Genomic DNA, 135,524 nt, shown 5'->3' on the forward strand with positions numbered 1-135,524 from the left:
CGGGTTGGGAAGGAAGGACCGCCCTCTGTGGCTGAGCCTCTTGGGGTCAACAGGCTGCGTTTGTAGCATCGGAGGGGAAGGTGGGCTGGGAGGTGGTGCTTCCCGCTGCAGCTCCAGCCCACAGGAGGCTGAACCCTATTAGACCCAGGGGGCGCCCCCAACCTCTGGGGAGAGAGGGCGTGAGAATAAGCAGACGGAGACACGGGGCTTAGGAATCAGCTCACACCTGGCCTGGCACCATCACCACCTCATTTAATTGATCCTCACTTCACAGTCCTCAGGCCCAACCCGGCTGCCCTGCTTGCCTTTATTGCACACAAGACTAAGGCCTGCCAGGGGCTGGTTCCTCTTGCAAGTTGAGTCTTCAGGGTCTTCCTGCTCCACCCCTACTGAGGCGGCACCTGGGGGACCTCAGCCGCCCAAGCCCACCCCTCTGGGGGCTGGTACCCTAGACTGCTCTGGTGTGCCCTCTAGCCGCACCTTCCTACTGGCACCTGGCCGTGATCTCCTGGATTAGAGACCCGCCCGTCCTGGGCAATCACGCTCCATAGGAAGGGTCCTTGTTGGGGTTCTGGCGCCCCTATCCGTCAGGGGGTGGCGTTGGCCTGGCCACCCGCCTGGACTGCCTGGTACACGCTGAGGAGTGACGAGAGGGTGCCCAGGAGGCCCACCAGCCACTGGGGGAAGCGGCCGGCCCACAGGACACCCGGGGGCAGCCAGTGCACTGCGTTGGCCAGGTCCGCCAGGTTGCTCAGGAGGGTCAGTACCTCCGAGCAGATCTGGGTCTCCACGGTCCTCCTCTTGCCCCGGGTCAGCCGGCTGTGGGAGCAAAGGGCAAGGAGTGCTGGGGAGGGCGGAGGACCAGCAGGCTGCGACCGTCACATCCGCCAGAGGGAGCCCACAGTGGGAACCAGAGTCTCAGGTCCTCGGGCGGGAGGGAGGGGGGAAAGGGGAGGGGTGAGCAGCTTCCGGGCCTGTGCCGGGCAACTGCTTTACCCTGCATTCTTTCCCAGGATGAGACAGTGACTGACCTTGGTCCTCAGGACAGACTCCACCTTGGATCATCCTCCCAGACATCCTCCCATCCGGCCCAGCCGTGAAGGCTCAGCCCTGGAGTCCCAGCTCTGCCACTTCCTGCCTAGGGGACCCCAGCTAGCCTCAGTTTCCCCATCTGTAAAAGGGCTTCCATCCCCTGGGGCGCCGCAGCGGTGCCCCAGTACCTAGCACACATCAGCCCCCCACCCCCACCCAAGAGCCTGCATGCGTGGGGTAGGGCAGTGACTCTGAGCACTTCCTTGACTGGGCAGACCCGCTGGGGACCAGCTTGCTGGAAGAAGTCTTCTAGGGGAACCGTGGACGACGTACCTGGTGAAGGCTTCCGGGGGGTTCCTCAGCCTGTGTCTCAGCTTCAGGACCATCCACAGAGACCTGCAACACCACACAGGATGGGGTGGGAGCAGCTGAGTAGGGGGTCACCAGGTAAATGGGGTCCAGATGGGTGCAAAGCCTGTCCACTGCCTTCCTACACAGACACCCTGGACACTGGCTGGGCCTGTCTGAAGGCAATCTAGACAACCTTCTGGGTCCCCAGGGCTGGATCTGCAGGCTGGGGAAGCAGCCACCAGATGGGCGTCCTCCAGTGCTCCCTCCAGCCTTTGCTCCCTGCAGCCTGGGCAGGTGACTCTCCGGCACCCTGGGGTCTTAGGGACCATGTTGTTCAGTCGCTCAGTCGTGTCCGACTCTTTGTGACCCCATGGACTGCAGCCCACCAGGCTTTTCTGTCCTTCAACAGCTCCTGGAGTTTGCTCAAACCTGTGTCCATTGAGTCATGATGAGCACACACCAAATGCTCCCCAGCCCCCATACCCTTACTCACACCAAATACAGAGAAACGATGGGAAAACTAGCTGCTCTAAAATGAATGGAGGACTTCCCTGCTGGTCCAGTGGTTAAGACTCTGCCTGCCAATGCAGGGGACTCGGGTTCAATTCCTGTTCCGGGAAGACTGCACGTGAGGGGCAGCCCAGCCCATGAGCCAACTACTGAGCCCACATGCTGCAACCACTGAAGCCTTTCTAGCACCTAAAGCCCTTTCTCCACAAGAGAAGCCGCTGCAGTGAGAGGCCCGACCACTGCAACTAGAGAGCAGCCCCCGCACAGCAACGAAGACCCAGTGCAGCCATAAATAAGTGAAATTTTACATAGATAAAAAGCACCCTGCTGCTGCTGCTGCTGCTAAGTTGCTTCAGTCGTGTCCGACTCTGTGCGACCCCACAGATGGCAGCCCACCAGGCTCCCCCGTCTCTGGGATTCTCCAGGCAAGAACATGAGTGGGTTGCCATTTCTTCTCCAATGCATGAAAGTGAAAAGTGAAAGTGAAGTCACTCCGTCGTGTCTGACTCTTTGCGACCCCATGGACTGCAGCCCACCAGGCTCCTCCATCCATGGGATTTTCCAGACAAGAGTACTGGAGTGGGGTGCCATCGCCTTCTCCAAAAAGCACCCTAAAAGGTATTTAATACAAAATAACATGAATGGAAGAAGAAGCAGAGCATATTCACCCTAAAAATAGGATTTTTAGGGCAGTGGAAATACTTCGGTGGTGGATACATGTTATCATACGTTTGTCCAAACTCAAAGTGCAACACAGAGTGTGAACCCTGATGTAAACCATGGACGTGGGGTGATTATGCCATGTCAACGTCGGTTCACGGACTAACAAATGTCGGGCCGTGGTGCCATGTGGATGGTGGGGAAGTCTGTATGTGTGTGGCGGGTACGTGAGAAAACTCTGCTTCCGGTTCAGTTGTGCTGTGAACCTAAAACTGTTCTAAAAAATAGTCTATTTAAAAGAAAAAAAATTAAGGGAAACAAGGCAGCCCTGAAAGCAGGAACGGGAAGTCTCTCGGGGCCGCAGGTCACAGGGCAGCCTCAGAAGAGGCTGTGGCCTCAGAGCACCCGGAGCCCAGCCTGGGCACCCTGAGCACACGGGGTATGGGCAATGCTGATGGAAAGACAGGGCCAGCTCCATAACAGCCGCCGAGACTGTGAGGGGAGCTGACGTCGAAACGGAGCCGTGTCCCTGAACCAGGAGAGCAGAAACAAGTGGAAACATGTCAGCACGGCATCCGAAACAAAGGCTGTTGGGACTGATACATGTGTGCTGCTGCTGCTGCTGCTGCTTAGTCGCTTGGTCGTGTCCGACTCTTTTCGACCCCGTGGACTGTAGCCCACCAGGCTCCTCTGTCCATGGAATTCTCCAGGCAAGAATACTGGAGTGGGTTGCCATTCTCTCCTCCAGGGGATCTTCCCGACCCAGGGATCAAACCCGAATCTCCTTCTTGGCAGGTGGATTCCTTACCACTGAGCCACCTAGGAAGCCCACTACTATGTATAAAGTAGATAACTAATGAGAACCTACTGTATAGCTAAGGAACGCACTGCTCTGTGGTAGCCTAAATGGGAAGGAAATCCAAAACAGAGGGGGTCCATGTATACATACAGCTGATTCACTTTGGGATACAGCAGACACTAATACAACATTTTAAAGCAACTAAACTAAAAAAAAGTTTTGTTTTGTTTTTTAAATCAAAGACTGGGGAAAATCACCAAAGTATAAAGAGAGAGGGTCTCTGGGTTGGATAGTGGATGACTTGAATCTTTGTCAACAAAGGTCTGTCTAGTCAAGGCTATGGTTTTTCCAGTGGTCACGTATGGATGTGAGAGTTGGACTATAAAGAAAGCTGAGCACCGAAGAATTGATGCTTTTTGAACTGTGGTGTTGGAGAAGACTCTTGAGAGTCCCTTGGACTGCAAGGAGATCCAACCAGTCCATTCTAAAGGAGATCAGTCCTGGGTGTTCATTGGAAGGACTGATGTTGAAGCTGAAACTCCAATACTTTGGCCACTTGATGCAAAGAGCTGACTCATTTGAAAAGACCCTGATGCTGGGAAGGATTGAGGGCAGGAGGAGAAGGGGACGACAGAGGATGAGATGGCTGGAAGGCATCACAGACTCAATGGACATGGGTTTGGGTAAACTCTGGGAGTTGGTGATGGACAGGGAGGCCTGGCATGCTGCGGTTCATGGGGTCGCAAACAGTCGGACACGACTGAGCGACTAAACTGAACTGAACTGAATCTTCCACTTTGGAGTCTGCTCACTTTCCAGACCATCTACAGTAAACATATCACTAGGGTGAGGGGGAGACAAGGACTACTGGATATCAGTGTACGCCCAGGGACAAGGGACAGCAGATGAGGGCACTGGCCCCTCAACCTCGAGGTTAGGGGCTGCCCCACATCCCTTCAGGGATCTAAGAGACTTTTGCCCCCAGGAAACAGCACTGGAGGTCCTGCTTTGCCCATGCTTTCTGGGCCAGGGGGCTCTGAACAAACCCATTCAGCAAATTGGCAGAGGGGAAGAAACCATTAAAGTTTTAGAGACCTTATGGTTTGTGGAAGCACAGAGCCAGTCTGGAAACTCCTGGCTGCTCCGTCTGAGGTTTGCTGATGACAATGCAAACAAGACCCGGGGACCCAGGGAAAGGCAGCCACGCCAGCCACTTCTGTCCATGCCCCCCAAGTTATTTTCTTCTTCCTGGGTCTGGTAGGCATAGTCATGGGCCCCCTACCCCCAGAGATTCCTACATCCTAATCCCCAGGCTTATGATGTGAGTGTGTTCCCTTCCACAGCAAAAACGGCTTTGCAGGCCTTCCCTGGTGGTGCAGTGGATAAGAGTCCACCTGGCAATGCATGAGACACAGGTTCAATCCCTGGTCTGGGACGATCCCACATGCCTCAGAGCAACTAAGCCCATGCACCACAACTACTCAAGCTCTCACAGCTAGAGCCCAGGCTCTGCAACAAGAGAAGCCACCGCACCTCAGAAGAGAAGCCGGCACACCGCAACAACAAGGAGCCTCTGCTCGCCACAACTAGAGAAAGCCCGAGCACAGCAACGAAGACCCCGCACAGCCAAAAATAAATGAATAATTTTTTTCAAAAAGGAATTTGCAGGTGTTATTGAGTTAAGGGTGTGGACATCAGAGATGATCTGGGGGTGGGTGTCATCACAGGGGTCCTCAAAGGAGGGAGGAGGAGGCTCAGAGTCAGAGAAGGAGCTGTGACAAGAGATGCAGAAGCTGGAGTGACGGACATGTTTCAAAGATGGAGGGAGGGGCTGCGAGCCGAGGGATGCGGGCGCCTCTAGCAGCTGGAGGGCTTCGCAGGTGGTGCCAGTGGTAAAAGAACCTGCCTGCCAATGCAGATGTAAGAGATGCAGGTTTGATCCCTGGGTCGGGAAGATCCCCTGGAGGAAGCAGGGCACAGCAACCCAGACTTCTTTCGTGGAGAATGCCATGGACAGAGGAGCCTGGCGGGCTACAGTCCATAGAGTCACACAGAGTTGGACACAACTGAAGTGACTTAGCACACACACACACGCACACTAGAAGCTGGGAAGGCCAAAAACAGACTCCCTCGGAGCCCCTAGGAGGAACACAGGCCTGCCCACGCTTGGATGTTAGCCCACTGAGAGCCATTTTGGACTTCTAACCTCCGAAACTGTTAAGATGATCAATTTGTATTGCTTAAAGCTGCCAGAGTTGGACACGACTGAGCAACTGAATGGAGAGCTGCCAAGTTTGTGGGAATCCACTTCAGCAGCTGCAGGGGATGGATACAGTGAGGGATGACAAGAGGGGGAAAGGCAGAAGAGGCCAAGACAGTCCCACCCCCGCCCCCCAGCCCCCCAGTCCACCTGCCCACCCACCCAGGCGATGTCAGGGGCTCCCTTCCAGTCTCCTGATGGGCAGCAATGCTGCTTACCTAGCAACCCCCAGGAGCAGGGAGAGGCCCCAGAGGGTGGTGCTCAGTGTCCACCACCGGGCAGAGTCCACGTGGAGGATTTTGGCGTCGGCGGCCCAGGCGACATGTTCACAGGGGTAATAGAGCTGGTCGGCCAGGTTGCTCAGGATAGACACACAGCGGACAAACACATCCTCCTCCTGCAGGAATGGAAGAGTGGGGGCTGGGCCTGCGGTGGGTGGGACCCACAGCAGGACCCACCCACTGTCCATTTCAGGGGCTCAGGCCATACCAGCGGGCAGTCACAGGGCAAGGTCCAGGCCAGGCAGGTTGGCTCATGGCTGGCACCGTGGGAGAAAGGCCTGATTTCTCAGTGTGGTCACCTCTGCTCAGTAGAGCGGCTGGTCTCAACTCCACCGTGCTGTGGGATCCCTGCATGTGTGTGCAAGCTGCTGCAGTCGTGTCCTCTTTGCGACCCCATGGACGTAGCCCAACAGGCTCCTCAGTCTATGGGATTTCCCGGGCAAGAATACTGCACTGGGTTGCCATTTCCTTCTCAAGGGGCCCCTCCTGACCCAGGGATCAAACAGATGTCTCCTGAGTCTCCTGCATTGGCAGGAAGATTCTTTACCACTGCACCACCTGGGGCACCTCAGGGGAGCTTCAAAAACCCCCACTCAGCCCCCAGCCCCAGGGGTGCTGCCGCACCAAGGCTGAGGTGGGCCCTGGCACCAGTAATTAAGTTCCCGGATGATTCCTGTGGAGGACAACCTGGGATGCCCTGCATCAGGGCATTCCTAGTTCCTGGGTATGAGTCTCAGGCTCAGGACCCTGAGGGGGGCAGGGGAGGGAGCCCCGCAGAGAACCCTCTCCAGGCAGAGCGGCTGGCTGGCCTGCTGGGTTGCCACACACCCAGTGCCAGCTCGAGCAGGCACAATGCTCACTACAAGGCTTGGATCACCTCCCCCAGATCAGACAGGGGTGAGCACCCGGCAAGGCAAGGCCGGTTGAGGCTGTAGGAGCCTCTTCCCTGGGCCCCAGGGGCCCCCTCCAGGCCTCCAAGTTGGCCTGGTCCCTGGCCAAGTCCTTCACTTCCCTGCCTGTAACCGTGTCACCCTCGCTGCCTGCGGTGCCCTTCCCCTCCTCTCTGTTTTCCCTGTTTAGCCCTCTCCTTCCTGGTAGCCGGCTGTGGTCCTGCCTCCCTCTGGATGCTGAACCCCACTCCAGCCTCCCCATCCCATCTGGGACCTTCTGGGGTGTCCTTCATCCCTCTGTGAGGATGGGGCTCACTCCACCAATGTTTTCTGAGAAGCTGCAAGACCTGGGGCCCTATGCTGAGGAAGAGGTAGGAGCAGAGGGCACTCAACCAAAGAGGGTTCTTGTTCTGGCTAAGGGATATATGAGATGCAGAGAGCCCTCCCCCTCACCTAGGGACTCAGGGGAGTCTTCACAGAAGAGATGGTTGGGGAGACAGTGCAGGGAACATGCCCTCATCAAAGAAGCTGGAGAGATGGGTGTCAACACAGGAGGAAGGCCTAGGCAAACCCTTGAGACTGGGGATAATCAGGCCATGGGCACTGGGGCAGGATGAGGGGGGCATCTGAGCAAGTGAGTTTGGGAGGAGACCTCCGGAGGGTGGGGGGAGGGCAGGGCAGCCCAGGAAGGGGGCATAACTCAGCCCATCCCCTGGTAGAGCAAGATCACATTCCCTGCTGCCCCCTCCCCAGGTGAGGAGCATCGCTCTAGACCCACTGGTGACATGAGGTTCTGTTGTATCTGCAAGATCTTATAAATAATCTACATGTCCAACAGGGGACCAGTTCAGTAAGTCACCATCCGGCTATACATGTGTACCCTGAGGCCCTAAAGAAGGAAGGAGCTTCTTTTGGTTTTTGGTTTTTGCCAAGGCACATGGCTTGAGGGAATGTTAGTTCCTCAAATGGGGATTATACTCAGGCCCTCTGCAGTGAAGGGGCTTCTCAGGTGGTGCAGTGGTAAAGAATCTGCCTGCCAATGCAGGAGATGCAAAAGATGCAGATTAGATCCCTGGGCTGGGAAGATCCCCTGTAGGAGGAAATGGCAACCCACTCCAGTATTCTTGCCTGGAGAATCCCACGGACAGAGAAGCCTGGAGGGCTACAGTCCATGGGGGTCGAAAAGAGTTAGACACGACTGAGGGCGCGCTCTTTCGCGGCAGTGAAAGTGCTGAGTCCTAACTGCTGGACCACCAGGGAATTCCCAGAGGGACTGATATGGAATGACCTTCAAGTTGCACTGTTCCATGAAAAAAGCAAGTGGCAGAAGAATGTAAATGTCATGTAACTATTGATGTAAGCAAAGCACAGGTGCAGGAAGTCTCATGAAGGAAACACAAGATGCCGAGAGCAGTGGCTGCCTCCGAGGAGGAAAACTGGTGACCCAAGGGTCAGGAAGAAATTACATAGTCTTTGGGAATGAGCTAATTTGTTTAACTGAAACTGAAACGAGAACGTCTGATTGTCTCAAAAAAAAAGTAAAATTGAAAAAATAATAAACAGCCCATATTGTTGCCTTTGTAAAGGCCAGTCCATAAGATGCCAACTTCCCAGCGTCCGCACCCCCTCCCTGGAGCCCCACACACCCCCGTTACCTCTGCCCCCAGGCCGTACTGCTTAGTGTAGACAAACATGGCCGCATCATCAAAGAGTCGCAGGATGACCCTGCAGTGGCTGAGCTGGGAGGACAGTGCCAACAGGCGCGTCCCCACTTCTGACCTGGCAGGACATTGTTCCACCAGGACCCCGCCCACCAGCTGGCAGCAGTAACCCAGCGTTCGGATCTGCGGGAAACCAGAAGCAGTCAGTAGGACTGGGCCGATCACCCCTGACCTGGCCTCAGGCCTCGGGGGATCAAACAGGAGGAAGACTCTCAATCAAACTCCCAACAGAAAGTTGAAAGCTACTTGTAGGTGGGATACATGGAGACACACGACATCATTGTGCAAAAGGCTCTGGGAGACTGGATTGACAGGTATACACTATTGATACTATGTGTAAAACAGACAACTGGGTGTGTTAGTCGCTCAGTCATGTCTGACTCTTCGAGACCCCATGGACTGCAGCCTGCCAGGCTCCTCTGTCCATGAGGATTCTCCAGGCAAGAATACTGGAGTGGAATGCCATTCCCTTCTGCACAGGATCTTCCCAACCTAAGGACTGAATCTCGATTTCCCACATTACAGACAGATTCTTTACCATCTGAGCCACTAGGGAAGCCCAAAACAGATAACTAATGAGAACCTACTGCATAGCTCAGGGAACTCTAGTCAGTTCCTGAATGGTGACCTGAATGAGAAGGAAGTCCCGGATGGAGGAGATATATGTATATGGATGGCTGATTCATTCTGCTGTATGGAAGAAACTAACACAACATTGTAAAACAACCATATACTCCAATAAAAATCAATTTTTAAAAGAAAAGGCACTGTGGAGACTCAGGGCATGCCGGCTCATGTCACTGAGTGGCACAGTCTTTGGAGACACGTGATGGGGACGAGAAAAAGAAACCCCCACATCTTACCTCCTGGATCCTTTCTCCCAGCAGGCAGGAAGGCTATTTGCATCTACCTGGCTGGACCAAAGTCCGTGGCTGGGTTGTGACTTAGGAAGGTGAGCAGGCCTCAACCCAGTGAACAAAAGGATAATTCGTTTGCATTACTTTAGTGAGAAGGAACCCAGTGGTGATTCTGGAATCAGTGGGTGATCTGGAGCATGGTGAACAGGGTCTGCTTCCCACTCTTACATCTTTATTTCATCTGCTTTTCACAAGTTGCTTTTTCCTGTTGTTTTATATATTATTTTTACTTGTAATGCCTTTTCGCATCCTTTGTAATGGCAAAAACACTGCATTTTAAGTCCAGCTTTTTTGTTGTTGTTTAGTTGCCAAGTCGTCTCCGACTCTTTCGCAAACCCATGGACAGTAGCCCACCAGACTCCTCTGTCCATGGGATTTCCCAGGCAACAATACTGGAGTGGGGTGCCATTTCCTTCTCCAGGGGATTTAGAACCTGAATACTCAATCAGAGATGATTTGCCTAGAACCTAAATGCCCAGCCACTGGTACATTCCCTGGTACAACTGGAATGCCTACCTGTAAGAAGTTGATTGGGACAAGCTCAGAGTCCGACCTCAGCGGCCTGGAAGGAACAATCTAAATGCCCAATCTGAGTCGAGCGGAAGCTCAGAACCTACACATCTAGCCACAGGGAAAGCAGTGCAAAATCTTATATCCCCATATTAGATTTCGACAACCGAGGAACTAACTACAGTGGCTTAGTCTGATCCTAAATGTCCCAACATGGGTTTGTTTGGCCTGGGAATGTCTGGCCAGGCCGAACTGGCCAGAGCAACCTAAGTGCCCAACTCCAGGGGATTTAGTCAGAACCCAAATGTCCAGCCTTAAAGGGAGCCCTGCCACATCCCAAATCCTTATACAATGTTGTCTGGGACCAACTTCAGTGGTCCGGCTGGATTCAAATGTACAAACGTGAGGATCTGGCTGGTTCTGTAAATGTCCAGTCGTTTGGGGCGGCGGGAAGAACCTACATGTCCACCGCTAGGGGACAGGGCATCTGTCCTGGGGGGAATCCTGAGTGACCCCGCTCCCTCTCTGGCCTCAATGTCCCGGTCTCTGGGTTTTGGCCGGACTCCAGGACCTCTGGCCTCGCTCCACCCCAGCCTCACCAGGCGATCGCGACCCCTATAAGACTCCAGCGCCGACGCCAGATCGCTCAGGGCCACCATAGCGACTCCACCGTGACGACACCGTGAGGTCAGTTCGCCGCGTCAGGGGGCGGGCCCGGCGCAGTGGGCTGCGTTCCTGGGAGCTTTCTGCGCAGGCGCTGGCACGACCCTTTGTCCGGGACTCTGCCCTTTGTCTGCTTCTGGGAGCAAAGCAGTTTGCAGCTTTGGGACTTCTACTTGTGGTTTCTCCCGGCCCTGTGCACCTAGATGGACGGTCTGAGCTCGCTACCCATGTTTTCAAAGTTAACCAGTTACACACACGCACACATAAAGATTCCAAGCAAAAGCACCAACCTGTTTGCTGTGGTCCAAGAAGAAAGTTTTCTAATTTTTCTGCTTCACCCTTTCTGCGTTGTCGTCTTGTCTTTAGAGAGCATGGTTTGCTGTTATGTCCTGTAAGGCAGTTTTAAAAAGTCAAGGAAACTTTGGGGAATTCCCTGGTAGCCTAGTGGTTGGGACGCTCTGCTTGGACTACAGGGGGCGCGAGTTCCATCCGTGTTTCCGCGTGCCTGCGTGCTCAGTCGTCCGACTCTGCGGACCCCATGGACTTTAGCCCGCCAGGCTCCTCTCTCCGTGGGATTTTCCTGGCAAGAATACTGGAGTGGGTTGCCATGCCCTCTTCCAGGGGATCTTCCCAATCCAGGGGTCAAACCCGCATCTCCTGCATCTCTTGCATTGGGAGGCGGATTCTTTACCACTGAGCTACCTGGGAAGCCCAAGTTCCTGCACGCGTGCATGAATAAACTAGTCTCCTTTAAAAAAAAAAAGAAAAAGAAATGCATGGAACCGGTCTAGAAGATTAGACAAGAATCTGATAACTGGAATATCCCCAGAGGATAACTGGGTGGCTGATGTTGACTGAAATAAAAACGCACACCATGAGAGCTGTGAGTTTTTGTTTTATTGTGGGGTTTACTGAGGGCTATAATCCAAGAGGTCTCAGGAAGAGTTGAGTGGAAAGTCTGCACGTGTGTGATTTTGGAGATTATGTGTAATCAAGCATCCCAGTGGAAAGTTGTTTCTGGTCACAAAGAGCAAATACTGCAGTTAATGATTTTAGTGCTTTTCTAAGTGTGGGAAGATGGACAAGAATCCAGACTCATAAAATTTTTTTCCTGAAAATATCTTCACTCTCTGAAGGCCTGTCCTGTCAATTTTCCCAGAGCAGAGAGCCGCTCCTTTCTGATCCTCCACGTGGAACTCTTTTCAGGGGGTGTTAAAGGTCAGTGACTGCAGTGGCCAATGACTCAATCCTTGTGGAGCCAGATGGCCAGCCATTAGTCATCACTGGGAGGAGATTGAATGTTCACCTTTGTACTGTTTTGTAGTCTTTGAATTTTGTGCCATCTGCATGGACTAGCCGGAAAAAAAAATCAAAGACACTATTTTTTGTTTGACTTAGTATGAATAGAATGCTAGATTTCTATTTTATATTCAAAACTTTGATATAGTTCCATGTATTTTGGCATCTACTATTACTGCTAAAAGTCTAGAAAGTTTATTATCTTAGTGATTTAAAAAAATTTTTTGAAAGAGGCTTGAAACTTCTAATCCAATTCTGAGAATATAAAAAAATACTATGTTGTAAAAAAATCAAAGCACAGGGAATTAACATGTGATACACTATTATTAACTAATACACAGATTTTGTTCAAATTTCACAGAATTGTGTGTTAGTGTGCATTTGTTTTCATACCTTATTCAAGATTCCACATTATATTTAGTTCCATTGAGCAGCTTCAGCTGCATGCAACAAATTCTGGTAAATTCTTTTTCATTTTATTCTATCACAAATATTTTCTAATTTTCCTTGTTATGGCTTTTTAGATTCACCCATCATTTAAAATTGGACATTTAATTTCCAAATACATACCCACTCCAGTATTCTTGGGCTTCCCTTGTGGCTCAACTGGTGAAGAATCCACCTGCAATGCGGGAGACCTGGGTTCGATCCCTGGGTTGGGAAGATGCCCTGGAGAAGGGAACAGCTACCCTCTCCAGTATTCTGGCCTGGAGAATTCCACGGACTGTATAGTCTGTGGGGTCGCAAAGAGTCAGACACGACTGAGCGACTTTCAGCCTCACTCATATAGCAAAAAGTTCACCATTTTAAGATGTCCAATTCTGTGGCATTTAGTACATTCACGTGTCATACAGACATCCCACCTTGATAGTTTTCAAATGTTTTCATCACCCTCAAAAGAACCTTGTCACTCTTTCATGCAGTCACACTATTCCTCCTCCCCCAGTCTCTAGCAACCACCATCTGCTGTCTGTGTCTACTGATTTACCTATTGTGGACATTTCTTATACATAGAATCATGTAACATGTGAACATTTGTGTCTGGCTTCTTTCACTGACCCTGTTTTTTAAGTTCTCCACATTGTGCATGTCTCAATAGTACTTAATTCCTTTCGTGGCTGAATAATATTCCGTGCTCTGGCTACATCATATTTTTATCTGCTCATTGGTTGGTGGACACTTGGGTTGTTTCTACCTCTTTTTGTTTGTTTTTTTTGCTACACTGGGTCTTTGTTGCTGCTCGAGGCCTTTCTCTAGTTGCAACAAGCAGGGGCTACTCTCTAGTTGCAGTGCGAGGGCTCCTCACTGCAGTGGCCTCTCTCGTTTCAGAGCACCAGTTAGAACTGTAGCACGCCGCTCAGTAGTTGCGGCTCACGGGCTTTGTTGCCCCTGAGCGTGTTGCCCTTCGGAAACTTCCTGGACCAGGGATCGAACCCGTGTCCTTGGCATTGGCAGGCGGTTTCCTAAACACTGGACCTCCAGGGAAGCCTCGTTTCCACCTTTTGACTCTTGTGAACAGTGCTGCTGTGAACATGGTCTACGTGTACTTGTTCTAGTCCCTGCTTTCAGTTCCTACCTAGGACTAGAATTGCCGGGCCGTTCTACTATGTTTGACTTTTTAAGAAAATATTTGTTTGTTTATTTGGCTGTGCCGGGTCTTAATTGTGGCACGCAAACTCTTAGTTGCAGCATGTGAGATATAGTTCCCTGACAAAGGATCGAACTTGGGCCCCCTGCATTGGGAATGCAGAGTCTTAGCCACTGGACCACCAGGGAAGTCCCCATGTTTGACTTGATGAGGAACCATTAGACCATTTTTCACAATGGCTGCACCATTTTACATTCCCACCCACAATGCACAAGGGTTCCAATTTCTCCACATTCTTGCCAACACTTGGACTATTCATTTTAATAATACATTTTATTTAACCCAACATGCAAAAATATTGTCATGCCAGCTTGGGATCCGTCCAGACTAATGTACACACATTATACCACCTAATCCTCTCACCTCCATTCTCTTCTCATAGTTCATCAGCTTTCTTTGTCCTCTTCTTAGTCAATTCAGGAAATTCCTCTACATACATTCCTCCTTTGCAAGATTGCATCTGCTCTCCTATTTTTCTCAAGGCTAAAATAATAAATAAGGCTCAAGGAAAGATAAGCTGGCTTACCAGTAAGGAGACACCCAAGAGCTCATCTCCTGCTGACTCTGAAGTGGTATCTCACTGTGGTTTTGTTTTGCATCACTAATGATGCTGACTGGTTTCCTTTTTTAAGAAACAAATACATTTCCTCTTGATTTAGACACATATTACTCATCCAGCCTGATTCACTCATATCCAACCATGTTGCCTTTGTCCTGTTCCTTGAAGTTCCAGCCCACACCAACCTCAGGACTTTTGCACATGCTGTTGGCTCTGCCTGGAAGGCTCTCCTTCCAGATACTCGTCTGGCTCCCTCCCACACTTCCTTTTCAGATATACTCAACTGTCATTCTCCTCTGGGACCACACACACATACCCCTAGGCACTTCCTCAGAGAAGGCAATGGCACCCCACTCCAGTACTCTTGCCTGGAAAATCCCATGGATGGAGGAGCCTGGTAGGCTGCAGTCCATGGGGTCACTAAAAGTTGGCCACCACTGAGCGACTTCACTTTCACTTTTCACTTTCATGCATTGGAGAAGGAAATGGCAACCCACTCCAGTGTTCTTGCCTGGAGAATCCCAGAGATGGGGGAGCCTGATGGGCTTCCGTCTATGGGGTCGCACAGAGTCGGACATGACTGACGTGACTTAGCAGCAGCAGTAGCAGGCACTTCCTGCTCGCTTTTCTTGCTACCTTATTTTCCTTTTTAGCTTGTAACAGTACTTAACATGACTGCGTATGTTACTTCTTCTTTTTCTTTCTTTAATATGGCTGCGCCAGGTGTTAGTTGCGACACGTGGGATCTTCAATCTTCACTGCAGGATGCGGGATTTTTAGTTGCAGCAGGTGGGACCTAGTTCTCTGACCAGGAATCAAACCGGAGTCCCCTTCATTGACAGCGTGGAGTTTTAGCCACCGGACCAACAGAGAAGTCCCTATGTTGCTTCTTAACCTGTGTGTGCATGCTCAGTCACTCAGTCATGTACAATTCTTTAAGACCCCGTGGACTGTAGCCCGCCAGGCTCCTCTGTCCACGGGATTCTCCAGGCAAGAATACTGGAGCAGGTTGCCATGCCTTCCTCCAGGGGATCTTCCTGACCCAGGGATCGAACCCACATCTCTTATTTCTCCTGCACTGGCAGGAGGGTTCTTTACCACTAGCACCACCTGGGAAGCCCCCGACATCCTGCAACTAAAAAAAAAAATCCCACATGCCTCATCGAAGATCAAAGATCCTACAACTAAGACCCAGAGCAGGCAAATATATAAATATTTAAACACACACACATACATACATACATACTGCAGGAAAAATCGAAGCCAAGCCCAAGGCCTACAAAGGGAAGGAGACCTTGGGCTGCAGAGTGGCCAGATCCCTTCTCCTGAGCCTGTACTGTCCCCATGGTCCTTGTAAGAGCACACCACATTTCTTTGACGCCTACTGTGTGCCGAGCCCTGTTTTAGGCACCAAAGAGACAGCAGTGAGCCTGGCAGGCAGCCCAGCCCTCCCAGTGTCCATCACCGTCTGGTTAGGGCTCAGCTTGACCTTTGGGAAAGCGACAGGAGCTGGCGTGGCATTCACGGCTGGCCTTGTGGTTGCTAGGAGCTGGCCTGGAGCTCACTTGCAGTCGGGCGCTGGTGTTCTCCTGCTGGACACAGATAATTTCACAGGATGCCTACATCAGACGAGGCCACTCTGTGACCATGGTGGAACAAGACAAAACAAGCCCGCTCCATCATGCTGTCTGAACACAGACAAAACATGAGCACTGTCTAAATCATTACAGCAACCAAATGTGTCCCGGCTAATCTGAAGGACTCCGAGTCTTTGCCAACTGCCACTTTTTTTCTTTAAAAAACTATTTTATTATTTATTTGGTTGCCTTGGGTTTTAGATCCTGCACTCAGGATCTTTCATTGTGGAATGCAGGCTTAGGTGCCTTGCAGCATGTGGGATCTTAGTTCCCTGACCAGGGATCGAAACTGCGTTCCCTGCTTTGGAAGGCAGACTCTTAACCACTGGACAACCAGGGAAGTCCCCAATCACTGCTTTCAAGTTGCTTCATTCCTTAGACTTTGTGATCAAGATTATTCAGTTCCTCCATAAGAGTGTTACTTCTCCCCCTTGCTTTAATACAGCATACAGAACCTACCCACTCCTGCATCCTCCTTTCCCAGGCAGGCAGAGAAAATGTATTTTTGCATCAAAATGGGCTTCCCCAGTGGCTCAGCTGTAAAGAATCCGTCTGCCATTGCAGGAGATGCAGGTTGGCTCCTGAGTCAGGAAGATAAACTGAAGGAGGAAATGGCAACCCACTCCAGTATTCTTGCCTGGGAAATCCCATGGACAGAGGAGCCTGGTGGGCTACAGTCCATGGGGTCACAAAGAGACAGACACAACTGAGCGACTGAGCACGCACACACAGCTGGACCAGAGCCCTCAGCAGGACCCTGGGGTGGGGACCAAGTGATGGAACCTCACCCCAGTGGGGAAAACAACACTTTGCTTACATTTAGTGAAAAGGAATTCATTCCGTATATAAGTCCTGGAGCTTGAATTCAAAGTATGGGAAGGACAGACCATACATACACAAACACACATGCAGACAAAACTGTATTATAAACATAAAACCCAACCATACACCAGATGTTAGTTGTTGCAGACCCTAGAAGAAATGATAGTGAGGTGATGCCAAACAGGTGTGGGCTAAGGCTACAGGAATAACCATGGTGCCAAAGAAATGCATCAAAAACTGCTATGTTATTCAACTCACACAATGCTATATGTCAACTATATTGGAAGAGAGAAAGAGGAGTGAGGAAGGAGGGGGCTGGAGAAAAGAAGGGAGGGAGGAAGAAAGAAAAAGGAAAGGATGGAAGGAAGCTGTCATTCAGTAGGTGATCTGGGGCAGCGTGAAAGAGTCACCGCCCTTACATTTTTATTTCATCTGTGTTTTTTTTTTTAAGAAATTGCTTTTTCCTTTAAGTTTTTTTGTATTGTGGTAAAATATACTTCAAACTGACCATTTTAATCATCTTTATGTGTTCAGTGGCATTAAGTGCACTCAGTCTGTTGTATAACCATCCCCACCGTCCACCTCCAGAACTTTTTCTTCTCCCCAAACTGAAACTCTGTCCACATGAAACATCAGTTTCCCATTCCCCACCCCATTCCGAGGGGTTTTTTGAATATATTATTTATATTTGTCCGGACATTAAAAAAAAAAAAAGAAAAAGAAGTCGATAGGACTTCCCTGGCAATCCAGTGGTTAAGACACTGTGCTCCCAATACAGAGAGCATGGGTTTAATTGCTGGTCTGATGCTGGGAAGGATTGAGGGCAGGAGGAAAAGGGGGCGACAGAGGATGAGATGGTTGGATGGCACCATCGACTAAATGGACATGAGTTTGAACAAACTCTGGGAGATGGTCAAGGACAGGGAAGCCTGGTGTGCTGCAGTCCATGGGGTCGCAAAGAGTCAGACATGACTGACTGACTGAAGAACAAACTGGGAACTAAGATCCCATATGCCATGCTGCGCAGCCAATAAATAAATAAATAAAAAGAAAGTCCAATTTCCAACCAGTAAAAGCATCCAACACACAGCAAAGTCCCCACGTATTGAAACTTCCCTGGAAGCACCGAAGACAAAGCCCAGATCCATGACATGCATTGTACCCATTGCTGCAAATAACAAGCCCTGTGTGGTTCAAATACATGTGTGTTCCTGGTGGTCTTGGGGCTGAAGGTGGGAAGCACAGATGTCTTTAAGGCTACACTGGACGTCTGTGAGCCCTGGAGTGGCATTAAGAGATATGGTGACTCAGAGAGTTTGGCCCATCCTGTGCAGACAAGTGTTAGAAAGCTGATGAGAAATAAAACCTGGGGAAATGGTGATAATACAATCAGGTGGCCTCTGGCATCAAATCTTCCCCCACTGAAGTGGCTGCCATCTCCAGCCCCATTTTCCAGATGACAAAACTGAGTCTTTGAGAAGTCAAGTCACGGGCCAGGCTCCCTCAAGCTCTCAGGGGGCAGGATCCTCTGTTCTTGCTCCTGATTTTCCTCCTGGTTGCCCCCAGAGTTGCTGGGGGACCCTTGTGACAGCATCGTCCCAGGCAGCTTATTGGGTCACAATGCGCAGGGCCAGACCACACTTGGATAAATCCCCAGATGGAACATCTGAGCATCCTCTGGGAGACTAGGGACTGAGGGAGTCTTGAGGGTCATGCCCACACCAAGTGCATCTTCTAAGACTCACTAGCTCCCATGCCCCACCTCGAGGTAGGTGCACTCTCTTCAACCCTGATCAGGAAACAAAATGAAGCTCACAGGAGCCCAGTTAATTATTCCAAGGTGACCCGGCTAGTCATTTCAGTCGTCAGATTTTCCCACAAACTATTTGAAAGCTTCTCGATCTTCAACTATTTTAGGTGGTAAAATGATCAGGAAAAAAAAACCACTGTGGTTTTGTTTTAAAAAAAACAACACTTCATGTGTGTTTTCTGAAGAGATTGATGTGAACCAATAGTTGTGGGCTGAAGCAGTCTGGGAGGGCTTCCTGAAGGAGGTGATGCTGAGTGAGCCAGGGGTGTTGGTGGTATCCAAGGATCTGGTCTCTGAGGGGCAGAGACAGGTGAGGGAGAGAGCTCTGAGAAAAAGCCAGAAACTCTAAGTGGGGTGCTGAGAGTCCGGAGCTAAAGGTCAGAGAAATGAGTAAGAGGTGTGTAAAATGCAGACAGCTGGAAGACAGAAAGAACAGTCAGGGCCTGGGAAAACTGCTGAGGGCAGGAAGACCAGTGAGGAGAGGGGTATGGCAGAGATGGGACAGTGGCCAGAGCTTGGAAGAGACAGAAGTGGGTTCCCAGGCATGAAGGAGGGGAGGGCCATGGTCTTCACAACTGACTGACAGTGAAGAGAGTAGGTTCCAGTAGCAAACTCTCAAATGCAGTAGTTAATTCTGCAGCTCTTCCTATGTCTCTGCAGCAGCCGCAGGGCCTTTGTACCTGCTGTTTCTTCTGCCCGGAATGTTATTCAGTTCAGTTCAGTTCAATCACTCAGTCGTGTCCGACTCTTTGCGACCCCATGAATCGCAGCACGCCAGGCCTCCCTGTCCATCACCAACTCCCAGAGTTCACCCAGACTCACGTCCATCGAGTCAGTGATGCCATCCAGCCATCTCATCCTCTGTTGTCCCCTTCTCCTCCTGCCCCCAATCCCTCCCAGCATCAGAGTCTTTTCCAATGAGTTAACTCTTCGCATGAGGTGGCCAAAGTACTGGAGTTTCAGCTTTAGCATCATTCCTTCCAAAGAACACCCAGGGCTGATCTCCTTCAGAATGGACTGGTTGGATCTCCTTGCAGTCCAAGGGACTCTCAAGAGTCTTCTCCAACACCACAGCTCAAAAGTATCAATTCTTCGGCACTCAGCTTTCTTCACAGTCCAACTCTCACATCCATACATGACCACAGGAAAAACCATAGCCTTGACTAGACGAACCTTTGTTGGCAAAGTAACGTCTCTGCTTTTGAATATGCTGTCTAGGTTGGTCATAACTTTCCTTCCAAGGAGTAAATGTCTTTTAATTTCATGGCTGCAGTCACCATCTGCAGTGATTTTGGAGCCCCAAAAAATAAAGTCTGACACTGTTTCCACTGTTTCCCATCTATTTCCCATGAAGTGATGGGACCACATGCCATGATCTTCGTTTCCTGAATGTTGAGCTTTAAGCCAACTTTTTCACTCTCCTCTTTCACTTTCATCAAGAGGCTTTTTAGTTCCTCTTCACTTTCTGCCGTAAGGGTGGTATCATCTGCATATCTGAGGTTATTGATATTTCTCCCGGCAATCTTGATTCCAGCTTATGCTTCTTCCAGCCCAGGATTTCTCATGATGTACTCTGCATAGAAGTTAAATAAGCAGGGTGACAATATACAGCCTTGACATACTCCTTTTCCTATTTGGAACAAGTCTGTTGTTCCATGTCCAGTTCTAACTGTTGCTTCCTGACCTGCATACAGATTTCTCAAGAGGCAGGTCAGGTGGTCTGGTATTCCCATCTCTTTCAGAATTTTCCACAGTTTATTGTGATCCACACAGTCAAAGGCTTTGGCATAATCAATAAAGCAGAAATAGATGTTTTTCTGGAACTCTCTTGCTTTTTCCATGATCCAGCAGATGTTGGCAATTTGATCTCTGGTTCCCCTGCCTTTTCTAAAACCAGCTTGAACATCAGGAAGTTCACAGTTCACATATTGTTGAAGCCTCGCTTGGAGAATTTTGAGCATTATTTTACTAGCGTGTGAGATGAGTGCAACTGTTCGGTAGTTTAAGCATTCTTTGGCATTGCCTTTCTTTGGGATTGGAATGAAAACTGACCTTTTCCAGTCCTGTGGCCACTGCTGAGTTTTCCAAATTTGCTGGCATATTGAGTGCAGCACTTTCACAGCATCATCTTTCAGGATTTGGAATAGCTCAACTGGAATCCCATCAGCTCCACTAGCTTTGTTCGTAGTGATGCCCGCTTGACTTCACACTCCAGGATGTCTGGCTCTAGGTGAGTGATCACACCATCGTGATTATCTGGGTCGTGAAGATCTTTTTTGTACAGTTCTTCTGTGTATTCTTGCCATCTCTTCTTAATATCTTCTGCTTCTGTTAGGTCCATACCATTTCTGTCCTTTATCGAGCCCATCTTTGCATGAAATGTTCCCTTGGTATCTCTTATTTTCTTGAAGAGATCTCTAGTCTTTCCCATTCTGTTGTTTTCCTCTATTTCTTTTACCCACCCCCAATACCCAAATGCCCCACTGCCCCTCTTTCCAGGTCTTTGCTCAACTATCATCTTAGTGATGCCTCCCTGACTTATTTTAAAATTTATTTATTTATTTATTTATGACTGCACTGGTTCCTTGTTGCTGTACGTGGGCTTTCTCTAACTGTGGCAAGCAGGGAGCTACTCTTCACTGTGTGTGTTTCTCAGTGCCCTGGCTTCTCTTGTGGTGCATGGGCTCCTAGGGTGTGGGCTTTGGTAGTTGTGGCTCCCACGGGCTTAAGTGATCTGCAGCATATGGAATCTTCCCAGACCAGGGATCGAACCCATGTTGCCTGCAATGGCAGGTGGATTCTTATCCACTGCACCACCAAGGAATGCCTTTCCTGACTATGTAAAACAACAAGGCTTCTAGCCCAAACCCTATCCTTTACACCATGTGACTTTTCCCCCCCAAGGCACTTAACCACCTCGTAACTTACTCTGCAATTGATGTGATTACATTTATTCATTATTGTATGTTCCACAATACAATACATCTCCACAAAGATAGGGCTCTAGGTCTGTTGATGAACCCCCTCTAGAACCGTGCCTGGCACACTCTAAATGCCAAATAAGTGATTACTTCTATCTCTACTTTCCCTGCGGGCAGGCAAACAGGGCTACACCTGTTTCTTTTAGGCGGGGGTGAGGGCTGCACCACAGGGCTTGCGGGATCTCAGTTCCCGGATCAGGGTTGAACCCTGGTCCCTGGAAGTGAAAGCTAGGAGTCCTGACCACTGGACCGCCAGTAAAATCCTTAAACCTGTTACTTGATGTCTCCAACCCCGAGCCCACTGTGGGACCTGCTCATTCCTGTCTCCGCCTCCTCGCAGGTGGCACCTCCCCCCGCTATGGCCGCGGGAGCCCTCCTGCCGTGCCCAGTGTCCCGGCTGGACTTCCTCAAGGCCTCGCACTTCGCGCTGGGGCCGGACCCGCGGCTGCACGCGGACGCCAAGCAGTCCACATCGCACCGGGACTTTCCCGCCTACTCGAGCGCTATCCGTGGGCCGCTGTGCCCGCCGCCGCCCTGCGCATCCCTCTTCCAAAAGGATGCGCGCTGGGCGGGCCAGGAGCGGCTGTCGGAGACGCGCTGCGCCTATGAGCCCCCGCCACCTATGCTGTTGAGGGAGCAGGAGCGGGAACTGGCGCGGGAGCGCACACTCGCCATGCAAGCCAGTCACCTGCACGTGCACGCGGAAGCGCGCGCACGCACCGGCCTCTCCACCGCGCGCGGCGACTACGGCTGGCCAGAGCCGCCGGAGCGCGCTCGCGAACAGATCCGCGGGGCGCGCCTCATCTTCGACCGCGACTCGCTGCCGTCGGGCGACCCAGACAAGCTGCGCATCCCGTCCACCACGTACCGGGAGTTCTTCCCGCTCCACGACCTTTGCCTAAAGCCCCGCGAGCCTGCCTGCCGCCTCTGTGAGTGCGCGCCGCGGCGCCCTAGGCAATTTCACCGACACACTTATTCTCGCGGCGAACAGGGATTCTGCTCCTCGCCCCCAGTGGACACCTGGCAGTGTCTGATGATCGTCTTTTTGTCTTTACGACGGGAAGGAGAGAATACTACTGTCAGGGAGTTGATGGAAGCCAGGGATGCTACTAAACATCTTACCACGCATAGGGGAGCTCCCCACAGTAAAGAATTTTCCAGATGTTGGCTTCCCTGGTGGCTCAGTTGGTTAAGAATCTGCCTGCCAATCCAGGAGACGCCGGTTCGATCCCTGGGTCAGAAAGATACCCCAGAGAAGGGAATTGCAACCCACTCCTGCATTCTTGCCTGGAAAACCCTATGGACAGAGGAGCCTGGAGGGCTACTGTCCATGGAGTCGCAAAGAGTGGAACACAACCGAGCGATTAACACTTGCGATTAACACTTTCGCGTCAAATGTCAACAGCGCAGAGGCTGAGAAACCCTGGAACCTCCTTGAGCCTCAGTTTCTGCATTCACAGAATGGGCACATCTCCCGAAGCTCTCCAGGGTGCTTTGCTGTGGGCAGAGTCATGAAGCTGGTTTGGGGTTAAACAAATATGCTAAGTGTCCTCCATCTCTACCACCCAGCCCTGACACCTCAGTAGTTGTGTAACTCTAAGGGAGACAACCTCTTCCAGCCTCAGTTTACTCATCTGCAAAGTGGGTGTGACAACCAGTTTTATAGTTACTGGTGAAGCCAAAAGAGCCCCGAGTGCTGGACGTGCCTGCCAGATAGCAACAAAGGGTCGTTGTCATTTGTATGATTTTTCCAATTCTGTGACTCAGGAACATATAGCTTGTGCGATCTCAGCTCCTGACCAGAGACTGAACCTGGGTCACAGCAGTGACAACCTGGAATCCTAACCACTAGGCCATCAGGGAACTCCCTTGTTGTCATTTTAAATATATATAGCTGTACTGGGTCTTAGTTTTGGCCCGAGGGATCTTTGATCTTCATTGTGGCATGGGGGGTCTAGTTCCCTGACCAGAGATCAAACGAACCCAGGCCCCCTGCATTGGGAGTCACCCCATGGACTGTAGCCCACCAGGCTCCTGTCTCCATGGGATTCTCCAGGCAAGAATACTGGAGTGGTTCTTCAGGGGATCAGCCCAGAGATCCAACCTGCTTCACCTGCGGCTCCTGCATTGCAGGTGGACTGTCTACCACTGAACCACCAGGGAAGCCCGTGAAAGTTCCTACTTCTTATTATTTTTGATGTTTTCCAGATAGGCCTTTGGCTAAGCTAGTCTGGACTGCCCACCTGCCCTTCCCAGGTGAGGAATAGAATCCCAGTGGTCCTGAAGCTGCCAAGAATTGATCCCATTCTCTCTCCTCTTGCTCATCCTCAGGTGGGCCCAATCCCCTCCAGTGGGAGCACAAGAGACAGGATGACAGCACCTCCTACCAGAGACAGTTCCAGGCCCTGCCAGGCCCACCTGCCTTGCCGTGTAAGAGGGTAAATTGAGACCGGGCTGGTGCTGCGGGTGGGGGTCAGGCGGAGGAGCAGTGAGGGGGGCTGGGTGGTCTTGCCCTCCCCACTCCTGTCCACCCACAGGCCTCCTCCAGCATAGAACTGGGAGACTTCAAGACTGGCTACAGGCCCATGTGCACGGAGCAGAAACAAGCCTACGGGCCTCCGGATCTGCCCCCGGACAGGTACAAAGGAACCATGGCCTTTTCTATCAAGACAGGGTGACGTGGGGTGGGTCACCTAAGTCTCTAGGGCCAACACTGTGCCCTTGAAGTCTCCATCACCCACAGGCAAGGCCCACTATTGTGCCAGATCACTCACAATTAGCACCCCACAGCTTGGCTATTGGGGAGCTTGTCCCTCCCTCCCTTTTCCTGGGAGTTGTAAGGGCCCAGATCAGATGGATCCACCTCCTGCTTCCCATCCCCTTGCCTGCAGGTATGACAAGGCCCAGGCCTCAGCCCACATCCACTGTGTGAACATCCGTCCTGGGGATGGCCTCTTCCACGACAGGACCACCAAGGGGGAACACTTCTATGCCCGGGAGCCAGGTGAGATCCGGCTGCCTGCCCTGCCCCCTCATTCCCACAGCAGCCACCCAGGGTTGCTCAGGACCTACTTTGCCACTGGCAGAACCTTTCCTTCTTCACCACGACCAGACTCCTGAGTCACACATCCTGGAAGGAAATGGGTGTCCCGGTCCGGGGAGCCTCACCACCTCCACACACTTCTTCTACCGTCAGGTCAGCAGGAAGGCGAAAGGCTGCAGGGCAAGTCAGGGAAACGGGCTTTCCTCTGTTTCCCAAAGTGTATAATAGCAAGTGCAAAGGCCCTGAGGTGGGAGGGAGCTGGACATGTGTATAGGCATCTCCTGGATCTATTTGCGGGATGTAGGGCGAGCCACTTAACCACTTCATACCTCAGTGGTTGTCTGTAAACTGAAATAACAGTACCAATTCCCAGCGCCATCCGTGGGACCCAAAGAAAGTGTGAGCCGTCCAAGGTCACACAGCTCCCGTTTTTGAGCTTCATCCCTGGCCTTGGGACATCCATGACGAGGGGAGCTTCCCAGATGCACTGTGGTCCTTACAGCCCCTGCGAACGAGCGAGCCAGCCAGCCGCCACGTGCCTCATGAGACATTGCAGAGTCACATAACCCTAGGGGAGCCGTCGCTGCTCGGACAGTTCTTCCAGACCTCCATGGGCACGGACTACTTACCCCCTGGGATGCCAAAGCCGCCGAAAGCGCCCAACCTCCACCTGCAGCGCAGCAACCTGCCAGAGGGCACCGGTGGTGAGCGAGGCCCCGCCCATCTTGGGAAGCCCCGCCTTACCCCTGCTACCTCTGTGGTCCCGCCCCCGGCCAATCCCACCTCGCCCACTGCCTGACTCTGGCTCCGCCTCCTGAAGGGTTAGATCTCATGCCCTGGGCCAAGATTCCCAGCTCTGACCCTGAACAACCCCATGCTCTCGTCATCGTGACTCTCAACAACCCCCTCCATCCCTGCATGACTCCGCCCCTCTGGTATGGCTCCTCTCCTCTCCATATCCACCCTCTCAAGACTCTTGGCCCTCCTCCTCCTCTGCAACACTCTGGCTCCGCCCCTTGACCAGCTAGTGCACTCTTCCTGTCCCCCCACCAGCCCCTCACCCCGGATCTTCTGCCTTTGCCCCGCCCCTGGCCACCTCAGTCCCCCCGCCTGGCTCCCTTACCCTCCCTGCCTCCTAACGCATCCTCCTCCCCTGACAACTTCGGCGGGAACCCAGGTGTCGCCCTTGAACCCTTGTTGCATCCTTAGTCTCCCGCGTCCTTTCCCCCTGGGCTCTGCCTTTCCTCCCTCAGACCCTCAGCTCAGCCACCCCGCTCAAATCTCCAGACCTAGATTTTTTAACCATGAACCAGAAGATGCTGAAGCCACATGGAATAGCTCCAGCCTCTGTGACCAAGGAGCTGCTACAGCGGGTGAGGGAGGAGAGGGTATCTCCTTAACCAGGTAACCTCTCAGATCAGAATTAGTCTCACATCTGCTCAGGGTCGGGATTCTCTGGTGACTCAGATGGTAAAGAATCTGCCTGCAAGGCAGGAGACATGGGTTGGATTCCTGGGTCGGAAAGATCCCCTGGAGGAGGGCATGGCAACCCACTCCAGTATTCTTGCCTGGAGAATTCCATGGACAGAGGAGCCTGGTGGGTTACAGTCCATGGGGTCACAAAGAGTCAGATACAAATGTGTGACTAGCACTTTCACTTCACTGCTCAGGGTCACTCTAGGGTCATCCAAGGCTCAGGGGCCCATCATGGTCAGTTCAGGGGCAACTGTGGTGAGCCACAGTTACATTCCAAGCTGAGGGTGAGCTCAGAAGCACCTAAATTCAACAAGGCTATGGGGTCTCTCCAGGGGTCTGCACTGGTGTCTCATCCAGCTCCTGTGTCACTCCAACCTTTTACCCACCTCTCCAGGACCCAGTCATGGGCCAAACCTGGCTGAGTCTCTCCCCACACTTTTATGTTCCCAGGGTGGCCTGGGTGGGTCAGCCACCCTCCAGGCTGCCCTGCCAGGCTCCCCCACCCTGACTCCACAGTGCAAGTATAGCCACTTGGAGCCCCCACTGGGTCAACAGCGCTTCTTCTCAACCCTAAACAAGGATGAATTTACCTTCAAGTACCAGGGCCCAGCAGTGCTAAGATGGGACGACTTCCAGGAGAGTCACTTGCCCCTGGGCTCTCTTCATCAATGGGGCTGTAGCGCTCGGAAAGTGGACCCTCGGGCCCCCCAGACCCCTATCTACCCGTGCCCTAGCCAGCAATAAACAGTGCTTTGGCAACCCATGCATGTGTGCTCAGTTGTGTCTGACTCTGTGCAACCCCATGGACTGTAGCCCATCAGGCGGCTCTGTCCATGGAATTTTCCAGGCAAGAATACTGGAGTGGATTGCCATGCCCTCCTCCAGGAGATAGGGGGCTTGCGGGATGAAGGGTGGAGGTCGGGGAGAATGTACAAGAGAGAATGACTCCAGGGAGAAGCCCTTTTGCAGACTCTGGGTGTTGTCCCACTCTGGGCAGGGAGGTCATCCGAGTTTGTGCAAAGGCTTGGTGGTTGGATTCATGTAAGGAGTTTGCTGTCACAAGCTCTGAATGATGTGGGTGAATGAGGCAGTGTCATGAGGCTGAGATCACAGGCTCCTGGAACTGAGTGGACAGAGTCCAAATCCTGACTCCACCATGTCCTGAAAAGTACTCTTGGGCAGGTCATTTGACCCCTCTGAGCGTCTAGTTGCTTATCTATAAAATGGAGATAAATAATAGCTCTCTCTCATTGCGTGTGTGCCATGAGCTAAGTTGCTTCAGTCATGTATGACTTTTTGCGACCCCATAGACTATAGCCTGCCAGGCTCCTCTGTCCATGGGATTCTCTAAGCAAAAATATTGGAGTGGGTTGCCATGCCCTCCTCCAGAGGATCTTCCCAAACCAGGGATTGAACCTTTGTCTCTTATGTCTCCTGTATTGCCAGATGGGTTCTTTACCACTAGCACCACCTGGACACAATCTCTCTCTCATTAGATTGTTATAACTGAGAAATGTACACAGTAGTCAGGTTGTGGCTGGGAGTTAAGAAAGGAGAGCTTCCCTTCCAAGGATGAACGAGAGGAGGGGGAGGAAGGAGCTTTCAATCCTTGAGAATGCGAGGAAGGAGCTTTCAATCCTTGAGAATGCTGGCTGGGGCTCAGAGGGGGCATGAAGGGGTGGACATGAGAATGAGCCAGCAGTTTACCCTGTTGTGGGCAGAGGCAGGAAGCTGAATGGTTGGCGCACTAGCTGGCTGGGAAACTGGCCCCCAGGTCAAAAGGGAAAAACAACAAAAGTCATCAGAATATAATCAGGTCCAAGGGGGCAGGTGTTCAGCCAGAGATAGAATGAAAAGGGTAGAAAGGAGGAGGTTGGGGTGGGCCCCTGAAGCCAGTGGGTGACAGGGCTTAGCAAACATGTCAAGAACCAGTACCTTGGACAGCAACCCACCATGACAATCTTGGAGGTCTGGTGCAATCAACACTGAGAAGTTGGCTCTGTCTGGAATGATCAGATGGGTCTTGGTGGCCGTGCTTGGGCCCTGCCTCAACAGGCTGTTGAGAATCTGGTTTCAGGGAATGAACGTAGTTTCCTGACCCTGTAGACAGACCTTCACAAGACCCCCAATCCAATGGGCCACTAAGAGTCAGCCTCAAGCCTGGCCAGGAGTCTTTTCCCCATGGGCAATAGTCCTGTGAGACCAGCCTGTCATTTCCACAGGAAGGAGAGGAGTCCAGTTTGAGGCCCTACTGGGACAAGATGGTCCTTTTGGCTGCAATCACGGTATCCACGTTGACCATGAGAAGGTCTGCTACAGGCCAGACATTTCTTCTGTTTGCTTTCACTAATGATGCAGATGACACTTTTGTGAATTACTCCATGATAATAACAGGCTTTCTCAATGTCAGCATTATTGGCATTCTGGATAGGATCATTCTTGGTGGTTGGAGGCCATCTCACGCATTGCAGGCTGGCCAGCATCATCCTTGACCTCTACCCACCATGTGCCAATAGTACATTCCTCCTCCCCCATCCAGTTGTGACAACCAAAGATGTCTCCATACATTGCCAAGTGTCCCTTGGGGGGAAAAGTTACCCCTGGTTGAGGACCACTGCAATAAACCCATTCTCCAGTGATTCCCACAACAAAATCATGTTCTCCTGGTAAAGCCGATCTGCTGCTTGGCCAGACTGCACGTACAAAGGGACTCATCCTCTTTGCCTTGCCTTCCAGGAAGCTCAGAAATTTTGCTTTGGTTCTGTGTAGCTCCAGTTGCAGGATTTTGGGTGCTTCTGCCTTGTTCTAAGAATGGTTTAAACTGCTGAGACACCAGATGAGAAATAAGAGGTAGGAGTTACAAGGAGGCAGATTTTTGCACATTGTGAAGCATTTTCTAACCAAGGAACTGACAAGCCCCAGTATGGGTTGCCAGGAAAGAACAGAAACTTTACTCGAAATGTCTTCAGTACAGAAAGAAATTACATTATGATGATTCCGGTTTTATGTTATGGATTTATGTCTATCCCTCCTATATTCCACATACTTTCCAAAAAAGGCATGTCATATGAACTATAAAAACTAAAAGAGCTTATAAAATTAGATGAATACAATAATCTTTTTAAAAATTTTATGTATTTACTTTTTTTTACTGTGCTCAGTCCTTATTGCTGCTTGGGCTTTTCTCTAGTTGTAGCAAGTGGAGGCTACTCTTTAGTTGCAGTGCATGAGCTTCTCATTTTGGTGACTTTTCCTGTTGTGAGCACAGGCTCTAGAGCTCCTGGGCTTCAATAGTTGTGGCATGAGGGCTCAGTAGTTGCAGTTCCCAGGCTCTAGAGCAAAGGCTCAATAGTTGTGATGCATGGGTTTAGTTGCTCCATGGCATGTGGGATCTTTCCAGACCAGAGATCAAACCGTTGTCTCCTGCATTGGCAGGCAGCTTTTTTTTTTTACCTACTGAGCTACCAGGGAAGCCCAAATGAAATAGTCTTGAACATGGGAAAACAGATGACTCTTTTTGTATTTAGGCTATGCTTGGTCTTTGTTGTGACTCGGGCTTTTATCTAGTTGCAATGTGCAGGGGCTTCTCTTGTTGTGGAGCACGGGCTCGAGAGTACACATCCTCAGTAGTTGCTGCACTCGGGCCTAGTTGCCCCTGCATGTGGGGATCTTAGTTCCTCGACCAGGGATTGAACCCTCATCTCCTGCATTGCAAGGCACATTCTTAACCACTGGATCACCGGGGAAGTCCCCAAAGAGATGACTTTTTAAAGGAAAACATTCTGGTCAATGGTACTCATCACTAAGCATCAGACTTATCTCTTTCTGTCCCTCTGCAAATGATTTCATACTCTCACCCTCACTTTCATTATGTGAAAAATTGGGGAGAGCAACAGTTCCTCCTTCATGGAGGGTTACAAAGAGTCAATACAATGTGCACATACCATCTTAAAACAGGGCGTCACACTTGGCTGCAGCTCAATGAACAGTGCCTATATTTTGTTAAGATTTTCAGTTCATTTCAGTTCAGGCACTCAGTCATGTCCAACTCTTTGCGACCCCATGAATCGCAGCACGCCAGGCCTCCCTGTCCGTCACCAACTCCCGGAGTTCACTCAAACTCACGTCCATCTAGTCGGTGATGCCATCCAGCCATCTCATCCTCTGTCGTCCCCTTCTCCTCCTGCCCCTAATCCCTCCCAGCATCAGAGTCTTTTCCAATGAGTCAACTCTTCACATGAGGTGGCCAAAGTACTGGAGTTTCAGCTTTAGCATCATTCCTTCCAAAGAACACCCAGGGCTGATCTCCTTCAGAATGGACTGGTTGGATCTCCTTGCAGTCCAAGGGACTTGCAAGAGACTTCTCCAACACCACAGTTCAAAAGCATCAATTCTTTGGCATTCAGCTTTCTTCACAGTCCAACTCTCACATCCATACATGACCACTGGAAAAACCATAGCCTTGACTAGACAGACCTTTGTTGGCAAAGTAATGTCTCTGCTTTTGAATATGCTGTCTAGGTTGGTCATAACTTTCCTTCCAAGGAATAAGCATCTTTTAATTTCATGGCTGCAATCACCATCTGCAGTGATTTTGGAGCCCCCCCAAAAAAAGTCTGACACTGTTTCCACTGTTTCCCCATCTATTTCCCATGAAGTGATGGGACCACATGCCATGATCTTCGTTTCCTGAATGTTGAGCTTTAAGCCAACTTTTTCACTCTCCTTTTTCACTTTCATCAAGAGGCTTTTTATAAAGTTCCTCTTCACTTTCTGCCATAAGGGTGGTGTCTTCTGCATATCTGAGGTTATTGATATTTCTCCCGGCAATCTTGATTCCAGCTTGTGCTTCTTCCAGCCCAGCGTTTCTCATGATGTACTCTGAGACCATAAGTTAAGGTCTTAGGTATTTCTATTTCAAGTATCAGAAACCTATCTCTATCTGCTCAGGCAGACAGGGATTTTATTGACTTAAGAAAGTCTGTAACTAGCAAGACTGCCAATTCCTTATCAGGCATGCTTTCTGCCTTACTGCCTCTCAGTTCAAGCAGTGGCAAAAAACAAAACCAAAACCAAACCCAAATCCTAATAGTTAGGCCCTAAAGGAAGAGCTGTCTTGCATTAGAAAGTAAGGAACACTCTGACTGACCCATTTGTGACACATGTCCAGCTGCAAACCAATCACTGTGTCCAGAAGGATGGGATGCTGTGATTGAATGGCCGGATGATTTGGTTCTCCAAACCTCACCATGATCTTGGAGTCTGGAGGCCAACTTTGGTAGATCCTGTATCTTAGCAACAGACCTGTGCCTGCCCATCCCCATAGCATCTATCTTGCCCCAGGTTACAATCTAGAGAGCAGACAGACTAAGCCAATAGGCTCGTCCCATTGAGGGTAATTGTGCCTTTAGAAACAGGCAGTGTTCAGTGTTTGAAAGTACCCACCAGATTTCTGATAATCCCAGCCTTATCTCCCCATCTCATTCCTAGAAACTTTGTTTTTTAGCCTGGGGCAGAGAATTGAGCTCTGGCAATCTCACAAAATCAGTTCAGTTCAGTTCAGTTCGGTCACTCAGTCGTGTCCAACTCTTTGTGACCCCATGAATCGCAGCACGCCAGGCCTCCCTGTCCATCACCAACTCCCAGAGTTCACTCAGACTCACGTCCATCGAGTCGGTGATGCCATCCAGCCATCTCATCCTCTGTCGTCCCCTTCTCCTCCTGCCCCCAATCCAACCCAGCATCAGAGTCTTTTCCAATGAGTCAACTCTTCACATGAGGTGGCCAAAATACTGGAGTTTCAGCTTTAGCATCATTCCTTCCAAAGAACACCCAGGGCTGATCTCCTTCAGAATGGACTGGTTGGATCTCCTTGCTGTCCAAGGGACTCTCAAGAGTCTTCTCCAACACCACAGCTCAAAAGCATCAATTCTTCGGTGCTCAGCTTTCTTCACAGTCCAACTCTCACATCCATACATGACCACAGGAAAAACCATAGCCTTGACTAGACGGACCTTTGTTGGCAAAGTAATGTCTCTGCTTTTCAATATGCTATCTAGGTTGGTCATAACTTTTCTTCCAAGGAGTAAGCATCTTTTACTTTCATGGCTGCAGTCACCATCTGCAGTGATTTTGGAGCCCCCAAAAATAAAGTCTGACACTGTTTCCCCATCTATTTCCCATGAAGTGATGGGACCACATGCCATGATCTTCGTTTCCTGAATGTTGAGCTTTAAGCCAACTTTTTCACTCTCCTCTTTCACTTTCATCAAGAGGCTTTTTAGTTCCTCTTCACTGTCTGCCATAAGGGTGGTATCATCTGCATATCTGAGGTTATTGATATTTCTCCTGGCAATCTTGATTCCAGCTTGTGCTTCTTCCAGCCCAGCATTTCCCATGATATACTCTGCATAGAAGTTAAATAAGTAGGGTGACAATATACAGCCTTGACATACTCCTTTTCCTATTTGGAACCAGTCTGTTGTTCCATGTCCAACATGTTCCAACTATTGCTTCCTGACCTTCATATAGGTTTCTCAAGAGGCAGGTCAGGTGGTCTGGTATTCCCATCTCTTTCAGAATTTTCCACACTTTATTGTGATCCACACAGTCAAAGGCTTTGCCATAGTCAATAAAGCAGAAATAGATGTTTTTTTGGAACTCTCTTGCTTTTTTGATGATCCAGTGGATGTTGGCAATTTGATCTCTGGTTCCTCTGCCTTTTCTAAAACCAGCTTGTACATCTGGAAGTTCATGGTTCACGTATTGTTGAAGCCTCGCTTGGAGAATTTTGAGCATTATTTTACTAGCGTGTGAGATGAGTGCAATTGTGCGGTAGTTTGAGCATCTTTGGCATTGCCTTTCTTTGGGATTGGAATGAAAACTGACCTTTTCCAGTCCTGTGGCCACTGCTGAGTTTTCCAAATTTGCTGGCATATTGAGTGAAGCACTTTCATAGCATCATCTTTCAGGATTTGAAATAGCTCAACTGGAATCCCATCAGCTCCACAAGCTTTGTTTGTAGTGATGCTTTCTAAGGCCCACTTGACTTCACACTCCAGGATGTCTGGCTCTAGGTGAGTGATCACAGCATTGTGATTATCTGGGTCGTGAAGATCTTTTTTGTACAGTTCTTCTGTGTATTCTTGCCACCTCTTCTTAATATCTTCTGCTTCTGTTAGGTCCATACCATTTCTGTCCTTTATCGAGCCCATCTTTGCATGAAATGTTCCCTTCGTATCTCTAATTTTCTTGAAGAGATCCCTAGTCTTTCCCATTCTGTTGTTTTCCTCTATTTCTTTGCACTGATTGCTGAGGAAGGCTTTCTTATCTCTCCTTGCTACTATTTGGAACTCTGCATTCAGACACTTATATCTTTCTTTTTCTCCTTTGCTTTTCACTTCTCTTCTTTTCACAGCTATTTGTAAGGCCTCCCCAGACAGCCATTTTGCTTTTTTGCATTTCTTTTCTGTGGGGATGGTCTTGATCCCTGTCTCCTGTACAATGTCACGAACCTCCGTCTGTAGTTCATCATGGACTTTATCAGATCTATCAGATCTAGTCCCTTAAATCTATTTCTCACTTCCACTGTGTAATCATAAGGGATTTGATTTGGGTCATACCTGAATGGTCTAATGGTTTTCCCTGCTTTCTTCAATTTAAGTCTGAATTTGGCAATAAGGAGTTGATGATCTGAGCCACAGTCAGCTCCTGGTCTTGTTTTTGTTGACTGTATAGAGCTTCTCCATCTTTGGCTGCAAAGAATACAATCAATCTGATTTTGGTGTTGACCATTTGGTGATGTCCATGTGTAGAGTCTTCTCTTGTGTTGTTCGAAGAGGGTGTTTGCTATGACCAGTGCATTTTCTTGGCAAAACTCTATTAGTCTTTGCCCTGCTTCATTCCGTATTCCAAGGCCAAATTCAAAGAAGTGCTAACTTCACAAAATCAAAGAAGTGCTAACTCTGCTTTAAGAAGCAGCAGATAGAGGGAGTTTGTATGTATCTTATAAGACCTTGCTGAAGACTTCATGGAAGCTCCCAGATATTCCAACATCCCGATGTTTTCCTCCAAAGGCACTTGAGCCACAGTCTCAGGTGACACCCTGTTAGAGTGCCAAGATAAAACAGGCAACAATTTAATCAGCTATTTTTCTACATAATAGATGTCTAGTCTCCTGAAAAAGGCTCTTCTACAGGGTGTGACATACATCTGAGGAGATTGTGCACAGCACAATGTTCAAAGTCCTATTCATAATGAATATATATGTCTGTGGTGGCCCTGACCCTCTATTTTACCTTTGTTCAGCCAATTTCACATTTTACATTATTTCCTTCAATACCCTTCCCTTTCCCAAAACTAATTTATAAATTAGTCAAGACTGTCATGACTGCAAAGAACAGATACCCACTAAACTAGCGACTGAACTGAACTGAACTGAACTGAAACTAGCTCAAATACCCAAGAAATTGGTTGGCTTGTGATACTGACAAGACTAAGGGCTTCAGGTATGGCTATATCCAGGAACTCAACCTGGCTATATCCATGACCAACCTAGACAGCATATTAAAAAGCAGAGACATTACTTTGCCACCAAAGGTCTGTCTAGTCAAAGCTACGGTTTTTCCAGTAGCCATGTAAGGATGTGAGAGTTAGACTGTAAAGAAACCTGAGCGCCAAAAAAATGATGCTTTTGAACTGCGGTGTTGGAGAAGACTCTTGAGAGTCCCTTGGACTGCTAGGAGATCAAACTAGTCCATCCTAAAGGAAATCAGTCCTGAATATTCATTGGAAGGAATGATGCTGAAGCTGAAACTCCAATACTGTGGCCACCTGATGCGAAGAACTGACTTATTGGAAAAGACTCTGATGCTGGGAAAGATTGAAGGTGAGAGGAGAAGGGGACAACAAAGGATGAGAAGGTTGGATGGTATCACCAACTCACTGGACATGAGTTTGAGCAGGCTCAGGGAGTTGGTAATGGACAGGGAAGCCTGGCGTGCTGCAGTCTTGCAAAGAGTTGGAAACGACTGAGTGAACTGAACTGAACTGAACTGAGGAGCTCAACCAATATAGCTATGGCTGTCTCTCTGACTCTCACCTCTACATCCTGGTACACATTGACTTCAGTCTGAAGACTGTTCTTCCACACAACTGAGGAAGGTGGGTGCAGGTAGAATGAGATCCTGTGAACAGTTCATGATCCCAGAGGAAGAAAGAGATCCTCCAGCTACATGGCTTCATCCCAGACTTCATTCTTTGTGGCCGGGGTTGGGGGGTGGGGGGGTTGAAGTTCTCGGGTTGATAAGTTTCAATTACAAGATACTGAGGGCTGTGTTAGACACAGATCTGTCTGGAGTAGTGGTGGGGGCTACACAAAGGGAAAACAAGGTGCTGAGAGAGAGACTAGGCAGACAGAAACAACAGCTGTCTTTACAAGTATTACTGTAATGGGATCATCCAGCAGGATAAGGATCCAGGAACATAATCCAATTGCAGTCTCAAGTCTCTCAGATCTGCTGTGGACTTCTCCACAGAGGGGTAGAAAGCAGGTCTCAGGCCAAAAGTTCAGCCCAGATCTAGAAGATTCCAGAAGGAAGAGCAAAGTCTCCTGGAGCCCTGACCTACAAGCAAGGGTAGGTGGTGTCAAAATTCACCAGCCAAGGACCATCAGAGGCACTTGTTTTGTCGTTTTTAGTTGCTCAGTCATGTCTGACTCTTTGCGACTCCATGGACTGTAGCCCTCCAGGCTCCTCTGTCCATGGGATTCTCCAGACAAGAATACTGGAGTGGGTTGCCATTCCCTTTTCCAGGGGATCTTCATGACCCAGGAATAGAACCCATGTCTTCTGCATTGGCAGGTGGGTTCTTTACCACTGAGCCCCAAGAAAAGCCCCATCAGAAGCACACCGGTAGTCAAAAAAGTTTGGTTCTTTTTAGCTTGTGCAGCAAGGAAGACCCCTTAGCAGGGTATCTCCAGAGGAGAGAGGTGGAGGACAGAAAGGCTTCTTATAGGATTCAGGTTTGTGCTGGATAGTTTTAAGTAGAGTTGAGAGCAGAAGCAATTCTAGCCTGGCTCTCTGAGGGAGCAGATTGGTGATTGGGTCTTTTGGTGATTCTTAGATGTAGGAGGATGGATGTGGGGTGGTCATTGGGAAGAAGCGGCGGTCATCTCCGTTAGTAGGGGGCACAGGGTATGTATTCATTTTTGAGGTTGCAGAGTGTCCTTGTGTCTATCTCAGCTCAGACGCAGTCACAGAGCGGCCTTGTGTGATGACTGTTTATATTCTGAGACCGTTGTTTATGTTCTGGTAAGAACATCACAGCCCAGCTGCCAGCTGCCAGGACTGTATTTCATTCCCTCTTCACAGGGATCTCCATCTCCAGGTAAAGTATGCCCAGACTGCTTCCCAGACCTGGCTTATAAAAGGAGGAACAGGCACGGGGAGCCCACCAGTGACAGCCCTGCATGACCCTGGGAGGAGAAAGAGGAGGAGTATCCCCAGCTCTTTTCCTCGGAGGAGGAGTCTTAAAGGGAAAACGCTGGACTGAGCAAAGATACCACAAGTTTGTAAATTCTCAGCGTCTGAACTATGCTGATGAGTGTTTCCCGTCTGCAAGAGACAGAGACTGTTCGGTGTTCCTGGAAACGAGAGAGAGAAAGAGAGACAGAGTCGGAGACACGGGCTGGAGGCAGAGACAGGGAGAGAGAGGAGGAGGATGCAGAGACAGAGGGATGGAGGCAGAGAAAGTGACAAGAGAGGCCAAGACATGGAAATAAAGGGACGGAGGAACAGAGAAGGGACAGAGAGAGAGAGACAGGGGCGGAGAGGGATCAAGAGCGGCTGGGAGAGAAGCAGAAGAGGAGAGGCAGCGGCGGGGACAGCGCGGGCGGAGCCCGGCGCAGACAAAGGCGCGGCCGCGCGGCCGGGTGGCCCGGCCGGGACAAAGGCTCGCCCGGGGGGCGGGGGCAGCGATGGCGACGGCCGAGGCGGGCGCAGGCGAACTACAAGTCCCAGCAGCCCCCGCTGCGGCCCTCGGCCGGCCCCTCTCGCTCCCCGGGAGCGCCTGGCGGGGCCGCAGGGCCGAGGGGGCCGCCGGCGGGGCTGGCGGGCGGGGGGCTTCCTGCGGGCCCCGGGGGCGCCGGCGGGCGCGGCGGGCCGGGCAGGGGAGAGGGGCGCCGGGTGAGTGTCCCCGCGAGCGGGCCGGGCGGGCGGGGGCTGCGATGAGGGGGGCGGGCGCGGGGGGCCCCCAGCGCGGGGCGCGGCCCAGGGCGACCTCTGTCCTACCCCACGCCGCCGCCCCGCGCGCCCGCCCGCCCGGGGAGAGCAGAGCCTGAGGCGCGATGGGAGGGGGCCTCGCGACCTGCGGGCCTAGCGCGCCGGTTCCGCCGCTGCGGCCCGGGGGAGGGCCCAGCCCAAGCTGGGCGCCGTCAATAGGGAGGTAGGGGAGGGGGGCACCCTTCGGCTGGGGGCGGGGGCGTAAGTCCAGAACGCCCCCTCCCCTGGAGGCGATCCGGATCCCCCACCCCAGGAGCCCAGGTATTGTTCCCTCAGACCCTCCAGCCTGGGGTCCGGAGTTCAGGAGACCCATCCTCCAGAGGGACCTCCCCCAGGACCCCAAGTGTTTCCCCTCACTCTCCAGTCTTGGGGTCCAGAGCACTGGAAGCCCCTTCCTCAGGAGGTGATCCAGGATTCCACCTGCCCCCCCGGAACTCAGGGAAGGACCCCAGTTATGTCTCCTTGCTACTTGTAGCTCAGAGGTGGGAATTCAGGAGCCAATCTAAGGGTCTTCCCCCTACTGGGAATCCAGGGGTGACCCAGCACTGTCCCCCCACCCTCCATCATGGAATGTGAGGAGGTGAACTAGGAACTCAGGCCTCTTTCTGTGTGTAGCCACTCCCAGTTCTGAGGTTGTGGCTCAGAAGGTCCCCCTCCCCCAAAGGAGAGCCAAAGTGCCCCCCAACGCACACCCACCCACCCCCACCTCAACCCCCCTCCCAATAATAGATCTATTTGTTGTTTCCCCCCCCAGGCCTAGCCATGGGGTGGGCATCACCTCCCCTTCAGATAATCCTGAGCTCCCCCTGCTCCCCAGAAGGGGTCCCAGCTTGTTTCTCTGTCCCACTCCCTACCTCCAGCCATGGAGGTAGAATTCAGGATCTTTCTTCCCAGAGAGGACCATCTCCATGCTTGAGCCATGGAGTCAGTCACTCAAATCATTCCCTCCTAGGAGATGGCCCAGGGGTCCCTCCAGTAACCAAAGAGAAGCCCAATGTGTTGTTTTGCCTACCCTGCAGCTAGGGGTTTTCTGGTGGCTCAAATGGTAAAGAATCTGCCTGCAATGCAGGAGACCCTTGTTTGATCCCTGAGTGGGGAAGATCCGCTGGAGAAGGGAATTGGCTACCCACCCCAGTTTTCTTGCCTGGATAATTCCTTGGACAGAGAAGCCTGGTGGGTTACAGTCCATGAGATACCAAACAGCTGGACTGGACTAAGCGACTAACAAGCTAGGGGTTAGAATTCAGGATCTATCCAGTCGGGCAAACAGGTACACTGACACTTGTCCCTACTCTCCTGGATAATGGGTCCATGGGTCTCCCTGCCCCCTCCAGGGGTTCCCATGCACACTCTACCTTTAGAAATCAGCATTCAGGATCTTCTATCTAAGACGGAACATAGGTGTTTTGACACTTAGTCATACCCCAGAACTATGAAGTTTGGAATTCACGTTGTCTCTTCCCCCGGAAGCAAGCCAGGGGTCTCCCTGCGTGCCCCCAGTGACCCAGGAGAAGTACCAGATGTTGTCTGCACCCCCCCAACACACACACTCATCCCCCACAGATACAGGCTTCAGAGATCACAATGTTTCCTCTCTAGGAGGTGAGCCAAGTTCCCTACCAGGAACCCCCAAATATGCCACCCCCAACAATGGGACTGGAATTCAGGCCATGTACTTAGAGCAAGCACAGGAACCCAGACACCCACCCTCTTCCCCTCAAAGCGGCCATGGTCAAGGGGACTCTCTCCTCCACAGGACCTGAGCTTCCCACCAGAGGAGGAGCCCAGGATGGAGAGAGGGGCGGAACCATGGAGCTGGGTGCTGGAGACCTCTAGTGCTGGGTCCCCTGACTTCTATCCAGGTGTGGGGCTGAGAAGGGAGGCCCCTCCCCCTGTCCCACCAGGGTCCCTCTTCTCCCTGACCTGGCAGGAACCAGTGCAGTCTCCCTATAGCACGAGACAAGAGAAGGATCTGTGTGTTTACCCCAAAGCGGGATCTGGGGTACAGCCCAACTCCCTCTCCCTTCCCTGCCCAGGCTCCAGAAGAGACCCCGGGTTCCGCAGAACCTACTCTCCACTCACCCTCTGCCCTCACCCCATAGATCCTGCCCCAGAAGCCGGTACTTCCACACCAGGGATGAGGCGTTCCGTCTTAGTCAGGAACCCAGGCCACAAGGGCAGGAGGCCGGATTATGAAGAGCTTGACTCAGACTCAGAAGATCTAGACCCTGACCCAGAAGAGCTGGACCCGGCTTCCGAAAAGCAGGAGCCTGAGCGGGAAGACCTCCACGCTGTCTCTGAGGACGTGGACCCCAGCTGTGAAGATCTGGAGCCTGTCTCCGAGGCTCTGGATGCGGAGGCGGATGCTCCAGGCTCCATCTCGGGGATCCGTGACTCCGACCCCCAAGATCTCGACCCCCTGTCTTCAAGTTTCGACGACCCCGACGTCATCGGCCCGGTTCCCCTGATCCTCGACCCTAACAGCGACGCCCTCAGTCCCACTGCCTCCCCAGACCTGGACTCCCTCTCCTCCGACCTCCCTGCCACCCCTGAGGTCCTGACCGCTGCCCCCGCGGTGCTCCCTGCACCTGCCAGCCCGCCCCGGCCCTTCTCCTGCCCCGACTGCGGGCGAGCCTTCCGCCGCAGCTCGGGGCTGAGCCAGCACCGCCGCACGCACAGCGGCGAGAAGCCCTACCGCTGCCCCGACTGCGGCAAATCATTCAGCCACGGCGCCACGCTGGCGCAGCACCGGGGCATCCACACTGGCGCGCGGCCCTACCAGTGCGCCGCATGCGGCAAGGCCTTCGGTTGGCGCTCCACACTGCTCAAGCACCGCAGCAGCCACAGTGGCGAGAAGCCTCACCATTGCCCGGTGTGTGGCAAAGCCTTCGGCCATGGCTCGCTGCTGGCGCAGCACCTGCGCACGCACGGCGGCCCGCGGCCGCACAAGTGCCCGGTGTGCGCCAAGGGCTTCGGGCAGGGCTCGGCGCTGCTGAAGCACCTGCGCACGCACACGGGTGAGAGGCCGTACCCATGCCCGCAATGTGGCAAGGCCTTCGGGCAGAGCTCGGCGCTGCTGCAGCACCAGCGCACGCACACGGCCGAGCGCCCCTACCGCTGTCCCCACTGCGGCAAGGCCTTTGGCCAGAGCTCCAACCTGCAGCATCACCTGCGCACGCACACGGGCGAGCGGCCCTACGCCTGCCCCCACTGCTCCAAGGCCTTTGGGCAGAGCTCCGCGTTGCTGCAGCACCTACATGTGCATTCGGGCGAGCGCCCCTACCGCTGCCAGCTCTGCGGCAAGGCCTTCGGCCAAGCCTCTAGCCTCACCAAGCACAAGCGCGTGCACGAGGGTGCGGCTGCAGCTGCGGCTGCCGCCGCTGCCGCTGCCGGCCTGGGCCTCAGCCCCGCTTCGATGCTAAGGCCAGGGCAGGCCTCCCTCCTGGGTCCGGATGCTGTCTCAGTGCTCAGCCCTGGCCCTAGCTCTGGCCTTGACCGTGATCCTGGCTCTGGGCTGGGCTCCCTCCCCAATCCCAACCTCAAACCCACCAGTGGCTCTGGATCTAGCCCCAGCCCTGATTCTGCCCTGTCTTCTGACCCTAAGCCTGGGCACAGTGCCAATTCCGACCTCCTGGCTAGCCCTGACCACAGATCTGGTCCCAGCCCCCACACAGATCCTGTGCCCAGCCCTGACTCCAACTCCAAGTCCCACCCTGACCCTGGCTCTCCCATCTGTGACACTGTCAGCCCAGCCCTCCCTACGGGCGAGAGTCCCAGGTGGGTGCAGGAGCAAGAAGCCCTGCTTGGGCCTGATGGCTAAAGGGTGTGCTGGCACCCACAGGTGCCTGGGAAAGCGTGTGTTGTGCAGTTAGTAAAATCCTCCCACTGCCTCCTGGCTCTGTGTCGTGGTTCTGCTGTTGCTCTTTTTTCTCTAACGTGCAGCCTGTTCCTGGGGAGATGGGAGGGCATTGCCCGAGCGAGCCACACAAATGGAACCTTACTATCCCGGCTCCCTCCACAATATCCTCCTGGCGGCAGCTTCCCCCAGGAGGTCTCATAGTGGTCCATCCCAGCAGTCGCCACTCTCTGTTCCCCCAGACCTAGCCACCCCAGTCGGGGCGGACTCACCCTGCGGTCTGGTCTATGCTGCTTCCTTCCCTTTTAGAGTTAACTTTCCCACGAGTGGTGGGATTTCTGGCACATTGAATGTCTAGCAGGTGCATAGCAGAGGCTGATATGAAACCATGTGGGCAGCCTGCCCTTTCTGCTCCCCAGATTTACCCCCTTATCCTTCAAAGCCCATGTTGCAGGTACACCACAGGACAAAGGAGAGGTTACTCGCTTATGCATTCAATAAACACGTGTTGATTGCTCAAGTCTCAGCAGGGAGCAAGATTAGCATGGCCTTGGTTCTCACAGAGCTCCCAGAGTTCAGAAACACTTAAAAAGCAACTATAGAGTATGGTGCATTCAAGAAGCATAACAAGACTTCTGATTTAAATAGGGGACAGCTTCCCTGTGGAAGGACTTTGTAAATCTAATCACTGCTACTTCAGCACTACTGCTGGTCCAGACTTGTGCTATGCATTTGCATTTTCTCACTTAATTCTTTTTTTAAAACAATTTTATTTATCTTTTGGCCATGCTAGGTCTTCATTGCTGTGTGTGGGCTTTTCTCTAGTTGCAGTGAGCAGGGGCTACACTTGGTTGTGGTACACAGGCTTCTCATTGCTTTAGTTTCTCTTATGGAGCACAGGCTCTAGGCAGACAGGCTTCAGTAGTTGTGACTCACAGGCTCTAGAGCACTGGCTCAGTAGTTGTGGAACACAGACCTAGTTGCTCCGTGCTGTGTGGGATCTTCCCAGACCAAGATAGAATCTGTGTTCCCTGCAGATTCTTAATTACTGGACCATCAAGGAAGCCCTCTCATTTAATTCTCTCAGCAGCTCCATGAGACAGATAACTGAGTATTCCCCTTTTGCAAATGAGGACACTGAGGCACATGGCATTTAAAGGAGTTTTTCAAAGACCCAGAAGTGGTGGTTAGGAGCGTGTTATGACCAACCTAGATAGCATATTCAAAAGCAGAGACATTACTTTGCCAACAAAGGTCCGTCTAGTCAAGGCTATGGTTTTTCCTGTGGTCATGTATGGATGTGAGAGTTGGACTGTGAAGAAGGCTGAGCGCCAAAGAATTGATGCTTTTGAACTGTGGTGTTGGAAAAGACTCTTGAGAGTCCCTTGGACTGGGAGATCAGCCCTGGGATTTCTTTGAAAGGAATGATGCTAAAGCTGAAACTCCAGTACTTTGGCCACCTCATGCGAAGAACTGACTCACTGGAAAAGACTCTGATGCTGGGAGGGATTGGGGGCAGGAGGAGAAGGGGACAACAGAGGATGAGATGGCTGGATGGCATCACTGACTCAATGGACGTGAGTCTCAGTGAACTCCGGGAGTTGGTAATGGACAGGGAGGCCTGGAGTGCTTCAATTCATGGGGTCGCAAAGAGTTGGACACGACTGAGTGACTGAACTGATCTGATCACTTGCCTTCTTGCCTAAGGCAAGAAGATTGTACTAAGGCCCTGGGGCCACTGAGATGAGATAGGGGAGGAGGTAGGTGGGGCTGGAAAAGAGGGCTCAGTAGATTGAAGAGCGGAGTTTGCTTGTCATCCAAGAGAAATGGGAAGCTACCAGCAGGTTCTGACAGAGGACTATCAGTTATTTTTGGAAGACCCTTCTGGCTGCTGGATGGAGAGGGGAATGGAGGGGGATCAGAAATAGGAGCGTAAGATCAGGGAGGTTGTTGCAGTGGTCCAAGCCAGGAATGTTGGGAGACTCTGGGCTGACAGCCATAGTAGTGGAGGAAAGTGGTCCTATTTAGGATACAATTAGGAAAAGAAGTAGGATTGATGATAGGTCAGATGAGAGGGGGTTGAGAGTAAGGGAGGGTTTCTGGGAGGATGGAGCCGGACACCCTTGAGACAGGATCCTTATCCTACACCGCGGAGGGAAAGGGGTCAAGCATTAGACATGGAAGCCATGAGATTGGCACTGGACGCCGGAACGACAGGGAGCCAGGACTGAGTCAGTCCTAAGTCCGCACGCTCACAGCCGGCCCATCCCCCAAGCACATTGTCACCTTCGGCGCTAGGACCTCGCGACCGCCTAGAGGAAGCCAGCCGCCATCCGAGGCACGCTTGCGCGCTGCTCAGGCAGGGGATGTCGTGGCGCAGGGGGAGGGACCGGATTTGGTCGCCTGCCTCCCTGGCCGCGGTGGTCACGTGTCTGAGGCGCGAGTCAGCTGATGCGGGAGGGTTTGAAGCTGCACCGCCAGGGAGCGAGGCCGCAGTGACAGCGCGGGGCGTTCGGACCCCGGCTGCCCCGCAGCGCCCGGCGGCGTCCGGCGCTCCGGGCCCCGACATGGCAGTCCCCGTAGGCCCGCGCGGCTCAGGTGAGGGCGCAGGCAATCCGGCGAGCTCTGGAACGCGGGTTGCGAACCTGCGGACGGCTTCTCCTACCTGGGACGGCGGAGCTCCGGGTTTCCCTTTCCTCAGCTCCCATGCCCACCTCTTAGCTTCCCGGTGGCGTCGGTATGGACTGACGGCTCCTAGAGCCTAGGCAGAAAGGGCAGGCTGCCCACATGTGACGGGTGGGCACCAGCTTCTCCCTTCTAAGTGGCGGGACTCCGGGCTGTGCTCTGAGTACCTTCAACTCAGGCAGCTGGCGAGCCGCCAGCTTCTCGACTCGCGGCGGCGAGGGTCCCAGGATTTGCATCCCGGGCCTAGATTCGGATTGCTTAGTTCTGTTGAAACTCCGACTGCGGCCCCAGCTTCTCCAACCCCCACCCCTACCCTCCCGCCCCAACGTCAGACTCCCAGACTCTGCTTCCCCAGGCCAGGAGGCAAATGCTCAGCTTTTCTAAACCCAGGCAGGACTGCTGGGGCGGGGTTGCCACTTTAAACCCAGGCGCCTAACTCAATTTCAGATCTCCAAACCCGTGGAAGCTCAGTTGCCTCTCATAGGGAAGCCTGGAGGAATGCCCATGTGTTGATCATCTTTTAAACTAGCTACAGACATCTCAGAGATGTCCTAGTCATTGGAGCCTGGGGTGGATTAGCTGTGATCCCAGCCAGGGAGGTGCCCCACCCTCTGGTTTCCCATCCAGCTGTCTTGTAAACAACCACAACAGCATCTGAGTGCCAAAGGGATCTGAAGGTGGCCCTCACTGTGGGACAGGTTCTAAGAGTGTCCACATTTCATCTTGGTGGCTGGGCAAGGCAGAGAGTCAGCCAGACCTTGGAATGAAACAGGGTTCTTCCAGTGGGGATCATGGGGGTATGTCAGGGACTATTCTCAGCTGCTGTGACCAACTATGACCAGCAGTTGCTGAAAACTTGGACTTCTTCTTGGGCTGGTCAGGATTGAAAGGAATCAGTGATGCTTAGAATAGCCTCTATTTAGGAGTTCGCTGGGCTTCCCTGGTGGCTAAGAGGGTAAAGCATCTGCCCGCAATGCGGGAGACCCAGGTTCGATCCCTGGGTCGAGAAGATCGCCTGGAGAAGGAAATGGCAACCCACTCCCATACTCTTGCCTGGAAAATCCCATGGATGGAGAAGCCTGTAGGCTATGGCCTATAGTAGGCTACGGTCTATAGTAGGCTACAGTCTATGGGGTCGAAAAGAGTCCGACACGACTGAGCGACTTCACTTTCACTTTCAGGAGTTCCCTGGTGGTCTAGTGGTTAGGACTTGGTGCTTTCATTGCTGCGGCCTGGGTTCAGTCCCTGGTCTGGGAACTAAGATCCTGCAAGCCCTTGCTGCTGCTGCTGCTAAGTCGCTTCAGTCGTGTCCGACTCTGTGCGACCCCATAGACGGCAGCCCACCAGGCTCTTCCGTCCCTGGGATTCTCCAGGCAAGAACACTGGAGTGGGTTGCCATTTCCTTCTCCAATGCATGAAAGTGAAAAGTGAAAGTGAAATCGCTCAGTCATTTACAACTCTTGGCGACCCCATGGTCTGCAGCCTACCAGGCTCCTCCGTCCATGGGATTCTCCAGGCAAGAGTACTGGAGTGGGGTGCCATTGCCTTCTCCGCCCTTAGGCATGGCCAAAAAGAAGGGGGGAAAAACAAACAAACAAAAAAATAGAATAGCCTCTACTTGTTGAGGAACTATTGAGGCTTAGGAATGGAATGCTTTGTAAGTATCAAATCCTTAGCTTCCTAAGTGAGAGAATTTATTGCCCCATTTTGCAGTCGAGGAAGCTGAGACTCAGGGAAGCTGAGTGCCCTGAGGCAGGGCCAGGAATCAGTTCAGGCTCTTTCAAGTGATTTATAGTCTTTGACCAGCACTGCTGCAAATATCTGTAAAATGTTACAAATTTTCTGGTTTTCCTTAGATCTCTCAGAGTTCTTTCTTAGCTGGAGCTTGGGACCTGCCTCCCCTATTGGCAGGTAAACTTGTCTCGGCCTGGTCCCCACTTCCCCCTCCCTCCCATCTCACAGAGACCGAGCGGCTTCTGACACCCAGCCCTGGATATGGGACTCAGACAGGGGCTTCCCCAGCCCCTTCAACCCCTCCAGAAGAGGAAGATCTCCGTCGCCGTCTCAAGTACTTCTTCATGAGCCCCTGTGATAAATTCCGGGCCAAGGGTCGAAAGCCTTTCAAGCTTATGCTGCAAGTGGTGAAGATCTTGGTGGTCACCGTGCAGGTGAGACCTGTACCACTCGCCCCTGCCCCCAGAATTCCACCTGTGGGCCCTATTTTCCTTGAAGGGGAAAAGCCTAGAGTCAGAGCCTAGTCCTGCCCCCTCAGCAGCATGTGGCACTCATCAGTCGGAAGCCCTCTGGGACCTGCACAGGAGCAGCTCCTTTAAGCTTCACAAATGCCCTCTAAGGTTCTGGTCAGTGTTGTTGCACTTTTTTTATAGATGAGACAAATGAAGCTCAGAAAGGTTAAGGGACTTGTCCAAAGTCACATAGCAACTAAGCCTTGGGAGCTGGCATGTGGACCCTGGCAGTCTGATGCTGTGCTGACCCTCAAAGAAAACTGATCTGGTGGCTGCAGAGACCACTGCCCTCCCTCCCTCCCTCTCCCAGGATCTGTGCTGGGCTCCAAGGACTCCATGATGAGTCAGACTCAGCCCCTGTCCTGAGAGCTTCTGGTCTAGTGCCTTTGGGTATGTCACCATGCTTCTAATCTCCTGTCAGTAAAGGAGCCCAGTGAGGGGCTTCCCAGGTGACTCAGTGGTAAAGAACCTACCTGCCAATGCAGGAGACGCAGGTTTAATCCCTGGGTTGGGAAGATCCTCTAGAGGAGGAAATGGCAACCCACTCCAGTATTCTTGCCAGTGAAATCCCACGGACAGAGGACTATCCCACGGATAGTCCATGGGATCGAAAGGAGTTGGACACGACTGAGCGACTGAACAACAGCAAAAGGAGCCAGCAGTGGTGCTTACCCTGTGCAGTTCAGTCCAGTCACTCAGTCATGTCTGACTCTTTGTGACCCCATGGACTGCAGCTCGCCAGGCTTCCCTGTCCATCACCAACTCCTGGAGCTTGACTCTCCCCATAGGTTTGGGTTTAGCACAGCAGCTGGCACCCAGTACACATGTAATGGACGTTAGCTGTTGCCGTGAGTTCTATGAGCAGCCACTGTTTGCGTATGGAAGGCCTGCCCTCATGGGGAGGGCCCTCTCTTCTCTCCGTCCACTCATGCACTGTGGGAGATCCCCATCGTCCTTGTCCCTCCTACCAGCTCATCCTGTTTGGGCTCAGCAACCAGCTGGCAGTGACGTTCCGGGAGGAGAACACCATCGCTTTCCGACACCTCTTCCTGCTGGGCTACACGGATGGGGCAGATGACACGTTCGCAGCCTACACGCGGCAGCAGCTATACCAGGCCATCTTCTATGCCGTGGACCAGGTGCGGGTGGCCAGGAGCCATTGGGCAGCTGGGCCCTCAGGGGAGAGCGGGCGGGGCTGACAGATCCTCCCCTCCTTTGCCCGCAGTACCTGACACTCCCAGACGTGTCCCTGGGCCGGTATGCCTATGTGCGGGGCGGGGGCGGCCCCTGGGCCAACGGCTCGGCCTTGGCCCTCTGCCAGTGCTACTACCACCGGGGCCACGTGGACCCAGCCAACGACACATTTGACATTGATCCGATGGTCGTCACGGGTGAGTGGGCCGGGCAGGGCTCAGTGGTCAGGAGCCCGGGCTGCTAGGATTAAAATCCCACTTGAAAATCCCTCCTGCTCTTCTGGAAGACAGGGTGGCGAGGATGATGTGATGATGAGTTGGCTGCTTGGTGTGCAGACAGAGCTGCATGTTATGTTTCGCTGTCATTCATTCTCTAAACACCTGGGGCCACAGAGCACCAGGCACTGGGGCCTGTGTACGGGGTTAGATAGACTGGGCCTGACCCTTGTGGGGTAGACAACAGAAACAGACAAATGTGGAAATACGAAGGGAGTGGTAAAGCAGGGAAGGGGGCTGTCGGGGACTCTGGGGAGACCTGCCTGTGCCTCCTCTGCCACCAGTGTCCCCTCCCTGACTCCCTGTCCTCAGACTGTATCCGGGTGGACCCCCCTGAGAGACCCCCCGTCCCCCCCAGTGATGATCTCTCCCTCTCGGATGGCAGCGCCAGTTACAGGAACCTCACGCTCAAATTCCACAAGTACTGTCTGACCGATCGAGGGGGCTGGGGGTGCGGGGAGGCAGGACTCCAGGCACCTTCAGTGTTGGGGGAGGGGGCAGCCACTTCCCCACAAGCCCGGGCTGGGCAGGCCAAGCTGCCACGTGAGCACTTCCTCTGCCAGCTGCAGAGTCAGCATGGGGCAGAGCACTGGCACTCAGGCAGAGCCCACCCACCCCCTCACCCAAGCCTCCCCGCCAGGCTGATCAACGTCACCATCCACTTCCAGCTGAAGACCATTAACCTCCAGAGCCTGATCAACAATGAAATCCCAGACTGCTACACCTTCAGTATCCTGGTGAGCCCACGGTCCCTGGGGTGTGGGTGAGGAACCAGCCCCTGACGGGGTAGGGTGGGGGGCGGGGCACAGGACTCCTGAACTCTGGAGCTGGGGGACCCTGGGCCAGGAGCAGTGTGGGAGTGATGGGGGAGGCTGGGGCTGGACAGACCATCCATCCTGCAGGTCTGGGAGCCTTGGGTCTGCAGAGGTTTACCCTGTCCCGTCTCATCTCACTGCACCCCTGCAGATCACATTTGACAATAAGGCACACAGTGGGCGTGTCCCCATCAGCCTAGAGACCCAGGCCCACATCCAGGAGTGTAAGCACCCCAGCGTCTTTGGCCATGGTGAGCCCCCAAGCCCTGAACCAGTGCTGCCCAGGGGCTCTGAATCTCCCTGGGAGCCCCGAGCCCCAGACCAGTATGAACCAAGCTCTTGACTCACCCAGACAAACCTATGAGCCCACTGACAGCCCAAAGCAGCCCTGAAGCCCCCCGGGCCTGGCCCCTCCCCGCAGGAGACAACAGCTTCCGGCTCCTGTTTGACGTGGTTGTGATCCTTACCTGCGCCTTCTCCTTCCTGCTGTGCGCCCGCTCACTGCTCCGAGGCTTCCTGCTGCAGAACGTGAGAGCCAGCCCCAGCCTCGCCCAGCTCTGGGACCCTTGGGGCCACCAGGGTGGGGAGCCTCCCCTGCCCAGACCAGCCCTCACCCCACCCGCCTACCCCTGCAGGAATTTGTCAGGTTCATGTGGCGACGGCGGGGACGGGTCATCAGCCTGTGGGAGCGGTTGGAATTTGTCAATGGCTGGTACATCCTTCTGGTCACCAGCGACATGCTCACCATCTCGGGTACCATCATGAAGATTGGCATCGAAGCCAAGGTGGGTCCAGCCCACGCCCTGCCTCCCCACCCCATCTCCTTCCAGCCCTGTCCCCCTCTCCCACTCCCTGCCAATGCCATCCCCAGGGAAGGGGCAGATGGAGTTGACGCTACTCCCGCCCCTAGAACCTGGCAAGCTACGACGTCTGCAGCATCCTCCTGGGCACCTCAACACTGCTAGTCTGGGTCGGAGTCATCCGCTACTTGACCTTCTTCCATAAGTACAATGTAAGCTTCAGATATGCAGGCAGGGCCCCCTTGGTGGCGGCCACATGTCCCTTAATTCCCACCCCCTCGACCCCCAGATAAATCATACCCGTATTGCCATCAACAGCCCCTGCAGATGACCCACCAGGAGCCTCTTCCCCATACCTGCCCCCTCACCCCTGCCAGACATACCTGTCACTCTACATGGGCAGGGGCTTCGTGAGCCCACTTTCATCCCCAACCCCTTGCCAGCTGAATCCAGCCAAGGGGGTGTGCTCTCAGCACCCTGCTGCCCCTTATGAGGCTCCTTCCAGCTTCACTGGTCACCCCAGCTGGCCTGTGTTGTGGGTATGCCCACACTGTCCGCCCCCCAACTCCTCCCTCCACAGATCCTCATCGCCACGCTGCGGGTGGCCCTGCCCAGCGTCATGCGCTTCTGCTGCTGTGTGGCCGTCATCTATCTGGGCTATTGCTTCTGCGGCTGGATCGTGTTGGGGCCCTACCATGTGAAGGTAGGGGCTGGCAGGGACCTGTGGGTGGCGCTCATGACCCACTGTCCAAGGGTCCCTGGCTCCCCTTCTTACTTCCTGAGTCTTCTGACACCAGCGGGTCCATCTGCTGTTGATCTGGTGACGCTGAACGACCCACCTTGATCCCTGGTCTCCAGCAATTCTATCCGCTGTCCTCTCTGAACCCACCCAGTGACCCTGGCCTTGATCCTTATTCAGTGACCCATCCCCCCGAGCTGGCCTTACTGTGACTACTAGTGCTCTGTCTGCTGTCCCCTCTGACTCCCCAATGCCACTACCAGCCCCATCCCAGCCCCTGCCACGCCCCCAGCTTGCTCTGACCCCCCTACTACGCTGCCCACCTGCAGTTCCGCTCACTGTCCATGGTGTCCGAGTGCCTGTTCTCGCTCATCAACGGGGATGACATGTTCGTGACCTTCGCGGCCATGCAGGCGCAGCAGAGCCGCAGCAGCCTGGTCTGGCTCTTCTCTCAGCTCTACCTGTACTCCTTCATCAGCCTGTTCATCTACATGGTGCTCAGTCTCTTCATCGCGCTCATCACAGGCGCCTACGACACCATCAAGGTCAGCCACCTCCCTGTGGGCCACCCCACATGCATTAGCACACAGCCCCAAACTCAGGCTGTAAGTCCCTCGAGGTTGGCCACATTGGGGTGAGGCGAGAAGGACCCTGGGAAAGAATATGGGAGACTCCACGAGGCCAAAGGAGAGGTTAGCTCAGAAGTGGGGGGCTCAAGAGGGGCTGATACCATCACAGCTGCTGCATTCTCAGTTTTATCAAGGTGTGGGGCCAGGTAGGATTCCTGCATCTTTTACCAACAGGGAACCCAAGCCATTGGAGTAGGAAACAGAAACCCACTCCAGCATTCTTGCGTGGAAAATCCCTTGAATAGAGGAGCCTGGTGGGCTATAGTCCCTGGGATTGCAAAGAGTCGGACACAACTGAGTGACTGAACACACACAAACCAAGCCATAGAGTTTCACTGACTCGCCCAAGGTTGGCTACTAGGCAGATGGTGGACCCAGCTCATCCCGAAACTGTGTGATTCCAGAAGTGCTGCTCCAAGCCCCTGTGTCCTGTGGGTCTAGGGAATGATGGTGGTCCTGCAGGCTGCAGGGCCCAGAGCAGAACGCGGGCGTGACAGGTAGACAGGTGTGACACATCTGTCAGCAGACACATCTTTCAGCAGATGTGTTTGGGGGCCTGTTGTGTTGCAAGCCTGGTGCCAGGTGTCTGTCCAGCACTGGTGGGCAGGATGGATAATGGACAAACCAGAGTATGGCAATCTACCGATGGAGGTGGTATAAACTGAAGGTTACAGAGGCCTCCTGCTTTAGACTGGTGTTAGGCTGAGTCCAGGCAAATTTCTAAAATGTGCTGTCTGGTCTCTGGCCACACACTTGACTAGTTACACTTTGACTTTCATGAAAATGAAACAATTCTAAATTCAGTTCCTCACTCACACCAGGCATAGAGCAAGCACCCAAATGCCAGTGCAGTTAGTAGCTACCAGATTTAGACAGCATAGATATCAAACCTTTCCATCATCTCAGAACATTCTGGACTGATGAGACAAGAGCCCAGGAGAGAGCGCACCAGGGAGAAGGAACTGCTAGAAAGGATTTGGAGAAGAGAGTGCTCCCATGAGGTTGGGAGGGGTGAAAAAGAGGCTGAAAGCCAGAACATCCCTGCAACTGGGAATGCAGAAGACTGCACCGGCCTGTGCCTGGACATACAGCCAGGCAACAGACATAATTCTGTCACTCAGACCCAAGGAGCCCTTATAGGTCTTCCTCTAGCACTTAAAGATCACACATGTCTATCAGCCTTGGGGGTACAAACCCAGACCTTGCTTCCGCTGTGTGCACCCAAGTCAGTAGGTGGTTGCCAAGCACCCAGATTGGGTCCAGTATGGCTCTAGGTGGTGGCCCCGCAGGCGGAGAGACACATTCAGTGGTCAGGGAATGTCTCCAGGTGAAGCAAAGCACGGGGAACCAGCAGGTGGAGGGCACAGCATGTACAAAGCCCCAGAGGAGGGAGCCTGGTTGGTCCACCAGGATCAGGGAGGAGATTCAGATGGTTGGAGAGGATGGGGAGGGCAGGGGTGTCTTTCATGTGGGTCCCGGGTCTTTCTCCCCAGCACCCAGGCGGAGCGGGCGCAGAGGTGAGCGAGCTCCAGGCCTACATCGCGCAGTGCCAGGACAGCCCCACCTCCGGCAAATTCCGCCGCGGGAGCGGCTCCGCCTGCAGCCTCCTTTGCTGTTGTGGCAGGTTCGAGGCTGGTTTGGTTCGGGTTTGGGATTGGCTGGTGGAAGGGAAGCGGACGGAGGGAACAGATGCTTTCCACCTCCGCTAACACTGCCCTTCCTTCAGGGACGCTTCGGAGGAGCATTCGCTGCTGGTGAATTGACTCGGACCCGGACTGCTACTGGACATTAGCCCCCTCACCACCACCACCCCCGGAGTGCGGAGACCCAAGCTTATTTATTTTACCCTTCGCTTTTAAGGGCCGGCTGCCAGTCGCGCCCCGTGAGGGCTTGGGCCAGTCGGGTCGGACTTTGGACAAGGATAGGGTGGGTGTTAAATAAACGGGAAAATAAACTTGTTCTCATTTGTAGTGGGAGGGGCATCCCCTGCGCCAACTGGTCGCGGGTCCCTTTAAAGCGTCGCCACACTCCGCGCGACCTTCCAAGCATGGCGAGGGGCGGGGCTGCGGCGCGCCCTACGGTGAATAATTTAAAGGGGCCGCGCCTGCGGCGCTGGGCGGAACGCTAACGGAGTTGGCGAAGGGTGGACCCCAGCTGCGGCTCCTGGGTGAGTCCGGGTTTCCTTGGCACCCGCAGGGACATCCCTTCGCGGGTTGTTAGCGAGCCCTCGGCTTTCCTAAGATCTGTCTTCCGTCTATTCTCGGTATCTCTCGACTTCCTGACTCTTACCCCGCTCCCCCAGCTCCCGGCAGGTGTTTTCGCACCGGTAGCCAGGTGCATCCTCGGGTGGGAGAAGACCAATCCCCTGTGAATTTTCCAGGTACGGTCTCAAGGGCCCAGTGACTACCCCAGATTTCCATTAATCCTCTGAGGTTGCCAAAACAGTCTCAGCTTCCCAGGAAAGTCAGTGATATTCCAGCAGTCTTCAGTATCACGCTCCAACGACTCCAGGGATGTGCCCAACCAGTTCCGATTTTCTCAGTGATAGTCTTACATGCTTCGCAATCTCGATAACTTTCTATCGACCCTTGGTAACTCCAGCGTCCCTGGTTACATCTCCCAGCAATGGTCCCAGCCTCGTTCCCCGAGTCCCATCAGAAAACCCCTAAACTTTACTATTACGTGACAGTAAATCTCCAGCATCAACCAGTAACACTTTGCGAGCCCACTCCACTCCGAGCATCCCAGGATGCTACTGAGACCTCGTCATTGCATCACGACTCCTTGTGAAGGCGCTCCTGGCAGCATTCCAGCGGGAGCCAGGCATCTCCCCAGCCCCATGACTCGGGCCCGGTTTCCCTGGGGTGCGGCATCCAGTGTTCGCAGAGAGTGCAGGGGTGCGGCCTAGGGATCGGGTCAGGATTGATCCTGAAGAGGGGGCCACCTGCTGGAGAAAACCGTGCCCCTTGGGGAACCTGTTCTCTGGCTGCTGATAATAGGTGTCCGACCGGCTGCCCTTTAGCCCCAGGGTGGGGTTGGACGAGTGGGGCGTCAGGCCGGCCTGGTAAGTAAGGAGACCCTGGTGGGGACCCGGGAACCCACCTCACTCCCTAGCTTGGGCCCCGAACTCAATTTGCCCCACCCTCCAGCCGTCCCCAAGCCGGCAGAGAAACCTCCCGGCAGTAAGGGTAAGAAGAGGGCAGGGCTTGCTGCAGGGGAGAGGCGGCCCAGAGTGACGACTTGCCCGGGTTGCTCCGGCTTCTCATTCCCCAGGAGTGCCAGACGTGCAGCCCTGCCTGAAGAAACAGATGGACGCCCCGCTGCAAACCGGAATGGTAAGGGTTGGAGGTTGTGCGCCTCCGCGGGGACTACGGTTCCCGACGTGCTTAGCGCGCATCAGCGCGGTCCCGCGATAACTAGGCTGCGTCTGTTCAGGCTGAACTACGTTTCCCGGCGTGCACTGCGGGCCGCCGAACCTCCAGAAAGAGTTGACTCCCCCGGGGAGGGAGCCGCGCTGGCCCATTTTGCAGATGGGGACGTCGAGGGCCGAGCCGACTGTGATCTCCGGGGCGGACTTGGCTCCGTTGGATGGAGTCCCAGGCGTCCCGACCCCCGGGGAAGGCTTGGCGGGGCCGGTATGCGATGCGCAGCCTGTGCCGTTCGTCCCGCAGGTGCTGGGCATGATGATCGGGGCTGGGGTCGCGGTTCTGGTCACGGCCGTGCTCATCCTGCTGCTGGTGCGGAGGCTTCGAGTGCCGAGTGAGGACCCGGAGGGCCTTTGGGGGCTGTTGAGGGATGGGAAGGTGAAATGTCTGGGCCCGTGAGTCAGTAGAGATGGGATTTGCTGGAGCCCGCACGCAGCGTCCCCATCTTTCGCCGTGCGGAGTATGCGTATAGCTCAGAATGCCCCTCTCCGCACTTATTATCCCCAGAAGCTCCAGCCCCGGACGGCCCCCGTTACCGATTCCGGAAGAGAGACAAAGTGCTTTTCTATGGCCGGAAGATTATGCGAAAGGTAAGTCTGGGACCCTCTGGGGCTCCTTTTGGCTACACAGAGGCCCTGCCCTTTTCCTAGTTATACTTCTTAGTAAGCCCGCCTCCCTCCTTGATTAAGGGCCTTGGATTTGCCCCCGCCTCCTTAGGGTCTGAACTGACAGTTGATGCATCCCTCTCACTCCCACCCTCCTTAATTCTCCCAGGTGTCACAATCCACTTCTTCCTTAGTGGACGCCTCCGTCTCCACCACTTCCCGCCCACGCATGAAGAAGAAACTTAAGATGCTCAACATTGCCAAGAAGTAAGGCTGTGCTGGATGTACCCGGGGCTATGTTCAGGGCTTTTTGAGTGATCAACCCACACCGAAGCGTGCATCTCAGGCTTCTTTGAACCCTATGGACTGTCTGTCTCAGGAGTCTTTCCACGTCTGTGGAACTGTTTCAGAGCTCTCCCCTACCAGACAGGCTGTTTCTGTTCCTTGAGGGCTCTCTCAGTGATGTTTCTCTACTACAGAAGTATCTATGATTTATGTAATCCCCAGTTACTATCTCTGGCTTTGGTGGCTCAGTGGTAAAGAATCCACCTGCCAATGCAGGAGATGTGGGTTTGATCCTTGGGTTAGGAGATCCTCTGGAGAAGGAAATGGCAACCTACTCCAGTATTCTTGCCTGGAAAATCCCATGAACAGAGGAACCTGGCAGGCTACAATCCATGGGGTCACAAAGAGTCGGACACAAATTAGCAACTAAACAACAACAATGCTATCTTGGACGTCTTGCCTTGGTCAAATCTCCCCACGTGAGAGGGTTTATTCCAGGGTACTCCAGGGTGTTTCTGCGACCTGCTGGAGGGGTTGTCTCTACCTTTTGTTCCCCGGCGGTTATCTCAGCAGTCCCTCTACACCAGAAAGCATCTCTCTATGTCACCTTCATTGCAGTTCTTCTACTACAAGAAGACTACGTCAGGGATTTCTGTTCCCTAGGAGTCATCTCAAGAATCTTTTCACGCTTGAGACAGGAAGGACATCTCAGGACATGTCATCATAAAAGGGCTACCTTGGGGTTTCTGAGCAAGGCCCTCCCAGAGATCGTTCTAAGCTGAGAGCTGGCTGTGGGGTCTCCTGACAATGTAGGGTCTACATGAACGTCTGTCTCAAGTGTTTCTTCACACTGAGGCGCTATGCCAGGGCGGACCACAGTCAGTAGGTGTGCTATCCCATGACTTTCTATGACTTGAGCAGAAGGGCTGTCTCTAGGTCTTCCACAATGAGTTGAGGGTCTGTCCAACTCCTGGGGGGCAGTCTCATTGGCTGCACAGCCTTGAGGAGCTACCCTGATATCACCATGACCTTCAAGGGGCTATCTCACTTCTCTGTGACCTAGATAAGGGCTAGCCCAAGGATCTTCCTGATCAGAAGGGGAACCACTGTGCGATTCCTCTGTTCTGTGGAGTTTAACTCAGTTTGAGCTCATTCTAGAGGATCTATCTTGAGCATTTTGTGACCAGTGGAAGGACTGTCTCAGTAATAACTATGCCTTGCAGGGCAGAGCTATCTGAGGTCCATGATCAGCAGAGGAGCTGTATCTGGATTCTCTGTCTGTAACCAGAGCTATCTCAAGAGCCTCTGTAGCCATCCAAGAGGCTCTCTCGGGGCTGTCTGAGGCTTGGGAGGAAGGGCTATCTCAGGGATTGTTATAAAGAGCAGAGAGGCTGCATCTGGGGTCTTCTGATATAACAGAAGCTACCCCAGGGGTCTGCCTTCATGAGGGAGGCTGTATCAGGAGTCTAATCTGTGATTGCCAGCTGATGGACTATATCTGGAGTGCCGTGATGAACATAGATGATTTTCCTGGGGTCTGCTCGTATCTTGGAAGCTATGTCAGGAGTCTGCCCAATGAGAGGTTCCATCTAGGAAGCCTGTGACTAGTGGAGGGCAACCTCAGAGTTTTACATTAGGGGTCAGCAAGTTTCTTCTTTTTCGGGCCACATCTTAGGCTTTGCAGGCTGCATACAACGGTAATGTAATGACTCAATCCTGCTATTGTATCATTAAAGCAGCCACAGATATGTGTAAATTAATGAATATAGCTGTGTGCCAATAAAACTTTATGGACAAAAAGGAGGTGGCTGGCCTGATTTGGCCAGTGGGCCAGAGTTTGCTGACCCCTGCTCTAAGGACCCCAGGAAGGGCTCTGTGGGGGCAGGAGGATCTGAGGTCTGCCTGAGCCTTCTTCCTGCTCCCCACTGTCCCCATCCCCCTCTCCTGCCACCAGGATCCTGCGCATCCAGAAAGAGGCGCCCACGCTGCAGCGGAAGGAGCCCCCGCCTGCTGTGCTGGAGGCTGACCTGACCGAGGGCGACCTGGCCAACTCCCACCTGCCCTCTGAGGTGCTCTACATGCTCAAGAATGTCCGGTCAGTGTCAGGGTACAGGCAGGGGCGTTGCAGAGCTGGGGCTGACCTGACCTCCTCATATCTACAATTCCCCACCTTCCCTGTCCAGGGTGCTGGGCCACTTTGAGAAGCCACTCTTCCTGGAGCTCTGCCGCCACATGGTCTTCCAGCGGCTCAGTCAGGGTGACTATGTCTTCCGACCTGGCCAGCCGGATGCAAGCATCTATGTGGTACAGGATGGACTCCTGGAGCTCTGTCTGCCGGGGCCTGTGAGTGTACCACCCTGGGGGGCTCTGCAGGGCAACGAGGTGGGCGGCAGGACAAGCATGGGTGCCACGGTCACGGGACAGACAGTGGTTTTGGTCAGCAGGGTTGGTGGTCTTTTTTTTTTTTTTAATTTGGGCCGTGCTGCATGGCTTGCAGAATCTCAGTTCCCTGACCAGGGATCAAATCCAGGCCATGGCAGTGAAAGCACCAAATCCTAAACACTAGACCACCAGGGGACTCCCCAGGTTGGTGGTCCTTATGAGATGTACAGGCAGGAGTCAGGAACGGATGCCCAGGGGCTTCTGGGGTGGTCAGCACAGCCACTGGCTAGTTAGCGATGCTGGTCGGAAGATTCATGGGGTCAGGATGTCAACGATCACCAGGCTACATGAGAATGAGGGCTAGTGGCTTGGTCAGGGGGCAAGATGTGGGTCAGCAGGGTAAGGGCAGCACTGGGCAGTGCTCACCCCACTTTGTGTGTCTCAGGACGGGAAGGAGTGTGTGGTGAAGGAAGTGGTTCCTGGGGACAGTGTCAACAGCCTCCTGAGCATACTGGATGTCATCACTGTGAGTCACCAGTACGGAGGGGTGTGGGGACAGTAGGAGGCCACACCCACCAGACTGGGTAGGAGAGGGTCACCCCAAGAGCCCCCATCTCTGATGGGTCTCTGATGTTTCCAGGGGTCCCTCAAGGAATGGCATTGGGAAGGGGCCAGGGGAAGCAGGCAGGGGGCTCTCACCACCCCGACCTTGACTCTCCTTGTGCCCCCTGTGCCCCCAGGGTCACCAGCACCCACAGCGCACTGTGTCCGCCCGGGCAGCCCGAGACTCCACGGTGCTGCGGCTGCCGGTGGAGGCCTTCTCAGCGGTATTCACCAAGTACCCCGAGAGCCTGGTGCGGGTGGTGCAGGTGAGTGGGCGGTTCACTTCCTTCTATGACCCCCGCCCATCACAGGCTCCTGGGGGCTGGACCCAGCTGCCAAGAGGCGCTCACGATGGGCTTATCAACTCTGAGCAGCCAGACCTCGCCAACTCCTCCTCTGAGCCGCCTCCACCCCATCTTCCCAGGCTTCTGCCACCTGATTGTGGGTTTCTCCCTGGCTCCCATGGCCCTGCCCAGCCCCTTCCTGCTCTGATCTTGACCTCTGACCTTAGCTCCGTCTCCTTCTCCCCATCCATGGCCCCACCTCCAAGTGCTAGGTCCCCACTTTCTCCCGGGGCTCACCCTCTTTCTCCTTGGCCCCCTCCTTTGCCGACCACGCCCCTGAAGATCATCATGGTGAGGCTGCAGCGGGTCACTTTCCTGGCACTTCACAACTACCTGGGACTGACCAATGAGCTCTTCAGCCATGTGAGTTGCCTGCAGAGCACCAGGAGCTGGAGGGGTGAGTGACGCCTGCCTCCCCCGGACATGCCACAAGTATGCCCTCTGCCCCTAGGAGATCCAGCCACTGCGCCTCTTCCCTAGCCCGGGCCTCCCACCCCGCACCAGCCCAGTGCGTGGCTCCAAGCGGATGGTCAGCACCGCGGCCTCAGAGGAGCTGAGGGAGACCCCTGGCCGGCCGTCTGACCCCACTGGGGCCCCACTGCCCGGGACTGGAGGTACCCAAGGTGACCGCTGCCTGGCCCCCAGAAGCTCAGGTTGACCCAGCCTCTGCCCCTCAGTGCCTGTCTCAGTTCCTCAGGGACTCCCACCTAACTTGCCCAGCCCCCCAAAAGTGAAAGTGTTGGTCACTTTAGTCATGTCTGACTCCTTGTGACTTCATGGACTGTAGCCTACCAGGCTCCTCTGTCCATGGAATTCTCCAGGCAAGAATACTGGAGTGGGTAGCTATTTCCTTCTCCAGGGGATCTTCCCGACCCAGGGATCGAACCCAGGTCTCCTGCATTGTAGGCAGATTCTTTACCATCTGAGCCACCACGGAAGCTCTCAGCCCCCCAAGAGCCCTTTCAACTAGGTCTCCAGGTCTGCCTCCTGCCTAGTCCCCCAGAACCCCTGGCCTCAGTCCCATGGGCCCATTGGAATTGCTTTTCCTAGCCCCCCAGTCCCCAGGAACTCTGAGCTGACCCCTCCTCAAGCTCCCTTCAGTTCCCCACCCTCTGATCCTAGCTGTAGACCTGGGGGCTCCGAGGGGCCGCAGCCTAAATATATGTCTCCTCCAGGGGACCCAGTGAAGCCCACATCCCTGGAAACCTCCTCAGCCCCCTTGCTGAGTCGCTGCATCTCCATGCCAGTGGATATCTCAGGTTTGGGGCAGCAGGTGGAGCTGGGAGAGGCTATCAAATATCATTTATTTACTTATTTTTGCCTGCAGTGGGTCTTCGTTGCTGTGCAAGGGGGCTACTCTTCATTGTGGTGCACGGGCTTCTCAGGCAGTGGCGTCTCTTATTGCAAAGCATGGGCTCTAGAGTGTGCACTCAGTAGTTGTAACTTAGTAGTTACTCAGAGGCATGTGGGATCTTCCTGGACCAGGAATAGTACCCTGCATTGGCAGGAGGATTCTTAACCACTGGGTCACCAGGGAAGTCCATCTGCCTGTCTTGATTTTTCTCATCCACGAAATAGGAATATTGGGAGCATTTCTCATGTCTTTTTTTCTGTGGGTCCTTGTTGAGATGGTGCTCTCCGCACTGTAGTGAGAAGGGTTGCAAGGGAGAGAGAGAGGCGATGGATTAGTCCATGTCTTTCCGGCTGCTGCCCGGGATAACGTTACGTAGATAGTGTTTGCTTAGATTCCCACTATGGTTACTCTGATCTTTATTGCATTTATTGCCCCTCATCCACCGCAGGCTTGCAGGGTGGGCCCCGCTCAGACTTCGACATGGCATATGAACGGGGCCGAATCTCTGTGTCCCTGCAAGAAGAGGCCTCAGGAGGGTTCCAGGCAGCCTCAGCTCGGGTAGGGCCTTGCCCTCTTCCCCTGCCCCTGCCTCCTGACTCCAATCCCCTCCTGGAACCCTGGCCTAGCCACAGGTGGAGTCTCCCAAGGAGGAAGGTTTGGGGGGAGCATGGAGGTCACAGACCCTGCCCCACAGACTCCCAGTCAGGAGCCCCGGGAGCAGCCAGCAGGCGCCTGTGAGTACAGCTATTGTGAGGACGAGTCGGCCTCCGGCAGCTGCCCCTTCGGGCCCTACCAGGGCCGCCAGACAAGCAGCATCTTTGAGGCAGCAAAGCAGGAGCTGGCCAAGCTGATGCAGATTGAGGTGGGCAGCCCAGGGCATCTAGGGGACCATGTAAGGGGGGTGGTAGGCATCGCTGGGCTGTCTCAAGCCCCTATCCTTCCTCACCAGGACCCCACCCTTCTGAATAGTCGAGTTCTGCTACATCACGCCAAAGCTGGCACCATCATCGCCCGCCAGGGGGACCAGGTGAGTCTGACCCTTGATCTCTGACCCTGCAGCTCTGACCCGAGACCTCCCCCCTCTCTGATCTCTGATCCTTGCCTTTTCACCTTACATGTAGACCTCTCAGTCTGTGATTTCCAACCCCTGACCTTTGGATCCTATGATTCTGACCCCCAGCCCTCCCTCCCCAAGTCCTGTGGACCTATTTACCTTTCCCCTCCAAACTTGAACCTTTTACACTAGGACCCCCACCCCAAGATCTCTCTTCCCTGCCCTTGGCCATTCCTACAACCTCCATTTTTCTGACCTTCGAAATCTACAACATATTCTGATGCTGTATTTCTTATCCTAGGTCCCTGCTGGGATGGGGGTGGGTGGGGCTCACTAAATGGGTGCGGGTGTGAATCTGGCCTGGAGGCCAGGAACCAGCCCTACGAGCCCCACGAGCTGGATTTCATTGCCCCTTGATGACACGCAGGAGGTGGAGGAAACCACTAATCTGCCCATTCTCCAGATGGGGAAACTGAGGCCCTTTTGTGACATCACAGCTGGGGAGCACAGGGGAGGAGGATTAGAGAGGGAACCAGAGTTGCAGCCCTTGGGTGACCTTGGGTGAATCATATAGAAACTTCTCATCTTTCCCACCTGTGGAATGGGGTCGGGAGTATGTGGCTCATAACTACCTGCAGGAACTGTTGTGAGGATCAAGCAGGAAGTACTCCAGTTCTGAGCTGCTAGGGTGTGTGCAAGGGTGACCAGAGGGAGGTGTGCTGACAGAGGGATGGGGAGGTGACAGTAAGGGTGACATGACTTAAGTGCTGAAACCGCAGCAGCACCCCAGGCTCAGGAGAGGGAGGTCTGCGCTTGGAAGAGGGGATGGCCCAGCTGTTAGCTGGCTGGGCGATGGTGGTTTTTATTTTAATTAGATTCTAGTTGATTTGTTATATCACATGATCATTTTGATTTTATTGTCACTTTGAGCTGCTCAATGCAGAATGGGCTCCTTCCTGCAGAGTACATTTGGTGGCAGTTGTTCAAGGCCCGGCTGAGGAAGTGTGGTCACATCATGGCCCTTGCAGGGGCCCCTGGGCCCTGCTTATCTGGAAACCTCTGCTGGGCTCAACTCAGCCCAGCCCAGCCCAGCCCAGCCCAGCCTGCTAACATACCAGGCTGGTGTGCAACCATCAAAGGCTCCTCAGGGTCTTCAGGACTTTGTTAGGGACAAAGCTGGTCTGCTGTGCCCCTCCCAAAACCATGCACAATGGGCGAGGGGGAGACAGTTTGGCCCACCCCCCTGGGATATTTGGCCACGTGGAGACTTTTTTTTAAGCTTTTCTTGAGTGTTTTTGAGATCAGGTTTTACTTATTTCCTTATTCATTTATCTGGCTGTGTCTGGTCTTAGTTGTGGCACACAGGATCATCCTGCGTCATGTGGGATCTTTTGTTGCGATGCATGGACTCTCTAGTTGTGGTGTGCAGACTCAGTTGCTCCACGGCATGTAGGATCTTAGTTCCCCAACCAGAGATCCAACCTGTGTCCCCTGCATTGCAAAGCGGATTCTTAACCACTGGACCACCAGGCAAGTCCCACAGGGTGACATTATTGATTGGCTTGGGAGGGTGGTACCGTCACCTAATGGCTAGACACCAGGGATGCAAAAGGCACAGGCCAGCCCCCCACAACAGAATTATCCAGTCCAACATGTCAGTAGTGCCAACGTTGAGAAACCTTGCTTTCCATAAACATTTCCCAGAGTATATTTCACGGAACACCCCTATCACAAGGGATCTGAGTGCAACAGGTTTGGGGAACACGGGCTGTTTTAGTCCTTCTTGGAAGTGCCCAGTGAACTCATTAGCATATTCAAAGCTCTGAGAAGTCCTGCAGTTGGGGGGTGGTGAGGAAACATGTTTCCCGATCTGAGGATGAATGGCAGCCTAATAGTAGTCACTCCCATTGTATCCCAAACCCAGGCTGGGAATTCTGTCTTAGAAGGTTCCAGCATGTGTGTATGTCCCCCACCCCTCCCAAGGATCCTTGCAGTGTTTTGGTGCTCATCAGGGCTTTGTGGGGTGTCGTACAGGTTTGTGTGCTGGATGAGGAAGGAACATTTCTGTCTCTAGGCAGTTTCAGTTCCTTACTTAAGAGGGTGGTACAGAGTGGTGTCCAGCTGGGCAGGCTAACCAGAGGGGAGAGGGGTATTTGCTGTATCCCAGGCTTGCTGTGGAGAAGGCAATGGCACCCCACTCCAGTACTCTTGCCTGGCAAATCCCATGGATGGAGGAGCCTGGTGGGCTGCAGTCCATGGGGTCGCTAGGAGTCGGACACGACTGAGCGACTTCACTTGCACTTTTCACTTTCATGCATTGGAGAAGGAAATGGCAACCCATTCCAGTGTTCTTGCCTGGAGAATCCCAGGGATGGAGGAGCCTGGTGGGCTGCCATCTATGGGGTCGCACAGAGTGGGACACGACTGAAGTGACTTAGCAGCAGTAGCAGCAGTTAGCAGGCTTGCTGTAGGGCCAACAAACACCAGCAGGGGTCCCCTGCCCTTGAGAAGCTCACAGATAGACCTTTCACTCAAAGGATGATACAGATTGTTGCTAAATCATATAGGCTTCGTGCTACAAAGGGGATGTCCTCAGTTCTACAACGTCTGATTTAGGCAGAGCAGTGTCTCTGAGGAAGTGACCTCCAGTGAAGTAGGAAGAACAAAGAGAAATTAACTAGGTGCAAGGGGGAGGAAAGAACATTTTAGGCAGAGGGTACAGTTTGTGCAGCTGTCCTGTAGTGGAGCTGTCCCATCTGGAAAACAAAGGAAAACCAACAAGGTTGGAGCAGAACACAGGAATTGAGAACAAAGGGGTTTTTTGTTGTTGTTTTGTTTTGCACCAGTCAGCTTGTGGGATCTCAGTTCCCTGACCAAGGATTGAACCTTGGCTTCAGTAGTGAAAGTGCCAAATGCTAACCACTAGACCACCAGCGAACTCCCCAAAGGGGATTTTTTGTGTGTGTGTGATAATTTTAGAGCTGTAATTCACACATGATACAGTTCACCCATTTGAAGAGTACAATTCAGTGGTTTTTAGTATATTCAGAGTTGTGCAACCATAACCACTGTCGATTTGAGAACATCCCTTTAAAGAGAAACACCACACTCTAAAGCCATCGATCTCCTACCTCCTAACCAGCCGCAGCCCTAAGCAACTACTGATCTTATGTTTCTATAGATTTGCCTGTTCTGGACACTTCATATAAATGGAATCAAACAATATGTGGCCCTTTGTGTCTGGGATTCTTTCCCGTAGTATGATGTTTTCAGGCTTCACCCATGTTGTGGCATGTGTCAGTGCCTTATTCCATTACTGCTGCTGCTAAGTCGCTTCAGTCGTGTCCGACTCTGTGCGACCCCATAGAGGGCAGCCCACCAGGCTCCGCTGTCCCTGGGATTCTCCAGGCAAGAACACTGGAGTGGGTTGCCATTTCCTTCTCCAATGCATGAAAGTGAAAAGTGAAAGTGAAGTCGCTCAGTCATGCCTGACTCTTAGTGACCCCATGGACTGCAGCCTACCAGGCTCCTCTGCCCATGGGATTTTCCAGGCAAGAGTACTGGAGTGGGCTGCCATTGCCTTCTCCGATTCCATTACAGCTGAATACTATTCCATCATAGAAATGAACCACATTTTGGTTCTCAGTTCATCTTCTGATGGACATTGAGTTATTTCCACCTTTTGGCTAGTATGCATAATAGCATGATTCAGGTATGAACATTATGTACACATGTCTGTGTGGATATGTTTTCATTGTGTCCTAGAGTTGAGTTGCTGGGTCATATGGCAACTCTGGAGAAGGAAATGGCAACCCACTCCAGTATTCTTGCCTAGAGAATCCCATGGACAGGAGCTTAGCAGGCTACAGTCCATAGTGTCACAAAGAGTAGGACATGACTTAGCATGCATCATGTGGTGATTTGTAATGTTGAGCATCTTCATAGGATCACTAGCCATTCATACATCCTTTGGAGAAACGTCTATTTGGAGCCTTTGCCCGTTTTTAAAATTGCGTTGTCTTTTTAGTGTGGAGTTGTAAAAATTCTTCACATATTCTGAATAGCAGACCCTTAGCAGATATATGATTTGCAAATGTTTTCTCCTAGCCTGTGGGTTTCCTTTCAGTTGATAGTGCCCTTTGAAGCTCAAAAGTTTTTAACTTGGATGAAGTCCAGTTTATCTGTTTTTCATTTTGTCACTTGGGCTTTTAGTATCATATCCAAGATTCCATTGCGTCCATGGTCCAGTGTGACCATGATTGACTCCTGTGTTTTCTCCTTAGAGTTGTATAGTTTAAGCTCTCACATTCATGTCTTTGATCCATTTTGACATGATGAAAGGTGAGGCTGCAACTTTGTTCCTTTCCATGTAGCTATGCAGTTGCCCAGCACAAGCAAAGAGGACCTAAGCTCAGCCATGCTCCTATGTAGCCGGTCTTCCCAGCCTCTTGCTAACCCTGTTGAAAAGAATTCCTGCCTCTTAATCTGGGCTGCGATGGGTGATCTATTAGTAGTATCTGGCACCCCACTCCATTTGCCTGGAAAATCCCATGGACGGAGGAGCCTGGTAGGCTGCAGTCCATGGGGTCACTAAGAGTCAGACACGACTGAGCGACTTCACTTTCACTTTTCACTTTCATGCATTGGAGAAGGAAATGGAAACCCACTCCAGTGTTCTTGCCTGGAGAATCCCAGGGACGGGGGAGCCTGGTGGGCTGCCGTCTATGGGGTTGCACAGAATCGGACACGACTGATGCGACTTAGCAGCAGCAGCAGCAGCTGTGGGTGCTGAATGGGAATATAAATACATGTGCTGCTCAGCTCAGTGCTATGGAGGGCCTTCACTACCTCCAACTTTTCTTTCCTTAACCTTTTCCGAGCGCACAGACCCGAGCTGTGGGTGGAGTGTTGCCCGGATGCCCATCTCCTGGCCCCTCTCCCACAGGATGTGAGCCTGCACTTTGTGCTGTGGGGCAGTCTGCACGTGTACCAGCGCATGATCGACAAGGCCGAGGACGTGTGCCTGTTCGTGGTACAGCCCGGGGAGCTAGTGGGACAGTTGGCTGTGCTCACCGGCGAGCCCCTCATCTTCACGCTTCGAGCCCAGCGTGACTGCACCTTCCTGCGGATCTCCAAGTCCGACTTCTACGAGTACATCCTGGGCCCGATGTTGGGGCGGGGGTGACTCAGGGGGTCCCCCGACCAACTCCATTCTGCCCTACATGAGGCTATGCCTCTGACCCTCCACACTTTTCAACGGCACTTGAAAAGCCGTTTTCACTTTTTGAGCCCTTCCTGTCCCACCCCCCAGGCCATCACCCAACTCAACACTCCCTATCGGCTGTTCCTGGGCGCCCCCAGGCCCATGCGCCCCTGCCCTTTGCCTGCAGGATCATGCGTGCACAGCCCAGCGTGGTGCTGAGCGCCGCACAAACCGTGGCCGCCAGGATGTCGCCCTTCGTGCGCCAGATGGACTTCGCCATCGACTGGACAGCGGTGGAGGCGGGACGCGCACTGTACAGGTGCAGCCCCCGCCCCTACCTCTTCCTTCAGGTCCTGCCTACCTTCCTACTCTGACACCCGCACCCCCACCGCAGGCAGGGAGACCGTTCAGACTGCACCTACATCGTGCTCAACGGGCGGCTGCGTAGTGTCATTCAGAGGGGCAGCGGCAAAAAAGAGCTGGTGGGCGAGTACGGCCGCGGGGATCTCATAGGAGTGGTGAGCGTGGCCCCACCCACTGATCTCTAACCTCTTCCAGTCCAGGTTCCCCCCACCCCCAACATATATTTCATCCCGGGCAACAGGATGGGGCACTAAACGCGCAGCACCCCCCCACCCCCCGCCTCTAACCTTCTGTACTCCACTTTCTCCAACTGCTTTCCATGGGGCGGGGAGATGGGGGCAACCTCATCAGCGTAGTGAGGGACCCTCACCCGTTGTGGCACCCTCTCCTGGCCTCTCTTTCCCCGAGCTCGGAGATGGATAGCGAGGCTTCGTTCCGCCTTCTGTCTGCACCCACAGTCGGTCTTCCCCTTACCTATCAGCCTCCTGGCTCATTCAGCCCTGGTCACACACGCGATCCCCTAGGTGGAGGCGCTGACAAGGCAGCCACGTGCCACGACGGTGCACGCGGTGCGCGACACAGAGCTGGCCAAACTCCCCGAGGGCACCCTGGGCCACATCAAACGTCGATACCCGCAGGTGCAGCTCGTTGGGCTGGGGGCTGTTCTCCTAATGGAGGTGGGACAGATGAGTGGGGGTGTGGCCCTAGAGAGGGCGGGGCCTAATGGGTGGGGAGGGGGTTCGGGTGCAGATGGAGCCCTAGGGAGGAGCTGAAGCCTCCAAGTGAGGGGCGGGGCTCGTGGGGTGGGGCCCAGGTAACGGACCCAGGCGCCCTGGTCAAGGAGGAAAAGGTGGTACTCGCAGAGTTGCTCCTGCAGTCTAACTGGACCGCCGGCCTCCAACGCCCCAGGTCGTGACCCGCCTCATCCACCTGCTGAGTCAGAAGATTCTGGGGAATTTGCAGCAGCTGCGAGGACCCTTCCCAGGTGGGAGCCTGCAAGCGCCCGGGAATACTGAGGGATGTAGTCCAACGCCGCAGAACGTGCTGGGGGAGGGAGCCTTGAGCCTAGGGCATGCTGGGAGATGGAGTCCGGCGTATAACCTGCTCTGGGTGGAGCTTGAAGCAGGAAATGGCAATCCGAGTTCTAGTGCATGCTGGGGGATGAAGTTCGGGTTCCTGGGCATGCCGGGAAACGGAGTCCTGGAGCCAGGGCTGCTTCAGTTCAGTTCAGTCGCTCAGTCGTGTCCGACTCTTTGCGACCCCATGAATCGCAGCACGCCAGGCCTCCCTGTCCATCACCAACTCCCGGAGTTCACCCAAACTCATGTGCATCGAGTCGGTGATGCCATCCAGCCACCTCATCCTCTGTCGTCCCCTTCTCCTCCTGCCCCCAATCCCTCCCAGCATCAGGGTCTTTTCCAATGAGTCAACTCTTCGCATGAGGTGGCCAAAGAGTTTCAGCCTCAGCATCAGTCCTTCCAATGAACACCCAGGACTGGTCTCCTTTAGGATGGATGTTAGTGGAATCTAAAGCGTCAGTCATGACGAGAGGTGGGCGTCTTAGGGGCAGCCCGGTTCTGGGTGTCAGAGCTGGCTGGAGGATGGAGTCCACCTACTAGAAAAGGAAGGCCTAGAGTAACGTGTGCTGGGAAGTGTAGTTTGTGGGGTGGTGTTTGGGGCCTAGGGTATATTGGAAAGTGACTTCAATAGGTTACCAACATGGTGGGAGATGTGGTTCCTGGTCCTGGTGGATGCTGGGAGTTGTATTTCTCAGTTTCAGTGCATGCTGGGAGGTGTGGTTCCCTTCCAGGGCATACTGGGAGGTGAATTTTCCCAGGTAGGATACACTGGGAAGTGGTCGGATATGAGGCGTGCAGAAATATGGGCCCGAGGTTTTCAATTATGGTGACCTGACCCTGGACTAGCCTAGGCAACCTCTACTTTCCTTTTTCGCCTGGGGGCTTCTGCCCAGTCAGCCCTGACACCTGGATCTCTGGGGTGGGGCCAAGGTGAGCCATGGCAACGAATCATCCCTACACCCAGAGTCTTCCCCGACAGACTTTCCCCCTAGTCCTACACTCTGTGCCCAAGTACACTTTCACTCCCACTCTGCTGGCAGGACACCCTTGATGTGATTCTGGGGCAGCTATGGGGCAGGGACTTTAAAAATCTCAGACCCCTGAGAACCTCTCCGTGATGCTACGAAGACAGTTTCTAGTGAGCATCTAGTGTGTGCTGGGCATCCTGCAGTGTGCAGGGTGGTGGGAAAGTACACAAGACAGACAAAGCCCCTAGAATGGCTTATGGCTTGGCTTGCAAGATAACAGTTTTTAAAATACAAAGAAAGAGTACAATGTCAGTTAAGGTACTTTGTAGAAAACAAAAGAGAGTCTTGCTGGGGCGTGACTAACCTAAGGAGGCAGGCTTTTCTGAGGACAATGAGCAGAGACTTGATAAATGAGATGGGACAAGACAAGACTCCGAAAGGGTTTGGTGGTGTTGAAACACTTTAAGGGGGAAAGTGAGTGAGGGGGAGGAATGGGCCAGGGCAAGTCTTGTAGCAACCAGAAAGGCATTTGAACTTGTTTAGATTGTTATAATCTGAGCAAACTCTGGGAGATAGTGAAAGACAGGAAAGCCTGGCATGCTGCAGTTTTTGGGGTCCCAAAGAATCGGACATGACTTAGCAACTGAACGACAACAAAACTGTTATAGGAATTGGTGGAGAAGAGGCAGTGAGAGGTCTGATCAAGAGATGGGGGTCGATGTTTTAGTCTAAGGTGTATGCAGAGAAGCTGAGATGCAATAGGTGGGTCAGAAACATCTTTATCTCAGTCTAGTTCTGTGTTCAAGTCCTCTTAGTGGACAGAGACACCCCCCGCCCCCCCGCCCAGGCGAGAATGGGTAGGGGCACAGATCAAGTCCATGTAGGCAGAGTGGAAAACAGAAAGGGTTATACAGTTGTGTAATGGATCCCCCTGAGGAGACTGGGCCAAAACTGAGGGTCAGATAACCACATCTTATCAAGGACAGTGGTTGAGGCTGTGGGACGAGGATTGAGACCATGATCTTCAGTATGGCGTCACTAAGCCTCAGCTGAGGGACAAGGAGAAGGGATTTCTGAGAAGGTAGGGGAGAGCTGACCTTTCCAAACACAGGACCGCACAGCAAATACCATCCTTTGGGGTCTCAGCAGGCTCGGGACTAGGTGTCCCCCCTCACTCGGAGCTCACCAACCCCGCCAGCAACCTGTCAACAGTGGCAGTGCTACCTGTGTGTGCCGAGGTGCCCATGGTGGCCTTCATGCTGGAGCTGCAGCACGCTCTGCAAGCCATTGGTCAGTCGTGGGCAAGGGCAGGCCTTTGGTCTGCGTGGGGCAAGGCGAGTGTGGGTGGGGCATTGGTCAAGGAATGGAAATGCCTTGGTGGGTCAGGGTTGGGGTGGAGCTGGAACAAGGCCCTGTAAGCCAAGTAGGTGGTATTCTCTCATGGGAGAGGCCCCACCTCTGTTGGCCCAGGTTCCTAAACACCCTTCCTCACTCATCCATCTCCAGGCCCCACGCTCCTCCTCAACAGTGACATCATCCGGGCCCGCCTGGGGGCCTCTGCACTGGACAGGTGTGTGTTGGGGTATGGGGACGGGGAGCACAGGGATGAGCTCAGAACGTAGGATTCCTTCAGTTTCATTTGAGTTCTAGGCTGTGAAACAAGGAGCGTGGGCCCCCATCCCTCTGGCCACTGGGGAGACAGTGGGGTGAATTGGTCCCTAGAGGATGCAGTCATGTCTAGGCCTTGAATGTCCACATCCACGTCCCCACAGCAGTGGAGCTACATGGTCTCTGAGGGCAGGGACCCCTGACCAGCCCCAAGATGACCCTCCCCACTCCCACCCTAGCATCCAAGAATTCCGGCTGTCAGGGTGGCTGGCCCAGCAGGAGGACACGCACCGCATCGTGCTCTACCAAACAGACACATCGCTGACGCCCTGGACTGTGCGCTGCCTGCGTCAGGCTGACTGCATCCTCATCGTGGGGCTGGGCGACCAGGAGCCCACACTTGGCCAGGTCCGGAGACCAGGCACAGTGACCCCCATCCCTGGGATCCCGCCCCAGGCCCTTGGGTGCCTGTGCCGGGCCATGTGCACCTTCACCATTGGGGCTAGGTGACCAGGAACCCAGGGGGCCAGGTGTGGGGGGCGAGGAGGAAACCACCGGTGAGAGTGACTTCAGTCCTCCTCACTCCCACCCCCCCATGCAGCTGGAGCAGATGCTGGAGAACACGGCAGTGCGCGCCCTCAAGCAGCTGGTCCTGCTGCACCGCGAGGAGGGCGCAGGCCCCACACGCACTGTGGAATGGCTCAACATGCGCAGCTGGTGCTCGGGACACCTGCATCTGCGCTGTCCGCGCCGCCTCTTCTCACGCCGCAGCCCGGCCAAGCTGGTGAGGGGTGCTGTGGGGCGCAGGTCCACTGGCAGAACCCTTCGGGGGCGTGGCTAGTGGAGGGGCATGGCTTAGAGGCCAGAGGGGCGTGGCGGTGTGTTGAAGGTCCAGAGGGTGCCTCTTACACCCCCATCCTTATACGCCGTGTCTCTCTCCCCTCATACCAGCACGAGCTCTATGAGAAGGTTTTCTCGAGGCGCGCAGACCGGCACAGCGACTTCTCCCGCCTGGCGCGGGTGCTCACGGGCAACACCATCGCCCTGGTGCTGGGCGGGGGCGGAGCTAGGTGAGGGGTGCGGTCAGTGCCGGCACGGGCGGGACCAGGTGCCTTGAGGGGTGGAACTGACTCCTTGAGCAGGATCCCACAGGGACTCGGCTAGCACAACGTTCCTTGCTGGTGGGGGAGACTGGAGGAGATTCCTGGGGGTGGGGCTTAGGGGATCCCCAGCAAGTCACTGAGTCTCCTCCACCGTGCAGGGGCTGCTCACACATCGGGGTGCTGAAGGCATTAGAGGAGGCGGGGGTCCCCGTTGACCTGGTGGGTGGCACGTCCATCGGCTCCTTCATCGGGGCCCTGTACGCCGAGGAGCGGAGCGCCAGCCGCACTAAACAGCGGGCCCGGGAGTGGGCTAAGGTGTGCGTTATGGGGAAGGGGTGGGGAGGTGATGGGGAAGGGTCCCCCCACCCCAGGAGCACCCTGAAAAACCTGACCTCAGAGGGGCTTCTGGACTTCTCCTGACCCTCCCTGACTTAATCCTGTGAAGCCCATCCAGATGCTTATAGAGATACCTCCAGGACCTTGGATGACCCCTGTGACTTCCAGGCTAGTGATCCTAGCCCCCAGCTCCCAGCTAGAACAATCAAGAGCCTTAAAGACCTACTAGTCAGTGACCCCCCAAGTAACTCCTGTTTGACCCCAGCTCGCTCCTCACCCCTAGAGCATGACTTCGGTGCTGGAGCCCGTACTGGACCTCACCTACCCCGTCACCTCCATGTTCACGGGGTCAGCCTTCAACCGCAGCATCCACCGTGTCTTCCAGGACAAGCAGATCGAGGTACATACTTCCCCCATGCCCCCCCCACCCCCACCCCTCCCCATAGGCGTCCCCAGTCCTCCTGGATCGAGGTTCCTTTTCCTGCAGGACCTGTGGCTGCCATACTTCAATGTGACCACGGATATCACCTCCTCAGCCATGCGTGTCCACAAAGATGGTGCGTGCCCCCAGGCGGCCCAACCACAACCACTGGGGCCGTTTGGGGAGTGGGTGCTGGGGGGGCAGCCAAGTTGTTAACATGAGTGACCATCCCTCCTGGCCTGATTGCTGAGCACTAACCGTCACCCACTAATGCCCCAGAGGGCCCCAGGTATGTCTGTCCTGGGGAGGGCGGGGGGGTTGGGAGACTTGTCGGGCGCCTCACCCCCTCACCCCCCGTCCCCGCAGGCTGCGTGTGGCGCTACGTCCGGGCCAGTGCCTCCTACTGCCCCTACCTGCCCCCGCTCTGCGACCCCAGGGACGGGCACCTGCTGGTGGATGGGTGCTTCGTCAACAACGTGCCAGGTCAGCGAGCCCACGGGGCTGGCCGGGCCTCTGAGTGCGTCTGAGTGTGCCTGTGCGTGTCTGTGTCTGTGTGTCCCGCTGGGCAGGCTCCCTGTGGCGATACGTGCGTGCCAGCATGACTCTCTCGGGCTACCTGCCGCCGCTGTGCGACCCCAAGGATGGGCACCTCCTCATGGACGGCGGCTACATCAACAACCTGCCAGGCAAGTAGCCACCTGCTCATCCCCCTGTGTGGACACACAGGCGAGCTCACAGCTGGTATGTGCTTGTGTAGGATGCACGCATGTGCTGTGCTGGACATGCACGTACACACACAAATGGGTGGGGTGCCTCCACCACCAGCTTTCTCTCACACCTGCTGACTTGAAGCATGCAGACAAGAGACAGGGGCATTTGCAACTTAAAATTCCATACACACAGAAGCGTGCAAACACAAGTAGACACCTATGCTGGCTACACAGACGCTTGAGGTCCCATAAGCCAGGGATCCACACAGTTCGCCTGCACACCAAGTTCAGCCCCCTGCCTGATTTTATAAATAAAGTTTTATTGGCACACAGCCACTCCCAGTCATTAACCTTTTGTCTGTGGCTGTGTCTGTGCAGCAGAGTCAAATAATTGCATCAGAGACCACACGGCCTAAAAAGCCAAAATAATTTTTCCTCTGGCCTTTTATGGTTTGCCAACTCTGGCACAGGCAGTCCAAATAGATACATGCACTCACACAACCACATTCACGTGAGCAGGTGTGTACAAACTCTGATGGACAGGCATGCTTGGACGCACAAGGAAACATACACAGACGTTGATCTAGGGCCATGTGAAAGGAATACAAACAGTACTGGGTGTGTGTACAGAGGTATACCCCACCCAGAGGTGGGTGTATTCACAAACATACAGACAAGAGTTGCATATATCTGATAAGGGTGCATACGGCACGCGTGCACACACAAAAACTTGTGAGGGACACAAGCAGTCTGATGGAGACTCAGGTGTCTTTGGGGAATGGGCGTGGCTATAGGCCCTGTCCATAGGCACCCCCACACACAGGGACCCTCAGTGGGGCACACAGACTGTGACCACAGCACCCCACACACACTGTGCCATCACCCCACCCCTTCCCCTATCCATCCTGCTCCCCTGAATCTCCTTGAACCAGCTCTTTGTTGTCTTGCCTCAGTCTTGAGGTCTCTTATTCTACCTGGATTCTCTATCCTTCCATATCTCTGGCCACTGATCTCTGTCTCTCTCTCCCACCTGTCTCTGTTGCTGTCTCTGGTCCCCTGTGTTTCTCTTCCCTTGGCTGTGTCTCCTGGTGTCTTTTTTTGTTTTTAGCTGCTCTGGGTCTTCATTGTGGTATGTGGGCTCTTTGGTGAGGTATTTAGACCTTCTCTAGTTGCAGTGCAATGGGGCTTCTCCAGTTGTGGCACAAGGGCTTAGTTGCCCTGCAGCATGTGGGATCTTAGTTTCCTAACCAGGAATCGAACTCATGTCCCTTGCATTGGAAGGTGGATTCTTAACCACTGGACCAACAGGGAAGTCCCTCTCTGGGTGTCTTTACTCCCACATCTCCCTGTCAGTTTCCTTCCACCACTGTCTCCCTGCATCTCGGACCCACTGTCTGTTTCCATGACTGATCCTTCACCTTTCTTTCCTGATGTCCTTACTATACTCTCTCTCTGTGTCACTCTCCTTCCATGTCTCTGTTCCCCATGCATCTGACTTCGTGTGTCTTTCCCCAGTGATTTTGTCCCTGTGCTCCATCTTCTCCATTCCCTTGGCCCTGGTTCCCCAAACCCCAAAGCTCCAACACCCAACCCCACTTCCCACACATCATCAGCCTCTACATCCATCCATACATACCCCTTTGCATGCCTACATGTCGTTCACATGGTTTTTTAGCATGACCATGTGAGTGATGGTGTTTGTGGGACTGGATTGATCTTCCCTGCCCTGGTACTGGTGGGGAGCCCCCAGCTGACTCCCTGGCCCCACAGCGGACATCGCCCGCAGCATGGGTGCCAAGACAGTCATCGCCATCGACGTGGGGAGCCAGGACGAGACAGACCTTAGCACATATGGGGACAGCCTGTCTGGCTGGTGGCTTCTGTGGAAGCGGCTGAATCCCTGGGCAGACAAGATCAAGGTTCCAGATATGGCAGAGATCCAGTCTCGCCTGGCCTACGTGTCCTGCGTGCGACAGCTGGAGGTTGTGAAGTCCAGCTCCTACTGTGAGTACCTGCGCCCACCCATCGACTGCTTCAAGACCATGGACTTCGGGAAGTTCGACCAGATCTATGTGAGTTGGTGAGAGCCACCTGGTGACAGTGTGGTGGGCCGGTAGACCTTTACTTCTGAAAGCCCAAAACCACAGAAGGGGAAATAGTCTAGGGCTTTGTTTGGGATCTGGGGGGAATAGAACGATAATCCATTAGTGATGTCTACAATGAGTGTCACAAGGGGGCGTGGCTGCACATGCGCTATATATGAACTACCAGGCAAGTTGCGCGGCCTGAAGCACAGTGTAGAGATTTCTAACACCATTTCTGTGTTGGTGGGAATAAACACCATGGTCAGTTAGTAATGTCTGCCACAGGTTTGTGATGCACTGAATGCAGCAGTGTGTAATGTGCCACTGGTCCAGAAAAATGGATCTTAGTGCATGCCAAGAGAAAATGGTCAGTAGCTGGGGACTTCCCTGGTCCAGTGGTTAAGATTCAGAGCTTCTGCTCCAGGGGGCGTGGGTTCAGTTCCTGGCTGGGGAACTGTGATCCTGCCTGCCACATAGTGCAGCCAAAAAGAGAAAAAAGAAAGCATCAGTAGCTGCCTGTCCAGTGCGCTGAGTAAAAAATGTTTGATGCCCTTTCCAGGCTCACTGGGAAGGCAAGCCATGATGGATTAGTGATGTCTGTAGTGGGCATGGGAGATGGTGATATTTAGGGGTATAGCACATATTTGCAAGGGCTTCCCTGGTGGCTCAGATGGTAAAGAATCTGCCCACAGTGCCAGAGAGCCAGGTTCCATCCCTGGGTCAGGAAGATCCCCTGGAGAAGGGAATGGCTACCCACTCCAGTATTCTTGCCTGGAGAATTTCATGGACAGTGGGGACTGGTGGGCTACCGTCCATGGGGTCACAAACAGTCGAACATGACTGAACGACTAATACTTATTTGTAGAGCTTGAAATAAGCTTACACACTGCCACCTGTCCTTTGACACTTGACACACTCCGTGGGGCTGAGTTGGGAAAGAAATGTGCTAAGACAGATTAGTAATGTTTGGTAGGGGCACAGGATCACAGGACATGGGGGTGAGTGTGCTAAGTACACCCAAGTCTGAACTTTATGTAGTCTCAAATGCCAGCTCCTACAGAGCAGCAGGCTTCTGAGGGGCCAGGGGAGGAGCAGGCATGGTGGGGATAAGCAGAGAGGAACATTCTGGGGGTTGCACACATGGCCCCAAGCCCCCTTCATTTCCTGCAGGATGTGGGCTACCAGTATGGATCGACCGTCTTTGGGGGCTGGAGCCGGGGCGACATCATTGAAAAGATGCTCACAGACCGGTGGTCTGCCGACCTGAACGAGAGCCGCCGTGCAGACGTAAGCTTGCGCCTTCCTCCATCAGCAGGGCCCCTCTGACAACAGATTCCCCCCCAACCCCAGTTCCCTCTGGACCCCGGCCCACCCCACCCCCACCCCCCGAACACACACACCTCAGATGACCGCCGAGAGCCTCATCCACATTACCCGGCAGGTGCTCGCCTTCCCCAGCTCTGGCTTCACCGACTTGGCGGAGATAGTGTCCCGGATCGAGCCGCCCACCACGAGCTACGTTTCGGTTTCCGACGGTTGTGCTGATGGTGAGGGACCGAGGGCCACCCTAGGAGGGTGGGGATGATGTACGTGGCCGGAGAGGTCAGACCAGTCCTGAGCCGCGTTAACTTCACCCACGCCATTCCAGGGGAGGAGTCGGACTGTCTGACCGAGTACGAGGAGGACGCGGGCCCCGAGTGCTCACGGGACGAAGGGGGGTCTCCGGAGGGCGCAAGCCCCAGCACTGCCTTGGAGATGGTGAGAGGAGGATGGCCCGGGCCCCCCTCCCCACCGCCCGCGCAGTGGGGAGACTCTGCTGACGTGCCCCCGGCCTGGGCTGTGTGATGACACATGCAGGGCGTGGGGGGCCACCCCTTGTCCCCACAGGAGGAGGAGAAGTCGATCCTCCGGCACCGGCGCTGGCTGCCGCAGGAACCCTCCAGCCCTGCTGCAGATACCTGAGGACCTCCAGAGGGGTCCCTGCCTTGAGCTAGACAAGGGGTGAGCCCTATGGGGGTGGCTCACTCCCCCTCTGCCTGCTGCTATGCCTGTGACCCTTTGGGTCCCCCTTGACCCCCAGGGCCCACACACTGGACTGGCCTGTCCCCCCTCCCTGGCATGGGGGAGGGGCAGCACTGCACTGATGACCCTCGATCAGTCACACCAATAAACCTTCCCCTCTTGGAAGTGGCCTTATGTCATCTTTGGGTTTAGGGGGCACCTCACTCCGCCTTCCATGCTCAGGATGGCGGAGGCTGGCACTGAAAACAGCCTTGAGCTTGTCACAGTGACCAGTGCTCCCAGCCTTGGGCTGAACATCCCCCACTCCCAGTGGGAGTGGCCTGTAGTCCCACTCAGTGCAGGCTCTGGACCACACTGCCTGCAGATGCTGTGTGCCTCTCTGGGGATCACGGATGCCCATTCTGGCACCCCTCATTCTCCATACTAGGTTCCCACAGCCTTCGCCCCTTGACTAGTCCTACTGTGTGCAGAAGCTCCATGTCTTCTATGTGTTCCTATTGTGTGTTCTCCTGAGCCTGGTCCCCAGAGGATGTCCCATACATACACGCATAAACAGAGCTCAAGAACTTTACTCTCGGAGGCTCCCAGCCAGGTTCCTCTACTGCGTGCTGCTGGCCTGTTGGGGCTCCCCATCACTGCCTCCCCGGAGCCAGAGCGGGGATGTGACAATGGCTGGGCTCATTCACAAGACTATCTTGCGGACAGCGAGGAACCCTGGATGATTTTTTGTTTGTTTAGTTGTGTGTGTATGATTTATTATAAAATAGACATCACATAGGAGACTTCCCTGTCCATCCAGTGTTTAAGACCCCATGCTTCCAGTGCAGGGAGCATGGGTTCGATCCCTGGGTGAGGAACTAAGATCCCACACGCCATGTGGCATGGCCAAAAAAGGTAAATAAAATTTTATATGTATATGTTTTAAAAATTTTTTCTTTTTAATTGAAGTATAGTTGGTTTACAATGCTGTGTTAGTTTCTGGCACACAGCAGAGTGATTCAGTTATATATAAGCCATACATTCATTTTCAGATTCTTTTTCCTTACAGATTGTTATAAAATACTGAGGATAGTTCCCTGTGCTATACAGCATGTCCTTGTTGGTTATCTGGTTTTTTTAATAAAGTGAGAGTGAGTGTTTTTATTGACTCACTATTTACCTGGCTGTGTCAGGTTCTCATTGTGGCATGCGGAATCTTCGTTGTGTCATGGGAGATCTTTCACTGTGGCACACAGACTCTAGTTGCAGTGCACAGACTTTACTAGTTGTGGCACATGGGCTTAGTTGACCCTGGGCATGTGTGAAGTGAAAGTGTTAAGACCCCGTGGACTGTAGCCTGCCAGGCTCCTCTGTCCATGGGATGTTCCAGGCAAGAATACTGGAGTGTGTGGCCATTTCCTTCCCCAGGGGATCATCCCATTTGTTTAAAATGTATTCATTTTAAAAACGTATTTATGGTTGCTGTGGGTCTTCATGGCTTTTGGCACAGGCTTTCCTCTAGTTGTGTGGAGCAGGAGCTGCCCTTTGTTGTGCATGGACTGCTCATTGCTGTGGCTTCTTGTTGTGAAGCACAGGGTTAGGCACACAGACTTCAGTAGTGGTGGCTCGTGGGCTTAGTTGAAATCTTCCTGGAGCAGAGATTGAACTTGTGTACCCTGAATGGCAGGTGGATTCTTATCCACTGCCTCACCAGGGAAACCCCCATTTGTTTATTTTCTGTTTTTATTTCCATTACCCTAGGAGACAAATCTAAAAAGTTATTTCTGTGGTTTCTAAGAGTGTCCTCCCTATGTTTTCCTCTAGGAGTTTTATAGGATCCATTCTCATATTTAGGTCTTTAATCCATTCTGATTTTCCTTTTGTGTATGGTATTAGAGAATTTTCTAATTTCATTCTTTTACAGGTAACTGTCCGGTTTTCCCAGCACCTCGTATTGAAGAGATTGTCTTTTCTCCTTTGTATATTCTTGCCTCCTTTGTTGTAGATTAATTGACCATAGATGCATGGGTTAAAGCCTCTTTTCTGTGTAAGGTGACACATTCATAGGTTCCAGGAATTAAATTTTTGGAGATATTTTGCCTAGGTTAAAGCGTCTGCTTCCAATGCGGGAGACCTGGGTTCAAACCCTGGGTCGGAAAGATTCCCTGGAGAAGGAAATGGCAACCCACTCCAGTATTCTTGCCTAGAGAATCCCATGGACAGAGGAGCCTGGTGGGCTATAGTCCATGGGGTCGCAAAGAGTCAGACATGACTAAGCGACTTCACTTTCACTTTCACTTGCCTACCATAAGTTCCTAGGAGAAGAGAATGGCAACAGCAACCCACTCCAGTATTCTTGCCTGGAAAATTCCATGGACAGAGGAGTCTGGCAGGCTACAGCCCATGGAGTCACAAAGAGTCAGACACGACTGAATGACTAACACTTTCACTTTATAAGTTCCTAAGTTCACAAGCTAAGCCAATAGGAGACTCTCAGTGAATAATGGTTGTTACTAGGATGATCAGTAGATCATTATTGACATTATCACTATTTATACCTGGAACTTCAGCATCTCGAGGGTGGGAACTTAGTCTCCTGTGTCTTCATTGTTGAATCAATGATGTCTCCCTTTTGGGGAACAGTGTCTCAGCGTGTCAGCACCATGGACAGCGAGGGTGCTATCCCAGGTGCTCCCAAGGCCCACCTCCCTCTGCCTTCACCTCCAAGCCTCTGAGATCCCTGCCCTCTTCAGATCCTAGGGAACACATTAAGCTGAAAATTAAGCCCCGGTTTGTACCCTGCAGACATCTCCACCATAATTGCCCCCCACTCCATGTTCACTTGCTCCTCCAATTCCACTAGCATTTCTTCTGCAACTCAAACTCTTCATAGATTCCTGCCTTGGAGCTCTTTACTCTGTGTAGTTGAATAAGTCTATTCTCAAATATTGCCTCTTCAGATTGTCTGAAAGTACTGTCTAAATCAGTTTCCCCACTCCCACTGCCCTGTTTTCTTGCCTTTTTTTCTTTTTAAAAAATCTTTTGGCAGCACTGTGCAGCATGCATGATCTTAGTTGTTTGACCAGGGATCGAACCTGTACACCCATATTGGGAGCATGGAGTCTTAATCACTAGACTTCCAGGGAAGTCCCCTCCATGCCTTTTTATTTATTTATTTTTTTAATGATTATTTTTATTCTTTTTTTTTTTATCGTTACCATCTTTCTAAATTCCATATATATGCATTAGTATACTGTATTGATGTTTTTCCTTCCGGCTTACTTCACTCTGTATAATAGGCTCCAGTTTCATCCACCTCATTAGAACTGGTTCAAATGTATTCTTTTTAATGGCTGAGTAATACTCCATTGTGTATATGTACCACAGCTTTCTTATCCATTCATCTGCTGATGGACATCTAGGTTGCTTCCATGTCCTGGCTATTATAAACAGCGCTGCGATGAACATTGGGGTACACGTGTCTCTTTCCCTTCTGGTTTCCTCAGTGTGTATGCCCAGCAGTGGGATTGCTGGATCATAAGGCAGTTCTATTTCCAGTTTTTTAAGGAATCTCCACACTGTTCTCCATAGTGGCTGTACTAGTTTGCGTTCCCACCAACAGTGTAAGAGGGTTCCCTTTTCTCCACACCCTCTCCAGCATTTATTATTTGTAGACTTTTGGGTCGCAGCCATCCATGCCTTTAAAAAAAAATAATTTTATTTATTTATAGCTGTGTGGGTCTTTGTTGATGTGTGGCTTTTCTCTAGTTGTGACAAGCAGGGGCTACTCTTTGGTTGCAATATGCAGGCTTCTCATTGTGGTAGCTTCTTTCATTCCAGAGCATGGGTGGGCTCTAGGGAGCTCAGGCTTCAGTAGTTGCAGTGTGTGAGCTCAGTAGTGTAGCTCCTGGGCTCTAGAGCACAGACTCAATAGCTATGATGCATGGGCTTAGTTGCTCCATGGCATATGGGATCTTCCCAGACCAGGGATGAAACCTGTGTCTCCTGCATTGGCAGGCAGACTCTTTATCACTGAGCCACCAGGGAAGCCCCCTTCCTTGCCTTTTAATCATACTCACTGACCTCAGTTGCTTCGCTTGTTTATCATCTGTCTCTTTTTGCTCAAATATAAATTCCAACCCTGGAGAAACCTTGTGTAGAAGAGCTTTTGGCCCATAGTAGGAATGTTTGTCTAATAAGATCAAGCTCTGGGGATGAAGCAAAGATACCTGAGATGTCCCTTATGCTCTAGGAATCTCGAGACCCCCCACTTAGAAGCCACATAACATCCTTTTTCCCTTAAGCACATATGAGCATCACCAGCAGCAGTAACAATGACAATTTTTGGAGAGAATTTCCATATATCATGTCTTGTGCTGATGCATACATATTCTCTCTTTGAACTCTCACAATAGCTCCATAGAGGATGTATATTATTATTATTATCCCATTTCATAGAAAAGATAACTGAAGCTCAAAGAGAGGGTTAAGTGACACAGTTGCTAAGAGATGGAGCTGGTTTTCATATTCAGAAGCTTAACCACCAACTTATACTATCTCCCTGGGAAATGGATTTGTTGAAGTTTCCTCACTAGGCCACATTCCTGTGGACAGCACTTGATCCTCAGGAAAGAAGTCCTCTGTGGACCTGGAAAGAGTCCCCTGATCACTCAGCTCCCTTCTCTCACTGATGCTGGGAAGGCTGGGACCCCTGGCACCTTGGAGTTGAAATGGAGTCTGTAATGGGGTGATTTTTGTTGTTATTCAGTTGCTAAGTGGGGTCCAACTCTTTGTGACCCTGTGGACTGCAATATGCCAGGCTCCCCTGTCCTTCACTGTCTCCTGGAGTTTGTTCAGATTCATGTCCATTGAGTCACTGATGCTGTCTGACCATCTCATCCTCTACCGCCCCCTTCTCCTTTTGCCTTCTATCTTCCCCAGCTTCAGGGTCTTTTCCAATGAGCTGGCTCTTTGCATCAGGTGACCAAAGTATTGGAGTTTCAGCTTCAGTGTCACTCCTTCCAATGAATATTCAGGGTTGATTTCCTTTAAGCTTTACTGGTTTTATCTCCTTGCAGTCCAAGGGGCTCTCAAGAGTTTTCTCCAGCACCACAATGAAAAAGCATCAATTCTTCTGTGCTTAGTCTTCTTTATGGTCCAACTCCCACATCCATACATGACTACTGAGAAACCATAGCTTTGACTATATGGACCTTTGTCGGCAAAGTGATGTCTCTGCTTTTTAATACACTGTCTAGGTTTGTCATAGCTTACCTTCCAAGGAGCAAACATCTTTTAATTTCATGGCTGCAGTCTCTGTCCACAGTAATTTGGAGCCCAAGAAAACAAAATCTGTCACTGCTTCCCCTTTTCCCCCTTATATTTGCTGTGAAGTGATCGGACTGGCTTCCATGATCTTAGCTTTTTCAATGCTGAGTTTCAAGCCAGCATCCCTCCAAATCTATATATTGAAATCCTCATCTCCAGGACATCAGAATGGGACTTTATCTGGAGATGGGATCTCTAAGAAGCAATAAAGTTGAAAGGAGATAATTCAGATGGGTCCTAATCTGTTATGTGACTGGTGTCCTTAAAAAGGGTGGGGGGAATTTGAACACAGACACACATAGAGGAAAGATAATGGGGAGACATAGGGAGAACATCACCTAAAAACCAAGGAACCCCTGAGACTTTGAGAAGCTGGGAGAGGGGCATAGAACAGATTCTCCCTTACTGCCCTCAGAAGGAATCAAGGCTGAAGCATCTTGATCTTGAACTTCTAGCCTCCAGAACAGAGATAATCCATTTCTGTTGTTTAAACTACCCAGTCTGTGGTCCCTGGCTGTGGCAACCCTATCAAATGAGTAGAGAGCCCTTGGTCGGACCCAGGTGCATGAGGTAGATGGGTTAGTGTATCAGTCAGGAAAATTTATGTTATACTAACCAGGGTGCATAAAATTTAGATTATGCAGATGACACCACCCTTATGGCTGAAAGTGAAGAAGAACTCTTGATGACAATGAAAGAAGAGAGTGAAAAAGCTGGCTTAAAACTCAACATTCAGAAAGCGAAGATCATGACATCCGGTCCCATCACTTCATGGCAAATAGATGGGGAAACAATGGAAACAGTGACAGACTTTATTTTCTTGGGCTCCAAAATCACTGCAGATGGGGACTGCAGCCATGAAATTAAAAGACAATTGCTCCTTGGAAGAAAAGTTATGACCAACCTAGACAGCATATTAAAAAGGAAAGACATTACTTTGCCAACAAAGGTCCATCTAGTCAAAGCTATGGTTTTTCCAGTGAACTGTGGTGTTGAAGACTATTGAGAGTCCCTTGGACTGCAAGGAGCTCAAACGAGTCATTTCTAAAGGAAATAAGTCCTGAATATGCACTGGAAGGACTGATGCTGAAGCTGAAGCTCCAATACTTTGGCCACCTGATGTGAAGAACTGACTCACTGGAGAAGACCCTGATGCTGGGAAAGATTGAAGGCAGGAGGAGAAGGGGTAACAGAGGATGAGATGGTTGGATAGCATCATTGACTCAATAGACATGAGTTTCAGCAAGCTCTGGGAGTTGGTGATGGACAGGGAAGCCTGGCATTCTGCAGTCTATGGTGTTGCAAAGAGTTGGACATGACTGAGCGACTGAACTGAACTGAACTGAACTGAACCAGGGTGCCTAAAGAATACAAAATTAATTTCTCACTCCCAGGATGTATCCATCACAGATCCACTGGGGATTCTTTCCCATGTACCTTCACTCCATGACCCAGGCGATGAAGCAGCCACTGCCTGGAATATGTCAGGACACCATAACAGAGGATAGGAACTCTCTGGAGGGTCTTGCGCCAGCCATTCAATACTCTGGCCCAGAAATGACACAGCATTTCTGTTCACTCCTCATTGGCCAGAATAAGTCATGTGGTCCCACCCAACTAAGAGAGAGCAGGAAAGAACAGCCCTACCCTGTGCTCAGAAGAGACAGCAATGGAAACATTTGATGAACATTCATCACTAATAGAGTTAGTCAGATTTCACTGGATCTTCTTGAGCTGTTTTGGCTACTTCTCTCTATTCCAGAGCTTGAGCCTCAGCTAACACTAAGAAATCTTGGGGTTCCAGAGGCCTGACCCGAACTCACAGAAGCTGGGAAAGAAAAGTGGAGCCAGAGGAGGCTGATGGAGCCAGGCTCACAAGAGGTGTGTGTGTGTGTGTGTTTTCTAGCCAGGTCTCTGGAAATGCCCATATAGAGATTAGACAGCAAAGTGACAACTATGTTGGACCCCAGACATCTGGGAAGTTGAGTTTAAAAGACTTCTTATACATAGAGTTAGTTTATGGTCCAGAAATACCATCCGAGGTTTCTACCCAAGAGATATGAAAGTATATGTCCACAGAAATGTTGTACATGAAAGTTCAGGACATCATTCTTCATAATAGCCAATCAGATGCCCAACCACTGATGACTGAATAAAAAAATTGTGGCATATCCATACAATGGGACATTTATTTGGACCTAAGTGGCACAGTGGTAAAGAATCCCCTTGCCAATGCAGGAGACACAAGAGATGCAGGTTCAATCCCTGGGTTGGGAAGATCCCTGGAGTAGGAAATGGCAACCCACTCCAGTATTCTTGCCTGGGAAATGCCATGGACAAAGGAGCCCGGTGGGCTACAGTCCACGGGGTCACAAAAGAGTCAGACACAACTGAGCACAACAGAACAAAAAGGAATGAAGTACAGACACATGTTACAACGTGGGTGAAACTTGAAAACACTGTGCCAAGTGCAAGAAGCCGGATACAAAAGGCCCCACGTTGTACTATTCCATTTGTAGGAGTGCTTCCAGTAATATGAAATATCTAGAACAGGAAATCCCTGGAGACAGACAGATTAGCGGTTGTCAGGGGTTGGTGGGAGGGGAAATAAGGAATGACTGCTAATGAGCTCAGGGTTTCTTTCTGAGGTAACGGAAATGTTCTCTTTTTTTTCCACCCAGCTTTTTTTTTATCAAGGTATAATTGACAAGATTATAAGATATTGTAAGTGTGCCATAATGATAATGTATACACTGAAAAATGATACCCTCCATTTAGTTCGTTAATACCTCCATCACCTCTCATATTTACTTTTTTTTTTATTTTGGGGTGAGAACACTTCAATTCTACCCTCTTGGTCAGTTTCAGTCATACCATACAGTGTTGTTAACAGTAATTACCATGTTATACATTAAATCCTCAGAGCTATCTATTCATCTTCTAACTGAAAGCTTATACTCTTTACCAACATCTCCCTATTTATCTCACCCCCAGCATCTGGAAACTTCTTTTCTCCTCTCCGTTTCTATGAGCTCTACTTTTTTCCTTTAGATTCCACATATAAGTGATCGCAGGACTCCCGCGGTGGGCCAATGATCGAGACTCTGTACTTCCACTGCAGGGGACATGGTTCCATCTCTGGTCAGGGAACTAAGACCCCACGTGCTGCGTTGAGCAGCCAAAAATTCTTAAAAAGTAAGTGACTGCAGTATTTTTCTCTCTCTGTTTAGTTTATTTCACATAGCACAATGCCCTCCATGTTCGTCCATGTTGTTGCAAATGACAGAATTTCATTCTTTTTAAAGGCTGAATCATATTCCATCCCCTATATAGTGGGGGAAAAGACATATCCCATTTTCCTTATCTCTTCATCCATCAAGGAACACTTCGGTTGTTTTCATACCTGGGCTATTGTGAATAATGCTGCTATGAAATAGGAGTGCAACTATTTCTTCTGGAAAAAGGTATCATTTCCTTTGGATGTAGATCCAGGAGTGGGATCGCTGGACCATATGATAGTTCTATTTTTAATTTCTCGTGGAAACCTTACTACTGTTTTCCACCGTGGGTGCACTGATTTACATTCCCACCGACAGTGCACGAGGGTTCCCTTTTCTCCACATCCTGTGATAGAAATGTTTTCAAATTGATAGTGATGATGGTTGCACAACTCGGAATAGACTAAAACCCACTGAACTGTACACTTTCAATGGGTGAATTGAATAGTATATGAATTAGATCCACAGACAGGGCAGGGGACCTTTGGGAACAGAGGACTTCGTGATCAAAAACAGGGACCTGGGGGAATTCCCTGGTGGCCCAGTGATTAAGACCCCACACTTCCACTGAAGGAGGCATGGGTTCGGCCCCTGTTTGGGGAACTAAGATCCTGCACTCTCTGTGGCACAGCCAAGAAACAAAACAAAAACCAACCAAATAACAGCAAGAAAAAAATAGGCACTTGGACATTTCTCCAAGCAGGTGAGGAGCTGTACCTTGCCAGCAGGTTGATTCAAATTCCTCATCTGTGTCTTTTACATAATTTTTGTCCCCAACTCAAAGGGTTACTTTGTGATGTAAGTAAAATGGAACAGAACTTCTTAACAGGAGGGCAGGCAGGTGAGTGTGCGCGCGTGCACACACACACACACACACCCCCTCCCTGGATCACCTCATCTCTCTACCACCTACCACCAGGGGGCGATCCTGCCATAATGTTTGAGTGTTCAGTCCCCACAGCTGGCTCCTTCCAGGGTGGAGCTTTCCTCTGCTGGCTCTGTTTGCATTAAGTGTGGAGTCCCAAGCTGACTCCCTTTTTGGTCTTTTAAGATAAACAACACTTATTGGGAAGGGGTGCTTTTTCTCATTATAAAATGATTATCAGTGTGCTTAGCATAAAATTTATGACCACATAAAGCATAAAAATAAAGGTAATATGTGTTCACTTGGAAATACATATTCATGATACATGCTCCTTAGACCATTCTGAAAACATGAAACATAAAAAAAGAGAAGTCATCTGAATTCTATCGCCCAGAGGTGAACATTGCTAATATTTTATTCTTTCTCAGTTTCTTACTCTTGTTGTTCAGTCGCTCAGTCGTGTCCAGATCTTTGCAACCCCATGGACTGCAGCATGCCAGGCCCCTCTGTCCTTCACTGCCTCCCAGAATTTGCTCAGACTCATGTCCTACTGAGTTTCCGATGCCATCCAACTATCTCATCCTCTGTTGCCCACCCTATGTTCTGGTTTAAATGTTCCGGTTTTGCTTTTTTTGAAACTGAGAGCCATGAAAGAAAAGACAGACAGATTTGATGACATGGAAACACGCTGAACAAAGACAAAAGGGCCAACAGAGCTGCAGCCCTGAAGGAAATATTTGCAACATAAATGATAGCAAAAGGGCAATTATTGCTAATGTTTTATTAACTGCTCACTGAATACTGGATACTCTTCTTGGCCTTTGTATACATAAAGTAATTTAATCCTCAACCCTATGAGATGGATACTATCATTATCTCTATCTTACAGATGAGAAACAGGGACACAGAAAGGTTAAGTGACTTACCCAAGGTCACAGAGTCAGTAAACAACCGAGCTGGAAGCAAAGCAGCTTGGCCATGGAGTCCATATTCCTAACCCCTACGTCATCATGCCTCTTTATATAAATTAGGTTGACATCTGGACTGTGCAAGCGGGCTAGAAATATAAATAGAAAAAAAAGACAGCAACATGCTCAGTCTCACTAGTAATCAGACAGATTTTAATCCTCGTTCTTTAACTTGTGCTGTGCTCAGTTGTGTCTGATTCTTTGTGGCCCTGTGGACTGCAGCCCACCAGGTTCCTTTGTCCGTGGAACTTTCCAAGCAACAATACTGGAGTTGGTTGCCATTTCCTACTCCAGGGGATCTTCCTGACCCAGGGATCGACCCAGTCTCTTGAGTCTCCTGCACGGGCAGCAGGCTCTTTACCACTAGCGCCACAGGGGAAGCCCAACATTAAAACTATTGCAAGCATGAGATCTTATGGAGAATTGGATGAATAATAAGCATTGCCACATTGTTGAGTGGGGGAAGTGTAAATTACTGCAACTTTTTTGGAAGGGAATTTGACTGTGGGCGAACAAACCATTTAAAGCACGTCACCTTTCACCTGGGCACTCTACAGCCAACAATTGATCCCAGGAATATACGTGCCCAAAGATGTGTTCTCATCAAAGCCTTGCTTGCAATGATGCCATTGCTCGTAAAAGCAAAACATGGAAAACAGTCTTTATGACTGACAATAGGGGCATAGTTGGACAAATTAGGGCATGGCAGACTGTGGGAACGCAGCACAACCATTAAAAAAAAATGACTTGGAAAAATCCCTGTGTGTGTTGCTGGTATATTGCTCTGTGGGAAAAAAAAAAACAACCATAACATTGTATACAGTCTGATTGCACTTATTGTAAAGAATGTGAATGATACACAAGTATGTACACGTATAAGACGCCCTGGGAGTTTATTCCAAACAATTACCAGTGGTTTCCTCTTAGGAAGAAGTCGCAGGGTGACAGTTAAAAGTGGAACTTCTGTATCATCACTTTTTGCATTCTTTGACCCTTTTGTACAATGAGATTGTACTATTTTGATAATTTTTTAAGCCCCCCAGAAAAAAACTTGTTAAATATTCCTCTAAAACAAGATTCCTGGGACTTCCCTGGCAGCCTAGTGGTTATGATTCCATATTTCCTGCGGGGGAAGGAGAGGGTGGGACAAATCGAGAGAGTAGCACTGAATTATATACACTGGCAGGTGTGAAATAGATAGCTAGTGGGAAACTGCTATGTAACAGAGAGCTCAGCTCAGTGCTCCGTAATGACCTAGAGGAGTGGAATGGGGAAGGAGGTAAGAGAGTGGTTCAAGAGGGAGGGGATATTTGTGTATGTATGGCTGATTCATGCTGTCGTATGGCAGAAACCAACACAACTATGCAAAGCTACTGTCCTCCAATTAAAAATAAGTTTTTTAAAAAACTGCAGGGCTTCGTGAAAGGAAAAGAAAAAAAAAAAGATTCTTTGCTTCTACTGCAGGGGACGTGGGTTCAATCCCTGGGCAGGGAACTAAGATCCCAAATGGCTTGTGGTGTGGCAAGAAACAAAAAACAACAAAGAAACAAAAGCACCGGACTCCTTCTCTCCCCTGCCAACATGGCTGCTGCGTAATTATTTAACCAGGTCTCTCCTGCTGGGCATTCAGGTTGGTTCTAACTTTCACTATTATGAATGAAATTGGGATGAATGTCCTTGAATGTTCACCTTTATTTGCCTCTGTGATTTCTTCACGCTATTCCCAACTGATTAGTGAAGAAATAAATACACAAGCACATACTTATTATTTCTTTGCTTATGCTCTTAAGGAAAATAATCCCAGATGTGGAAATACTGGATTAAAAAATAAGTGATTTGGATGCAATTAACCTCCGTGGGAAAACCATCTGAAAAAGAATAGATACACGTATGTGTATAACGGAATCACTTTGCTGTACACCTGAAACTAACACAGTATTGTAGATCGACTATACTCCAACATAAAATTAAAAAACTTTAACTTAAAAATATAAATTAATAAATAAGTGATCTGGGGAATTCTCTGGTGGTCCAATGATTGGGACTCTGAGCTTTCACTGCTGAGAGCACAGGGTCAAACCCTGGTCAAGGAAATAAGATCCCACAAGCCGAGCTGCGTGACCGAAAGAATAAATAAATAATTTAAAAATAATAAAAATACACGGTTTTGTTAAATTTCTTGATGCATTGTGCTGAGTGGTCCTGGAAAAAATGTCTGTCGTCCCCAGCACTGGATGTAAGTCTCAGTCCAGAGGACACCTGAAGACCTGGGACATGATCACAGTTGGAAGGCATCTACTGATGGAGTGACTGACACTTTGACTTTCTCTGATGCAATCGAAAATGGAATATCTCACATCCATGTAATGTTATGTGCTTCCCTGGTAATTCAGCTGATAAAGAATCTGCCTGTAAGGCAGGAGACTCGGGTTCAATTCCTGGGTCGGGAAGTTCCCCTGGAGAAGGGATAGGCTACCCACTTCAGATTCTTGGGTTTCCCTGGTGGCTCAGACAGTAAAGAATCCACCTGCGATGTGGAAGACCTGGGCTCTTCGATCTCTGGGCTGGGAAAATCCCCTGGAGGAGGAAATGGCAACCCACTCCAGTATTCTTGCCTGGAGAATCCCATGGGCAGAGGAGCCTGGAGGGTTTACAGTCCATGGGGTCGCAAAGAGTTGGACATAATTGAGTGACTGAGCAGACAAGCATGCCATTCTCCAAGACACTTCCTTTCCACCTTTTTTCATTCTACAGTTCTGCTGGCAGGATTAAGTTTTGGGGAATGATAGGAAGTGGAAAAGAAGCACAAAGCAGGAAGGATGGACTTGTTGGGGATAACAGCTTTGGAGAGAGCAAAGGAAAAGCGTGAACGGTGGCTTGAAAATTTCAGTGATGTTTCTACTCTCTCATCTCATTGCCTCATTTACTCCCTCCCTTGGGCCTCTTCACACACATTTCTTTGAGGCCAGTTTCCCCAAAATCACCATTGAACCGCTCTGTCCTTGCATCAGCTGTGACTGCCCATTCTTTCTCCTGCAGACACTCCAAGCTAACCCTGACCCTGGGGATCCCTCTCACCGTCCAGAAGCCCCTGCCCACTCGGTCCTTCACCCGTGTCTCATTTTTCTCAAGCCTTCGATTTCTCGAACTCCCACACAGGCATCTCCAGCCCTGACCATTACTCTTGAGGAGCTCACACACCATGGGGTCTTAGCAGATGGGGCCATTGCAAGACCCCAAAGTTTGTGTGTGATTTGCTGAGTGTCTCTTACAGTTGAAAATGGTGGTTGAGCACAGCAATGAATTCAAAGGATGATACAGACCCTTCATTTGTGTTGCATCTCTACAGTCTTCATCAGAGTCTGAAGATCAGCCTCTCTTCATCCTTCTTTGCCTACAATCATCTTGTGTGTGTCCTTGCTAAGCTGTTTCAGTCGTGTCCGACTCTGTGCGACCCTATGGACTGTAGCCCACCAAGCTCCTCTGTCCATGGGAATCCTGGAGTGGGTTGCCATGCCCTCCTCCAGGGTATCTTCCCGACTCAGAGATGGAACCTGCGTTTTCTGCATGGGCAGGTGGGTTCTTTACCACTAGCACCACTTGGGAAGCCCACAGTCACCTCAGATTTTTGTTTTCTAGCCTTCTTTAGAAAGTCACTGGCTTCCCTGGTGGTTCACATGGTAAAGAATCTGCCTGTAATGCAGGAGACCTGGGTTCGATCCTTGGGTTGGGTAATGCCAACCCACTCTCCAGTATTTTGCCTGGAGGAGCCTGGCGGGATATGGTTCAAGGGGTCACAGTCAGACACGACTGACTTTCTAACACTTTCACTTTAGAAAGTCATCTAACACTTTCACTTTAGAAAGTCACTGCCTCCCTTCTGTCTGCCCACAGATCTTCTCCTCCCAGAGGGAGGAAAAGGGAGAAAGGAACAAAGTGGATAGAAAATTTCTTTCCATTGAGGACATGCAGAGGACAGAGGCACACTCGAGATAATCTTTTTTGCCTTGACCTACATCAATAATGAGTATGGCGTGAGCGTGTGTGTGTGAGGTGTTCATGCACAGATATTGGTGCTCATGAGGATGAGCATGTGGGTATTATTGTGTGGTTTTTAAAATTATATTGGGATGCAGTTGATTTACAATGTTGTGTTAGTTTCAGGTGTACAGCAGAGTGATTCAGTGATACACGTGCATATATCCATTCCTTTTTAGATTCTTTTCCCAGGTAGGTTATCACAGAATATCGAGTAGATACCTGTTGATGATCTGTTGTAGATAGAGCAGGGTGCGTAGGTTAATCCCCAGTTCCTAATTTATCTTCCCTCACATGTTTCCCATTGGGTATATTTTAAATGCCCCAGTATGTATTTATGAATATTTGCTCAGTGTTTATATGTGGGTCTCACTGTATCTGTTTATTATAGACTAACTTTTAGAGCAGCTTTAGGTTCACAGCAAAATTGAGCAGAAAATACAAATTAGATTTCCCACATACCCCTCCCCCCATAGCCTCCCCTACTATTGCCATCCCCCACCACATGGTGCATTTGTTACAATGAACACACCTACAGCGAACACTAACAGTTCGTTATCACTCAAAGTCCATTGTCAACATTAGGGCTCACTCTTGGTGTTGTACATTCAGTGGGTTTTGGACAAAAGTATAATGGCAAGGGTCTGCCATTATAGCATCACAAAGGGTTTTTTCACTGCCCTGAAAATCCACAGGGCCCTGCCTGTTCATCCTTCCTGCCCGCTTCATCCCCAGGAGCCACTGATTCTTTTACTGTCTCCGTAGCTTTGCCTTTTCCAAAATATCCTCAAGTTGGAATCACCCACTCCATAGATTTTTCAGATCAGCTTCTTTCACTTAGTTGTATGCATTTTTTAAAGTTGCTCTGAGTCTTTTCACAGCCTGACTGCTCCTCTTTTTAGCACCGAACAGTATTCTATTGTCTGGATGTCTCACAGTTTGTTTATCCTGCTGAAGGACATCTTAGTGGTTTTCAAGTCTCCTTTGTGTCTTCTTCTTCTTCTTTTTTAATTTGCCCATGCTGGGTCTTACTTGCAGCATGTGGGATCTAGTTTCTTGACCAGGGATCAAACCTGGGCCTCCTGCATTGGGAGCATGGGAGTGTTAGCCAGTGGGCCACTACACTATGGAAGCCCCCAAATTGTGTCTTTGTGCCACAGAAGCAAGGGGCCAAATTACCCCTTTGGGACTATTTTACATTCGTGGAAACACACAAGGCACCACTCATAGAGACAAGTAAGAGATTATGAGCAGATGCCCTCCTTTCCTCCCTCCAGGACCTGAAACTCATCCTGCCCAAGATGAAACTTGGCATCCTCCCCTCCCTCACCCAAGCTGGCCCCTCATCTCGTGTCCCCATCTCAGCTGATGACTCCACATCCACCCAGCTGTGAAAAGGAAAGATATGGTCATCTTCCAAACTCCTCCCTTCTCCTTCTGTCCTCCTCCTCCCATCAATCAGCAAGTCTTGTCAATTCTGTTTTTTTTTTTTTTTGGCCATGGCAGGAGGCTGGAGAGGTCTTAGTTCCCAACCAGGCATTGAACCCTCACCTTGGGCAGTGAAACCACTGAGTCCTAATCACTGGACTGCCAGGAAATCCCCCAATTCTCTCTCTCTTTCTCTCATTTTTTAATAATTTTATTTATTTATTCTTGGCTACGCTGGGTTTTTGTTGCTGCACGGGCTTTTCTCTAGCTGTGGAGTGTGGGCTTCTCCTTGTGGTGGCTTCTTTTGTTGCAGAGCACGGGCTCCAGGTGAGTCGGGCTTCAGAGGTTGTGGCACGTGGGCTCTAAAACACAGGCTCAGTAGTTGTGTTCAGTAGTTGTATGGGGTTGGTTGCACTGCAGCCTGTGGGATCTTCCTGGACCAGGGATGGAATCAGTGTCTCCGGCATTGACAAGCGGATTCTTTGCAAGTAGATGGGCCACCAGGGAAACCCCTCAATTTTCTCTTTTCAACACAATTCTGAATCCTTGCTTTCTATCTAGTCCCAAAGCCAAGCCCTAGGATTGGCCTCCTAAGACATGTTTCTGTGGCCCACCGGGCTGGAGGAGGATTGTTTCGGAGATCCCAAGCCCCTCAATGCAGCCGTGAGGTCACAGACATGCCTAGGTATTTCTGGACTGTTACCAGGTTTGACCTCATCACCTGCACACATGCATGGTTTTCAATGGGCGAGTGATTGATTCATGTGGCCTGGGGGACGTTTGGTACTGTGTAGAGATAATTTTGGTTGTCACAATTGGAGAGGTGGCTGCTACTGGTGTCTAGAGGGCAGAGGTCAGGGAAGTTGCTAAACATCCACAATACAAAGGACCGATCCCCACAGCAAAGACTGATCTGTTCCCCAAATGTCAACAGAACCGAGGGTGAGAACCACTGATCTAGAACTGCTCAGATCAACCCACAGACCAGCGCTGGTCCCATCTGGCTGATTATCCATCCAGATAAGAGAGTATAGAAAACGATAAGGAGGCACTTCCCTGGTGATCCAGTGGCTAAGACTCTGCATTGCCAATATAGAGGGCCTGGGTTTGATCCCTGGTCTGGGAACTACACCCCACATGATGCAACTGAAGCTCCTGCTTGCAGCAACAAAGACTTATGCAGGCACAGACAAATAAATAGATATTTTTTTTTAAGGAAAGAATAAGTGTTTAGAAACTTTATAGCAACTTGCCATAGTCATTTCATGGACTACTGGGCTTGTGTTTTGCATGTTTTGTAAATTCTTTTTTGTAAACATTTTTTAAATTGACATATACTTTGGCCATGCAAAAAGCTGACTCATTGGAAAAGACCCTGATCCCGGGAAAGATTGAAAAACAAAAGGAGAAGGGGCGGGGGGCAGAGGATGAGATGGTTGGATAGCATCACGGACTCAATGGACTGAATTTGAGAAACTCTGGGAGATAGTGAAGGACAGGGAAGCCTGGCGCATGCTGCAGTCCATGGGGTCACAGAGTCAGACACAACTTAGCAACTGAACAACAACAATTAGTTTACAATGTTGTGTTAATTTCGTGTGCACAGCAAAATGACTCAGTTATACAATCATATATAAATATTCATTTTCAGATTCTTTTCCATACAAATTCTTTATTTGAATTAATAGACTTTTCTAGAACAAATTAAAATTTACAGAAACATTGGGCAAATAGTACTATTTCCATATATTTCCTGCCCCAACACACACACATACAGTTTCCCCAGTAACTAGTGGAAGTAATATCTTCCGCTACTCTGGGATTGGTGAACCAAGGCTTCCCTGGTAGCTCAGCTGGTAAAGAATCCACCTACAATACAGGATACCCCAGTTTGATTCCTGGATCAGGAAGATCCCCTGGAGAAGGGATAGGCTACCCACTCCAGTATTCTTGCCTTCCCTTGTGGCTCAGCTGGTAAAGAATCTACCTGCAATGTGGGAGACCTGGGTTCGATCCCTGGGTTGAGCAGGTCCCTTGGAGGAGGGCATGGCAACTCATTCCAGTATTCTTGCCTGGAGATTCCAATGGACAGAGGAGCCTGGCTGGCTACAGTCCATGGGGTCACAAAGGGTTGGACATGACTGAGCAACTAAGCACAGCACATCTATACATTATCATTAACTAACAGCATGAACTTTAGCATGAACTAAAGTTCATGACTGCAGCATGGCGGGCTATAGTCCATAGGGTCACAAAGAGTGGGACATGACATCATTAACTTTAGCATGAACTAAAGTTCATGCTTTATTCATATTTCTTCAGTTTTCCCAGAATATACTTTTTCTGGTCCAGGAGCCCACATGACAACTAATTGACATGTCTCCTTAGATTTCTCTTGGCTGGGGCAGTTTCTTGAGCTCCCCCTGTCTTTGATGACCTTGAGAGTTTTGAGGATCATGGTCAACTATACAGGAGGATGGGGCTTCCAAGGCGGCACTAGTGTTAAAGAACCCACCTGCCAATGCAGGAAATGTAAGAGACGTGGGTTCGGTCCCTGGGTTGGGAAGATGCCCTGGAGGAGGGCATGGCAACCCACTCCAGTATTCTTGCCTGGAGAATCCCATAGACAGAGGAGCATGGCGGGCTACAGTCCATAGGGTCACAAAGAGTGGGACATGACTAAAGCGACTTAGCATGCATGCACACAAACAAGTGGATGCCTCTCAACTTTTTGGATTATTTCCCTCATATTTAGACTAGGGTTGTGGGTTTGGGGGGAGAAAGATCACAGAGGTAAAGTGCCATTTTCATCACATCATCTCAAGAGTGCATATGATCAAGAGTACAATTATGACTGTTGACCTTGAACACCCAGCCAGGTGATGTAGCATGTATGACAGTTTTCTCCACTGAAAAGTTACTCTTTCTTTCCTTTCTTTACATACTGTTCCTTCTGGGAAGGAACCCACTGTGTGCAGTTCTAACCATCCCTTGGGGTGGAGTACTTACATAAATTATCTGAAAACCTTCCATACCTGTCCTTCATGTGTTAATGTATTCCATCATTTCTGTGTATCGCTTACAAACTCATGGACATTTATTTTCTTCCTGGGTTTTTTTTGGCTGTGCTGGGTCTTCTCTGCTTTGCTTTCTTGTGATGCGGCAAGCAGGGGCTACTCTTCATTGCGGTGCACGGGCTCTTCATTGCAGTGGCTTCTCTTGTTGCGGAACATGGGCTATAGGCTGGAGGGCTTCAGCAGTTGCAGCTTGCAGGCCCTAGAGCATAGGCTCAGTGGTTGTGGCATGCACAGGCTTAGTTGCCCTGCGGCACATGGGATCCATTGCACCACTAGGGAAATCGTCTTCCTTGGGTTATAATCCAATACTATGCTGCTGCTGCTGCTGCTAAGTCGCTTCAGTCGTGTCCGACTCTGTGCGACCCCATAGACGGCAGCCCACCAGGCTCCCCCGTCCCTGGGATTCTCCAGGCAAGAACACTGGAGTGGGTTGCCATTTCCTTCTCCAATGCAGGAAAGTGAAAAGTGAAAAAGTGAAAGTGAAGTCGCTCAGTCATGTCTGACTCTTAGCGACCCCATGGACTGCAGCCCACCAGGCTTCTCTGAATCCAATACTATATATATATATTTTAATATTTATTTTATTTGGCTGTGCTGGGTCTTAGTTGCGGTACATGGGATCTGGTTCTGCCACCAGGGATCAAACCCAGGCCTCCTGCATTGGGAGCTTGGAGTCTTAGCCACTGGACCACCACAGAAGTCCCCCAGTACTGGATTAATTTTGTTGTTCAAATGGCTCTGGCTTTGTCCTCTGGAAACTCTTTTAGTTGACTCCTGTGGATATCCTCTTGTCCTTGATCCTTGTCAGCTGTTCCTTGCTTTCTGGCTCTAAGCACATCTTTTTCTTTCTTTCTGGCCATATGCCACATGGCTTGTGGAATCTTAGTTCCTGAATCAGGGATCAAACCCATGCCCCTTGCAATGAAAGCTCGCAAGTCCTAACTGCCAGGGGATTCCCATGAGTGTCTTTTTCAATCTCATTTTCAATCTTATTTTCCTAGAAATTAATTTCTATTGCATTTTGATTACAAAAAAAAAAAAAAAGATCTGCGTTTCAGAGAATTTAAGGAGCACTCCAAAACTTTCTAACATCTTCCTCTGCCTGCCTCACTCACACCAGCTCCAGGGACCTGTCCTGAGCACCAGGCTTTTACCTGCCTCCCGCGCCCCCGCCCCCCTTGCCCTTTGCCCAGGCAACTCTCTCTGCCTGGAATGCTCTCCCTCCAACTGCTCTGGGTCATCAATCCTGTCTCAGCTCCATCTCCCCCTCCTCAAAAAAGTCTCCTGGTCTCAAACTGAAGAAGCCCCCACCCTGGCTATTTCCAGGTCCTCCCCCCTGCCCCGCCCCCCACCACTTTGTTTCACTCCTGTCTCACTATTTCATCCCTTGCTGAAATGATCTCTTTAATGAATTTGTTTATCACCTCTGCATGGAAGTGTCATGAGGACGGGGACAACCCTGGGCAATGCACCATCGTGTTTTAGTTTTAAAAGACGTTATTTTGAAATATTTTAGAAATGTCTCCTGGAGGCCCCTGGAGGTCTGATAATAATCTCCCTCTACTCTGGCCAAACTTCAGAGGTACCACCATGGGAATACTGTGGGAATGTGGAGGACAGAAGCACTGACCATACCTGAATCCCATCACCACAGCTTGCTATGTAGGCTGCAGGTACATAAAAGGGACCTCAGACTTCTTCCTCCACTCTGAGATCCCCAAAACTAGAGGCCTCACCCAACTCTATTTGAAGGTTCATAGATATGTAGAGAATGTGGGCCAGCCTTGGAATGGAAGGGCAGCATATTTGTTAGGCAGATGCAACTTGGATCCTGGTGACTTGGGCTCAAAGCCTCCTTACATTCTCCTTGCCACCTGACTTGATGGTGCTCGGCTTCAGTTTTCCTGTCTGTGAAATGGGTATGATAATACGCTAGGGTGGTTGTGAGGATTAAATGAGACTGTGCTGGGCATATCGTACTCTCAGAAATTGTTATCTGTTAGCACAATCCCTGAAAGTGCACTGCACATACATAATTTTGCAGATGGCTTTTTCGGGGTTCATCAGTTCCCTAAACTTAGTTCTGAACCCTTGACCTACAAAGTCTCTAAGTCATCCCTACCCACCCCCGTTTAATAACCAGGGCCCATCGAATGAGTTAAGAGGCTTGAGAGCCAGGCCTGCAGGTGAGCAAGGAGGCTGGAAGCAAAGAAGCCGGCAGGGCGGGAGGGGGCTGCTAGGATGGGGCGCCTGGTGCACACTGGAGAGTCAGTTTGTCTGGAGCCGCCCGGGCCCCAGGAACAAGACCCCGGAGGGGAAGGTGGGACGTGGTTTCCAGCAGGCGTGGGTGGGGCGGTCCAGCCCAGCCAGGCATTCCAGTCCGCCCAGTGTGGGGGCTGGGCGCCAGGAGGCCACTGGCTCCTGCTCGCTACACCACCGGAAGCCCCCTGGCTCTCCCACCCCCGGGCAGTTGAGGGCTAGCAGAGGCGCCTCCCAAGGCGGGAAAGCCTTTGGCTGCGTGGTCATAATGCATCCCCCGGGAGAGTGCCCACAAGCGGGAGGCACTGCCTTCACCCATGTTTGCCCTTGGGGTCCACAAAGGTCGTGAGAACCTCCCCAGGGAAAGCACAGACACGTGTGTCCCGGCAGGACACACCACGCTCCCAGGAGGGGCAGGGCACGCAGGCACGCCCGTCCCCGCCAGGTCACCTCCCTAGCCCCGGAGCCCGGGATCCCCTGACAGTGTTGTAGATGGGGACACCGAAGCCCAAGGGAAAAAGGGACTGAAGCCCAAGGGAAAAAGGGACTCGTCCATGTCTTTCAGGCGGGAGGAGCGGGGGGTTGGGATAGGGGCCAGGGCACGTGCGCCACACACATCCCACACGTGTGTTCAGACACATCCACACTGGCCCCTTTGTGAGTGCGTCCACACCCACTCCTGCACGGGCACATCCAGACAGGAGGGCCCACGCCCCAGCTCCCCTCCCTTAGGCACACCCACCTCCTGCCCCTCAACATGCTCTGGACCAGGAGACCCACTCCTCAAGCACCGCTGTACCTTGCATGTTAAGCGGATGGGCAATTTCTACAAAGGATGGGGCTCAGGGACCCCTGTGGGGGGCGGTTGTAAAGAGACTGACTTGCTGTAGTCAGTTTCATCTCATAGAATTTTACACAGTCAAGAAAACACTGTTCTGTGTGTGTGTTTATAGACTGAAACCCCTCTGTAGTTGTAAATGCACAGACTCAATTTCCCTTACACGAAATTCACCCACCCAGTCTCACTTATATATGACACCAAAGTGCATCCAGATGCACAAATACCCTTATTCACCCACAAAGCCATTCAAAGTATGACTTCTTACACACATACACCTACACACACACTACAGCCATATGTTCACAACCAGGCACCCACAAAAGCACTTATACACAAAGAGATATGTTCAGGCACTCAGTTTATATTCAGAAACCAGATACACACACTGTTACAGGTGCAATATCCACAAATCCACACAGAGGTAAACACCAGCTCCACACACACAAATATACACACAATACACTCAGTGATACAGGTCAATGCTCATATAAACAGATAACATATAAACCCAAACATATACGTACATTTACTATACACACAAAACTGCACTCTGATATACACATCTGCTGCTTCTAAGTCACTTCAGTCGTGTACGACTCTGTGAGACCCCAGAGACGGCAGCCCACGAGGCCCACCACCCCATCCCACCACCCCCTCTGGCCGGTCCCTGGGATTCTCCAGGCAAGAACACTGGAGTGGGTTGCCATTTCCTTTTCCAATGCATGAAAGTGAAAAGTGAAAATTGAAAGTGAAGTCGCTCAGTCGTGTCCGACTCTTCGAGACCCCATGGACTGCAGCCCACCAGGCTCCTCTGTCCATGGGATTTTCCAGGCAAGAGTACTGGAGTGGGGTGCCATTGCCTTCTCCGATATACGCATCTAGACCTACACAAATACCTAACATTCACAAACACTCCTGTGTTCACAATTACACACAGTTAAGAGGCCCACAGTTGACATAAAAAAAAAAAAAACACTATGGAACACACAAGCAAATATTAAACAAATATCCACCAATAGGCGCTCAGACATTTACAAGTATACCCAGTAACATCTACACAATTGCATTGTGTACACAAATATCTGAGCTCACACACATATATTCACACATACACACACACCTCCATGCCAACATACACAATCAGGCTCATACCACAAACAGATTTGCTCACACATATCTGCAGTTCCTACAGAAATAGGCACACACTCATAAAGGGCTTCCCAAGTGGCGCTAGCTAGTGGTAAAGAACCTGCCTGCCAATGCAGGAGACACAAGAGACATGGGTTCAATCCCTGGGTCAGGAAGATCTCCTGGAGGAGGGAATGGCAACCTACTCCAGTATTCTCGCCTGGAGAACTCCATGAACAGAGGAGCCTGGTGTGCTACAGTCCATGGAGTCTCAAAGCGTTAGACAGGACTGAAAGGACTTAACATGCACGCACACTCATAAATGCATCCAAGAAATGGACATTCTTACACAATTACATCCCCTTCCACGATTTACACACCCTGTCACACCACCCTGATTCACACCATATACCCAAACGCAGTCATCCACAAATACACTTACATGTAAATACACATATATGCACAGAACACATTCTGCCATGTCTCCCCCCATAGACATCCATTGCACACAATCACACTCATAGACTCATATACAAATGCACTTGGATACAAATACATAATCCCCATCTATACACAGTTGGAGCCCCACCCCCAACCAATTCTGTTGACATCACAAATCCACACATGAATGTAAATATATTTGCAGATATACCCAGTAACAGCCACTCAAACACACTCACAGCTACAAGCCGTCACACTCTATAAATACACATACTCAATTTTTCACTTATCCTCCTTCATTGACATTCATCACACTCTGATACATAATACAAGTGCATTTAAATGCTCACAAATAGGCACACTCACAAGCACAATGACAAAACACACTCCTGTTTTCTAAGGACACAGGCACCTACACAATATAGATCCTTGAAAACACAACACTCATGAAAATCAAGGACACACACAATCGCTGTCACACACTCACACAGATACGCACATGCAGACACCCTCAAAGACACTCGTGCACCACCCAAACACTTGCAGAGACCATACACTCGTGCGAACACAGACACCCGTTCTTGGACGCTCCCAAGACACAACGAGAAACAGGTGCACCCACGCGCGCGCTGCCTCCGGGGCCAGGAATGACAAGCTCACATTCTCATCTAAGGAAACAACACTTGTGCCTGCACCCACACCCGCAAGCCGAGGGTCCCTCATCCTCCCCCGTGCGCGCACACAGACAAGCGCGCGCGCGGGCGCGCACACACACACACACACACACACTCCTCCGCAGCCTCCCCCGCCGCCACCGCAGTCTGGGCCCGCCCCACCCTGCGGCGGCGAGGGATCGGGCGAGGCGAGGGGACCGGGAGAGGCGAGGGGACCGGGTCAGGCGAGAGGACCGGGTCGGGGGCCAGGGCCGGGGGCGGGGCGCACCTGGGCTCCGCCCCGGGGCGGGGCCGACGCAGCGTCGTGAGCGCGAGCGGCCGCACCTGGCTCGCCTGCAGTGGTGGTGGTGGTGCTGGTGGTGGTGGTGGTGGTGGCGGTGGCGGCTGTGGTGGCGGCAGCGGGCCCGGCCCGGGTGCGAGCGCGGCGAAGCCCAGCCCGAGCGAGCGCGGAGCCGGTGCCCGCAGCCCCCGCGCCGCCATGGTGGAGGCGGCGCCCCCGGGGCCCGGGCCGCTGCGGAGGACCTTCCTGGTGCCCGAGATCAAGTCGCTGGACCAGTACGATTTCTCGCGGGCCAAGGCGGCGGCGAGCCTGGCGTGGGTGCTGCGGGCCGCATTCGGGGGCGCAGGTACCGGGGCCAGGGGAAGAAGGGGGCGGCAGGTGCGGGGGGCGGGGCGCCGCGCTGGGGAGGCCGGGGCCGTGGGAACAATAGCGCCGGCCGCCGGGGGCGGGGGGGTCCCCGGGCCTGGGCCCCTCGGCGCCGGGCCTCTGGGCTTCCTGCTCGGCCCGGGCGGTGGACTTTGCCCGCGCGGCTGCGGGAGCGCGGTGGGGGTGGGGCCGTCTGCCCAGCTCCGCGCCACGAGCGGGGCGTCCGGGTCCCCAGGTGAGCCGGGCAGGGTCTGTGGGCCGAGTGGTGTCCCCCAGGCGAGCCTCGCCTCGCCTCTGGCACGTCCTCCCCCCACCCTTTACACCCTTATATCACGCGCCCGCGAGGACCCCCGCCCCAGTCCAGGCCGGACACACACACCCGGCGTCGGCCCTGCCTGCGCTGCGGGCGACGAAGGGAGCTCCAGGAAGCCCCTCTCTCGCCTCCATGGCCCCGGCCGGCGGCTGGCAGCTGTGACTTATTGCCCCATTTTACTCAGGAGGCGGGCGAGCCCGGCAGAAGGGAAATGGCTTATCCATGATCGCCGGGAGTGGGGGCCAGGTGTGGGGCCTTGTCCCACTTCCTCCCCAAGACCCACATGTGTGGAGACTTCGGGCCACCCCACGGGGGAGGAGGATGCGGGTACATCCCTAGGATTTGAGGCCCAGGGCAGTTTCAGTCATGGCCTCATGCCAGAGCCAGGAGTCAGGGCCTGGCCATGGGGAAGAGGAGTTAATTAAGGTCTGGGCCTTCTGGGGGGACGCCCTGCCCGCCTACGGGTCCTGCCCACTGGTCTTGGCACCAGCTGAGCACAGCCCATCCCCCCTTCAGTGGCCTTCCCAGATCAACCTGTTCTGGGTGTGGGTCTTGGTGACAGCTGTCCATCTGTCTCCTGGTTCCGCCTGAGCCTGTCTTTTTCTCCCAGTCTCTTTCCCTGCAGTCTCCCAGGCAGGGCCCACTCTAGGGCCCACCCACCCCCAAATACCTGCTTGAGGAAGAGAGGAAGGCTTGGCAGGGAGAGAGCCCAGCCTGCCCCAGTCCCCCCATCCCAAGTTATGAGGCCACAGAGGACTCAGCTTTGGGAATCAGCTGGGTTTGAGTGCCACATTCCCCCAGAATGTGGACGAATTAACCCAATTCTCTAAGCTTCTGTTGAGTCCTCTGTAAAAGAAGGCATGTATTCACTTTGTTTTCCATTTCACAATTGTCCACTAAGTCCCAGGGCAGTGCTGGGGTGAGTGGGGTCCCAGTTTCATCTTTCACAAGGTGAGACAGACAGACCATGGGATTCTTCTGTGTCTGGCCCACTATACACACTAAGTGGATGTTGCTATTTCTGCTGCCATGACCAGTGGTATTTTTATTAATAATATTATTTGTCCTCTGTCCAGGGGACAGAAGAGAAATTACTATTACATTTTGCAGAAAGAAAAGTCAGGTCTCTGGGAGGATGCCCTGACTCACCTGGTTCTGTTTTCACTGACTCAGCTCCCCTGAATTGTGTGATATGGTCCCGGAGGGTTAAGTTCAGTCTGTCCCCTCACCCATGTTCTCTGAACAGAGGGGGACTGAGGAAGGGGAGACCCCAGGCTCTAAGCAGGAAGTGGTGAGCAGACCCCTGCTTGATCCATGAACTCTGGAACTCTCTACTGATGCCTGTTGGGTGCCAGGCCAGTGCTGGGCTCTCAGGACAGAAAAGATGGGGATGAACTCTGGAGAGAGGACGATGGGACCTGAAACCAGACCGTTGCTTCTTCTAGTGATAAAGCTGGTGATGTCCAAGCAGTGTGGAAGAGGGCTGCCAGCCCTTGCAGAGGGGCTAGGGGAGGAAATCCTAGAAGTCTTCCAGGGAAGGGAGGAGAAGGGACAGACAGCTCACTAGAGGAGAGAGCGTTTGGACCTTCAAGGGTGTGTAGGAGTTTTCTAGGGGGAGGAGACCCACAGGGAGTTCTCTGTGCCGTGCCCAGGAGTGGCTGGGGGCGATGAGGGAGTCTGGTGCCGTTGGAGAGGTCCTCTCAGGCCACATGTGGGGATCTGAGGGCCCTGGGGAGCTGGGGAAGGTGTTTGGGGACTGACAAGATGAGATCAGCTATGCAGTTGCCCCTCTGGGGAAAAATGGCTAGGGGGATGGGGTCTTTCTGGTGGCCCGGGGCACAGGCCTGAGGAGGTTGGGCAAGAATGCAGGCTAGTGGGCTCCACAGTGAGCTCAGAGATAAGATAAGGAAGGGTGCCATCTTTACACAAGTTTGGGAAGCGCTACATGCAGTCCCTCAGGCCTCCAGAACCTCCCTGTGATGCTCTAGGGAGCTAGGGTCCTGTCGGCTCCACCCTTTACTATCTCTTTGGATCTTGGCCAAGTCATATTAGCTGTCTGGGTCTATGTTTTCCTATCTGTACAATGGATAAGTTTCATAAGAATTCCATGAGCAAGGGGGGTGGGAGGAGGCTCAAGAGGGAGGGGAATATATGGATACTTATGGCTGATTCCATATCAGCGGTGTGTGGCAGAAACCAATACAACATCGTAGAGCAGTTATCCTCCAATTAAAAAAAGAAAAGGAATGCCAGGAGCAGATGCACACAAGGCGGGTGGTCCAAAGACTAGCTGTGCTGTCCAGCGTGGTAGCCACGAGCAACATATTGTTGTTCAGTCACTTACTTGTGTCCATCTCTTTGCAACCCCATGGGCTGCAGCACACCAGGCTTCCCTATCCTTCACTATCTCCTGGAGCTTGCTCAAACTCATGTCCATTGAGTCGGTGATGCCATCCAACCATCTCATCCTCTGTCGCCCCCTTTTCCTCCTGCCCTCAATCTTTCCCAGCATCACGGTCTTTTCCAATGAGTCGGCTCTTCGCATCAGATGGCCAAAGTTTTGGAGCTTCAGCATCAGTCCTTCCATAAATATTCAGGGTTGACTTCCTTTAGGACTGACTGGTTTGATCTCCTTGCAATCCAAGGGACTCTCAAGAGCAACATGTGGCTGATCTGACTTGTGAAAGGCTGTCAATGTAAAATACACAGTGGCTTCTGGAGACCTGGTACCAAAAAAAAATGTGAACATCCCATTAATAATGTTTTTATGTTGACATGTTGAAATAATATTTTGGACATATATATATATATGATGAGATATATTACTAAGATATATATTACCTATATATATATATTGGGTGAGATATATTATAAGGTCTTGTTACTCCTTGCTGCTTTTTAAACGGTGCAATAGAAAAATTTAAACTTCTTGTGTGGCTCGTATTCTATTCCTGTCGGACAGTATTAAGTGCTCCAATACACATAGCATAGAGCCGTAGTTCTCAACCGAGGATGAGTTTGTCACTTAGGTGCCATGTTTGGGAATATCTTTGGTGGTCACTATTAGAGAGGACAGTGCTCTTGTCAGCTCTCGAGGAGAGACCAGGAAGTCTGCTAAACATGTTACAATGCCCAGAACAGCACTCCCTGCCCCAATTCCCCACACCTACAGCCCCACTAAACACAAATCATCCAGCCCCAAATGCCAGTTGTGCCTCGGCAAAGACACACTAGTATAACCTAAGTACTTGATAAACATTGTGTGTGCTTGGGTTGTGTCTTACTCTTTGCAACCGTATGGACTGTTGCCCACCAGGCTCCTCTGTCCCTGGGATTTCCCAGACAAGAATACTGGAGTGGGTTGCCATGCCCTCCTCCAGGGGATTTTCCCCTCCCAGGGATCAAACCCACGTCTCTTGTGTCTCTTGCACTGGCACGTGAATTCTTTACCATTGCACCACCTGGTAAGCCCCTGACCCTGGAAGCCCCTTAATAAACAGTAGCCATCGGTAGCTCCAGCTCAAGTTGTCATCTTCAAGGCCCTGACAAGTCCTGCAGGAAAGAAACTTGTTTCATTTTGCTGATGAGAGCAGGAAACAAACCTGGAGCTAGAGAGAGAGGGAGGAGGGTTTGGCTTCAGGGGATGCCAGGAGCTGAACCCCGGTGAGTTGAGGCTGGATGTTGGAGGTGGGGAGAGAGAAGGAGGGATGGTGTTCTCTTACTGTGATGGGAACAGAGAGAAGGAGAAGGATGCTAAGGATTAGGGGCAATGCCTGAGCTGCAGCAGGAGGCAGTGCTCAGATGACTATGGAAGCCATCATTGTGGTGGGAAGGAGGTGGAGAGAGCATGTCCATTGACAAGGCTGCTCAGACAGAGCTATCAGGAGCCCAGCAATGAAAAGGCATGGGGGCAGGCAGCCAGGCTTGAGTGGTGAGAGAAAGAGAAAGAGATAGGATGTTGGGAGACACCAGAGGGAGGAAGACTTCCCAAAGAAGGAGATGCTCGGCAGAGAGCCCAGGCAAGATAGTGGGCTTTGGAACGCCACTGCTGGCCTTGGGAAGGCTGGGAGCTACAAGGGAAGGAACGGATGGGGGAGGAGTCCGATCGGGAGTAGAGTGGAAGGAAAGAGAACCTGGACAACTTTTTTCTTTTTTTTAATTGGAGTATAGTTACAATGTTGTGTTTAGTTTCACATAAACAGCAAACTGACTCAGTTATACATACATATATAGGCTTCCCAGGTGGCGAAGTGGTAAAGAACCCACCTATCAATGAGGGATATGCAAGAGACATGGGTTCGATCCCTGGGTTGGAAAGATCCCCTGGAGTATGAAATGGCAACCTGCTCCAGGATTCTTGCCTTGAAAATTCCATGGACAAAGGAGCTGATGAGCTAGTCCATGGGGTTGCAAAAAGCTGGACATGACTGAACGACTGAACACACACACACACACACACACACACACACTCATTTTCAGATTCTTTTTCAGTGTAGGTTATTACAAGATATTGAGTATAGTTTTCTGTGCTCTGCAGTAGGTCCTAGTTGGTTATCTAGTTCATAGTACTATATATACATTAATCCTAAATTCCTAATTAATTGCTCCCCGCTTCCCCTTTAGTAACCCTAAGTTTGTTTTCTGTCTTGTTTCTGTTTTGTAAATAAGCCCCTTTGTATCATTTTTTTAGATTCCACATATGGAATATTCCACATATTCCAAGCGATGGGGTTTGATATATGTGTTTCTCTGTCTGACTTCACATAATATAATCTCTTGCTCTGGAGAGCTTTTCCTTCAAGGGTCAGGGAGATGGCCCAACTCTTCACAAGGTTTGGGTATTAAGTGGGAAGGTCAAGTGTGAGTTTAAGGGGTGGGGAAAGATCAGGGAGGGGCAGGGAGGGGTTGAAGGCAAGGGTGCCTGGGTCCTTGTAGCTGAGGGCCAGGACCCCAGGGGAGCACTGCTGTGAACTCAGGCACCTGAGGAAGGCCTGGTATGTCACGTTCAAATGTTTCTGAACGGTACAATCCTGCCTCCTCGCATTCTTCCAACACAGGCAGAACCCACGTGTACAGAGCAGCGGCTCTGACTGGGATAAGACTTGGGGCCTCCCTGGAAGGCCCAGGAGGGCAGATCTAACCGAGTTGGATCCTCCTCCTCTACCTCCCGAATCTTCCTAGTGGCTCTGATTTTTCTCCTCCTCACCCTTGGGTTTTACTTGGTTGGGGTTCTGCTACTGCCCCCCTCCCCCTGGGGCTTCCTCAAGCCTCCTCGTCTTACCTTGCCCCTCTCTTTCAGAGTTTCCATGGCTGCCTCTAAGTACCCGGCCCTCCTGTACCCCCATCTCAGCCAACACCCTCTTTCTCCCGCCTGTCTTCCCCCTCCAGATAGGGCTCTGGGTGCCTCTCTTCCCCTCCCCGCCCTTCAGTCACCAAGTTCAGGCCATTCACCCCTCTCAACGTGTTTGCAGTCTGTCCCCTCCTCCATTCTATGCCCTTCCAGCCAGCCCCCTGCTCCACAGCTCATCCCACCTCCAGCCTCCACTCTTAAGGGTGTAGTCTCCTTGAGACCTGGGTTTGAATCCCAGTCCCAACCTTTTTTTTTTTTATTTTTAATATTTATTTGTTTGGATATTTAGTTGTGCCATGCGAACTCTTAGTTGCGGCATGTGGGATCTAGTTCCCTGACCAAGAGAGTGCAGAGTCTTAGCTACTGGCCCACCAGGGAAGTCCCCCCAGTCCCAGCCTTGATCAGCTGTGTGGCCTTGGTGCCTAGGTCTCCTCATCTATAAAGCGGAGTTACCACGTGTGCCCAGGCTGCCTCTTCCTAGGGTTGCTGTAAGGGGAAGCACCGGGGAGGTCCATTAACCCTTCGAGTCACTGTTGTCCTTAGGTGAGGGCGAGAGGCGTGGCTTCAAGACCCCGCCTATCTGACCTCCATTTCCACTCTGGGTCCAAGAGCCCGCCATCTCCTCTAGGCATGGTGCTCCGTCCCACCCACCGTCTCTCCTTTGTATGCAGAGCCCCCTGCCAGAAACTCCGTCATCCCTTCCTCTGGGAAACTCCTCTGCATTTGCGCCTCTCATCTTAGCCCAGCTCCCCTATTCTCTCATCTTGGTGCCATCCTTCTTGGTACAGACCTGCCCCAACCCACACCCCACCCACCCCTGCTTTAATTGGGGCCATGTAATTGTATGTAAGGGCTTCCCTGGTGGCTCAGACGGGAAAGAATCTGCCTGCAATGCTGGAGTTCCGGGTTCGATTCCTGGGTTGATCCCTGGGTCCTGGAGAAGGGAATGGCTACCCACTTCAGTATTCTTGCCTGGAGAATTCCATGGACAGAGGCGCCTGGTAGGCTACCTAGTCTGTGGGGTTGCAAATATAGGGGTTTGTGCCCCGTGCCCTGACTCTGCCATTACCTCCACTCCGCCCCCGCAGAGCATGTGCCCTCGGAGCTGTGGGAGCCCTTCTACACGGATCAGTACGCCCAGGAGCATGTGAAGCCCCCGGTGACACGGCTGCTGCTCTCGGCCGAGCTGTACTGCCGGGCCTGGCGCCAGGCGCTGCCGCAGCTCGAAGCACCCCCTAGCCCCTCTGCGCTTCTGGCACTGCTGGCACGGAGGGGCACAGTGCCTGCGCTGCCCGAGCGCCCGGTGCAGGAGGCCGACCTGAGGCACCAGCCTATCCTCATGGTAGGCCCCGCCCCTGCCCAGCCAGGCCCCGCCCCACCAAACAAGGTCCCTCCCCCACCAAGGCTCCGCCCATCAGCCCTGGCTCCTCCTACCAAGTCAGGCACCTCCCCAAAAGGCGCTACTCTGGACGCCAGATCGCTAAGGCCTAGTTTGTGACCTCCAAGTATTCTGGCCTGGAGAATTCCATGGGCTATATAGTCCATGAGGTCTCAAAGAGTTAGACACTGAGCGACCTTAACTTTCCCTTTCAAGCTTGGCCTGCTTCCCAAGCCCGTCCCACTGTAAGCCCCTCCCACCTCCAGGTTTTTCCTGTTTCTTTTCCCTTGGAGGCCTCCAACCTGTGCTCTGGGCTCACCCTTCAGCCCTTGCCCCTACAGGGAGCCCATCTAGCTGTCATTGATGCCCTCATGGTTGCCTTCGCCTTCGAGTGGACAAAGACACTGCCTGGTCCCTTGGCCCTAGCCAGCTTGGAGCACAAGCTCCTTTTCTGGGTAGACACGGTAGGTGGGGGTTGGGCCAAGATGGGGGGGGGGGTGGGGGGGGGAGCCGGAGGCGGCCAGGACCGGTCCAGTGACTAGAGTGCTAACGTGTCCCTGCTCCGCAGACCATCCGGCGGCTGCAGGAGAAGACGGAGCAGGAAGCTGCCCAGAGAGCTACTCCAGCGGCCCCTGCAGATGGGGTGGCCCCAGCGCAGCCTTCGGTGAGGCTGGGGTGATGGATGGAAGGAAGGAGGGAGGGGCGGATCTTTGAGGGCTGGATGGGTAGGTCGGGGCTGTGCCTCGAGGCCATTCCTGCTCTTGGCGGGGTGGAAGTGACTCTCTCTCTCTCTCTCTCTCTCTCTCTGCCGCCTTGCCTCTGCCCACTCCTGCCACACTCTCCTCTCTGCCTCTCTGGCATCAGTGCCCCACACGCTGGTACTGGAAGCTGGTTCCTGTAAGTGGGGCTGTCTTTCTGCCCTGTCTGCCTGCCCCGCTTGTCGCTGTCTGTGTGTCTCTTTCTGCCTGCCTGTCCCGCTCCCTCTCCTATTCTCCCCTGCTCCCAGTTATGAGCAAAGGAAGTGGGACCCAGCCCTGGGGGACAGAGGGAAGCCCTTTGGGGAACCAAGGCAAGAGGGTCATCTCTGCTCTTACTTCTCCCCTGGTATATGACTCCCCTCCCAGTAATCCAGAGGCTTGTCCACCTGAGCCGAGGTGGGGAGACCTCTGGGGCTTCTGAGGGGAGGACCCCAGCCCATCAGACACATGGATCCTGACCCCAGCAGGCAGGGCACAGGGAGAAGACCCTTCTGGCCAAGAGGAAGATCCTCAAACCCAAAAGAGGGGAGAGGAACCTTCCTAACTGAGCCTCCAGCTTCCCTAAGGACAGCTCTCTGCTCCCAGCTCTGGAGGCAGTGGGGTGTCCATCCCTGAAGTGCAATAAGGGGAAAGTGACCACTGCAAGTGGGGTGAGGGTGGGGGCGCTTTGGGCTGAAGCCCCTGCCTTTGCTCACTTCAGGGCCTCCTCCTTCCCCCCACCCTAGGGCCTGGGTCAGGGGCTCCTCTCCTGCCTACCTGCTTCCTCTGCTTGCCCTCCCCCAGCCAGGGCCTGGGTCTTTTGAGTGGGTGGGGGAGGACTTCCTGCATGAGAGGCTGCTCTGTTGGGTCCCTCCGTGCTGGGAGGTGCTGGGGTCCCCAGAGCCGGCCAGAGCACAGCCAGGGAGCTGGACGGCCAGGGCTCAGGACAGGGGTCAGGGCCGTCCCCCATCCCGGAGGTGTGCTTGGGGGCCCAGCAAGTCAGCACCCCTCCCGCCCCGCTGACGGCTGCTCCTCTCCCCCCCAGCACGCAATTGCCTTCTGTTTGAAGGAGTCGGGGAGCAAACCCCCCATGGTAATGTATCCCCCACCCCAGGGTCTCAGGAGTCCCTGCCCCCAGCCCCCGCTGCTGGCCTGGCTGCTCGCGGACACCTCCTCTGCCTCTTGCTGCTGCCCTTCCCCACCCTGCTCCAGGCTGGCCCCCCTCCCACACTGGCTCTGGGACCCCCTGGCTTCACGCCCCTTCGTGGTGGAAACCCCAGGCCTCCCCACACAGCTTGCATGACCACGGACTTGGAGGCCAGCCTGACCTCTGACCTGACACGGCTCCCACCCGCAGATTCGATATCGCAAGGACCGTGCGGTGGCCCGACGTGCCCCCTGCTTTCCGACGGTGACCAGCCTCCAGGACCTGGCAAGTGGGGCTGCGCTGGCCGCCACAATCCACTGCTACTGTCCCCAGCTCTTGCGACTTGAGGGTGAGTGAATGGGTCTGAGCCAGATCCTGTCCCGACGAGCCTGGCACCCAGGCCTTGGCTCCTGTCCCCAGAGTATCGCAGAGACTGTTAAGTGTAGCTCCCAGGATTGGCAGATCTGAGTTTGAACATCTCTCTTCTATTAATGAGCTGTGTGACCTTGCCCAAGTGTCTAAACGTCTCTGTGCTGCCTATAATTCAGTGTGTGTTAGTTGCTCAATCGTGTCTGACACTTTGTGACCCCACTGTAGACTGCCAGGCTCCTCTGCCCATGGGATTCTCCAGGCAAGAATACTGGAGTGGGTTGTCATGTCTTCCTCCTGGGGATCTTGCCAACCCAGGGATCGAACCCAGGTCTCCTGCATTGCAGGAAGATTCTTTACCATCTGAGCCATACTGTGTGATTCCATAATTCAGTCCTGCAGCAAATGTGAGTAGAGTAGAAACTGTGTGCCAGATCCTATTGTAGGCACCAAGAGATCCAACCAAAACAATATGGACCTGCCCCTGGCCTCAGGCGGCTCACATCCTAGCTGAGAGAGAATGAACCATAAGTTCATCTAGAGGAATATTCTGGATGTTAGGTACTTTGTCAGGTGCTGGGTAGTCGGAAGCCATTTGAGTTGAGTTCTAGGGGGACTAGCATTCCAGGCGGTGGGGACAGTAGATGCAAAGACCTGAGGGACAGCCAGCCTGTCATGACACCCACCTTATGAAGGGGGCCCGGCTCAGCTCATCAGTCGAAGGTGTCCGTGTATATTGTGTGCTGGGACCCCGTCCTCCTTCCTGGAGAGCCAGGGACCCAGGCATCCTGTCCCGACAGAGGTATGCCTCAAGGACCCCATGTCTGTGGCGGACAGCCTGTACAACCTCCAGCTGGTGCAGGATTTCTGTGCCTCCCGCCTCCCTCGGGGCTGCCCGCTGTCCTTGGAGGACCTTCTCTATGTCCCACCACCCCTCAAGGTAAGGCTACCTCGTGGGCCTCATGGGCATCCGGGGCTGTGGGTCCGGGCGGCTGACCCTGCCTCTCGCCTCCAGGTCAACCTGATGGTGCTGCTGGCTGAGTTGTTCATGTGCTTCGAGGTGCTGAAACCCGACTTTGTGCAGGTCAAGGATCTGCCTGATGGTCATGGTAAGGCCTGGCCCTGGGCCTGGGGTGGGGTGAGGTTGAGGGGGATAGTGGGAAGACCAAGCCCTGCCTGACCCTCTGCTCTGTGTACAGCCGCCTCCCCCCAGGCCACAGAGGCCTCTACTCCCCAGAACAGCGGCAGCAGGTACATCCCCTGGTGGGTGGAGACTTCCCAGCCACGACGGGTTCCTCCTCCTGCTGGGTTGGCTAGAGGGAAGGTGTTGGGGGGATACTCTGGTCTCCACTCCCAAGGGGGGAGGGGCGGGGGATGGGGGGACCCTTGGCTGACACACCTCTCTTGGCAGCTCTCCTGTCTTCAATTTCCGCCATCCACTCCTGTCACCTGGTGGCCCCCAGTCCCCACTCCGAGGATCCACAGGTGAGGGCAGGGGGATGGCTCGTCACTGGAGATCCGCCCCCCCCCCGACACCCAAAGACTGCCCCTGCTGACCTCATGTGGGCACCTTGTGACCCCTCCATTGGGTCTGTCTGGTACCTGAATGACTTCCTTGGTGACATTCACTGGCCCCCAGTGACCTCCTCACAAGGACCCCCTAGTGACACCACGTGGCCCCCAGCTATCCATCCACATAATGCCCCATCAGTGACTCACCCACTGACACCCCATAGCTTACCCCACCCAGGGTCCCCAGTGACCCCAGAATGACCACTCATCACCCCTCCCCAGGCTCGCTGAAGTCCTCCCCGTCCATGTCCCACATGGAGGCCCTCGGCAAAGCCTGGAACCGTCAGCTCAGGTGAGCACATCGAAAGGGCCCAGGCAGTGGAGTCAGAGGGGCCAGGTGGGGCCTGGACCTGTCCCAGGGGCTGACCCTTCCCTCCGGCCGCCCAGCCGTCCCCTTTCCCAGGCCGTGTCGTTCAGCACCCCCTTTGGCCTGGACAGCGACGTGGATGTTGTCATGGGAGACCCCGTCCTACTGCGCTCCGTCAGCTCAGACAGCCTGGGTCCCCAGCGCCCTGTGCCAGCCCGGACCCCCGCGCAGCCACCCCCGGAGACTGGCGACCTGCCTACCATCGAGGAGGCCCTGCAGATCATCCACAGTGCCGAGCCTCGGCTGCTCCCAGATGGGGCTGCCGATGGCAGCTTCTACCTCCACTCCCCTGAGGGGTCCTCCAAACTGCCGCTGGCTTCCCCCTACCCACCGGAGGGGTCCTCGAAACCACTGCCTGACGGGCCCACCAAAGTACCTGCCTACTTGCCCCACCCCGAGGGCCCCTCAAAACCAGCTCCCTGCCCAGCTGGGGAGGTATCAAAACCACCAGCCCTGCCTGAGGGCTCCCCAAAGGTGGCAGCTTCATCCCCAGCAGCCAGCAACTCTGAAGTGAAGATGACCAGCTTTGCTGAACGCAAGAAGCAGCTGGTGAAGGCCGAGGTCGAGGCCGGGTCCCCGGTGGCCACCCCGGGGGCACCGGAGGCCCTGAGCTCGGAGATGAGTGAGCTTGGAGCCCGGCTAGAGGAGAAACGCCGGGCCATCGAGGCCCAGAAGCGACGGATCGAGGCCATCTTTGCCAAGCACCGCCAACGACTGGGCAAGAATGCTTTCCTGCAGGTGCAGCCCCGGGAGGCCGGTGGGGAAGCAGAGGCAGAGCTGGGCCCGGCCCCTGGCGGGGAGCGGCCAGCAGGTGAGGGCCAGGGTGAGCCATCCCCACGGCCAAAGGCGGTGACCTTCTCACCAGAACTGGGCCCGGTGCCCCCCGAAGGACTGGGGGACTATAACCGGGCAGTGAGCAAGCTGAGCGCGGCGCTGAACTCTCTGCAACGGGACATGCAGAGGCTCACAGACCAGCAGCAGCGGCTCCTGGCCCCACCCGAGTCCTCCACAGTCGCCCCTACTCCCGCTGCCGCCGCGTGGGTCATCCCCGGTCCCACAGCAGGCCCCAAAGCTGCATCCCCCAGCCCCGCCCGGCGCGCCCCAGCTGCCCGGCGCAGCCACGGGCCGGGCCCCAGCCCCGGCCCCAGCCCCACACCCCGCAGCCCCAAACACGCGCGGCCAGCAGAGCTGCGGCTGGCGCCCCTGACCAGGGTGCTCACGCCCCCACACGACGTGGACAGCCTCCCCCACCTGCGCAAGTTCTCGCCGAGCCAGGTGCCGGTGCAGACGCGCTCCTCCATCCTCCTGGCCGAGGGGCCGCCCCCCGAGGAGCCCGCAGCACGGCCCGGCCTCATCGAGATCCCACTGAGCAGCCTGGAGGAGCCAGCAGCTGAGGACGAGGGAGATGGGAGCCCCCCTGGGGCTGAGGACTCCTTAGAGGAGGAAGCGTCTTCAGAGGGAGAGCCCCGCACCGGACTGGGCTTCTTCTATAAGGTGAGCATCTGAGCAGGTGGGGGCGGGGCCAGGTGGGCGGATGGATGAACGGACGGATGGGCAGACAGGCAGGTGGACAGGTGGTCGCATGGATGGGGCTTTCTCAGTGTATGACCAAACAGATAGAGCTGGTAGGGGAACAGAATGGATAGATGGTTAGCCAGGTGGGAGAGGCAGACCTACAAGGTGTGTGTGGTCAGATGGACATGTAGATGCGGTGGGTAGTGGGGGAATACAAAGTAAGTGGTAGACAGATGGACAGGGGTGGCCCAGTAGACGGATGGGTAGGTGGGTTACGGACAGGTGAACAGGAATAGGCAGATCAACAGATGCGGCTGGCATCTTCCACAGCATCCCCTCCCTCCTGTCCTCTCCTCCCCACTGCCCCCAGCATGGCCCTACCAGTTCCTCTTTTGAACTTTCCCATATCCAATCACTCTTCTTCCTGTCGGCATCCCCAGCCTGGGCCAGCACCTTTTACTTGGACACCAGCAGTCTCGTCCTGATTGGTCTCCACTGCCCACCCCTCACCACACCAATCCCTGACCACTGTGAACTGAGCAGTTAGCATTTATTTAAAATGTAAATTAGACCTTGTCACTCCCATCTGTGGGCTTACCCGGTGGCTCAGACAGTGAAGATTCTGCCTGCAATGCAGGAGACTGGAGTTCAGTCCCTGGGTTGGGAAGATCCCCTGGAGAAGGGAATGGCAACCCGCTAACAATATTCTTGTCTGGAGAATCCCACGGACAGAGGAGCCTGGCGGGCTACAGTCCATGGGGCCACAGTCGGGCACAACTGAGCGACTAACACACATTCCCCTATTTAAAACCCTCCTGTGGCTCCCCTTTGGTCCTAGAATAAACTGGCCTCCCTGCTCCACACCTGCTCAACCTGCTGTGGTCTCAGGGCCTTTGCACTTCCTGTTCCCGCCCCAGATTGCACTCCTCACCACTCAACCCCACCCAGTTCAGTCCACCTCATTCTCCTAGGCTGCTTCCTCCAGGAAACCTCTCCTGGTATCTCCAGACTAGGATAAATCCTGCCCCACCAGTGTGCTCACCAGTGTTGCGTCCTAGCTGGGTTGAGGCCTTTGTGTGCCCAGAACCCAGCATGGGGTCACACACACAGCAGGCACCCGCCAAATGCCTTCAGACCAATGACAAAAACTCAAGGACATGTGAGTGACTGGCAGGCTGGGTCGAAACAGACTCCAGCCGAACCAGGGGAGGGACAGCCAGCTACACTTGGTGCCTGCCCCCAGGATGAAGACAAGCCCGAGGACGAGATGGCCCAGAAGCGGGCCAGCCTGCTGGAACGGCAGCAGCGGCGGGCAGAGGAGGCGCGGCGGAGGAAGCAGTGGCAGGAGGCTGAGAAGGAGCAGCGGAGGGAGGAGGCCTCGAGGTGAGGCTGAGCTCAGCCCAGGACCTCTGCCCCCGGCAACCCTGCCACCTGTCTGACTGTGTCCATCTCCTCTGTGCATAGGCTGGTCCAGGAGGAGGTGACCCCCAGCCCCCCTGCACCCACAGCTCCTACGGCCTCTGCTGCAATCCCAGCCCCAGCTGCCCGGGCCCCTGCTGAGGAGGAGGTGGGCCCCCGGCGGGGGGAGTTCACACGGCTGGAGTATGAACGCCGGGCCCAGCTGAAGCTGATGGACGATCTTGATAAGGTGCTGCGGCCCCGGGCAGCAGGGAGTGGGGGGCCGGGCCGCGGCGGTCGGAGGGCCCCTCGGCCACGCTCTGGTTGCTGTGATGACTCGGCCCTGGCTCGGAGCCCAGCCCGTGGACTGCTGGGTGAGGCCCCCAGGGGGCAAGTGGGGCGGCTTGGGGTATATACACAGGGCTGCGGTGTGGGGATTCAAGGCTTCCAGAAGGATGTGGGGGCCATAGCAGGGTAAAGGGTACTGGCTCAGAGTTCTCTCCGCAGCTTAATAGGTCAGGCACTGCTTCCCTACAGCCTGGCTTAGGGGGGACGGGGGGTAGTCAGTGTGGGGTGAGGGTCTTAGGCAGGGTTGACCCCCATGTTCCTTCTCCAACTGGCCAGGTCAGGCCCCCTAGGCATACGTGGACGTAAGGGGGTTTGGTGGGGGGTGCCTGACCTGACACCCTCTGCTCCCAGGCTCTCGGCTCAGCAAAATCTACTCCCAGTCCACCCTGTCTCTGTCCACGGTGGCCAACGAGGGCCCCAGTAACCTTGGTGTGAAGAGGCCCACGTCTCGGTGAGTTTGGCCTGGACGTGCATGTGCCACATGCCTCTCGGAGTGTGCGTGTGTGTGTGTGTGAATGCATGCCTAGGAGTGTGATATGGCACAAGGAGCCATATGGTGATATGGTGCCAGAGATGAAAGGTCACACACCTGAGACAGAACCTAAGGATGCATCTCTCTGCTCCCGTATTCAGCGTGCCCAGGGCTGGGACCTGGCCCTGCAGGGACTTAGGAGCACAGATGGTATCTGTGGATACATCCTGCTTTGCCATTGTCCTGGGCGCACCCTTCCTCGGTCTCACTGCATACTGACTTCGTCCACCACTGACCGCACCCCCACCCCATCCCACCTTCCCCCGCAGGGCTCCATCTCCATCTGGCCTCATGTCCCCAAGCCGCCTGCCCGGCAGCCGCGAACGTGAGTGGGACAATGGCAGCAACGCATCTTCCCCGGCCTCAGTGCCTGAGTATACGGGTAGGTGGTAGGACTTTCGGGGGTGGGGGGGTGGTGAGCACCAGCCCCCACCAGTCCCTGCTCACTGCCCTGCCCCCTAGGTCCGCGGCTGTACAAGGAGCCGAGTGCCAAGTCCAACAAGTTCATCATCCACAATGCCCTGTCACACTGCTGCCTGGCAGGCAAGGTGAATGAGCCACAGAAGAACCGCATTCTTGAGGTAGGCCCTTGCCGGGGCTTTATAGGGGGATCAGGGGCAGGTGGGGGGTCTCTGGTGGCCTGGCTAACTGTGTCTACCGCCCACCAGGAGATCGAGAAGAGCAAGGCCAACCACTTCCTGATCCTCTTCCGCGACTCAAGCTGCCAGTTCCGGGCCCTGTACACATTGTCCGCAGAAACAGAGGAGCTGTCACGGCTGGCGGGCTATGGCCCCCGCACGGTCACGCCAGCCATGGTCGAGGGCATCTACAAGTACAACTCAGACCGCAAGCGCTTCACGCAGATCCCCGCCAAGACCATGTCCATGAGCGTGGATGCCTTCACCATCCAGGGACACCTCTGGCAGAGCAAGAAGCCCACCACTCCCAAGAAGGGCAGCAGCACCCCCAAATAGCCCCATCCTGGGTGGTCCGCAGGCCGGGCCCTGTGTACTCCGACTGCCGCCCCCTCCGGGGACCAGCCCGGAGGACAGTCAGTCGGTGTTCCTGGGTCCTGTCTGTCCCCGACCTTGTCTGGGTGGGGCTGGAGTCCCCACCCCCTAATTTTTGTCCCGTCCTGCTGTGGGGGCTGAGCTGGGAGGTTCAGGGACTCAGGGCTCAGCTCAGTCCCCCCCAACCGTCTGTCCTCCCCACCTTCTTGAATAAAGTAATTTAAAGAGAGCGAGACTACTGGCCATCTCCTCGAGGCTGGCTGGGGGACTGGGGACATCTCTGCAGGAGAGGTTTCCCACACTCGCCATTTCCTGTCTCCCAATTCTCTCTTGATCCTGCTCCAGCCTCTTGTCTGCCCCCTTCGATGGCTCTGGTGCAGCTTCTGCCAAGGTCTGGCATGACTCCCCTGCCCGGGCCCCATGGCCGATTCCCAGCTGCCTCTTAGCTGAACTCCTGGGCACCTGGGGCTTCCGGCCAGCCCTCCCCACCCCCACTGGCTTCATTTTCCTCCTCAGCCTGGCTGTTATTATCGGCCCCTCCTGTCATTTGGTCCTTGGCCAACTACTAAACTTGATCTTCTCTCCCTCACCCCACTGCCTACGTTTCTAGACTCGGTGACTGCCTCTGGGCCAGGGGGTCCTGTTGCTCTCAGCCAAGCTCCAGGTCTGAGGTTGCTGCCTTGGCGTGGCCCCCGGATGTCTCAGGTGGAGGAGCTAAGTCATAAGCTCAAGTGGGGAACCTCAGCCTCCCCAGGGTCACCTGATCCTGCACATTCGCCTCCTGAAGGCCTACCTGCTCACTCACTTCTCTGTCCCCATGACTGCATCCCCAGTCACCTCCTGCTACCAGCCGGTCCCACAGCAGTCTGCCTGGCCTGTTAAGGGCACAAATCTGATTAAGTCCCTGAATGCTTCAAATCCTTTAATAGCTTAGAGCCCGATAATGGCTTCCCAGAGCTTAGGACTAAGGACCACGCCCTGGCCGTGGCCCAGGGCTGAGGTCTGGCTCCTGGCTGCTGTCCAGGTAGAGAATAGCCTTGCTAAGATCGCAGAGGTGGTCAGGGCCTGCCTGCCTCCAAAGCTCTCAGACTAGTAACCTCCCAAGGGTGGAGGGTGCCGCCCTCGCCCAGGGAGGAAGGGTTCGAGGTGGCGTGCTGTCTACCTGCTGATGGGAAGCGGGACAGGGCCCCTCTAGGATCAGGCCCTCAGGCCGCGGAGAGACTGGCCTCTCAGAGTCCAGAACTGGCTCGGTGGGGTGAGGGTGGGGCGGGTGCCTGCCCTGGCCTAGAGCCCAGCCTGCCCCACCTCCCACATGAGCCAATCCAGGGGTGGAGGGGGGCAGGGCGCTGAGTTGGCAAACCCCTCAGGCACCTGGGCAGCAGGAGAGAGGGGGCAGGAAGGAGGCTCAGACCAGGACGTACAAACACAAGCTTCATTGAGGGGAGAGGCAGAGTGCGCAGGGGAGGGAGTCAGTCTTCCTTCAGGCTCCCGAACACAGCGGCTGGCACGCTCTGCTGTTCCAGGCGCACCTCTGGATGGGGGTGGGATGTGAGGAGGACTCGGTCACTCTCTGGGAGGGGGTCCCACCCCTACCCTCCACCCCTCCGGCCCACTGGCCCCTCACCGTTGGGCTCCAGGTCCATTTCATCCTCATCCTCGTCCTCGCCCAGCTCAATCTCCTCTGGGTTGGCCTGCTGGGCCAGCTCAGCCAGCTCCTCCCGGGAGGCGTCACTCCTGGGGCGGAGGGGGCCACACTGCTCAGCCAGGCCTGGCGGCCCCCCACCTCCTGGTGCCTCCCCTCCTGAGAGCTGGCTGGCTCTGAGCCCCAGCCTCAGGGCGCCCTCCCTCACCTCACAAACAGGATCTTGCTCTGGGCCCTTGAGGGCTGGTCCCGCTCTGCCTCGGCCGCCAACTGCTCGGCACGCTGCTCCAGCAGCTTCATGTCATCCATACCGCTCTGCCCGGGGGCCAGGTCGGACACTGGGGGTGGAGGCAGGGAACGTGGGGGTCAGATGCCGTGGGGACCGTGCCTGCTTTGCTCTGGGTGCTGCTGGGTGCCCCCCACGTAAGCCTGAGGCCCCAATCCCCCAGGGGTTTCCCAGCCTGAGGCATGGGGGACGGGGTGAACCTTGATGCTCTCAGACCTGGGAGGCCAGCACCCATGGCAAGGGCCCGCTCACCGGTGCCCGTGGCGCTGCCCGACACCTTGAGCATCTGCGAGGCCATGAAGTTGACCTGTGTGTTGTATGTGGCCTGCACGCTGCGGCGGATCCGCAGCATCTCCCGGATGGTGTCCTCGTTGCCATGCCGGACCTCAAAGTCCTTCCACGTTTGCCAGAAGGCCCCGGTCGTCTGCAGAGGGGGTAGCAGGAACATGAGCTGATCAGCTTGGCCACAACCTCCCACCCCTCAATCCCTCCCCAGGTCCAGGACCGTCCCTACCCGGGGGTCGCAGATCTGCGAGCAGAAGCTGTATATGGCCCGGGCGCGGTCGATCTCCCCGAGCTTGCACTCCATGTCGGCGAACCGCAGGCACATCTCCCGGGCGTGCTCGTCAGACAGCACCTGGTGGGGTTGGGAGGGGTCAGGGAGGCTGGGATGGGGGCGGGGGTGCACACACCCCTCTGGGCACACCAGGCTGGCCCCTGGGCAGTAAGCCTACCCTCTGCCACACACACACAGGCTCACTCAGATTCCCTGCCTGCAAGACCCTCTTCTTCCCCCCTCACCCCCCACCCCCAACGCGGGCACCTCAATGGCCTTCTGATAGATGCTGCGGGTGTGGGTGACCCCGTAGATCTCAGCCGCCCGCTTGATGTAGATGTTGAACATGTCGTACTGCTGCGCGGGCTCCACAGCCCTGGTGGCACGCTCATACACTGCCATGGCGTGCCGCGCCAGGCCCCACTCTTCTTCCAGCTGCGCGTACAGCAGGTACAGCGCTGCGGCAGGACAAAGCAGGGGGTGGGATTAGAGATCAGCGGTTGGGCCTGGGATGCGCCCCTACCCCCCAAGACCATTTGGCCCCCCTCACTCTTGGCATATTTGGGAGGGCAGCCATCCAGCGCCTGCTCAAAGAGGTCGCGTGCCCGCTCCAGCTTGCGGCCCCCGTAGCGGGCAATGAACTTCGTCAGGTAGGTACTCCAGATGTCCGACACGTTGGGCCACTTGAACAACGAGATGCCGCGCTCGTATGCCTGCCCGAGGGGGTGCTGTGTGTGAGCCCTCAGCAGGAGGACCCCTCACGCCCATGTCCCCTTCGGGCTCATTCAGCGGGCCCCTGGCCTGCCTGCCTGCCTCTCCCTCCTGCTCCTCCCCGTGATCACGCAATCAAAACCCAGCCTGGCGGCCAATGCATGGCCTGTCTCCCTCTATAGGCTGCCAGGACCCTAGACAGAGCTGGACTAGGACTCACTAAGCTAACTCAGCAACTTCATGGCTGAAGATGGGAGTAGATCCTCAGCTCCACAGACACTGAAGCCTGGGGAGAAAGGTCACCACCCAGGCAGGGGGGCAGGCCTGACACTCAAGAGGCGGCACTCATGTGTGTACGACACCGTCCCCCCCACCGTGTCCCCATTCCTGTGTCCCTGTGTCCCCCCAAATTCAAGTCAAAACCCTAGCTCCCAGTACCTCAGAACAAGATTATTTGGAAAAAAACTTTACAAGATGTAACTTGAGTTAAAATGAGATGATTAAGATGACCTCACTCCAATACAACTCACATCCTCATGACAGCAGAGGCAGCCACGTCAGAACACCACGAAGAGGCGACCTCTACAAGCCAGAGGGAGGGGCTCTCGGAGGAAAACCACCCTGCCCACACCTTGATCTCAGACTTTGGGCCTCCACGACGAAGAAAACGCACCTCTGTGGGTTAAGCCGCCCAGTGGGTGGTACCTTGTGGGGGCGGCCTGAGCACAGGAACAGTGTCCCTGACACCTGGGTGGGACCCCCGTACCTTGAAGCTCTCCTCAAAGTACTTGTGCTCCTCCAGGAACATGGCGTAGTTAATGACGATCTGCGGCGTGGCGATGCGCAGGTCCAGGATGCGGTCATACACTGCCTTGGTGGACTGCGGGGCGGGGACAGGGCGGTGTGCCCCGGGTGGGGGAGTCAGCCCCCCTCCCCTCCGTAGGGAGCGCGTCGCATTCCCCACCCCATCCCAGGGGCTCCACTGGAAGGTGCAATCCCACCCCCATCCTGTTCCAGGGGCTCACCTGGAAGGTGCCGAGGCTTTCCTCCAGGTCGGCCAGCATGGACCACACCTTCAGAGACTTGTACACACGGTTCTGCACAGGCTCTGAGCCATCAAAGTACTCAGCGCGCCGGGCAGGCAGCGCTGTCGCCTTCTGCAGGGGCAAGGACGGCAGGGGGAGGCGCTCAGGGGGCGTCCTGAACCCTGACCGCACACCCTGCAGCGCCCAAGCGCGCCCATCCCACCCCTCGCCGCCCATCCCACCCCTCGCCGGCCCATCCCACCCTTCACCTGCCCATCCCACCCCGCGCCAGCCTATGCTCACCCGCAGAAGTCGCAAGGCCTGGTCGTAGTTCTCATGCCGGAGCTCCAGCTCTCCACACTCGCACCACACACTGGCCAGGTCGTCCACCTGCTTGAAACTCACCTTGGTGGCTTTCTCCAAGATGACGCGGGCCTGCGGGGCGGGCAGAGGCCAGGCTGAGACCCCGCCCACGAAGGGGGCGGGGCAGAGGACCCATAAGACGTCCATCCGCGACACCCACACTCACATCGTCCAGCTGCCCGTTGTCCTCGTAAAACTTGGCAAACGCGACCCACAGCGTGTGGGGCTTGCCGGTGGCTTTGAAGGGGTCCACCGTCTGCACAGCCTCCGTGTACGTATTGATGATCTGGGAGGGAAGGGCTGGGTCAGGCTGGGCGGGGACCCGGTGGGGAGGGGGCGGGCCTCGGAGGAGAGGGGGCCAAGACAGGCTCTGGAGGCGGGGCCGTCACACACCTCCCGAGGGCGGCCCTGGTGCAGGGCCACACGCTTGTGCCACTCGTGCACGTGGTGCGGGTTCTGGCGCAGCAGGACGCTGTTGAGGAGCAGAGGCCGCCGGCTGATGAGCTGCTCGAAGCGGGCCAGGCGTAGCTCCAGGTCTACGTCATCTGTGAAGTCGGGGCAGGGCGGAGGGCGTCAGTTCACAGTACCCAGGGCACCTCCTGCTCACTGCCGGTCCCTACCCTACGCCCCCACTGTCCATCTGGGCACTCCCTCTCCGAGCTGCCCCAGGGCCACCGTGAACCCACACGTGGGCAGGGTCCAGGCTACCCTGGAAACCCCTCAATCCCACCGCCCCCCCCCCCAAGCCCTCCTTCCCTGCCAAGCTCTGGCCCAGGCCCCCTCTCCACCTCACTGTGTACCCTGCTTTCCCTTCCCACCAGGGTTCAACCCAAGCCCCACTGAAAAGTGTCCCAGTCCTGGCAACCCACCCACTCACACTCCCCTGCTGCTGGCCTCTGACCCCAAGACCCACTCACCCCCAAGAAGTCACTAGGGACCCCTCTCCCCCAGCTCACCCTCCTCCTCCCGCCCCAGCTCCGAGGCGGTCTCCATCTTCGCCGCGATCATACTCTCCTCGAATTGGGCATAGCTGTCAAACACCTGGGTGAAGTCCCGCACGGTCATCACAGTCCGGATGGCCTCCTCATACACGTCCCGAGCCTGCAGGGAAGGGAAGTGGGGGAGGAGGTTGTAAGCAAAGTGCAGGGGAGAGGCGTGTGTGCCCACCACAGGGACCCTAGGCATCTGACAGAATCGGCCTCTGAGCACCCATCCCAGATCAGAATCCCCGTAGGGTACTCCCTGGGGCCTGCCCAGTACTGCCAGCATCCAACAATGGTTGGAGCTCTCCCTTCCCCTCTTCTACCAGATGATCTGGGGACCTCGGCTCCTCATCAGTAAACAGAGTCCTGGGGCCTGCCCAGCACTGCCAGCATCCAACAATGGTTGGAGCTCTCCCTTCCCCTCTTCTACCAGATGATCTGGGGACCTCGGCTCCTCATCAGTAAACAGAGTGGCAGCTCCTCATGCAGTAACCATGGGGCTCAAGTGAGATACATGATGGCCCAGCCCCCGTTGGACCAAAAGGGGGACCAACCACCCTGCCAGGGCCTGAAACTCAGCAGGTCATGGACGGCTCAGCTGTTGCTACAAAGTACCCCTCACACCAGTCTGACCCCTCTTTCCAGCACACATTCTCCTGGTCATTCCCCAAACCCCAAACCGAGGGGACGGGCAGTATGAAAGGAAAGTGGTGGGAGGCCCCCTCACTCTGCCCCTGCCTGGCCAGTCTCCTGCTGCCAGCCCCGGCCTATGTGGTCCACTCAAAGTGTCAGCCCGAAGGGTCTTTGTATTTTTGTAGAACGCACAGCTGGTCAGGCCTGTGTCCTGCTCATGGCTGGCTAACTCACAGCTCCCTGTAGCGGGACACAGTTGGCCCCTTGTTGGCCTGCAGGGCTCCCCCTTCCCCCAGGCCTGCACAGCCCACTCTGGGCCCCGACTCCAGCTCCACCCTCTTGCTCTGATCACCCCTGGCCCACCCTGTCCCCAGCCAGCCCCTCCAGGGACCTCTCCGAGCCCCCCCACACGGCCCCCATCCCCAAGCTTGCCACTCCACTGTCACAAGAACAGCCAACATGAACAGATGGTAACACCAACACTTCAGGAGGGACCCTCACACCAAACCCCAACTCCAGCCTGAGTCCCAGTAGGTGGGAATGCAACTGTCACTCTCAAAAGTTCATTCTCAGGAAACTTCAGCAAATGAGGACACCCAAGCTAAAACAGGTCCAAGGCTACCACCATGGAAAACTAGGTTTCGCTGGTTCAAGGTGGGTGCGCTCGCTGGCAGTCTGCCTCGCCCCACCTTCAGGAAGGCACGTGCAGAAGTGTGCACTAGCAATACACTGGCACATGTTTCTGCTCATATGCACGTCCACAGGTGTCCCCAAAGGCTGAGTGCTGGAGGGAGGCCCCGCCCCGCTCCCAGACCCCTGCCTGCCCAGGCACCTTCTCGAAGTGACCGCTACGGATGTAGTAGTCAGCCAGCGAGCACCAGAGCTTGCCCAGCTGGTCGGTGAAGCGGGTGAGGCCCCCGCGGATGATGGCGTCCACATTGAGAGACTGCACCTTGTCAGGGTTCTGGGAGATGAGGTCACAGAGCTCGTGCCACAGCTGCGGGGTGAGGGAAGGTCAGCCTTGGCCCCAAGGGGCCGGCCCTCCCGCCTGGCCAGCACCCAGGGCCCACCTGGTAGTTAGACTTGCCGGCCTTCGACACGAAGCGTTCGTCGTTCACCACGGTGGCCAGGCGCTGCGCTGCCTCATCCAGCCGGTCGCTTGACTTGAGGTACTCGATATACTCCTCAGCGCTTTCGGGGCTCAGCTGGGCACCCACACACCACCGGCTGTCAGTGGGGCCACAGGGCCACACCACCATGCCCCCTCCCACCCCACCTCCGGTCAGCCACCCACCACTGTTCTGGGCAGGAGCTAGCACTGCACTTCCAGTCTCAGCCCCAGCCCTCACCAGTCCAGGTCCAGCCCTCACTGTCTGGGTCAGACACCAGCGGTCCAGCCTGCACAGACCAGGCCTTGCTTTCATCCCAAGCCCCCTACCTAAAACAGCACTGCACTAAGGACTTCACGATGCATAAGAGACTATACATTTGGGGAAACCGCATGAGGCCTCCATACTGTTTGCCCCTCGACTCTCAGCCCTGCCTGTTATGTGTTTATCTCCTGTTCCCTGCCCTCTCACGGTTGCAGATTTACTCTGGTTTATGCAGTCAGGTCGCAAGCATTTGTCTGCCAGGTGAGACTGAAAGCTCCGTGCAAACGGACGGTCTTAGCCACGCTATCCCCAGCACCTGTATCCCAGTGCTGACGTGGAGCAGATGCTCGCAAACTCTCTGGAGATCGAACACAGAACTCATAAACAAAACCCTGTCTGTCTCAATGAGCCACGTTCCCATTTCCTGTCTGTCAGGGCACACAGTGCCCCCAGCGAGCCCGTTTTTGGAAAGTCCTGACCTGGGGAACTGGCCCACCTGCCTGAACCTGGCCCCGTCTTGCCCTTTTAGGAGCCTCACCTTGAGGAAGCGCCGGTAGCCCCGTACAGCAGTCTCAGGCAGGGGGTGTGAGCGCAGGAAGCGCAGGTACAGGGGCCAAATACGAGAGTGCTGGGTGATGGGCAATGCCCGGAGGGCCCGGTCGAAAGTTCGGCGCGTGTGCGTGACACGTCCCTGGTCCATTAGGAACTGGCAGTAATCCAGCCACAGCCGGGGCATCTGGAGGGGTGGGGAGAGGAGGGGCTGAGCTGCCAGCCTCAGCACTGGGCCCCAGGATGCTGGATGTCCCCTGCAGCAGGACCCAGAACCCCAGTGTCCCTGGAACTAAGTCTTGCTCAGGCCGGCATGCACAGAGGTCACAGAATTCCCACCCCTGCTCTGTCCACCTCCGTGGACTCTGAGCCCCACCTCCCTACTCATTCCCTGGCCCAGCCATGCCCCTCCCCACCTTGTGCATGAACACAAAGGCCCTCTCATGGCAGTTGTTGACATCTTCATAGGCGGGGTCAGTCACGCAGCGATGCTTCACCTGTGCCCGGCGGGCCTTCAGGTAGCGGTACCAGAGTTTGTAGCTGGGAGTTGGAGGGAGGGGCAGTGACTGGTCAGCTTTTATGGACTCCCGGGACCCTTCCCTCTGCCCTATGAGACGAGGGCTAGGAGCAGGGGCCTGGGGAGGATGGCCAGGACATCAGGGAAGGTGTGCTCAGCGATTCCTGGGATGTCTAGTCGCTGACACAACACCTAGGAGGGACCTGGGACCTACTAGCCAGTTCTGGTGTGATGGGATAAGAAAAGGTGGGGCAGGGGGCGGAGGCAGGCAGGGCAGCTGCTGCCAATCTCACCTGCAGGGCAGCAGCTTGAGCGCCCGCTCATACAGTTGATTGAGCCTGGGCTTGGGGGCCCCCTGCTTGAACTCGATGTAGCGGAGCCAGCACTTGACGGAGAACTGGTTCCGCATGATTTCCTCCTCATAGGGGAGGTCCTCTTCCTCCTGCCAGGGCCGGGGCATGGGGAGAAGACAGACCTGCTCTCAGAGCCTGCGCACAGCACCACTCCTACTGGGACCCCTACCCAGGTCCCAGATGCCACTGCTCACCACTGGAGCCCAGTCACCCAGATACCAGGACCAGACTTTTACCTCTCAGAATCTGATGACTTACAACGTGACCCAGACTATCAGACTCCTCGGTCACCGGGTTCCAGGCCAGGCATGAAACTATCACCCAGATATCACTCTCTTGGCCTTCCGAATCAAGCTATCCACTTTCTGGCCCAGGTCACCAGACTCTACAGACACCAAGGTTCTGGTCCAACGCTAGGCCTCTGCCCTAGTCACCAAGTCTTACCTCCTTAGAGCATGACTCCCCAGACACCAGACCTTTGGCATCTCAGGCTACCACCAGCCAGTTTAGTTCAACTCTGCCCCAGAAGTTGGAAGCTAGATCCTTTATCTCAGGAAGAAAGGTATGGACAAGTTCCCTAGCCTTTAACTCGAGACACCAAGAAGCAATCTAGTGAAAACGCCACGCCTCTACTCCAAACACCAAGACTTTGACTCTCCAGGATTCTACTGGCCGTTGCCCACTTAGCTCCACATCACCAGGTCTTTACTTCTTTCCCAAGATTCTCCCGGTCCAGACACCATGCCTTTATCCCAGAAACTATAACGCTCAGGACCAGACCTGGACCGTTACCCGGAACACTTAGATTTTACCAATGAAACCAGCCCTGGACTACTCACCATGCTTTTACTTCAAACACCAGGCCTCTCAAGGTTTAGCTACATGAGTTTCCCTTCCCGCCCACACCCTGCGCGCTCCCATTTCCGCCCCAGGTCTGGGATGCTAGGCCCTTAACTTCGACCATTTGCTCCTTACTAAGGTCACCTGAGCTCCGGCACCAGATCTTTGCTCCTGACCAGCCTGGTCCAGACATCACGAGTCGGCCCGTAAGGGTCCTCCTACTCTCAGACCGGCACAGTTTTAGCCTAAATATCCCGAGTGGCCAAGCCCCAATCCCCTGAGGTATCTAAGCCCCGGCGCCCCTATGAATGCCACCCCCGGCCCGCCGCGGACTCACGAACACAAGGTCCGGTCGCTCGGGCCTCGAAAGCCGCGCCATGACCACCATTTTCCAGGCTCCCCAGACACGGACAGGAGTCGCGGTATGATGACGTCTACGCCTAAAGGCCTCCTATCTCGAACCAGACTAATTTCCCATTGGCTGAACTCCTCCCGATCATGCGCCAGGTGTTGTTGACTTTCCTTTCGACCACCCCAGCTACCGGAAGCATTGGCGAGCGCCCTAAGATGACGTCATCATGAAGCTACTTGGACCAATCAGCTTTAGCAGTGGAGCCCGCGGACTCCCAATGACATACTGTCTTGTTGGACGGTTGGCTTTGGGCGGAAGCGGCTGTGAAGCCTAAGAGCAGAAACATGGGGGTGAAGCTTGAGGTGTTTCGGGTCAGTGAGCAACGGAGCGGTCGGAAAGCTGGGCGCGGGGTTCTTCCTGGATGAGAAGGCTCTGAAAAGGGAGGCCTCCGAGAGAGGGGCTCTGGGGCGAAAGCTCCATTGATTTGAAAGGGACCTTTACTGTTGGAGACGCAGAGAAGGGGGCGCTGGGTTGGGGGCTCTGGGAGGGCAGGTGTGAGGAAAACCCTCTGAGAGATGTGACCTGGGGAGGAGGCTCTAAGAAGGAAGACTTCAGGCTCTCGCGGAGCTCTCGGGTTTAAAGTGGGTGTGCGTCTTTCTCCTAGACCGACTCCTAGACTGAAGAATGAGTTCTGGATCTGAAGGTGCTCTGGAATCTAGCTGGGAGTGGTTTGAGGTCTCAGAGAGATGCCTTTATTGTAGTACAAGCTCTTCTGCTCCTGGGGCCAATATATCTGTGTTTCTTTGAGAAAGAGTCTTTCAGACTTGGAGGGGGCTTTCGGGGTGGGGGTGGGGGGTTACTCTTGGATTCTTGGGACTAGACTTCAAGGTGTGTGACTTCTGTACCCTTGCTGGGAGTTTTGGGGTTCTGGAGGGTCCTGAAGAAACACCTCTGGTCTCGGCCAGAGGATCGTTTTCCCGACTCTGAGCAGCCTCTGTACAGTAGGGGTTGAGGCGGGGATGGTAATTCCTGACTACTCATCCCTCCCCTTCCCTTCCAGATGACCATCTACCTCACCTTCCCTGTGGCTATGTTCTGGATTGCCAATCAGGCCGAGTGGTTTGAGGACTATGTCATACAGCGCAAGGTGGGCACTGGTTCATTCCAGGGAATGGGGAAGGGTATGAGGGAACAGGGTCAGCCTTCCCTGAGCCGACCCTGCCCTGGATGCGGGGCTCTGGAGGCTTCTGGCTTGTGACTCCATCTGTAACTTTGTCCCTACAGAGGGAGCTGTGGCCCCCTGAGAAGGAGGACCAGGTAAGCCATGTAATTTTCCTCCCACCGGTGTGGGGAGGGGCCTGGATTCCTGTGGGCAGGGAACCTAGGGTGGAGGGACACATGATTTCCTTAACTGCCCTCTCCCTGAAAGTGAAAGTTGCTCAGTCGTGTCTGACTCTTTGCGGACCCCATGGACTATACAGTCCATGGAATTCTCTGGGCCATAATACTGGAGTGGGTAGCCTTTCCTTTCTCCAGGGGATCTTCCCAACCCAGGGATCAAACCCAGGTCTCCTGCATTAGAGACGGATTCTTTACCAGCTGAGCCACAAGGGAACCCCAAGAATACTGGAGTGGGCAGCCTATCCTTTCTCTAGCAGATCTTCCCAACCCAGGAATTGAACTGGGGTATCCTGCATGGCAGGTGGATTCTTTACCAATTGAGCTATCAGGGAACTCCCTGAAGGTTGAAGCTAATCTGGGGTTGTAATTGGCACAGGCTTCATTGTAGATAGGAACTCTGAAGCCACGGTCTGGGGGGTTAAGGGGAGGTGGGCTGGGAACAAGATCCAGGCCCTGAGGTGCATTTGCCTCTCCTTCCTTCCCATTTCACGTCCCCAGCGCCGGGAGCTAGAAGAATTCAAAGAGAGGATACGGAAGCAGCGGGAGGAGAAACTCCTTCGTGCTGCCCAGCAGAGCCCCTGAGGTCTCTCCGTGCCGGAATTCCAGCCTGCCCCGAAGAATAACACACACACGGTTCTTTGTTGCTCATGGAAGTGCTTTATTGTCGGCTCTCAGGGGCCAAGTGGGGCCCAGGACACCTCAGGTCCTCAGGGGGCTTGTGTCTGGGGCTGGGGGCTGCTGTTCCGACGGAAGCTGAGAGCAGCTGGGTCCTGGGGGGTGAGGAGGGGTTGGGGACTGAGGGTCCCAGCTCGTTTCTGCGCTCCGTCCTGTTGATACAAAGGGGTCAACCAGAGAGAGGGGCCGAGGGTAGTGCCAACCAGAGGGGGACACAGACGCTGGAGGGAGGCGGCAGATGGCAACTGAGTCACACCTCCCCTCCCTCCCCTTACCTGCTCCCACCATCCCTGAGCCTCTGTGCTCCTTGGTTACTCAACATTAAGGGTGGTATTTTGGGGCTGGTGGGTCTTGGGGGCCTCACTGGGGTCCTGATCAGAACCCAAGCAGTGGGCAAGTATGTGTGATGTGGACATGTGGGGGTCTGGATGCATCCTGTGCACAAGCTCACCTGTCCTCCACCCTCGGGGTGCCTTCCCAGGAAGGGGTCTATTCTCTGTTACCTCCTCATAGCTCTCAGACACTCGGGCTCAGGAGCTGTGAGTTCCCATCATGTCTCTGACTTGAACATGCCCCAGACATGACCTCGATCCCTTTTCAGCCCTGTCTGGGCCTCTGCCCTCCCTCTGAACCGGGGTATTGGATCCACCGGGGTCTTGTGACTGGCAGGGACTCAGGATGAGTGCTCCTACCAGATGATGGATGGACAGAGGTGGGGGTGGGGCCCCTTGCACTCCTGGCTGGGGGTGGAAGGCAGGGTTAAAGGCCTCAGCCTGGTTGGTCTCTCCTCAGCCCAGGCAGAACATCACCTACCTTGGGGCCCAAAGGCTGGAAGCCAGGCAGAGCGCTGACCGTCACTCGCTGGTCATCCATGCGGCGGCCCTGGGTATTGGCCAGCATGTCCATGAGGCTGTCCATCTCGGGTGCAGGGCCGCTCTCTGCGTGGAGCCAAGGCCATGGGGAGCTCAGCCCAGCTGGAGCCCCCCAGCCCACATCCTCCAAGAAGCATGCTGGTATCTGCCCCCAACCCATGGCCATCTCTGTCCCCAGTCACCAGCTCACTTTCTCAGACTCTTTCCCACAGGCCCCCCAGGTGGCCACTTGCCCCATTCATGCCCGGCCACCCACATTACAGCCACTTCTGCACACCCTGCTGCCCACTCTCACGGCTGTCAGAGGCTGGGCCCGGCCCCGCCTGCAGCGAGCAGCGCTGCTCCTCCATCCGGCCGCCCTGCACGTGGCTCAGCAGGTTGAAGAAGCCCTCCTGGTCTGGGGAGCCAGCCTGGGGAACAGATATGCTCAGTCCAGCCCACCCTCAGCCAGGAGACCCATCAACCCAGTCAGCCAGCTTCCACCTGGCTCCCGGGCCCGCTCTGAGCTTCTCTGTGGCTCTCACCATGGTCCCCGCCGATGTGCTGCTTTGCAGAGCTGCTCCAAATGAGACATGAGTCTCCTCCTCAATCTCGCCCTGGCCCCTGCCCCAGGGGGCCTCACCAGCAGTGCCACGTGACTGCAGCGCTGCCCCAAGAGAGAGGGCTGACGTCCTACATAGGGGCCTGACTGCGGGGTGGCCTGGGACTGGGACACTAGCCAGGGGACCATCCCGGGGGCCGCTCCCTTATCCCAACCCCCTCCCTCCATGGGGTCATCACTGAGAGCCCTGACCTCGCTGGGGGGTGGATTAGGCACTCAGAACCTCAAGTGCCCTCCTGCACCTTCTTAGGTGGCAACTGGGTCAGGGGTCCCAGAAGACTCCTTACTAATTAGGTGCCCTACAAATGAATTAGTCTTGTCATTCACAGGCCCTTGGGGGGGGGGGTGGGGCCTGCTCACCTTGTCGCAGGCTGAGCCAACATCCTCCTGTTCCTGGTCCATCGTTGTCCCTGCTGCCCTCCCCTGGATCCCGTCCACCTCTCCGCTGGCCTCTGCCCCAGCCCCAGGCCAGAGAAGGCTTTTTAAGAGACTGGGATATGGAGGGGGGCGGGGTGTGTGTAGTGGATACCCAGCCCCAAATCCCCAGCTCATGCCCCATCTGCTCCCACCCAAGCTTAAGCCCCATAAAGATGATCCAGATAATTGTTTTTGCAGCGTGAGGCTGGGGCTGCTGTGGGGGCAGGAGGCAGGGTGACCTGGGTTTAGGACCCGCTGGGCCTCAAGGACTCAGGTGGAGTGCAGGGTCCCCACAGTGGAGAGCTTGAGTTGACTGGACCCCCTTGGGAGAGGACTGGACCATGGGACAGCTCAGGTGAGATCTGCATCCACCTTGCCCACCCGTATTTGCTGGAAAGGCAGTTGCCATCCACAGGTGGTGGGAGGAGAGGAAGCTCAAGGACACCTGAGCCACCACCAGCTAGCCTGGCTCCACCTCTGTCTCCTGGCCATCCTTTCTACTACTGTCCCCAGGTCTGGTTGTCCACACCTCATCCCCCCAAAAAACTGGAAGTTGTGGGACCACCTGTCTCCCCATCACCAATGCCAAGTTGGCCTGTCTCCTCCCATTTGACCCCCCCCTCCCCCAGTCCCAGTTAGGGATGAGAGGCTACAGTCCTGCCGAGGGAGGCAAGAAGGAAACCCCACCCCGTCCCCTGAGCAGCTGTGGCTCCCCATCAGTGCCCTGGGAGAGGGTGCTGTTGGGAGGACCCCAAGTGCACCCCACCCCCTCCCCAGCATGCCTTTCTGGAAACCAGTTAAAGTTTCTTCACAGGACAAAGGGGCCGCACCATGACCACCTCTGCCTGATTGTGAAGCTTGGTCCTCCTCCCCAGACAGACCACTGCCCTCTGGAGCCCCTGTCCACATCTTCTCCGTGGCCCCATGACCCCCAAATGCCAACGTGCTGTCCTGCTCCTCCCCAGACATATTAGTTCCCAGACTTCTTAATGAAGTGTGCCGAACGAGGTAGCTTAGAGCAGCAGACATTTATTGTCATACAGTTCTGGAGGCCAGAAGTCCAAAATCCAGGTGTTGGCAGGGCCATGCGGAGGAGAGACTCTTTCCTTGCCTCTCCCTGGGTTCGAGTGGCTGCTGGCAGTCCTTAATGTCCTGTGGCTTGTCGCTGCAGGACTTGTCTCTGCCTTTGTCATCACAGGCATCCCCATCATGTACTTGTTTTAACACGGCTGTCCTAAGACATAGACACTAGTCACACTGCTTTGGGGACTCACCCTACCACAGCACAACCTCATCTTTTACTAACTGCACCTGCAAAAACCATATATCCAAAACAGGGCACATTCTAAGGTACTGGGAGTAAGGGCTGTAACATACTTTTTTTTTTTTTTTTCCTTCAAGGGGGTGGTTAGCACACCCTTGAGCCCATAGCAGCAGAAGACCTGATTATCCTCACCTGATAGAGTGAGGCCAGACCCTACAGAGTCTCACCACCAGAGGACAGACCAAGAGAGACGCTAGAGGTGGTCCCAGCTCCCTCCCCCCTCCCCATTGCCCCTACAATCCATCCTTCCTCCCAGGAACCACAGGGGTCTCCTCCCTCCCTCACTCAGAACTCTCCCTTGGCCCCCACTGTCCTCAGGAGAAAACCCGAATACCATGAGACCATGGAGATGTTCTAAACTTGACTGGTGATGTCAGTCAGAATGGCCATCATTTAAAAATCTTATAAATGCTGGAGAGGATGTGGAGGAAAGGGAACCATCCTACACTGTGGGTGGGTATGTAAGATAGGGCAGTCACTATGGAGAACAGTATTGGAGGTTCCTCAAAAACTAAGAATGGAGCTACCATATGATCCAGCAATCCCACTTTTAGGCATACATCCGGACAAAACTAACTTGTAAAGATACATGCACCCCAGTGTTCATTGCAGCACTATTCACAATAGCTAAGGCACAGAAACAACAGATGAATGGATAACAAATGGAGAATCAACAGATGGATGGATAAAGAAGATGCGGTGCATATACACAATGGAATATTACTCAACCATTAAAAAGAATGAAATAATGCCATTTGCAGCAACATGGACCTAGAGGTTATTATACTAGGTGAAGTAAGTTAGAGAAACAGCATCTGATTTCACTCAGGTATGGAATCTAAAATACGACACAAATTATTTACATAACAGAAACATTAACAGACACAAAAAAGAGACTTGTGGTTGTCAAATGCAAGGAGGTGTGGAGGAGGGATGGACTAAGAGTTTGGGGTTAGCAAATGAAAACTTCTATATAGAGTATAGCACAAAACTATTTAATATCCTGTGATAAACCATAATGGAAAAGAATATGAAAAACAACGTGCATGTATATCTGAATCATTTGCTGTAAAGTAGAAATTGACATGGTAAATCAACAATACTTCAGTAAATAAATTGACAGGTAACGGATACACAACCGTGAATATGGCAAAAGCCATTGATTGTCCCCTCTGTGGTTAAATTGTATGTGAATTATATTGTAATAAAGCTAAGAAACAAAAAGGGGAAAAAAAAGGATGGTAGAGAGGGGGAGAGAGAGAAGATGAGGGAGAGAAAGAAAAGAAGAAAGAAAAACCCAAGCTCCTTTGTAGAGAGGCCAGCCCTCCTGGTTTGGCCAGGACTGTCCCAGTTTTATCACTGAAAGCCCTGGGTCCTGAAAACCTCTCAATCCCATGCAAATTGGGCTAGGTTAGTCCTGCCATGTCCCACTGGGGTCTGGTCTCTGTGGCCCCTCCAACCTCAGCTTCTGTTGGGGAGGGGGGCATCCCCCCCTCATCTCACTCCAGCCACTCCTCCAATCTCACCTCCTGCTTCTCTATGCACGGCTGCTCCCTAATACCGCTCAGGGTTAAAAGATCATCCCCTCAGGATACCCCTCTGGCACCACCCCCAATAGAGTGCCCCCACCCCACCCCCAAATTTGCTATCATGTCACTTTCTTTCCTTAAGGCATAATTGATCATTTTCTCTCCCCTCCTCCTCCATTCAACTTTAAGTGTGCCTGGCAGGCTTTTTGGTCTTACTCATTATGGTCAGTCCCATGCCCATCCCGTGAAAGTGGCACAGGGCTTGGCACTTGGCTAAACTCTCAAAAAACCACAGCCAAATAAAACCACGCGTTCAGGACTGAGCCAGCTCAGGATTCTGTACCCACACACGAGTGTCACACCTTAAATCCTCATCAAAAGGAGAAGGTGATGCTGGACTGTGCCTGCTGTGTGATAAGGTGTCAGCCCTTTGCTGGCACACAGCCGGGGCAGGCCGTAATACTTCAAGTCGAGTGTAAATTGAGATGTGTGTGTATGTATGTGTGCAAGCGGTTGAACATGCCACTGAGTTCACGTGTGCATCAGCAAGGCTGTGACTAGCATACCTCCTGGGACCAACTCGTGCTTCAGACTGCAATAGGCCTATTCATCACCCGGCCTTGGACAAGGGTCAGTCCGAGTTTGCGGTTTCATTGTCCAACCTGTGCTGCCCATCAGGGCCTCTGCAGGGTCGACTGAGAATCTGTATGTGTGTGTTACCTGCTCAGTTGTGTCAGACTCCTTGTGATCCCATGGACTGTTGCCTTCCAGGCTCCTCTGTCCGTGGAATTCTCCAGGCAAGAATGCTGGAGTGGATTTGCTATTTCCTTCTTCAGGAGATCTTACCGACCCAGGAATCGAACCCCTGTGTTGCAGGCAGATTCTTTATCATCTGAGCCACCAGAGAAGCCCCGACTGAGAACCTGATAAGTCACTTAAGTCGTGTCCGACTCTGTGTAACCCCATAGACGGCAGCCCACGAGGCTCCCCTGTCCCTGGGATTCTCCAGGCAAGAACACTGGAGTGGGTTGCCATTTCCTTCTCCAATGCAGTAAAGTGAAAAGTGAAAGTGAAGTCGCTGAGTCTTGTCCGACTCTTAGCGACCCCATGGACTGCGGCCCACCAGGCTCTTCCGTCCATGGGATTTTCCAGGCAAGAGTCCTGGAGTGGGGTGCCATTGCCTTCTCCGGACTGAGAACC

General features: G+C 53.5%; 9 protein-coding genes and 1 non-coding gene across 41 annotated transcripts in view; 6 read left to right on the forward strand and 4 right to left on the reverse strand.

The window, feature by feature from the left end:
- Positions 1–234: 234 nt before the first annotated feature.
- PEX11G (peroxisomal biogenesis factor 11 gamma) lies at positions 235–11,223 on the reverse strand. Of its 6 annotated transcripts, none has more exons than XM_014476715.2 (6): positions 10,531–10,651; positions 9,368–9,466; positions 8,439–8,627; positions 5,831–6,009; positions 1,366–1,428; positions 235–819 (listed from the first exon to the last, which is right to left on the reverse strand). In XM_014476715.2, exons 3-6 carry the CDS (start codon positions 8,475–8,477, stop codon positions 588–590), a joined length of 513 nt encoding a protein of 170 aa, XP_014332201.1. In that variant the 5' UTR covers positions 8,478–8,627; positions 9,368–9,466; positions 10,531–10,651; the 3' UTR covers positions 235–587. The 6 variants fall into 6 exon arrangements, with proteins under 6 accessions (XP_014332201.1, XP_014332202.1, XP_070229824.1 ...); XM_014476716.2 differs by lacking the exon at positions 9,368–9,466 and adding an exon at positions 9,938–9,983 and having other exon boundaries at positions 10,531–10,609; XM_070373723.1 differs by lacking the exon at positions 9,368–9,466 and adding an exon at positions 9,938–10,042 and having other exon boundaries at positions 10,531–10,584.
- Positions 11,224–13,596: 2,373 nt separating this feature from the next.
- Positions 13,597–13,669, reverse strand: TRNAG-CCC (transfer RNA glycine (anticodon CCC)). The gene has a single exon. It is a non-coding gene; the product is annotated as a tRNA-Gly (tRNA).
- Positions 13,670–21,675: 8,006 nt separating this feature from the next.
- SAXO5 (stabilizer of axonemal microtubules 5) lies at positions 21,676–26,613 on the forward strand. Its single transcript, XM_070373726.1, has 8 exons — positions 21,676–22,279; positions 23,682–23,788; positions 23,888–23,988; positions 24,242–24,354; positions 24,437–24,546; positions 24,896–25,097; positions 25,681–25,766; positions 26,386–26,613. Exons 1-8 carry the CDS (start codon positions 21,709–21,711, stop codon positions 26,611–26,613), a joined length of 1,518 nt encoding a protein of 505 aa, XP_070229827.1. The 5' UTR covers positions 21,676–21,708.
- A 9,514-nt stretch (positions 26,614–36,127) lies between these two features.
- On the forward strand, positions 36,128–41,043 carry ZNF358 (zinc finger protein 358). 5 transcript variants are annotated; one of them, XM_070373717.1, is made up of 3 exons: positions 36,237–36,255; positions 38,905–39,010; positions 39,251–41,043. In XM_070373717.1, the coding sequence occupies exons 2-3, from the start codon at positions 38,938–38,940 to the stop codon at positions 40,966–40,968; spliced, it is 1,791 nt and encodes a 596-aa protein (XP_070229818.1). In that variant the 5' UTR covers positions 36,237–36,255; positions 38,905–38,937; the 3' UTR covers positions 40,969–41,043. The 5 variants fall into 5 exon arrangements, with proteins under 5 accessions (XP_070229820.1, XP_070229818.1, XP_070229819.1 ...); XM_070373718.1 differs by lacking the exon at positions 36,237–36,255 and adding an exon at positions 36,417–36,435; XM_070373716.1 differs by lacking the exon at positions 36,237–36,255 and adding an exon at positions 36,920–37,052.
- Positions 41,044–43,431: 2,388 nt separating this feature from the next.
- MCOLN1 (mucolipin TRP cation channel 1) lies at positions 43,432–52,341 on the forward strand. Its single transcript, XM_005890753.2, has 14 exons — positions 43,432–43,602; positions 45,652–45,857; positions 46,907–47,074; positions 47,161–47,326; positions 47,717–47,825; positions 48,045–48,141; positions 48,371–48,470; positions 48,641–48,747; positions 48,855–49,004; positions 49,130–49,231; positions 49,600–49,722; positions 50,088–50,303; positions 51,881–52,011; positions 52,114–52,341. Exons 1-14 carry the CDS (start codon positions 43,572–43,574, stop codon positions 52,148–52,150), a joined length of 1,743 nt encoding a protein of 580 aa, XP_005890815.1. The 5' UTR covers positions 43,432–43,571; the 3' UTR covers positions 52,151–52,341.
- Positions 52,342–52,481: 140 nt separating this feature from the next.
- Positions 52,482–77,475, forward strand: PNPLA6 (patatin like phospholipase domain containing 6). Of its 18 annotated transcripts, XM_070373736.1 has the most exons (35): positions 52,485–52,554; positions 52,690–52,767; positions 53,661–53,722; positions 54,059–54,146; positions 54,320–54,402; positions 54,587–54,684; positions 56,657–56,797; positions 56,886–57,045; positions 57,530–57,610; positions 57,825–57,953; positions 58,314–58,394; positions 58,483–58,654; positions 59,207–59,290; positions 59,834–59,943; positions 60,080–60,247; positions 60,335–60,412; positions 65,385–65,590; positions 65,830–65,961; positions 66,037–66,160; positions 66,530–66,643; positions 66,915–66,990; positions 69,199–69,342; positions 69,559–69,622; positions 69,900–70,068; positions 70,262–70,444; positions 70,612–70,730; positions 70,922–71,078; positions 71,383–71,499; positions 71,587–71,656; positions 72,090–72,206; positions 74,001–74,302; positions 75,485–75,601; positions 75,756–75,861; positions 75,963–76,072; positions 76,172–77,475. In XM_070373736.1, the coding sequence occupies exons 3-35, from the start codon at positions 53,696–53,698 to the stop codon at positions 76,274–76,276; spliced, it is 4,032 nt and encodes a 1,343-aa protein (XP_070229837.1). In that variant the 5' UTR covers positions 52,485–52,554; positions 52,690–52,767; positions 53,661–53,695; the 3' UTR covers positions 76,277–77,475. The 18 variants fall into 18 exon arrangements, with proteins under 18 accessions (XP_070229840.1, XP_070229837.1, XP_070229841.1 ...); XM_070373739.1 differs by lacking the exon at positions 52,690–52,767 and having other exon boundaries at positions 52,482–52,554; XM_070373735.1 differs by having other exon boundaries at positions 52,552–53,451; positions 53,537–53,722.
- A 23,499-nt stretch (positions 77,476–100,974) lies between these two features.
- On the forward strand, positions 100,975–117,458 carry CAMSAP3 (calmodulin regulated spectrin associated protein family member 3). 5 transcript variants are annotated; one of them, XM_070373750.1, is made up of 19 exons: positions 100,975–101,266; positions 108,038–108,291; positions 108,669–108,791; positions 108,896–108,991; positions 109,192–109,224; positions 110,110–110,157; positions 110,422–110,560; positions 111,381–111,520; positions 111,596–111,689; positions 111,780–111,831; positions 111,992–112,065; positions 112,375–112,444; positions 112,540–114,013; positions 115,278–115,417; positions 115,499–115,806; positions 116,132–116,231; positions 116,582–116,694; positions 116,775–116,893; positions 116,981–117,458. In XM_070373750.1, exons 1-19 carry the CDS (start codon positions 101,119–101,121, stop codon positions 117,284–117,286), a joined length of 3,831 nt encoding a protein of 1,276 aa, XP_070229851.1. In that variant the 5' UTR covers positions 100,975–101,118; the 3' UTR covers positions 117,287–117,458. The 5 variants fall into 5 exon arrangements, with proteins under 5 accessions (XP_070229851.1, XP_070229848.1, XP_070229847.1 ...); XM_070373747.1 differs by lacking the exon at positions 110,110–110,157; XM_070373746.1 differs by lacking the exon at positions 109,192–109,224.
- Positions 117,459–118,740: 1,282 nt separating this feature from the next.
- Positions 118,741–127,647, reverse strand: XAB2 (XPA binding protein 2). Its single transcript, XM_005890751.3, has 19 exons — positions 127,491–127,647; positions 126,254–126,402; positions 125,860–125,983; positions 125,433–125,630; positions 124,592–124,726; positions 124,354–124,518; positions 122,862–123,006; positions 122,299–122,450; positions 122,072–122,191; positions 121,846–121,977; positions 121,543–121,674; positions 121,284–121,397; positions 120,357–120,519; positions 120,074–120,264; positions 119,765–119,887; positions 119,503–119,674; positions 119,173–119,302; positions 118,947–119,056; positions 118,741–118,853 (listed from the first exon to the last, which is right to left on the reverse strand). The coding sequence occupies exons 1-19, from the start codon at positions 127,539–127,541 to the stop codon at positions 118,792–118,794; spliced, it is 2,568 nt and encodes an 855-aa protein (XP_005890813.1). The 5' UTR covers positions 127,542–127,647; the 3' UTR covers positions 118,741–118,791.
- A 102-nt stretch (positions 127,648–127,749) lies between these two features.
- On the forward strand, positions 127,750–129,554 carry PET100 (PET100 cytochrome c oxidase chaperone). Of its 2 annotated transcripts, XM_070373754.1 has the most exons (5): positions 127,831–127,876; positions 128,170–128,240; positions 128,566–128,652; positions 128,790–128,822; positions 129,405–129,554. In XM_070373754.1, exons 2-5 carry the CDS (start codon positions 128,190–128,192, stop codon positions 129,486–129,488), a joined length of 255 nt encoding a protein of 84 aa, XP_070229855.1. In that variant the 5' UTR covers positions 127,831–127,876; positions 128,170–128,189; the 3' UTR covers positions 129,489–129,554. The 2 variants fall into 2 exon arrangements, with proteins under 2 accessions (XP_014332191.1, XP_070229855.1); XM_014476705.2 differs by lacking the exon at positions 128,170–128,240 and having other exon boundaries at positions 127,750–127,876.
- A 59-nt stretch (positions 129,555–129,613) lies between these two features.
- PCP2 (Purkinje cell protein 2) overlaps positions 129,614–135,524 on the reverse strand; it is a 6,416-nt gene continuing 505 nt past the window's right edge. Inside the window, exons 2-4 of the mRNA XM_070373753.1 lie at positions 130,731–130,863; positions 130,395–130,519; positions 129,614–129,733 (exon numbers count right to left, since the gene is read on the reverse strand). Coding sequence (XP_070229854.1) covers positions 129,614–129,733; positions 130,395–130,519; positions 130,731–130,803 — 318 coding nt within the window. The 5' untranslated portion in view covers positions 130,804–130,863. The remainder of the gene's footprint in view (positions 129,734–130,394; positions 130,520–130,730; positions 130,864–135,524) is intronic.

Source organism: Bos mutus, chromosome 7, assembly GCF_027580195.1.
Source record: "Bos mutus isolate GX-2022 chromosome 7, NWIPB_WYAK_1.1, whole genome shotgun sequence".
Lineage (NCBI taxonomy): Eukaryota > Metazoa > Chordata > Mammalia > Artiodactyla > Bovidae > Bos > Bos mutus.

Bases quoted from the DNA above. Each gene is read 5' to 3' on its own strand.
- PEX11G (XM_005890756.3), bottom strand. From the start codon at position 10,590: ATGGTGGCCCTGAGCGATCTGGCGTCGGCGCTGGAGTCTTATAGGGGT. The intron at 6,010-8,438 runs GTAACGGGGGTG...CCATTCCTGCAG, and splicing joins AGTACGGCCTGGGGGCAGAG to GAGGAGGATGTGTTTGTCCG. The intron at 820-1,365 runs GTACGTCGTCCA...TTGCTCCCACAG, and splicing joins CCCCCGGAAGCCTTCACCAG to CCGGCTGACCCGGGGCAAGA.
- SAXO5 (XM_070373726.1), top strand. From the start codon at position 21,709: ATGGCCGCGGGAGCCCTCCTGCCGTGCCCAGTGTCCCGGCTGGACTTC. The intron at 24,355-24,436 runs GTGAGATCCGGC...TGCCACTGGCAG, and splicing joins CTTCTATGCCCGGGAGCCAG to AACCTTTCCTTCTTCACCAC. The intron at 25,767-26,385 runs GTGAGGGAGGAG...CTGACTCCACAG, and splicing joins CCAAGGAGCTGCTACAGCGG to TGCAAGTATAGCCACTTGGA.
- ZNF358 (XM_070373717.1), top strand. From the start codon at position 38,938: ATGGAGAGAGGGGCGGAACCATGGAGCTGGGTGCTGGAGACCTCTAGT. The intron at 39,011-39,250 runs GTGTGGGGCTGA...CTCACCCCATAG, and splicing joins GTCCCCTGACTTCTATCCAG to ATCCTGCCCCAGAAGCCGGT.
- MCOLN1 (XM_005890753.2), top strand. From the start codon at position 43,572: ATGGCAGTCCCCGTAGGCCCGCGCGGCTCAG. The intron at 45,858-46,906 runs GTGAGACCTGTA...CCCTCCTACCAG, and splicing joins TCTTGGTGGTCACCGTGCAG to CTCATCCTGTTTGGGCTCAG. The intron at 49,232-49,599 runs GTAAGCTTCAGA...CTCCCTCCACAG, and splicing joins CCTTCTTCCATAAGTACAAT to ATCCTCATCGCCACGCTGCG.
- PNPLA6 (XM_070373728.1), top strand. From the start codon at position 53,918: ATGGGGACGTCGAGGGCCGAGCCGACTGTGATCTCCGGGGCGGACTTG. The intron at 54,403-54,586 runs GTAAGTCTGGGA...TAATTCTCCCAG, and splicing joins GCCGGAAGATTATGCGAAAG to GTGTCACAATCCACTTCTTC. The intron at 59,291-59,833 runs GTTTGGGGCAGC...CATCCACCGCAG, and splicing joins CATGCCAGTGGATATCTCAG to GCTTGCAGGGTGGGCCCCGC.
- CAMSAP3 (XM_070373750.1), top strand. From the start codon at position 101,119: ATGGTGGAGGCGGCGCCCCCGGGGCCCGGGCCGCTGCGGAGGACCTTC. The intron at 111,690-111,779 runs GTAAGGCCTGGC...CTCTGTGTACAG, and splicing joins GGATCTGCCTGATGGTCATG to CCGCCTCCCCCCAGGCCACA. The intron at 114,014-115,277 runs GTGAGCATCTGA...GCCTGCCCCCAG, and splicing joins GACTGGGCTTCTTCTATAAG to GATGAAGACAAGCCCGAGGA.
- XAB2 (XM_005890751.3), bottom strand. From the start codon at position 127,541: ATGGTGGTCATGGCGCGGCTTTCGAGGCCCGAGCGACCGGACCTTGTG. The intron at 120,265-120,356 runs GTGAGGGGGGCC...GTCCTGCCGCAG, and splicing joins CCCTCCCAAATATGCCAAGA to CGCTGTACCTGCTGTACGCG. The intron at 119,888-120,073 runs GTGCCCGCGTTG...CAACCCCACCAG, and splicing joins TCTATCAGAAGGCCATTGAG to GTGCTGTCTGACGAGCACGC.
- PET100 (XM_070373754.1), top strand. From the start codon at position 128,190: ATGAGTTCTGGATCTGAAGGTGCTCTGGAATCTAGCTGGGAGTGGTTT. The intron at 128,653-128,789 runs GTGGGCACTGGT...TTGTCCCTACAG, and splicing joins ACTATGTCATACAGCGCAAG to AGGGAGCTGTGGCCCCCTGA. The intron at 128,823-129,404 runs GTAAGCCATGTA...TCACGTCCCCAG, and splicing joins CCCCTGAGAAGGAGGACCAG to CGCCGGGAGCTAGAAGAATT.